General features: G+C 44.4%; 3 protein-coding genes across 4 annotated transcripts; 1 reads left to right on the forward strand and 2 right to left on the reverse strand.

The window, feature by feature from the left end:
* Nucleotides 1-16,551: 16,551 nt before the first annotated feature.
* Nucleotides 16,552-21,803, reverse strand: LOC106606522 (myeloid-associated differentiation marker homolog). The gene is made up of 2 exons (XM_014202782.3): nucleotides 20,277-21,803; nucleotides 16,552-20,045 (listed from the first exon to the last, which is right to left on the reverse strand). The coding sequence occupies exons 1-2, from the start codon at nucleotides 20,484-20,486 to the stop codon at nucleotides 19,401-19,403; spliced, it is 855 nt and encodes a 284-aa protein (XP_014058257.1). The 5' UTR covers nucleotides 20,487-21,803; the 3' UTR covers nucleotides 16,552-19,400.
* Nucleotides 21,804-22,301: 498 nt separating this feature from the next.
* On the reverse strand, nucleotides 22,302-26,698 carry LOC106606521 (myeloid-associated differentiation marker). Its single transcript, XM_014202780.3, has 2 exons — nucleotides 26,057-26,698; nucleotides 22,302-25,034 (listed from the first exon to the last, which is right to left on the reverse strand). Exons 1-2 carry the CDS (start codon nucleotides 26,321-26,323, stop codon nucleotides 24,447-24,449), a joined length of 855 nt encoding a protein of 284 aa, XP_014058255.1. The 5' UTR covers nucleotides 26,324-26,698; the 3' UTR covers nucleotides 22,302-24,446.
* A 25,126-nt stretch (nucleotides 26,699-51,824) lies between these two features.
* On the forward strand, nucleotides 51,825-113,797 carry LOC106606537 (Na(+)/H(+) exchange regulatory cofactor NHE-RF2). 2 transcript variants are annotated; one of them, XM_045719912.2, is made up of 7 exons: nucleotides 51,825-51,960; nucleotides 52,562-52,804; nucleotides 54,622-54,891; nucleotides 100,638-100,856; nucleotides 108,846-108,999; nucleotides 109,390-109,508; nucleotides 110,346-113,797. In XM_045719912.2, exons 1-7 carry the CDS (start codon nucleotides 51,892-51,894, stop codon nucleotides 110,511-110,513), a joined length of 1,242 nt encoding a protein of 413 aa, XP_045575868.1. In that variant the 5' UTR covers nucleotides 51,825-51,891; the 3' UTR covers nucleotides 110,514-113,797. The 2 variants fall into 2 exon arrangements, with proteins under 2 accessions (XP_045575868.1, XP_045575869.1); XM_045719913.2 differs by having other exon boundaries at nucleotides 51,825-52,804.
* Nucleotides 113,798-114,459: the final 662 nt, after the last annotated feature.

Consider the following 114,459-nt stretch of genomic DNA (forward strand, 5'->3'; position numbering starts at 1 on the left):
ACAGTGGCAAGATGTGTGGCTTGTTGCCATGGGAAAAGGGCAACCAGTGGGGCACAAACAACATTGTAAATATCACCAATATTTATCTGTTTATAAGTATTGGTGGTATTTGTAGTACTATTTGTACTACTATTCATACTACAACTATTTGCACATTGCTAAAACACTGTACAAAGCTGATGATATAACACTTGAAATGTCTTTATCTTTTTGAAACCTTTTTGACTGCAATGTTTACTGTTAATAGTTTTTTGTTGATGTTGTTAAATTTGTTTCTTCTCAGTTTTAATTCTTGTTAATTTCACTTGCTTTGGCAATGAAATGAAATTGAATTGAAATTGAAAGAGAGATGGAGAAAGAGCGAGTGAGAGACATGGAGAGGGAGAGAGAGACAGAGGGAGAGGGAGAAGTGTTCACCAGCATATGAATTGATGGCTCCCTAGAGGCAAGGAGAGGAGAGGGAGGAATGTAAGGAGAGAGGAAAAAACATAAAATAGAGGAACAGATATATAGAGGACAGAGGCAGGGAAGGAGGGGTAGAGCTAAAAACGCAATAAAAAGACAGAGAAATAGCACTATTCTAAGGCCTGTGGATGGTGGTGAAAGTTAACAGGGTGAGGAAAGACCTCTGGGGTTGACAACTCCTGTGACGCATGGCACCCTTGCTTGACTTGGTGTGACAACATTGTCTATGTCCACTCTCTGAACATGCGTCACTCAAAGAGATGAGAGTATTGTGACCTGTCCGAACGTAAAGAAGCTATAAGTTCAATTCAACAACGGATCAATCAATTTGACAACAAGATATTTGCTGGCCCCAGTCAATTTGACAACAAGATATTTGCTGGCCCCAGTCAATTTGAAACAAGAGATTTGTTGGCCCCAGTCAATTTGACAATAGAGACAGTTTGTGTGTTACATTGTTACATGTAGTACCTTTAATGCTGTCTATATCTCTTTCTTTTGCTATTTCTCTCTCAATCTCTCTCTCTGTCTCTCTCTCCCTCTCTCTCCCATTTTTTTCTCTGTCTTCCATTTTTCTCTTTCTATAACAGTTATCTCCCTCTCTCTGGGTTTCTTTTTCTTTGCCCTTCTACATTTACATTTTTTTTTTTTACATTTTAGTCATTTAGCAGACTTACAGTAGTGAATGCATACATTTCATTTCATGATTTTTATTTTTTATTTTTTTTATTTGTACTGGTCCCCCGTGGGAATCGAACCCACAACCCTGGCGTTGCACACTTCTCTCTGTTTGTTTCCTTCTCTCTGTCATTCTCTCTCTCTATATCTGTGTAATGTTGCTTCCACAACACCCATTTTCCTCTCCATCCACCAGATGCTGTAAAAATAGTTTATCGTCTTTGTTTCCAAATGTGCTACATCACTATCAGCTGCTCTCCCCTAGCCTTCCTCTCTTCATCACAACATTCTGTTCCTGCAGTCTGTCCTCTGAGCTTTGTCCTTCCTGGTTCCCCCTAATCAACTGTCTTCTCTCAGCCATGTTGTCTAATCCCAGCCTCGCAAGCCGCCTGGTCTCGCGAACCTACATGGCTTTTCGCTGCGCAGCGGTAATCAGTCTGGTAATTACAAGGCTAGTCTAATCCCTCTGTGACCAATAAATACACAGCAGAAACTCAGAACAGATACGATCTTCCAGACCTGGTGTAACGGTTGTCGTCGGGAATAGAGGACCAAAACGCAATAGGAATGTGGATGCTCATCTTGTATTTATTTTAACTAAAGAGAACACCAAAATAACAAAACGAAAAAAACGCACGAACAACAAAACAGTCTTGTCATGCTCACACAGGCAAAACAAGAAACAATCTCCCACAACACCAAACCATTACCCATATATAGGACTCTCAATCAGAGGCAACGAGAAAGCACCTGCCTCCAATTGAGAGTCCAACCCCCCATAAACCTAAACATAGAAATACAACAAACTAGAAAGAACATAGAAATACAAAACATAGACCAAAACACGGACATAATAAATCAAACACCCTACTACATAAATCACCACCCCAAACCACATAAACAAAATACCCTCTGCCACGTCCTGACCAAACTACAATAACAAATAACCCTTATACTGGTCAGGACGTGACACCTGGGTTCAAATACTACTTGAAATCTTTCAAATAATTTGTGTGTTTGCTCTATTGTGCCTGGACTGCCAGATGGGCGAGGTTTGCAACTTTGAGACTATTCTATTGCTCCATCAAGCCAGGCCAGTTCAATCAAGCACAGCTATAGTATTTGAAAGGATTTCAAATAGTATTTTAACCCATGTCTTCTATCTTCGTTGGCTTAGGGATGTTCAGTGTAGCCCTCCACTACTAGTCATAACTCTGACTGAAGAATACAGATACAGAAATAATAGTATTCTCCTTTTCTCCTGTTGGTGGATTTGATATGGAAAAGTAAGACGCCTATTTGGTGTTCTATTCAATTTCAGACAGTCTGCAAGTTGGAACTCAAGAAAGAAAGATACAAAAATAATACATCTCTGTGCATGTTATTCTCAGAAACAGCAGCCAATAGGTTGGAGCACGGAGCAGACCAGTGACGACAATGGACCCACTAGGAAAGGAGACGAGGATAGGAGGACAAGAAGAGGGTTTGGGCAGGGTCAGTGCTGTCCTTGCTCTCTACTCCTCTGGGAAGGGAGTAAATAAAGACAGAAAATGAGTTGCATTCTTTCTGATTGACATAGCCCTCCTAAACATCCACTGATATGGTGTCCATATTAGGAATACTTGTCCAACACCAGGGACTATGGATGGAGATGAAGCTGGGCTGGGGAGAGGTAGCGGTTGTTGGAGATTAGCTGTGAAAAACTCATCAGATAAATTTAACTGCCAGAGAGAATATACAAAGAACCTAAAAGAGTTATTTGGCTGTCCCCATTGGAGAACCCTTTGAAGAACCCTTATTGGTTCTGTGGAAAGGGTTCTACATAGAACCCAGAAGGGTTCTACCTGAAACCACAAAGGGTTCTACATGGAACCAAAAAGGGTTCTCCTGTGAGGACAACCGAAAAACCCTTTTGGAACACTTTTATCTAAGAGTGTATGTAGATGAGGATTGTTTTTCTCTAACCTCGCAGGCTTCCATAGTGCTGCACCGACCTCTAAGCTCTAAACCCAAAGACAAAGAGCTGACTGATTAAACATGAAGGAAGCAACCTGTGAGGAAGTGGCTGTTTTGAAAAAGGAACGCTTTCCTCATATATATAGTCTTGTCACGACTTCCGCCGAAGTTGGTGCCTCTCCTTGTTCGGGCGGTCGATGTCACCGGCTTTCTAGCTGCCACCGATCTACGTTTCTTTTTCTATGTTGTTCTGTCTTGATTGTACACACCTGGTTCCCATTACGTTATAATTTATTCCCTATTTAACCCTCTGGTTCCCACATGGTTTTTTGCGTGTTTGTTCTTTGTTTAGTGTTCTAGACTTCTGTGAGCTGGTGTGTTTTTCCCGGCGTGGAAATCATTGTTGTTTCTTTTCGAGTAAAGTACGTCTTTTACTCAGTTATGTGTCCTGCGCCTGACTCCGTCCTAACCGCTGCATACTGACACTTGACAAGTCTTTATGTAGCTGGTCGTGGTAGGCTCTGTTGTCTCTGCAGCGTATAGATATGTCTAGTGGCTCATGTAGACATACAGAATACAATATATTCAGACTTTCAGCTACACTCGTTTGAAGCTCGTTTTCCTTACTCTTCCATGGTAGATCTTGGGTACTGAAGATCTCCTTTATCATCACTTATAAGTAATGGTACTACTGTAGTCCTTCAGGCCATATTTCATTGTTTCATTATGTGGAGTGGTACTTCTCACAAGTTTCCAATTTTAAAGATGGACTATTCACGGAGTGGAGATTCAATCAGAGAGCACAGAGAAGCGCTTAACAATGATTTAATGAGATAATTACTTTGATTTTATTAGCTGCTTTACAAAGTGTTTTCCTCCTTTATTGGAGAGCCAAATTAATTCATGAATTGGTCATTTTAATCAATCAGTCCTCATCTGTCATGTAAATTACATTAGCTGTCAGTTAAGCACTGTTAGGTTTGAACTTGTTCAACAATAGTCATCTAAAGGCTTTTTATGAACCCAATTATAGTTAGAATATACAAATAATTACAATATTCAAATTGCCTATATTCTCTATTAGAATGTTCTGTCCCTTCATCCTCAGACATTTGAGTGACAGCTTTGTAATTTACAGTGAGGGAAAAAAGTATTTGATCCCCTGCTGATTTTGTACATTTGCCCACTGACAAAGAAATTATCAGTCTATAATTTTAATTGTAGGTTTATTTGAACAGTGAGAGACAGAATAACAACAAAAAAATCCAGAAAAACACATGTCAAAAATGTTATAAATTGATTTGCATTTTAATGAGGGAAATAAGTATTTGACCCCTCTGCAAAACATGACTTAGTACTTGGTGGCAAAACCCTTTTTGGCAATCACAGGTCAGACGTTTCTTGTAGTTGGCCACCTGTAACGGCTGTCTACGGAAGAAGTGGACCAAAATGCGGCGGAGTTAGGGTTCGTCATTTTTAATGTTACGAACACTATGCAATACACAAAACAACAAAACTGACAGCCAACACAGTCCTGTCAGGTGCAACAACAGTGACAAGAACAATTACCCACACCACACAACGGAAACGTTGGCAACTTATGTGTGACTCCCAATCAACCACAACCCTCTACAGCTGTGCTTGATTTGAAGTCACACGGCCAAAATTAAATGAAACAATAAAACACTCACTCCCTTCTGCCACGTCCTGACCCAACTACACCCTCTACTGGTCAGGACGTGACAGTACCCCCCCCCTCAAGGTGCAGACCCCGGGATGCACCTAAAAAAAGGAAAACACAAAAAAAATCCCCAACAAAAAGGAACACCTAAACAATAAGGGAGGGAAGGGAGGGTGGCTGCCGTCACCGACGGCACTGTGCTACACCCTCCCTCCCCAACCCACCTATCCTGGAGGTGGCTCAGGTGCAGGACGTGGACCTCGCTCCACCTTCGGCGTCGCCCACTCTGTTGGCGCCGATCGCTGCGCCGGGCAGACGGGCCACTCGGGCTGACCCTGGCAGACGGACCACTCTGGCTGGGTCGGAAGACATGCGGACCACTCGGGCTGGGCCGGAGGGCAGGAGGACCACTCGGGCTGGACCGGAGTGCAGGAGGACCACTCGGGCTGGGCCGGAGGGCAGGAGGACCACTCGGGCTGATCCTGACAGGCCGGGCACCCTGGCAGATCAGGGCAGGCGGGCACCTCTGGCAGAACAGGGCAGTCCGGCCACTCTGGCAGAACAGGGCAGTCCGGCCACTCTGGCAGAACAGGGCAGTCCGGCCGCTCCGGCAGAACAGGGCAGTCCGGCCGCTCCGGCAGTTCAGGGCAGTCCGGCCGCTCCGACAGTTCAGGGCAGTCCGGCCGCTCCGGCAGTTCAGGGCAGTCCGGCCGCTCCGGCAGTTCAGGGCAGTCCGGCCGCTCCGGCAGTTCAGGGCAGTCCGGCCGCTCCGGCAGTTCAGGGCAGTCCGGCCGCTCCGGCAGTTCAGCGCAGTCTGGCCGCTCCGACGACTGTTGACTGGCGGGCAGCTCCGACGACTGTTGACTGGCGGGCAGCTCCGACGACTGTTGACTGGCGGGCAGCTCCGACGACTGTTGACTGGCGGGCAGCTCCGACGACTGTTGACTGGCGGGCAGCTCCGACTCAGGATTCACCAGGCTGGGGAGACATAACGGAGGCCTGGCTCTGGGCACAGGCCCTGGACTCACCAGTCTGGGAAGGCCCGCTGGGGGCCTGGTTTGAGGAGGTGGCACAGGAGAGACCAGGGTGGAGAAACCCACTGGAGGACCGGTCCGTGGAGGAGACACGGGCTTGACCAGGATAGGGAGATCCACTAGAGGACTGGTCCGTGGAGGAGACACGGGCTTGACCCGGATAGGGAGACCCACTGGAGTACTGGTCCGTGGAGGAGGCACGGGCTTGACCAGGATGGGAAGACATGCAGGAGGCTTGGTTCTGGGCGTAGGTACAGGATGTGCAGGGCTGGGAAGACATGCAGGAGGCCTGTTTCTGGGCGCAGGCACAGTCTTTACCAGACAACCAGCACGCACCTCAGGACGAGTATGGAGAGCTGCCTCAGGTGACATCATACCCACGACACGCTCATTAGGGCGAATGCCGTACTTTATGCACCACACTAGCAGCTCTCTCATCTCTCTCTCTCCTAATTTTCCCATTAACCCCGTCACAGTCTCTGTCTCATAACCCTCGCTCACCTCCAATGTCATCCCGACTGGCTCTGGTTCCGACCTCAGCTCCACCGACTGTCCCGTGTGCCCCCCCCAAAAAAATTATTGGGGCTGCCTCTCACGCTCGTTGCGCTCTCTCTCCTCGTAGTATCGCCTCTCCGCTCTCGCCGCTTCAATCTCCCACTGCGGGAGGCGATAATCCCCAGCCTGAGTCCATGGTCCCTCTCCGTCCAGGATCTGTTCCCACGTCCATTTGTCCATAACGCAGTGGTCCTGCTGCTCCTTCCTCTTCCGCCGCTTGGTCCTGGTTTGGTGGGTAATTCTGTAACGGCTGTCTACGGAAGAAGTGGACCAAAATGCGGCGGAGTTAGGGTTCGTCATTTTTAATGTTACGAACACTATGCAATACACAAAACAACAAAACTGACAGCCAACACAGTCCTGTCAGGTGCAACAACAGTGACAAGAACAATTACCCACACCACACAACGGAAACGTTGGCAACTTATGTGTGACTCCCAATCAACCACAACCCTCTACAGCTGTGCTTGATTGGAAGTCACACGGCCAAAATTAAATGAAACAATAAAACACTCACTCCCTTCTGCCACGTCCTGACCCAACTACACCCTCTACTGGTCAGGACGTGACACCACCAGGTTTGCACACATCTCAGGAGGGATTTTGTCCCACTCCTCTTTGCACATCTTCTCCAAGTCATTAAGGTTTCGAGGCTGACGTTTGGCAACTCGAACCTTCAGCTCCCTCCACAGATTTTCTATGGGATTAAGGTCTGGAGACTGGCTAGGCCACTCCAGGACCTTAATGTGCTTCTTCTTGAGCCACTCCTTTGTTGCCTTGGCCGTGTGTTTCGGGTCATTGTCATGCTGGAATACCCATCCACGACCCATTTTCAATGCCCTGGCTAAGGGAAGGAGGTTCTCACCCAAGATTTGATGGTACATGGCCCCGTCCATCGTCCCTTTGATGCGGTGAAGTTGTCCTGTCCTCCTTAGCAGAAAAACACCCCCAAAGCATAATGTTTCCACCTCCATGTTTGACGGTGGGGATGGTGTTCTTGGGGTCATAGGCAGCATTCCTCCTCCTCCAAACACAGCGAGTTGAGTTGATGCCAAAGAGCTCCATTTTGGTCTCATCTGACCACAACACTTTCACCCAGTTGTCCTCTGAATCATTCAGATGTTCATTGGCAAACTTCAGATGGGCATGTATATGTGCTTTCTTGAGCAGGGGGACCTTGCGGGCCCTGCAGGATTTCCTCACCGTTCTCATGATCATTGCAACTCCACGAGGTGAGATCTTGCATGGAGCCCCAGGCCGAGGGATATTGACAGTTCTTTTGTGTTTCTTCCATTTGCGAATAATCGCACCAACTGTTGTCACCTTCTCACCAAGCTGCTTGGCGATGGTCTTATAGCCCATTCCAGCCTTGTGTAGGTCTACAATCTTGTCCCTGACATCCTTGGAGAGCTCTTTGGTCTTGGCCATGGTGGAGAGTTTGGAATCTGATTGGTTGATTGCTTCTGTGGACAGGTGTCTTTTATACAGGTAACAAACTGAGATTAGGAGCACTCCCTTTAAGAGTGTGCTCCTAATCTCAGCTCGTTACCTGTATAAAAGACACCTGGGAGCCAGAAATCTTTCTGATTGAGAGGGGGTCAAATACTTATTTCCCTCATTAAAATGCAAATCAATTTCTAACATTTTTTATATGCGTTTTTCTGGATTTTTTTGTTGTTATTCTGTCTCTCACTGTTCAAATAAATCTACCATTAAAATTATAGACTGATCATTTCTTTGTCAGTGGGCAAACGTACAAAATCAGCAGGGGATCAAATACTTTTTTCCCTCACTGCAACCGTAATTAGGATAATCACTTGAACGATGTGTCCATCGAAAATGACAGGTTTGTTCTTCAGCCTTCAAGGAAAACTATCTAGGAAATAATAATCTATTGTTTTAGAATAATTCTTTAATTTGTTCAAGGCAGCCCCATTTCTATCCATCCACTTCAATGTGACTATCAGTTACATTTTGAAATGTGTCAGTGGTTTATGTTGATATTGGGTGGGTATGACAGTGGTCGAGCTGGCCACATGAGATTTGGTTTGTGGTGCCAAGATTAGTGTGACAGGGGTTACCCAAAAAAAAGACCTCTCATTATTAGTTAACACTTCAGAAGTAGCAGCGTCAGCTTGGATTTAGGTCCCTTGCCTCCCCTTATCTTCTGGCATAATGTGGCCTGCATGGAGACAGGATGCCAGAGGAAGGTGCTACAAATAACCTTCCATGAGGCAAGTGTGTATGTGTGTGCGTGCCTGCATGTGCATGCATGCAAGTACAATTGGTTCTGAATGTGTGTGTGTGGGTAGCAAATAATAATTTGTTAAAGACACCTCATCTGTCAATAAACGTAGGTTCGACAACATCTTGATTGACAGGTTACTCACATCCTGAATGTCACAATGCTGTCTGTCTCACACAGTGGATCTGTCCAAATGAAGATGACGTCATGTGACACTGAGTGATACATCAGTCTGTCAAAGGGCATCGATTAATACGCCTACCGCGGCTCAAGTGCTTCATGGATGAATGGCTCTCCTATCCTGGGGATCCTAGAGAAATAAGATCTTAGAAGAGAGGAGGGAGACACCCTTAGTCCTGGTTGTCCCTGATTGTTATGATACTAACTAAGGTTAGTGTTAGGAGATCCATGACTACCACTTCCACACTACATCCCCAGGCTGCAGGTTTGTTTGGTGGCCATGAGGCTGCTGGTTTGCTTGGTGGCCATGAGGCTGCTGGTTTGTTTGGTGGCCATGAGGCTGCTGGCTTGCTTGGTGGCCATGAGGCTGCTGGTTTGTTTGGTGGCCATGAGGCTGCTGGTTTGTTTGGTGGCCATGAGGCTGCTGGTTTGTTTGGTGGCCATGAGGCTGCTGGTTGGTTTGGTGACCATGACTCTGCTGGTTGGTTTGGTGGCCATGAGTCTGCTGGTTGGTTTGGTGACCATGACTCTGCTGGTTGGTTTGGTGGCCATGAGTCTGCTGGTTGGTTTGGTGGCCATAAGGCCTTTCGTTGGCTTTGAGACTTTAGTTTGGGGATGCATGTTTGTAGTTTTCCTTTGTGTATGTTTATTTTTGTCACCATCTGAACAAATAATAATCCGCATGGACTGGCCAACCTAGAGGTCAAGAAGGAGCTGGCTCTGGACCTGAGGCAAGGTTGTTGTCTCCTGGGTACATGCATTCAACACCTGGTCGCATACGCTTACCTCTCACATTTATGCACACATCACGTCAGGTTACAGACCATGTAGCTAGGCCTAAGACCCCTAGACGAGTGCAGCAAAATAAAATCATTGGGCTAGTTACTGGTGTCGTAACATATGGGGGCTCGTCCGGGATGAATGTTAACAGATGTTAGCGTTTGTGGTTCACATTCGTCACTAAGGAAAAGCATTTTCTGGGAAACACTGCTCTGTGTGCGTGTGCGTGTGTGTGTGTGTGTGTGTGTGTGTGTGTGTGTGTGTGTGTGTGTGTGTGTGTGTGTGTGTGTGTGTGTGTGTGTGTGTGTGTGTGTGTGTGTGTGTGTGTGTGTGCAAGTAGACATAGGCACAAGTATGCATATTTTGTGTATGTCCCCTTATGCAGTATATATATCCGGCTTTGGCCGGGGTAGGCCGTCATTGTAAATACGAATTTGTTCTTAAATGACTTGCCTAGTTAAATAAAGGTTAAATAAAAAAAGATATATATATACATGTATGTATACACACTCATTCCACCCCTCTACATCTGCAGTAACTCCATACCTCCAGCTCTCCCCATCTCCCTCCAGACCCAGACCCAGTGTCAGTCCCCTAGTCTGCAGGTCTTGCCCTGGGTTGGTAGGTCCTGGGGAAACAGACAGCTGGCAATAATTTGTCTGGAGCCCATCAACTACCTGCAGAAGGACAGAGTTAAGGGATGACCGCAGGACCTGCTGGCTGAAGAAATCAGTCCCACTCAGACCTCTAGAACAAAGCACGTCTGTACAGCAAACCTCTGTGTATAACTGACCTCTATCATAACTGTGTGAAGTCATCTGAAATTGTAATACAAATCATGGAATGGGTAACATTTCAATATATATATATATATATATATATATATATATATATATATATATATATATATATATATATATATATATATATATATATATATATATATATAAAACAATAATAACTGACCTCTATCAAATAAAGGAACACACACACACTCAATGATGTGCACACACACTCACACATACTAATACACACACATACACACACGCGCACAGGAAAAACACAGTCACAGATAAACATGGGTGAACACACACAGTGTGAAAGACCGCACTGTCACCACCTCTTATAACTACCAGACAGATGGAGGTGGGATGGAGAAAATAATTGCCTCTCGCAAATCACAAAGGACAACATGACCAGCCATCAGTCATCACATCAAAACCAATCCTAGGACGGTTATTAAGTCCTGACCAAAACCCAACCATGCAATCATGAAAGCACAACCAAATAATAACTCAGTAACAAGTCTGTCTCAATACAGCACAGTGTGAGTCACTCCTCGTTCCTCTGTTGGTCATTAGTTCTATAAAAGTACTTTCTCTCATTCGTGGTGAATTTAGGATTTAGGATCTCAGGAGCCATGATAGATTCTCCTCCCTGTCTCTGCAGGCGAGGCTGGAATAAAACACTATCCTTGACTTGGTGGGTGAATCACCACAGAATGGGTAAGGCTGAGTGAACACTCACAGCCAGTCTTGTAGCAAGCTGCTGACTGCATTATTGGACGTTTGTCCTAGGTAGTTACAAGTACGGAGCAGACATAGTCATTCATCCACCAGAGGGCAAGTGATTTGATGTGCCAATTGTTTAAAAACATGTAATGACTAATTATAATTCTATGGTGCTCTGAGACATTAATAATGTAGCAATGAGCATGTTTACAGGCACAATAATAATTTGATTTTAAACTGATTATGGCAGTAGGAAGCGTATGGCAATCGTCAGGTCAAAATCGAAGTAAGCATACGCCGATTAAAATATCTAGTTTTCTAAGCAGTCTTTCCATTTATTAGGACATGTAAACAGCTTAAGCGGTGTTCCAGCAGCACAAGCCTCACTCTTACGGGTAAGTGAAGTGAGTTCAGAAAAACTGAAAATATACATCTTGGAAATAATTTTGTGCATTTATTTAAGTCCCATCAGGTAGCCTGATTTCAGATGTGTTCATGTAAACAGGATTAAAATAATTATTCTTGCAAAGCAAGACCACCTCTCTGCTGCATAGCTGACTCTCAAACTCTTAAGTCATTGGAGGACACCAACACAGCGTCTTCCACTATAATTCCAGGGAGGTAAGGTCAACACCTATTTCATTATGCTCAGGGTTGGGTAGGTTACTTTCTAAATGTTATCCGTTACAATTATTAGTTACCAGTCCAAAATTGTAATCAGTAACGTAACTTTGGATCACCCAAACTCAGTAACGTAATCTGATTACTTTCAGTTACTTTTAGATTACTTTTTCCGTAAGAGACATTCGAAGAAGAGAAAAATGAATATTATCAATTTAACATCTTTTGAAGGATAAATCAATGTTAGAGTTTACATAGCTGACCTTAAATCGATGTTGCATTTTTCCTTACGGGTTATGTAGGCTTCTTCTAACCCATTGCTTTCTACTTCAATAGAAATATTAATACAATTAGGGTATATCTTTACAATAGAAAATAAAGCCTGTCAGATTTACAGTCATTACAATTATTTAATACCCTGGGCAGTACGCATTACCCTCTGTAGCGTCTTGCAATCGGATGCCAAGCAGTTGCCATACCAAGCGGTGATGCAGCCAGTCAAGATGCTGTCAGTGGTGCAGCTATAGAACTTTTTGAGGATCTGAGGGCCCATGCCAAATCTTTTCAGCCTTATGAGGGGGAAGAGGCATGGTCGTGCCCTCTTCACGACTGTGTTGATGTGTGTGGACCATGATAGTTCCTTAGTGATGTGGACACCGAGGAACTTGAAGCTCACACCCTGCTCCACAACAACCCCATCGATGTGGATCGGGCCTTCCTGTAGTCCACGATCAGCCCCGTGTTGAGAATCAGCATGGCGGATGTTTTGTTGCCTACCCTCACCACCTGGGGGCAGCTGGTCAGGAAGTCCAGGATCCAGTTGCAGAGGGAGGTTTTTAATCCCAGGGTCCTTAGCTTAGTGATGGTGGGCACAATGGTGTTGAAAGCTGAGCTGTAGTCAAATTGGATGTATAATCTTTGCATGACGACAACAGTCGCACCATTGGAAGACATAGCTTGGACTGTAGCCTACAAAAGCCTATTCCTGCTCTTTTCCCACAATCAATGAAATGCATTTGGTGTGTCATCATAGTGGTCTCTGACTTGTGGTCAGACTCGCTCAGGCGGAACCAAACTTCATTTTGCACCTTTTTTCAATGCTGATTTGAGTATCATCGAGAAAACAGAAGGTGTCATAATGTATGTTTTCAGAAACATCCTTTCTGAATTTAAAAGTAATCCTAGAAGAAATCATGTAGTTTTTCAAAAGTATCTGTAATCTGATTACAATAATTTTGCTGATAACGTGACGGATTACAGTTACAGTTTTTTTGTAATCTGTTACATAAAATATGGGCATACAGTGCATTCAGAAAGTATTCAGACCCCTTGACTTTTTCCACATTTTGTTACGTTACAGCTTTTTTTCTAAAATAGATTAAATAAAAACATTTCCTCATTAATCTACACACAATACCCCATAATGACAAACGAAAACAGGTTTTTAGAAATACCTTATTTGCATAAGTATTCAAACCCTTTGCTATGAGACGCGAAATTGAGCTCAGGTGCATCCTGTTTCTATTGATCATTCTTGAGATGTTTCTACAACTTGATTGGAGTCCACCTGTGGTAAATTCAATTGATTGGACATGATTTGGAAAGACACACTGTCTATATAAGGTCCCACAGTTGACAGTGCATGTCAGTGCAAAACACAAGCCGTGAGGCCAAAGGAATTGTCCGTAGGGCTCTGAGACAGGATTGTGTCGAGGCACAGATCTGGGGAAGGGTACGAATAAATGTATGCAGCATTGAAGGACCCCAAGAACACAGTGGCCTCCATCATTCTTAAATGGAAGAAGTTTGGAACCACCAAGACTCTTCCTAGAGCTGGCAATCGGGGGAGAAGGGCCTTGGTCAGGGAGGTGACCAAGAACCCGATGGTCACTCTGACAGAGCTCCAGAGTTCCTCTGTGGCGATGGGAGAACCTTCCAGAAGGACAACCATCTCTGCAGCTTTCCACCAATCAGGCCTTAATGGTAGAGTGGCCAGACGGAAGCCACTCCTCAGTAATTGGCACATGACAGCCCACTTGAAGTTTGCGAAAAGGCACCTAAAGGACTCTCAGACCATGAGAAACAAGATTCTCTGGTCTGATGAAACCAAGATTGAACTCATTGGCCTGAATGCCAAGCGTCACGTCTGGAGAAAATCTGGCACCATCCCTACAGTGAAGCATGGTGGTGGCAGCATCATGGTGTGGGGATGTTTTTCAGCACCAGGGACTGGGAAAATAGTCAGGATCGAGGGAAAGATAAACGGAGCAAAGTACAGAGAGATCCCTGATAAAAACCTGCTCCAGAGCGCTCAGGACCTCAGACTGGGGTGAAGGTTCACCTTCCAACAGGACAACGACCCTAAGCACACAGCCAAGACAATGCAGGAGTGGCTTCGGGACAATCTCTGAATGTCCTTGAGTGGCCCAGCCAGAGCCCAGACTTGAAACCGATTGAACATCTCTGGAGAGACCTGATAATAGCTGTTCAGCTTGAGAGGACCTGCAGAGAAGAATGGGAGAATCTCCCCAAATACAGGTGTGCCAAGCTTGTAACGTAATACCCAAAAATACTTGAGGCTGTAATTGCTGCCAAAGTTGCTTCTGTCACGCCCTGACCTTAGAGATCCCTTTTATTCTCAATTTGGTTAGGTCAGGGTGTGACTAGGGTGGCCTAGTATGGTTCCCAATCAGAGACAGCTGTTTGTCGTTGTCTCTGATTGGGGATCATACTTAGGCAGCCCTTTTTCCCACCTTAGATTGTGGGATCTTGTTTTTGTTAGTTGCTGTGTAGCCTGCAGAACTTTACGTTCGTTTGGTATTTTGTTGTTTTGTCGGCATTCATTTTTATTAAAAGTAAAATGTTCGCCAACCACGCTGCACCTTGGTCCAATCTTTATGACGAGCGTAACAGATTCAACAAAGTACTGAGTAAAAGTTCTGAATACTTATGTTAACGGTGATATTTACGTTTTTTTTATACATATATAAGGTTGCAAAAAATATATTTTACCTGATTTTGCTTTGTCATTATGGGGTATTGTGTGTAGATTGATGAGGGGGGAAACAATTTCATCCATTTTAGAATAAGGCTGTAATGTAACAAAAAGTGAAAGGGTCTGAATACATGTAATCCATTACTCCCCAACCCTGATTATGCTGGACAGGTTCACTCAGAACACACAGGCAGCGAGGGGACAGTCAGTTTACTCTCAACCAATGACCTCCTTTGTGTCCAAAGGTTCAGGCAACTCCCTTACCCATGTAAAATGCCTCAGCATAAGTCTATCCCTACACACCAAGGGCTGTCCTGAAAACCCTTGTATCTACATTTTTGTCAATTTTGATTATTCTACATAAATTGAAAGTAGTCATTGCCCTGCATATGTTGTAAACGTTTTATGGCTCAAGGATCAATTAAAAACATACAAAACCCCGCGTCAACTTCCAAGACTCAATGATATTAGATCTGAAAACAACTGCAAAAAAATGAACTTTTTGAAGATACTAGGTTTTTTCTTTGCACACCTGCCTCCCCCACACACAGCTTCCCAGACACAAAGCTGATTTATTCGCATCAACCTGGTCCCATGGAGGTATCAGATTCAAGCTGCTGTCCACAGCATTATGTATACATGAATCAAAGTTTCCATTGACAAGTGTGCTCAAACTTCTGGACCAAAGAGGAGAGAAAGGACAGACCAAAGAGGAGAGAAAGGACGGACTAAAGAGGAGAGAAAGGACAGACCAAAGAGGAGAGAAAGGACGGACTAAAGAGGAGAGAAAGGACAGACCAAAGAGGAGAGAAAGGACAGACCAAAGAGGAGAGAAAGGACAGACCAAAGAGGAGAGAAAGGACGGACTAAAGAGGAGAGAAAGGACGGACTAAAGAGGAGAGAAAGGACGGACTAAAGAGGAGAGAAAGGACGGACTAAAGAGGAGAGAAAGGACGGACCAAAGAGGAGAGAAAGGACGGACCAAAGAGGAGCGAAAAAGAGGCCATGTCACCACATTTAGTTTCAATTTCTCTCTTGAAATAGTCTGCAGGCAGGTCTGATTATAAATGATCTGGTCCTTGGCTGCAGGCCCAGTTGTTTGACTGCCATGTATTGTGAACTTGATCGCATTTCTAAAGAAAAAAATCTGTAAAAAAATACTTTTCCCAGTAAGATAGAAGGATTCTGTCAACATTTTCTTTGAAATACTTTCAACTTTTTTTGCACATCTGAAGTCCAAGTATGCACCTTGAAAGTGTGTGCATAGTTAAGAGAAATTAAGTGCATCGATAAATCGTAATTCTTCAGTCCCAACTTATGTACCTCATAGTTTTGCTAGCTTTTTATTTCCTAGGACTATTACCTGCACTTTCTCATTCGGTGTAGCCTTCTATAGAAATAATCCAAGGTAGAAAATTCAAAGTCCAGTCAGTCACATTATGCACAAACCACAAAACCTCACTTCCCCAACATTTTGCATGTAAACTAACTGTAGCGGCTCAAACACAGCAACAACAGAAAACAACTCAGTCTGTCGATTCAGAAGAACAGCAATAGTTGACAGGAGAGCTTGCAAGCACTTCATTGTACTGTGTACATTTCACTGAATCCTGTGCATATGACAAATTATTTTTTATTTGACAATAGACAATGCTGCAATGACAAGCCCTTGTCTCTCTAATGGCAGCTAAGTATTCATATATTCAAAATCTATCTTTGCTCCAGACTGGTTTATACATCAAATTTAATGAAACTTTTCAGAAGTACAATGAGAGTCTGATGAGAGGATTTTTTTATTCTCAGTCATGCGATTGACGCTCACGCTTCAGCAGACAGAAGTTACAACTGTGAAATCTGTCACTTCTTTTTATTGAACAAAATTCATTATCACTTCTGCTATTTTCAAGTTGGTTACGTTGATCAGTAGGTCCATTGTTATTGAGTCATGAACTACAAATGACAACACAGCCTAGCAACCCACATCAACACAACCTTTGGGTAATGATTAACTTGATCACACCAGGGGGAATGACGTGAACCAGTAGGACTGTTGCAGATAGACAATGACAAGAACTGACACGATTCCCTTTTCTTAATGATAGGTTTTACACAATCTACAGTTGAAGTCGGAAGTTGACATACACCTTAGCCAAATACATTTAAACTCAGTTTTTCACAATTCCTGATATTTAATTCTAGTAAGAATTACAGTCTTAGGTCAGTTAGGATCACCACTTTATTTTAAGAATGTGAAATGTCAGAATAATAGTACAGAAAACCATTTATTTCAGCTTTTATTTCTTTCATCACATTCCAAGTGGGTCAGAAGTTTACATACACTCATTAGTATTTAGTAGCATTGCCTTTAAATTGTTTAACTTGGGTCAGTCATTTTGGGTAGCCTTCCACAAGCTTCCCACAATAAGTTGGGGGAATTTTGGCCCATTCCTCCTGACAGAGCTGGTGTAACTGAGTCAGGTTTGTAGGCCTCCTTGCTCGCACACACATTTTCAGTTCTGCCCACAAATTTTCTATGGGATTGAGGTCAGGGCTTTGTGATGGCCACTCCAATACCTTGACTTTGTTGTCCTTAAGTCATTTTGCCACAACTTTGGAAGTATGCTTGGGGTCATTGTCCATTTGGAAGACCCATTTGCGACCAAGCTTTAACTTCCTGACTGATGTCTTAAGATGTTGCTTCAATATATCCACATAATTTTCCTTCCTCTATTTTGTGAAGTGCACCAGTCCCTCCTGCAGCAAGGCACCCCCACAACATGATGCTGCCACCCCCGTGCTTCACGGTTGGGATGATGTTCTTCGGCTTGCAAGCCTCCCCCTTTTTCCTCCAAACATAACGATGGTCATTATGGCCAAACAGTTCTATTTTTGTTTCATCAGACCAGAGGTATCAAGTCTGCCCAAATGTGCCTAACTGGTTTATTGATACATTTTCAAGTACATAACTGTGCAGTCTCCTCAAACAATAGCATGGTTTTATTTCACAGTAATAGCTACTGCAAATTGGACAGTGCAGCTAGATTAACAATATTTTAAGCTTTCAGCCCATATAAGATACGTCTATGTCCTGTGAAATGTTATTGTTACTTACAACGTCATGCCAATCACATTAGCGCATGTTAGCTCAACCGTCCCGAGGGTGGGACACCGATCCCAAGGCATCTGGCAGAAGTAAATTAATCCACAAACACGAATATCAGTTTGTATATATCTTATATGACTGTGTTTTCATGAATTTGAGGATATAATCGCCAAGCCCATTCAAAAGCTGACAGAATGAAGTGTCTACGGATGCCTCCGAAATGGCACCCTACTCCCTATATAGTGCACTACTGGACATTTTGAATGCACCCTATGTCTGCATCTGAAAGATGGTACACTTCAATGGAGAAGGTCTCCTGTCCTGGCACAAACTTTCTCTGATTACCTCTCCATATTCTATGGGCTTCTAAGAAAAGGTCAACATCATAACGAAAGATCAGTTCCTGAGTTGAGTCCCCTTCCAACTCCAGTCTTTTAAAAATAACTAAACCTGCGGTTCTCAAATTCTCTCCTCAGGGACCCCCAGCTGTTCCAAAGCTACCACACCTGATTCAACAACACCTATGGAATTTTAACAGTATATGGCTAACCAGAATAAATAGCTCTCTCTGGTTATTCAAAGGGTTCTTTGTAGAACCTTTGAGATTGAGAAAGGTTCTTAATTTAATATAGCCATTTGCCATAAAGGTTCTATAAATAACCATTAAAAAGGGTTCTTTATAGCACCAAAAAGGGTTGTAATGATAGCGGAACCCTTTTTGGTGCTATGTAGAACTATTTTTAAAGTTATTTTTAGAACCTTAGGAAAGGTTTCTTTATATTTTATGGTTCCATTTATAACCTTATGAGCATGGTTCTTTATAGAACCTTCAAAAAAAGGGTTCTATATAGTACCAAAATAGGATATACTATCGTTATGAGCCAATAACTCTTATTTGGCACTATATACTGTAGAACCATTTGTTTTTAGTGTGCAGTCCACATAGCACTTCAGCAGCTAATCAACTATCTGGCAGTTAGTGAGCCAACTAGCAGTACAACAAAAGAACATGTCTAACAACCAAGAAAGAAGTGATCAACATGAATATAAGATCACAAATCCTTTGCAATTGGCAGAATCTATATTGCTGCTAGTGCTTTTGGCCCAACGGAACAGTTACACATATCATGATGCCATATTAGACATTCATATTGTATTTGCATCAGGATCCAAAGTTCCGTAACTGTAATTTCTATGAAGTCGATACGATCAATCATTAACTCAGCTTCCTACTGCACACTTTAATAACTGCAAGTGATAAACAGTGTGTCCTTGCCTGTAGAATCCTCATCTGCAATAAGAGTTCATTTACAGTGTCATAGGAATAACTAAATATCTTCCATATGTCTGAGGCAAAAGACATCAGCAAATGTTCTGCAAATGTTCTTCTTCCAAGCTCTCAGTCATTGATTTGAAAATAAACTCTTCATTCTCTAGAAATGTAATGGATCTTTTCAACCATGTGTGGAGGATCAAGATTACCAACGTGCTGGAGTTTCTTATTCAGTAAACAGTTTTTTCTCCATGCAATATGATAGTGTGTCAGTCATTGATCGGTTCTGGAAAAGTTGGAGTGAAGTTTCCTGAGAATCTGGCCTATTCCTCATCCCATGTGAAGAAGACCACCTTTATCGAGTAGATCGTATCCAAAATATAGATCACCAGGTTGATCACGGTCATGAACGTCACCACAACCAGATCGTCCCAGGGACAGTGGGAACACGGAACGGGCCGGGGGTTGTTCTCGAAACCATACAGTGGCCAGATGACCGTGGCAGTCATGTACATCATGGTGGCCAGAATATTATAGACCGTGAGCAGTTTGTCAAACGAGAAGGGGAACAGCGACAGCAGCTGACCGACGGTGAGAAAGATGATGACGAGTGCGAAGATGAAGCAGAGGGAATAAACCGCCACGCACCACTGCAGTCCCGGATTAAATGAAAACCTTGCCGGATCCAGCGACGTGAAGATAATACAGGCCACCAGAGTCTCGAGGATCTTGAGGAGGCCCGGGACAGTGGACAGGAAGCCACTGATCTCACCACCGGGTCGGAGGCGGGCCAACACCACCTCGCCAACGTACACTCCGAAACAGAGTAGGGAGATGACGGTGGCGGCGATCTGGCGGTAGCAGGTGGGGCAGGTGAAGAAGGTGGGGTAGATGATGGAGGAGGTGAAACACATTAGTGCAGCCAGCATGGCGAAGGCCGTGGTGAAGTCATCCCAGGAGATGGGCACCTTGAGATGATGAGGAGGGGAGATGTGAGGACGTGTTATTTCTAGGGCCAAGAGTTTTCCTGAAAAATGTGTTTTCCCAAAAAACGTGCACCTACATCTACTACTGCTTTACAATATAAATAGACATTAGAAATATATAAGACAGATACACATAAGCTACGATACACGTAAGCCACAAATTCCCCTCCCACCAATCTATTCCATCAAATCCAGACAGTAAACATCCCCCACCTTGGCACTGAAGCGGGTGAACTCCATGATGAGGATGAAGAGGGAGAAGAAGCAGCAGAAGCACCAGGTGAACATGCACCAGTCCCAGTGTGTGGAGAGCACATGGCCTGCCGAGGCCACCAGACTGAAGGAGATACAGGTGAGGACCACCTCCAACATACGGATGATTCCCACTGGCAGGGTGAGAGACCTCAGGTCCAGGTTCACCATGATGAGATAAGGATCTATCTAGGGACTCTGGGTGACTGTTCACTCACCAAGGGTTCCTTGACTTTTTGTTTGGCTAAAGTTTCTCTTTTTCCTCTCTCTTTCTTCTGGCTAATGTTCTTCTTTCTGTCTCTCTCCTTTGCTCGCTTTTACCAAATGCACATATTTCACATTTGAATGAATCACTGATTAAATTAACTGTGTTCAATTACTGTTGCCCTCTTAAAGTCTTATATTCTCCTCTTCATGGAGCTCACCCAGTAATTTTCTGCTGTGTCACTCTCTTTTCTCCACTGTGTCACATTGACATCTCCACTCCTCCTCTCTCTCCTACCGTCTTTGTCTCTCTGTGCATTCCCCTGCCGACTAAGGACCTTCCAGTAAAACACTACAATTCCAAGGGAGGTAAGACCTTCTCTCGTTCCTGCCTTATCCAAGTCTCCTTCCCAATGCTGTAGAGACCAGAGCATGCCTGTGTCAAGCCAAACTCCTCCCGTGTTTATGATGGTGTGTAGCCCATAGAAATAGAGTGAATAGAACGGGCCTCCCCATTCATGTCAATGATTGCGGCCATTGCGAGTGTACACAGGCTAGGTTGAAGATAACAGAGGTTAAGATAGCTTAATAATTAAATGCAAAGCGTTAGAAATTAACAAATTCATTGCACCAGCGCCGGAATGAAAATGACTGGGAGAGAATGGTAGCAGTACAGAAAGTTCACCATCAAAGTGGAAAATAAACACAACGGAGATGAATTTCAGACTATTACTCCGCAAACAAATAGATGAACTGTTTTACTGTCATTTTATTCATTTGAACATTTTTAAAGTTGTCTACAGCCACTTTATAACATGATTTCCCGACCACTGGTCATGTTTTCAATGCTAATCCTATAGAATCAGTCCAACACTCAGCATGGAATTGTTACATTGTCCTAACCTGTATTTTTTTAAACTAGCCCATAGGAGCAAAGCAGGAAGTAAAATCAGGAAGTGTACCAATCTGTGCTGTGATTTGTGAAATCAACTGACATAAAAAAAACATTCCATTGCACGAGCCACATCAGTTAGCATCATTTAAATGAACACTCTACATTACCTTGGAAATAATTGCATCACAATACCAGGCAGCCATTGCAAGTGTACCCATGAGTTTAGAGGTTCCAAGCCCTTTCTGTTCATTCTATTTCTATGGTGTATCCTGTCCTCTCTTGGCTTAATTGCACGTTTTACGACCCAGACTCAAGGCGCTCATTGGACGCCTGTCCAGTCTTATCTGGCTCGCCCATGCCACACATGATGGACTCTGGTCTCTGTCAAAGGTAAACTTCAATACTGACCCAATCCCTGGGAGTGGGACCATATCAGACCTGGGTTCAAGTAAGATTTGAAATCTTTAACATACTTTGAGCATTTGATTGAGTCTGCTTGGAAAGCCAGATGGGCGGGGTTTGCACCTTTGGGACTATTCTATTGGATCCATTGTGTCAGGTAAGCTCAGTCAAGCACAGCTACAGTATTTGAAAGATTCCAGATACTATTTGAACCTAGCTCTGGTCCAAGTGCACATCCCCCAACCAGGGAAACCCATGCTTGTGAAGTAACCTCACGTTTGTTCAGTTCAATGTTCCTAACTTGACTTAAGCTCTTTTTTGACACTTGATGGCTATTGACTAATATCCTCATCCATGTTCTTGAGAAAGGGAGAGAAAGAGATGGAGGGAAGGGGGAGGAGTGGTAGGCAAAGGATTTGTAGAAGAAGTATTCTGTTCCCACTGAAAATGGAAATCGAATAGTGTTCTGGTTGATAAAGAAAATATGATATCAAATCAAACTTTATTTGTCACATGCGCTGAATACAACAAGTGTAGACCTTACCGTGAAATGCTTACTTACTTATATGCATACTACTGCCCCAGTTCAGAGTGTACCATACCAACTTTGAATGTAACACTCTAGATTTTTGGACTCATTTACAAAATGTATTACATTTGGATTCACTGGTGCCACTAAGGCAGTTTAACACAATAATGAGACATGAGTTCACCGAGGTGTACAATTGTTTTGATTGATTGACTCTATTGCCAATGTTTGTCTATGGAGATTGCATGGTTGTGTCAACAGCAGCAGCTGTCTCAGGTGAAGGACAATGATTCCTTTAAATATTGTCAGTGCATTGCCTAACTCCCTCTTTACTGTTATATACCCTCATATTATTCTTCCTTCTCCTCTCTCTATATACTTCTCCTTCTCTTTCTATCTCACTCTCACTCTCCCTCTTCTCTCTCTATTTCTCTCTCTTTCTCCCACTCTCACTTCTCCCTCTCTCTATCTCTGCCTCATCCATTTTTCACTTTTACCTCCTTCTTGATCTGTGCCAAGGAGACAGCAGCAACACAACTTCATTTCTCTTTTGAACAAATCAATAATCCCCGTCGAAGGTTGCAAGACAGAAGAAAAGATGTGGACATAAAAGACCTTGACTTCATTACCATAATCGGATCAGGAACCTCCATCATTCTGCTGGCTTCTGTTTTGGAACAATGATTCTTCATTTGTCACTTAACTTAATTTCTCTCATGAAGAAAGGAATAACCCCTGCCATATGTATCACAAAACATAGTGTGGGCATGAGAGACCTTGACATCATTATCATTAACAGATCACCAACCACAATTATTCTGCTGTCTTTTTACAAATTATAATTAGTTTAGCAGCCTCAGAATGGCCCAATATGTTCCCTATCAAATCGAATCTGTGGTAAGCCACGGTCCGTGAGGGATTCAGATGCTGCATGTGTAAGAGAGTGATGTCATCCAGGTGGGACGGAGCGGAGTGTGGTTGAGACTTATCTCGCTGTCGGCTTCCCCACCGCACTCAGCAAACACAGAAAGAGACATGAAAGCAAAGTCCAGGGCTGGACCTCGACATCCCACGCCATTTCATCCAATGGGCCTCTGATAGCAGACACACCCCAGCAAACAGAGAGAGGGAGGGAATGTTGCTGAATGTCCTTTCCCAGCGTTGTAGAAACAGAATAGGTGTTACAGTAAATACATACACTAATGCAGTGAGGCCAAAACATATGATTCTTATGGACTTTTAAGCAAATGTTTTCTTTCTTTTATTGTTATATAACATTATTAAAACAATTTAGTCATATCAGCTAAATGTCAAAAGTTATGTTTCACTTATTCAGATTCATGTTTGAGCTGAATTCTGTCATATCTGTCTGGACTGCATGTTTGTCAGGATTAAAGTAGGTACAGTAGACGCACAAAGAGAGAGAGAGAGAGAGAGAGAGAGAGAGAGAGAGAGAGAGAGGCCTAGATTCAATCAGTTCCACGTTAACCCGTGATAACCGACGACTGCATAGCAGATCTGTTTTTATTTGGGCCATGACAAAGGTGTAACATCGTTGGAGCTGTCAAATCAGTAAAAACAATTATCTGCTATGCAGTTGTGGGTTATCGGGGGTTAACGCTGAACTGATTGAATCAAGGCCAGAGAGACAGAGATGAAATGGAGAACAGAATGAGAGAATAAAATGAACAAATCAAGAACAGCTCTTTGATCTTTCTATTCACTTTGATTACAGCCCATGTGGACTGCATAGGGCGCACTGCATAGTTCCTTGTGTATTTTAAAGACGGGAAGACAAAATATACATTGAATCTACGTACGGATCCAAGCATTCAGAACATTCTTATCCACCTCATGGTTTGTGAATTGCTAGCAGTATTATAACCCCATTTTATCATTCACAAAAATGTAATCTTGCCAAGTAAAACGGTTATTATCCACCATACAGAGACATTCTCCCAATACGAATTAGTGTTCCAAAAAAACAGCATGGTTACAGTTTGCTGTATTCATACAAAAGCAAAGTTCAGTCTATTGTTTAAGATCCGGCACTGTGTTTCAGGGCCAGTTCTCAGGTTGGGTAAGGTGGGTGACCTTTGACCTAAGCCGGGGTGACGAAGAACACCAGCTTGAAAGAGTAGACCGTGTCCACAATGTAAACCACAAGGTTGAAACAGGTCATGAATGCCACTACGACCAGGTTATCCCAGTAGCAGGAGCGGCCACACCCGCTGGGTCTGCTGTGGTTGTTCTGGAAGCTATAGAGAGGCCATATCACCACACACGTCATGTACATCAGCACGGCCAGCACGTTGTAGCCCGTCAGCACCTTGTCGAACGGGAACGGGAAGAGCGACAGCAGGCGGCAGATAGTAAAGAGGATGATGATGAGGGCGAAGATGAAACATAGCGAATAGACCGCCACGCACCACTGGAGCCCTGGGAACCGCGAGTAGAGGCCATGGTCCAGAGAGATGAAGATGATGCAGGCCACGAAGGCCTCGAGGACCTTGAGGAGGCCCGGGACGGTGGAGAGGAACCCGCTGATCTCGCCGGGTTTGGCCCGGGTCAGGCCCACCTCCGTGGCGTACAAGATGAAGGCCAGACAGGAAGTGACGGTGGCGGCGATCTGCTTCCCGCATGAGGCACAGGTGAAGAAGGTGGGGTAGATAATGGAGGCAGCCAGCACCTGTTAAAGCCCAAGACAATAGATGATGATGATGGATGAATAACAGCAATGGAATAGGATAAACAACATCAGAGTTTGAAGACAATAACATGGAATGTCAGTGGACTTAATTGACTCATTAAAGTTGTCAAAGTGCTATGGGTGTCACCTGATACTTCCACTTCATCTACTACCAATGTAGCTCCTACTCAATAAATCATTCCAAAATGTTGGCAAAGCTACAGGAATTCCAACGCACTCCTTAATGGTTAAAGCCTTTCCTTTTATTGCATTTATCCAATTTCCTCACTGATCTGACTAGAGAGGTGATATATGGACTGCACTAGAAAATACGATAGATTAGCTGCCTTGCTGTTGTGACATACTGAAGATGAGATCATCACTTTGATCAATAACTCGTTCTAGTTCAGTGGAACTAGCAATTAGAAACGACTATTACTACATCAGTATCTGCTGGCATCTATGTCTCAGTTTAAGTTCATTCGCGATTAGTGTGAGAGTAAGTGTACGTACACGACTAGCGATTGCTGCCATTATTGGATCGACCATCAATTCTAAGTGGTACTAAAATATTTCATGTTTCATTTAACCACTTTGTTCATGTACCGTATGATAACAACAACTGGCTGTTCAAGGTCCAGTGCTGATCCTCACTCTATATAAGCTCATAATATATATGTAAAAAAGTAAGTAGCCTTATCTCAGTCAGAACGGCCCATAGGTGCTGGAACCTAACTCCTGTTTCTGAAGCATGAAGCAGTGTGATGTACAAGTACACCTCCTCGAACAGAAGTCTAGTCTATGGCAGGGAAGAGTGATGTGTAATTTCCCAAAAATCACCTTTTAATTGATTTTCAATTACACAAAAGTAAACTACACACATCCATCTCTACTCTAGTTTTGAATGCTTATATTGTCTCAATGTAACTGTCACACATTGACACTAATATGTAGGTATGTTATCTGGATTCTACCCCTTATAGTCTAACCCACAGACAAAAGACACCGTGGAAGTTACCCACCATGAGCGTGGACAGCATGGCAAAGGCGGTGGTGAAGTCATCCCAGGAGATGGGCACCCGGGCATGGAGGGTGGTGAACTCCATGATGAGGATGAAGAGGGTGACGAAGCAACAGAAGACCCAGGTGAACATGCACCAGGCCCAGTAGGATGAGCCGATGTGACCCACCGAGGCCACCAGGCTGAAGGAGATACAGGTGAGGACCACCTCCAGCATTCTCACAATGCCCACGGGTACCGTCAGGGTCCGCGTGTCCAGGGTCACCATGGCGACGCTAGTTCTGGTCAGATCCGGCTGTCGAGTACAGTACTGTACGGCAGTTGTACCTTTTAACCTACCCAAACCGATTGTTTTTGTTTTCTCACCAAGTTTGTTTTTCCTGTTGATCTCTTTGCACTCTGATCTCTCTTCCACTTCTTTGGACAGCTCTCTCTCTCTGAGCTCTCCCTGCCTCCTCTCCCTGACTTGACTCGAAAACTATTATTTCTCTACTTGTCACACCTCTCTCTGACACTCTCTGTCAGTCTCTTCAGGCTTCTGTCTTCTCTCCTCTTCCTCTCCTCTTCCTGTATACGATCCCCTGTAAAGTCTGGACTGCTCTGACAGGGCCACGGTACTGTAGGAATGCAGAGAAGGGTGTAGACTGCCTGCCACTCCCTCTGCTACCTTATCAGGCCTTCCTCAAATGGTGAATGTTTGAGTATAGGCTTTGTGTGTGTGTGTGTGTGTGTGTGTGTGTGTGTGTGTGCGTGCGTGCGTGCGTGCGTGCGTGCGTGCGTGCGTGCGTGCGTGCGTGCGTGCGTGCGTGCGTCAAGCCCCGGATGTCAATGTTGTGTGATTATGAAATAGGGTGTAGTCGGTCACCCTTATCAGTAAAAGTGAATAATACCTCAGTTATTTAAGTAGTACATATACTGAGCTGATCTTGCTGTGTATTATACCATGTACTGTAGCCTACTGTATAATGTATATGATACGATATACTTCATTGTCCAGTTACATTCATTTCATGACGTCAGCATACAAATACACAAACACAACACAATATATTACATGCAGTACAGAAACACTGGAAAGCACACAAGTCACACATTTATATTTTCACATATTCAAAGTCTCTGCAGCCTACTGTCCGACCATGTATTGTGCCTACATCTGTCCTATGTCTCACTGTTCAGCATCATACATCTGTCCTATGTCTCACTGTTCAGCATCCTACATCTGACCTATGTCTCACTGTTCAGCATCCTACATCTGTCCTATGTCTCACTGTTCAGCATCCTACATCTGTCCTATGTCTCACTGTTTAGCATCCTACATCTGTCCTATGTCCCACTGTTCAGTAGCCTGATGGCTGATGGAATGAAACTTGCCCTGTTCCTATTCTTGCTGAACAGTGGGACCCGTAATCTCCTTCCGGAGGCCAGCAGCTCAGAACATTGGGTAAGATTGTGTGTAGAGTCCTTTATGATGTGCTTGTCCTTGTCTATCATAGAGGCCCTGAAGCCCCCTGCACTGCAATCCACAGAGCTTGGACCCCAGGTATACAGTCCTCCTGAGGATACCCATATTAGCCACTGACAGTCCAGCGTACCAGGCCAGGAAACAGAAAGTCAACACACTCTCTATATGACAGGTGTAGTAGTCATTGTTGGTATTTTTTATTGATGTTCTGGGTGTTGGCATTAAAAGAGAGTGTGCTGTCCGTGATGGTTCCCAGGTACTTCAAACCCCCCACTCTCTCTTCCTGTTCACCACCCAGGACTAGGTGGCTCACTGGGTCTGCCTTCCACCAGAAATCAATGAGTAGTTCTTGTGAGTTTGAGGTAGTTGTCATTGCCACCCAGGTCACCCATGATACAAGTCAGTGTTCGACGTCCATCCATGTCTGAGGACGTCGGGAGATGATGTGGAAACCGGCCACAAGTAGGTTTTGGTTCTGCTAGGACATTGTGGATAGGGATGGGGATGGTGTAAGTTCTGCTAGGACATTGTGGATAGGGATAGGGATGGTATAAGTTCTGCTAGGACATTGTGGATGGGGATGGTGTAAGTTCTGCTAGGACATTGTGGATAGGGATGGTGTAAGTTCTGCTAGGACATTGTGGATAGGGATGGTGTAAGTTCTGCTAGGACATTGTGGATCGGCATGGGGATGGTATAAGTTCTGCTAAGACATTGTGGATGGAGATGGTGTAAGTTCTGCTAGGACATTGTGGATAGGCATGGGGATGGTATAAGTTCTGCTAAGACATTGTGGATGGGGATGGTGTAAGTTCTGCTAGGACATTGTGGATGGGGATGGTGTAAGTTCTGCTAGGACATTGTGGATAGGGATGGTGTAAGTTCTGCTAGGACATTGTGGATAGGCATGGGGATGGTATAAGTTCTGCTAAGACATTGTGGATGGGGATGGTGTAAGTTCTGCTAGGACATTGTGGATAGGGATGGGGATGGTGTCAGTTCTGCTAGGACATTGTGGATAGGGATGGGGATGGTGTAAGTTCTGCTAGGACATTGGGGATGGGGATGGTGTAAGTTCTGCTAGGACATTGTGGATAGGGATGGGGATGGTGTAGTTCTGCTAGGACATTGTGGATAGGGAGGGATGGTGTAAGTTCTGCTAGGACATTGTGGATAGGGATGGGGATGGTGTAAGTTCTGCTAGGACATTGTGGATAGGCATGGGGATGGTGTAAGTTCTGCTAGGACATTGTGGATAGGCATGGGAATGGTGTAAGTTCTGCTAGGACATTGTGGATAGGCATGGGGATGGTGTAAGTTCTGCTAGGACATTGTGGATAGGGATGGTGTAAGTTCTGCTAGGACATTGTGGATAGGGATGGTGTAAGTTCTGCTAGGACATTGTGGATCGGCATGGGGATGGTATAAGTTCTGCTAAGACATTGTGGATGGAGATGGTGTAAGTTCTGCTAGGACATTGTGGATAGGCATGGGGATGGTATAAGTTCTGCTAAGACATTGTGGATGGGGATGGTGTAAGTTCTGCTAGGACATTGTGGATGGGGATGGTGTAAGTTCTGCTAGGACATTGTGGATAGGGATGGTGTAAGTTCTGCTAGGACATTGTGGATAGGGATGGGGATGGTATAAGTTCTGCTAGGACATTGTGGATGGGGATGGTGTAAGTTCTGCTAGGACATTGTGGATAGGGATGGTGTAAGTTCTGCTAGGACATTGTGGATAGGGATGGGGATGGTGTCAGTTCTGCTAGGACATTGTGGATAGGGATGGGGATGGTGTAAGTTCTGCTAGGACGATGTGGGGGATGGGGATGGTGTAAGTTCTGCTAGGACATTGTGGATAGGCATGGGGATGGTGTAAGTTCTGCTAGGACATTGTGGATAGGCATGGGAGATGGTGTAAGTTCTGCTAGGACATTGTGGATAGGGACGGGGATGGTATAAGTTCTGCTAGGACATTGTGGATAGGGATGGGAATGGTGTAAGTTCTGCTGGGACATTGTGGATAGGGATGGGATGGTGTAAGTTTTGCTAGGACATTGTGGATAGGGATGGGATGGTATAAGTTCTGCTAGGACATTGTGGATGGGGATGGTGTAAGTTCTGCTAGGACATTGGGGATGGGGATGGTATAAGTTCTGCTAGGACATTGTGGATAGGGATGGGGATGGTATAAGTTCTGCTAGGACATTGTGGATAGGGATGGGGATGGTATAAGTTCTGCTAGGACATTGTGGATAGGGATGGGGATGGTATAAGTTCTGCTAGGACATTGTGGATAGGGATGGGGATGGTATAAGTTATGCTAGGACATTGTGGATAGGGATGGGGATGGTGTAAGTTCTGCTAGGACATTGTGGATAGGGATGGGGATGGTGTAAGTTCTGCTAGGACATTGTGGATAGGGATCGGGATGGTGTAAGTTCTGCTAGGACATTGGGGATAGGGATGGGGATGGTGTAAGTTCTGCTAGGACATTGTGGATAGGGATCGGGATGGTGTAAGTTCTGCTAGGACATTGTGGATAGGGACGGGATGGTGTAAGTTCTGCTAGGACGTTGTGGATAGGCATGGGGATGGTGTAAGTTCTGCTAGGACATTGTGGATAGGGATAGGGATGGTGTAAGTTCTGCTAGGACATTGTGGATAGGGACGGGATGGTGTAAGTTCTGCTAGGACATTGTGGATAGGGACGGGATGGTGTAAGTTCTGCTAGGACGTTGTGGATGGGGATGGTGTAAGTTCTGCTAGGACATTGTGGATGGGGATGGTGTAAGTTCTGCAAGGACGTTGTGGATGGGAATGGTGTAAGTTCTGCTAGGACGTTGTGGATAGGGACGGGATGGTGTAAGTTCTGCTAGGACGTTGTGGATGGGGATGGTGTAAGTTCTGCCTCTGATTCTAAAGGTTGCAAGTGCAAATCCAGCAATAGAAAGTTGTTTTGATATTTTTGTTTTAAGCTTATCCCAAACCTTAACCATTTGGAGTTAACCAAATGGCCTAACCTTAACCCTAAATACTTAGAAATGTGATGTTTGGAACAACTTGAGACTGTGAGAGCTGGTAGGTTATTGTGCCAGTCATGAGCCATGTTTACTTCTGTTTGGAAATGCATCTGTCATCTGAGAGGTCGACAAGGGCGGTGTCATCTGCATATTTCGTTTCCAAGTAGGGGGGCTGGTAGATGAACACAGAAGGGATGTTGTGTTGTTGCACATGACATACTGCCTCTGTCACGAATCCCTCCGGAACTTTCATTACACACACCTGTCCCCTATTCCCACTGATTAGTACTTGCACAAGTGTGCCCTTTGGTTTCCATTGGGCTGTCGATTATTGTTACTAGTAATCATTGTGCGCGTGTGTTATTTATTCGAGGTACTCCTCGCTCTTTTGTTTGGGTGTCAACCCTGTGTTTTTGTATAGTGTTTGTTTGGGCTTCGTCCCTGTGTTTTGTGTAGTGTTTGTTTAGGCTTCGTCCCTGTGTTTTGTGTAGTGTTTGTTTAGGCTTCGTCCCTGTGTTTTTGTATAGTGTTTGTTTGGGCTTCGTCCCTGTGTTTTGTATAGTGTTTGTTTGGGCTTCGTCCCTGTGTTTTGTGTAGTGTTTGTTTAGGCTTCGTCCCTGTGTTTTTGTATAGTGTTTGTTTGGGCTTCGTCCCTGTGCCTTTACACAGCACGCCGTAATTTGGGTACAAAAACTACTACACATTCCTGCGCCTGTCTCCCGAATCATTTATGCCAATGTAACAGCCCCCTGTTCAGCAGGAAGTCCAGCATCCACAAGGTGAGGCTGGGGTCCACCTAGTGGGAGAGTTTGTCACAGACAAGGTGAGGCTGCATGCAGTTAAAAGCAAAGGAGAAGTCCAGGAAAAGGATGCGCATATAAGAGTGAGGCCTCTCCAGGTGTGTCACAGCACTGTGCAACACCGTCAAGACTGCATTGGGTCAAGGGCTCTGTCTACATGAGACCTGAGACGTGTGAGTATCAAATGCTCACAACGACTGATGTTAGCGCCACAGGACGATAGTAATTCAGCTCCGCCTTTGGAACTGGTGGGATCTCAGAGGTCTTCCAGAGTGACACACTAAGTATGACAGTAGAGTGACACACTAAGTATGACAGTAGAGTGACACACTAAGTATGACAGTAGAGTGACACACTAAGTATGACAGTAGAGTGACACACTAAGTACACAGTTGGTTTCTCATTTAATGGCATTACTCAGTCCTGTGTTTGTTGACATCTGGCATTCTGGTCTCTAACACTCCAGGGTGAAGTTACAGATCTAGGATCAGCATCCCCTCCACCAACCATAACCGTAAACGAAAATCCACTCCAAACTACATTTTGGTATTTGTTTCATTAGTCCACTTTTGATACAGTCCCAAAATGTTTTGCATGTCAGCAGTCAAGTTTTCAAGATGTTGGACTTTCAACATGAAAGACTGTCACCGGTCACATCATGATAATGCAAAATGGAAAATCACCATGATGATGAAAAACAGAGCCAAACCACCTGTGGATCTGTCCAAGAACAAATATCCTTCGCAGAAGCAAGTGAGCGGTGTGTTACAGGTGATCCAGAGAAAGTGCTGGTGAACGGGCAACTATGGTAAGATAGCAAGTAGAGAGAAAGAGAAAAGGACAGAAGGTAAATGCATAGAGAGGAGAAATAGAAAAAAAAGAGAGTCAGAAAGACAGACAGAGAGAGAGAGAGAGAGAGAGGAGGTAGAGGAAGAGAGAGAGAGGTAGAGGGAAAGAGAGAGAGACAGAGAGAGAGAAAATGTGTGATCAAATGCCAATCCTTTACTCACAGAGAAAAATGTATCCTTCTCTCTCTGTTTCTCTTTCTCTCTCTTTACATGTATTCTCTATTTTATGAAAATAAAGAACATTCCTTCCTTCACAAGGTTTTTCAATAGTTTTAATATATACCCTCTTGGTATGTTTGGACCAACCCAGCATTATAAAAACATATTGTCTCCATTAAACATGACCAGTATGGCTATGAGAATATACACAACAACAACAACAACATTGGGCTGCAGGATGTTAATAAATGTTTTCAAGTGTGTGTGTGTGTGTGTGTGTGTGTGTGTGTGTGTGTGTGTGTGTGTGTGTGTGTGTGTGTGTGTGTGTGTGTGTGTGTGTGTGTGTGTGTGTGTGTGTGTCCGCGTGTATGTGCGCGTTTGTGTCCGTGTGTGTGTGTGTGTGTGTGCTTGTGTGTGTGTGTGCTTGTGTGTGAAAGAGAGAGAGAGCGGGAGGAGAGAGAGAGAGGGAGGGAGAAAGGTAGAATGGGGGAGGAAGAGAGAAGGATAAAGGGAGACAGAGAAAGGGAGGAAGGAAAAGAGAAGAGTGTGTGGGTGGGGGGGGGGGGAGGGAGGGAGGGAGGGAGGGGGAGGGAGGGGGGAGGGAGGGAGGGAGGGAGGGAGGGAGGGAGGGAGGGAGGGAGGGAGGGAGGGAGGGAGGGAGGGAGGGAGGGAGGGAGGGAGGGAGGGAGGGGAAAGAAAGATGGCTATAAAGATGGGTATAAACTTCAATGCATAATGTATGACTGATAGAAACACACTAACTTACATACACACACTGGAACAGTCATAACTGATGCACAAAATACAGACACACTGAAACAGTCATAACTGATGCACAAACTGCATAACACACACACACACACACACACACACACACACACCACCACTGAAATAGTCATAACTGATGCACAAAATGCACAACACATACACACTGAAACAGTCATAACTGATGCACAAACTGCACAACATACAGACATTGAAACAGTCATAACTGATGCTGTAACGTGGGTCGTCTAATGGGGACCAAGACGCGGCGTGTGACGTGCTCATAATTACTTTTATTTAACTCAAAATCAAACAAACAACAAACGACCGAAAACAGTCCCGTCAGGTGCAACATACACAAAACAGGAAACAACCACCCACAAAACACAAGAAAAAACACCCCTACTAAATAGGACCTTCAATTAGAGAAAACGAGGAACAGCTGCCTCCAATAGAAGGTCAACCCAAGAAACTAAACATAGAGATAGACACACTAGAACAAACAGAAATATACTAACATAGAACATAAACCAAAAACCCCGAAACACATAAAAGAAACACCCCCTGCCACGCCCTGACCAAACTACAATAACAAATAACCCCCTTTACTGGTCAGGACGTGACTGATGCACAAACTGCAAAACCGATCTTCGACTTCGGTGATGTCATCTATAAAATAGCCTCCAACACTCTACTCAACAAACTGGATGCAGTCTATCACAGTGCCATCCGTTTTGTTACCAATGCCCCATACACTACCCACCATTGCGACCTGTACGCTCTCGTTGGTTGGCCCTCGTTTCATACTCGTCGCCAAACCCACTGGCTACAGGTTATCTACAAGTCTCTGCTAGGTAAAGCCCCGCCTTATCTCAGCTCACTGGTGACCATAGCAGCACCCACTCGTAGCATGCGCTCCAGCAGGTATATCTCACTGGTCAACCCCAAAGCCAATTCCTCCTTTGGTCGTCTTTCCTTCCAGTTCTCTGCTGCCAATGACTGGAATGAACTGCAAAAATCTCTGAAGCTGGAGACTCATATCTCCCTCACTAGCTTTAAGCACCAGCTGTCAGAGCAGCTCACAGATCACTGCACCTGTACATAGCCCATCTGTAAACAGCCCATCTATCTACCTACCTCATCTCCATATTGTATGTATTTATTTATCTTGCTCCTTTGCACCCCAGTATCTCTACTCGCACATTCATCTTCTGCACATCTACCATTCCAGTGTTTAATTGCTATATTGTAATTACTTCGCCACCATGGCCAATTTATTGCCTTAGCTCCCTTATCTTAACTAATTTGCACTCACTGTATATAGACTTTTTGTTTCCTTTTGTTCTACTGTATTATTGACTATGTTTTGTTTATTCCATGTGTAACTCTGTGTTGTTGTATGTGTCGAATTGCTATGCTTTATTTTGGCCAGGTCGCAGTTGCAAATGAGAACTTGTTCTCAACTAGCCTACCTGGTTAAATAAAGGTGAAATAACATTTTAAAAAATGCACAAACTGCACAATACATACTCACTGAAACAGTCATAACTGATTGTCACGTCCTGACCAGTAGAAGGGGTTATTTGTTATTGTAGTTTGGTCAGGACGTGGCAGGGGTGTGTTTGTTTTGTGTTGTCGGGGTTTTTGGGTAGTGTTCTATGTTTTGTATTTCTATGTTCTATTTTCTAGTTTTTATATTTCTATGTCTAGTTTATTGTTTTGACCTTCATTGCAGGCAGCTGTTCCTCGTTGCCTCTAATTGAAGGTCCTATTTAGTAGGGGTGTTTTTCTATGGGTTTTGTGGGTAGTTATTTCCTGTTTTGTGTTCGTGCACCTGACGGGACTGTTTAGTGTCGTTTGTTGTTTTTGTATACGTGTTTCTTTTGTTTTCCTTCGTTAATAAAATAAGAAGATGAGTTTACACGTTCCCGCTGCGTTTTGGTCCAATCCCTACGACACCCGTGACAATGATGCACATACTGCACAACATACACACACACTGAAACAGTCATAACTGCCACTGCCCCACAACACTGCACACACACACAACACACTGAAACAGTCATAACTGATGCACAAACTGCATCACACACACACACACACACACACCACTGAAACAGTCATAACTGATGCACAAACAGCACAACATACACACACTGAAACAGTCAGAACTGATTCACAAACTGCACAACAATAACACACTGAAACAGTCATAACTGATGCACAACATACAAACACTGAAACAGTCATAACTGATGCACAAAATACAGACACACTGAAACAGTCATAACTGATGCACAAACTGCATAACACACACACACACCACTGAAACAATCATAACTGATACACAAACAGCACAACATACACACACTGAAACAGTCAAAACTGATGCATAAGCTGCACAACAATAACACACTGAAACAGTCATAACTGATGCACAAAATACAGACACACTGAAACAGTCATAACTGATGCACAAACTGCACAACAAACAGTGAAACAGTCATAACTGATGGACAAACTGCACATCATACACAACATAAACATTCACATACACACATGAAAATGTGTTCTGTCACTGAAGCGCTAACACAGACACACATAAACACCCTCAACACACACACGTGACGCAGTACTCTCCACTTTACCCCACACAAATTCTTACAGAGTCCTGCAGGCATACTGGCTGGGTTTGTACTCTATGTTACAGAGTTCTGCAGGCATACTGGCTGGGTTTGTACTCTATGTTACAGAGTTCTGCAGGCATACTGGCTGGGTTTGTACACTATGTTACAGAGTTCTACAGGCATACTGGCTGGGTTTGTACTCTATGTTACAGAGTTCTGCAGGCATACTGGCTGAGTTTGTACACTATGTTACAGAATCCTGAAATCATACTGGCTGGGTTTGTAGACTATGTTGCAGAGTCCTGCAGGCATACTGGCTGGGTTTGTAGACTATGTTACAGAGTCCTGTAGGCATACTGGCTGGGTTTGTACACTATGTTACAGAGGTCTACAGGCATACTGGCTGGGTTTGTACACTATATTACAGAGTTCTACAGGTATACTGGCTGGGTTTGTACACTATGTTACAGAGTCCTGTAGGCATACTGGCTGGGTTTGTACACTATGTTACAGAGTTCTACAGGCATACTGGCTGGGTTTGTACACTATGTTACAGAGTTCTACAGGCATACTGGCTGGGTTTGTACACTATATTACAGAGTTCTACAGGCATACTGGCTGGGTTTGTAAACTATATTACAGAGTTCTACAGGCATACTGGCTGGGTTTGTACACTATGTTACAGAGTTCTACAGGCATACTGGCTGGGTTTGTACACTATATTACAGAGTTCTACAGGCATACTGGCTGGGTTTGTACACTATGTTACAGAGTCCTGTAGGCATACTGGCTGGGTTTGTACACTATATTACAGAGTTCTACAGGCATACTGGCTGGGTTTGTAGACTATGTAACAGAGTCTCGCAGGCATACTGGCTGGGTTTGTACACTATGTTACAGAGTCCTGTAGGCATACTGGCTGGGTTTGTACTCTATGTTACAGAGTCCTGTAGGCATACTGGCTGAGTTTGTACACTATGTTACAGAGTTCTACAGTCATACTGGCTGGGTATGTACACTATGTTACAGAGTTCTACAGGCATACTGGCTGGGTTTGTACACTATGTTACAGAGGTCTACAGGTATACTGGCTGGGTTTGTAGACTATGTTACAGAGTTCTACAGGCATACTGGCTGGGTTTGTAGACTATGTTACAGAGTTCTACAGGCATACTGGCTGGGTTTGTACACTATGTTACAGAGTTCTACAGGCATACTGGCTGGGTTTGTAGACTATGTTACTGAGTTCTACAGGCATACTGGCTGGGTTTGTAGACTATGTTACAGAGTTCTACAGGCATACTGGCTGGGTTTTTACTCTATGTTACAGAGTTCTGCAGGCATACTGGCTGGGTTTGTACACTATGTTACAGAGTTCTGCAGGCATACTGGCTGGGTTTGTACACTATGTTACAGAGTTCTGCAGGCATACTGGCTGGGTTTGTGCACTATGTTACAGAGTCCTGTAGGCATACTGGCTGCGTTTGTACACTATGTTACAGAGGTCTACAGGTATACTGGCTGGGTTTGTAGACTATGTTACAGAGTTCTACAGGCATACTGGCTGGGTTTGTACACTATGTTACAGAGGTCTACAGGCATACTGGCTGGGTATGTACACTATGTTACAGAGTTCTACAGGCATACTGGCTGGGTTTGTACACTATATTACAGAGTTCTGCAGGCATACTGGCTGGGTTTGTAGAAAATGTTAGTGGGTTATCTGTTTGAATGCGGGTTTGCATTAAACATAGCAGTTTCTCTATTTTGGCCCTCTGACTCCAAGACACCTCTGTATTTGTGAAAGAATTGGAGCACATTCATACTGCAGTTGGGAGATGGCACCTCCATTGTAAACTTTGACAGTGCTTCTCCTCCCTTCTTGACGGTCTTGGATGTCAAAGATTTTAGAAATGGACAGATTTGATAACAACTGTGAGAGGAGGGAAGAGGAGGGAAACTTGTCTCCCACGGACTGTGAGGAGGATAAGGTGAGGGATGACGCTGTGGAGGTGGAGGGAGGGAACGAGGAAGGACTCTGTGGAGGTGGAGGTGGAGGAAGGGAACGTGGAAGGACTATGTGGAGGTGGAGGGAGGGAACGAGGAAGGACTCTGTGGAGGTGGAGGAAGGGAACGTGGAAGGACTATGTGGAGGAGGAGGGAGGGAACGTGGAAGGACTATGTGGAGGTGGAGGGAGGGAACGAGGAAGGACTCTGTGGAGGTGGAGGTGGAGGAAGGGAACGTAGAAGGACTATGTGGAGGTGGAGGGAGGGAACGAGGAAGCACTCTGTGGAGGTGGAGGAAGGGAACGTGGAAGGACTATGTGGAGGAGGAGGGAGGGAACGAGGAAGGACTCTGTGGAGGTGGAGGGAGGGAACGTGGAAGGACTATGTGGAGGAGGAGGGAGGGAACGAGGAAGGACTTTGTGGAGGTGGAAGGAGGGAAGGAAGGATGATGCTATGGAGGTGGAGGGAGGGAACGAGGGATGACACTGGAGGTAGAGTGCGGGAACGAGGGATGAGACTGTTGAGGTGGAGCGGGGGAACGAGGGAGGAAGAGAGTCATAAAACAGCCCTCTGCTGGTCTGCTGTGACCTGATAATGTGTCACTCTTTCTCTCTGTCAGGGAAATAGAGCACACACACTTCTCTCCCCCTCTCATGTATACCTTTAAGTAAAATCACCATCAATTAGGCTGCTTAGATATTTATATTTATCCATCAATCAGTTACAGCATCTCTCTCCATCTCTGTCTCTCTCGCTCTCTCCCCCCCTTTCTTTCTCTCTCTCCTCCCTTTCTCTCTCTCTCCATCAATCAAGGTCAGATGTAATGTTAATGTGAGAACATGCTCAGAAGAGTGTAGGGCTGAGAAGGGGACGTCGAGGAGGGTTTTAATTATTCACATCTGCTGTGAACCTGCTGTCATGTTGACAAATGACCAATGTCACCATTCCCATAAAGGAGCAAATAATGAATACAAATAAATACTGGATATTCATACATGTATTCATGACATCAGATTGCTGTTACACTCCTTGTTCCATTCACTGATAGCGTCACCCCTCTGTTACAGTCTGCCTCTACAATAACAAGAACCCAGCCAGAACCAAGGAGCATCGGGATTATCAGGAATTATCTCCATTCGCAACACTCCTTTTTCCCAGCCCTGGAAGCCAAAACATCTCCACTTCTCTTCCTCCTGTAATGGGATGATACTGTGGAGGTGAAGGGAGGGAATGAGGGATGACACCGTGGAGGTGGATGATGGGAACGAGGGATGATGCTGTGGAGGTGGAGTGAGGGAACGAGGGAGGAAGAGAGTCATAGAACAGCACTCTGCTGGTCTGCTGGTCTTTCGCTCTGTCAGGGAAATAGAGCACACACACTTCTCTCTCCCCCCATCTCCCCCCCTCTCTCCCCCTTGTCTCCCCTCCCCTCTCTCTCTCTTCTTCTTGCGCTCTCTCCCCCCTCTATCTCCCACCTGTCTCTCTCCCCCCTCTCTCTTTTCTTCTCCCGCTCTCTCCCCCCCTCTCTCTCCGCCCTCTCTCCCTCCTCCCCTCTCTCTCTCTTCTTCTCGTGCTCTCGCTCCCCCCTCTCTCTCCCCTCTCTCTCTCTCTGTCCCCCTTTCCCCCCCTACTCTCTCTCTCCCCCTATCTCTCCCTCTCCACCCTCTCTCTCTCTCCCCCCTCTCCCCCATCTCTCTCTCATGCATACCTTACAGTAATGATGGTCCCAATCACTCACAGTGATCACTTGAGTAAATTGCTGACAATCATTTGCGGTTCCCTCCTCACCAATAAAGTGCATTCTCTCTCTCCCTCCTCCCCTCTCTCTCTCTTCTTCTCGTGCTCTCGCCCCCCCCCCCCCTCTCCCCTCTCTCCCCTCTCTCTCTCTCTGTCCCCCTTTCCCCCCCTACTCTCTCTCTCTCCCCCTCTCTCTCTCTCTCCACCCTCTCTCTCTCTCCCCCCTCTCCCCCATCTCTCTCTCATGCATACCTTACAGTAATGATGGTCCCAATCACTCACAGTGATCACTTGAGTAAATTGCTGACAATCATTTGCGGTTCCCTCTTCACCAATAAAGTGCATTTCCGTGCACATTTGTGTATGATGCCTACATTTTTTCTCCTGTTCCGAAGGCCTAGTCGAGCTTATTACCAATGACTATTTATCAAGGGGTTATTTAGTAATATTATTACATATTACAGACTGTCTGTCTGTGTAGGTGTGCATGTGTGTGTGCATAATAATAATAATAATTTGGTGGTTAATTACATTTGTCCAATTTCACACATGTACAAGTATGTATTAATACGCTGTCACGTCCTGACCATGGTAAGCTGTTATTTTCTATGGTAGAGTAGGTCAGGGTGTGACAGGGGTGTTTTCTAGTTTCGTTTTTCTATGTTATGTTCTAGTTTTGTATTTCTATGTTGGGTTGTTCGAGTTTTTGTATTTCTATGTTGGGCTTTGTTTGAGATGATCTCCAATTAGAGGCAGCTGGTCATCGTTGTTGTCAGGCTCTGACCTAAGAGAGCTGTTTTTTTCTCTGTTTAGTTAGGTCAGGGTGTGATATGGGTGGGCATTCTAGGTTTTTTGTTTCTATGTTTAAGTTCTAGTTTTTCTATTTCTATGATGTTTTTTGGGGGTTGATCTCCAATTGGAGGCAGTTGGTCCTCGTTACTTCTGATTGGAGATCATATTTAAGTAGGGGTTTTTCTTCCTGGGTTTTGTGGGTGATTATATTTTGAGTAGTGTTTGTTTCTCTCTGCGTCACGGTTTGTTGTTTTGTAAATTCAGTTGTTTATGTTTTGCAAAGTTTCATGGATTTAATAAAATGTGGAACTACAACCACGCTGCACTTTGGTCCGATCCTTTCGACAGTCGGGACAGAATCACCCACCCCCAAGGGACCAAGCAGCGTGATATGGACCTATGGACATTTGAGGAGATAAGGAGGAGTATATCTAGGGCTTTGGAGGATTTAGGGGCAGGAGAAGAGCGCCTTCCAGGGGAACGGGTGGAGGCAGCAAGAGCGCAACAACAACGGAAGAACGAGAGGCAGCCCCCAAAAATAAATTTGGTGGGGCATACGGGTAGTTTGGCTGGGCCAGGGGTGAGATCTGAACCAACTCCCCATGCTTATTGTGGTGAGCATGTGCCTGCCTCTCGCACTCTCCCTCCAGTGCGCCTCCATAACCCAGTACATCCTGTGCCTGCTCCTCGCACTCTCCCTCCAGTGCACCTCCATAGCCCAGTACGTCCTGTGCCTGCTCCTCGCACTCTCCCTCCAGTGCGCCTCCATAGCCCAGTACGTCCTGTGCCTGCTCCTCGCACTCTCCGTCCAGTGTGCCTCCATAGCCCAGTACTTCCGGTGCCTGCTCCTCGCACTCTCCCTCCAGTGCGCCTCCATAGCCCAGTATGTCCAGTGCCTGCTCTGCGCACCTGGTCCTCAGTGCGTCTCTCCAGTCCGGTGAGACCTGTTCCAGCTCCACGAGAAAAGCCTCCAGGGATAATCTATGTTCCGAAGCCTGTAGAGATGATCCATGGCACGAAGCCTGTAGTGATGATCCATGGCCCGTAGCCTGTAGTGATAATCTATGGTCCGGAACCTGTAGGGATGTTCCATGGCACGAAGCCTCCAGAGTTAATCCATGGCTCGGCGCCTGTAGAGATAATCCATGGCAAGAAGCCTGTAGGGATTATCCATGGCAAGAAGCCTGTAGGAATGATCCATGGCCCGGAGCCTGTAGAGATGATCCATGGTACGAAGCCTCCAGTGATGATCCATGGTGCGGAACCTGTAGAGATGATCCATGGCATGGAGCCTGCAGCAATGGTCCCTAGTCTGGAACATATAATGACGCTTCCCAGTCTGGAGCCTCCGGTGACGCTCCTCAGTCCAGAGCCTGCAGCGACGCTCCCCAGTCCGGAGCCTCCAGCGACGCTCCCCAGTCTGGAGCCTTCAGCGACGCTCCCCAGTCCGGAGCCTTCAGCGACGCTCCCCAGTCCGGAGTCTCCAGCGGCGGTCCGCAGCCCAGAGTCTCCAGCGGCAGTTGGCGTCCCAAAGGCTCCGGCGATGATCCACGGTCTGGTTCCTCCGGACACACAGAAGCGGGGGGATCAGCGGGTGGTGGGGGTGCTACGCCCTGAACCAGAGCCGCCGCCAAGTACAGATGCCCACCCGGACCCTCCCCTATAGGTTCAGGTTTGCGGCCGGGAGTCCGCACCTTTGGGGGGGAGGGGTACTGTCACGCTCTGACCTAAGAGAGCTGTTTTTTCTCTGTTTAGTTAGGTCAGGGTGTGATATGGGTGGGCATTCTAGGTTTTTTGTTTCTATGTTTAAGTTCTAGTTTTTCTATTTCTATGTTGGGTTTTTTGGGTTGATCTCCAATTGGAGGCAGCTGGTCCTCGTTACCTCTGATTGGAGATCATATTTAAGTAGGGGTTTTTCTTCATGGTTTTTGTGGGTGATTATATTTTGAGTAATGTTTGTTTCTCTCTGCGTCACGGTTTGTTTTGTAAATTCAGTTGTTCATGTTTTGCAAAGTTTCACGGATTTAATAAAATGTGGAACTACAACCACGCTGCACTTTGGTTTGATCCTTTCGACAGTCGTGACAGTTGTCTCTAATTGGAGGTCATATTTAAGTTGGTGTTTGTGGGAGATTATTTTTGAGTAGTGTTTGTTTCACCTCTGCGTCACGGTTTGTTTTGTTTATTTATGTATTGCATAGTTTCACAGAGTAAATAAAATGTGGAATGACACACCCTGCACTTTGGTCTGTTTCTCCTTATGACAACCGTGACATACGCAAATAGTGCAAATTGGGGATGTGTTTTATGCATATGCAGTGGCGTGTATTCATGGATGCCAAGGGAAGCCAGGCTTCCCATAAAAAATGTACGTAGAAAAAAATAGACAAAATAATGCATCTTTCTTCTCTCTGTGTTTCGTACATTTCCTTCAATTTGCAAGAGGCTGAACGTATCTCACCGCAGAAAGCATCTGAGCGAAATAAAAAGTGCCCCTCTGTCTCAGTATGTGTAGCCCATCTATCTGATACTGTCTGGTCAGAAAGTGTATGACATTGTTGCAGCCTGTGGTATTGAATGTAAGGGAAGCCAGCGAGCATTTGTCCTCCCTTGATAAAAATATGTAAAATCATAGCCAATCAGCGTTGAGCTAAACAGAGTGAGCTCAGCTGTGAATGGTTCTTGCGCACCAGAAGAGAGTGTCAAGGAAGCCAGATTGGATTTGGACTTGTGGTTTTACTTAATCCTCCGTACTGGCCAATGATTCATTCTGATCCAACCATAAAGGCATACATTGTGCCACTGACCTGAGAGGATGGAAGTGTGGCTAGATGTAGTATGCTAATGTTAACTAGCTGGTCTGGCGCTTCGTTGCCCATGAAAGGTAATTAGGCTAGTGAGCAAGCATTTTTGCCAGGTAGCCTAGGACAACAACATGACAGAGTCATAGGAGGATGGATGGCATGGTGTTTCTCTACAAGTAGGGGGAGTCAACATGTTTTTTCTACTTGCACACACACACACACACACACACACACTCACACAGACACACATATACAGAAATCCAAACCATGGACAGCCACATCATATTTAGCTTACGTTGATTGGACTAAATCGTTTTTAGTATCTTTTAGTTGTCACTTTATTAGACTAAGCAGAGGTGATTTGATGATGTTGAAATGGTGCTGGAATAGTGGAGGCAGCTCCTGTTTTCTTTGCGACTTGCTGTAACTCTCCGTGGTTCTAAATCAATAGTTGTTTAGTGGTCCTAAGATGTTTGAAACATTAACTTGCTTGACGATGAAGCTGTTTGCTACATGCATTATGCTTTGTGGACTTCACTGGACAGAGGTTGTTATCTGGTTTTGTGATAAAATAAAGGTGTGGTTGAGTTTATTCTGCCTCTGTGTCTTCTTATTGTCTCTGCCTTTAGGCCTGTATATCACAGTGTCAAGGCATATGAACTAACAGGTTATAGAGCAAACAACACACAGGTTGTAATATAGCTCTTTGGGGACTTGGCTTCCCTAGTGATTTTCCCCACGCACTGCTACTTTGCATATCCCAACTCTCTCTGACACACCCTTGGAGACTGGGGTCACGGCCAAGGTCTGCCATTATCTGGAGAAATTAGGGTGAAGTTCCTTTCTCAAGGGCACATCGACAGATTTTTCACCTTCTCAGCTCGGGATTCGAACTAGAGACCTTTCTACCTGGATGCATGTTTTGACGTGTGTGTAAATACTGTAACTGAGCCACATGCAAAACCTACATAGTTTCTCTCAACTCTACATTAATATGTACTTATCTCTCTTCAACCAAAAGATTACAGGAGACAGGATGGAATAATCATTTGATAGAGTCCTTTCCAAAACCCGGCATCTCACCAGTCAAAATCTTAAACCAAAAAGATCATTTCATGGATGCCCTGCTTTCAGAATTACAGGCTGCTTTCCAAAATGTCAAGCTGCCTCTCTGATTTTCCTTGGTCACGCAGAGGTGTACAGACTGTTCCTGCCGCCCCCACTGCAAATAATATTTGTTTATTTATATCAGAATTATGTAAAAAATGTATTAATAAGCATTTCGGAGTTATCTTAGACAAGCTGTCTTGTTGTCTAGTGCATTAGGCATAGAACTCTCTACCTGTTACACACCATTTGCATGACCTCAGCTCAGAGGAAATGATGATTATGGCAGATACAAAATGTAAAATGGAACAGAACAGAAGGATTCTCGCCAAAGGTGTGTTTGCGTTGTGAGAAGACAAAAAAAAGTAATTTCATCATGAATAAGACAGAAAGGAAAACAATGGTGGTATTGCAGACGTATCTATTTACGCCCCCACCACGACGCTGGCCTGAGTGGCAATTGCCTGGAAATTGCTATTTTATTTGAAAGGTCTGCCGGAACAATCCTCTGGGTGTAATGGTTTATTGTTCCGATGGCCAGATTGAAATAAAGTGGATTTGATTTGTGTGCCTTTTTTAGACTGGGACATCCATTATGGTTAATGTATGAAGAGGGATGAGGTGGAAAACTGGGACATCCATTATGGTTAATGTATGAAGAGGGATGAGGTGGAAAACTGGGACATCCATTATGGTTAATGTATGAAGAGGGATGAGGTGGAAAACTGGGACATCCATTATACTTAATGTAGGAAGAGGGACGAGGTGGCAAACTGGGACATCCATTATGGTTAATGTAGGAAGAGGGATGAGGTGGCAAACTGGGACATCCATTATGGTTAATGTAGGAAGAGGGATGAGGTGGAAAACTGGGACATCCATTATGGTTAATGTAGGAAGAGGGACGAGGTGGCAAACTGGGACATCCATTATGGTTAATGTAGGAAGAGGGATGAGGTGGAAAACTGGGACATCCATTATGGTTAATGTAGGAAGAGGGATGAGGTGGCAAACTGGGACATCCATTATGGTTAATGTAGGAAGAGGGACGAGGTGGCAAACTGGGACATCCATTATGGTTAATCTATGAAGAGGGATGAGGTGGAAAACTGGGACATCCATTATGGTTAATGTAGGAAGAGGGATGAGGTGGCAAACTGGGACATCCATTATGGTTAATGTATGAAGAGGGACGAGGTGGCAAACTGGGACATCCATTATGGTTAATGTATGAAGAGGGATGAGGTGGAAAACTGGGACATCCATTATGGTTAATGTAGGAAGAGGGACGAGGTGGAAAACTGGGACATCCATTATGGTTAATGTAGGAAGAGGGACGAGGTGGCAAACTGGGACATCCATTATGGTTAATGTAGGAAGAGGGATGAGGTGGCAAACTGGGACATCCATTATGGTTAATGTAGGAAGAGGGACGAGGTGGCAAACTGGGACATCCATTATGGTTAATGTAGGAAGAGGGATGAGGTGGCAAACTGGGACATCCATTATGGTTAATGTAGGAAGAGGGACGAGGTGGAAAACTGGGACATCCATTATGGTTAATGTAGGAAGAGGGATGAGGTGGAAAACTGGGACATCCATTATGGTTAAAGTAGGGAGAGGGATGAGGTGGAAAACTGGGACATCCATTATGGTTAAAGTAGGAAGAGGGATGAGGTGGCAAACTGGGACATCCATTATGGTTAATGTAGGAAGAGGGATGAGGTGGCAAACTGGGACATCCATTATGGTTAAAGTAGGGAGAGGGATGAGGTGGAAAACTGGGACATCCATTATGGTTAAAGTAGGAAGAGGGATGAGGTGGCAAACTGGGACATCCATTATGGTTAAAGTAGGAAGAGGGATGAGGTGGAAAACTGGGACATCCATTATGGTTAAAGTAGGAAGAGGGATGAGGTGGAAAACTGGGACATCCATTATGGTTAAAGTAGGAAGAGGGATGAGGTGGCAAACTGGGACATCCATTATGGTTAATGTAGGAAGAGGGATGAGGTGGCAAACTGGGACATCCATTATGGTTAATGTAGGAAGAGGGATGAGGTGGCAAACTGGGACATCCATTATGGTTAATGTATGAAGAGGGATGAGGTGGAAAACTGGGACATCCATTATGGTTAATGTAGGAAGAGGGACGAGGTGGCAAACTGGGACATCCATTATGGTTAATGTATGAAGAGGGATGAGGTGGAAAACTGGGACAGGAAAGTGGTCATTTCCTGTTTAGTGAATAATTCCATTTGAGGAAAAGGTGGATAAACCAGTTAGTTAGTTAGTTAGTTTGTTCATTTCTACTTAGTTTGTTACTTAGTTAGCTAGTTATAACTGATTTATATCAACTTTATTCCAACTACAAACACGGTGTATATGGTATGTATGTATACCTTGAAGTCCACATGGACTAGTGCAGTACACAGAGAAAAGGGTTTGATTTGGACCAGGCCTTTAAGATCATTATCTCATGTGCAGCCAGTAGATCAAGAGGAGGGCAGAAACAGCTTAAAACTTTGATTCACCTCTCCTTACTCCCCCTCTCCTCTTTCTTCCATTCTCTCTTCCTTATCCACCTCCAGGACTGCAACTAAAGCAGAATAACTAACAACAGAGAATGATAGATGAGAGGCGGAGTGAGAAAATGAAAGAGGGAGAGATAGTCAATTCAATGCATCGCCGAAAGGCCTGTTTCTCTCCTCTCTCCTTTCTTTCTTACTTCCTTTTTCTGTCGCTCGCTCTATCTTTTCGAGGAACTGAAAAATTCTGAGAATAAGTTAATGGGGTTAAGATTAAAATTGAAAATGATTGATGAGAGAGAGAAAGACAGACAGATACAGAGAGAGAGAGACAGATACAGAGAAAGAGAGAGACAGATACAGAGAGAGAAAGATAGACAGACAGATACAGAAAGAGAAAGAGAGAAAGCCAGACACAGAGAGAGAGAGAGAAAGAGAGACAGACAGATACAGAAAGAGAAAGAAAGACAGACAGATACAGAGAGAGAGAAAGAGAGAGACAGACAGATACAGAGAGAGAAAGACGGACAGATACAGAGAGAGAAGAGAGCAGACAGACGGGGGAGAGCCAGATACAGAGAGAGAAAGAAAGACAGATACAGAGAGAGAAAGAGAAAGAGAGAGACAGACAGATAGAGAGAGAAAGAGAAAGAGAGAGACAGACAGATGCAGAGAGAAAGAGAGACAGACAGATACAGAGAGAGAAAGAGACAGACAGACAGATACAGAGAGAGAAAGAGAGACAGACAGATACAGAGAGAGAAAGAGAAAGAGAGAGACAGACAGATACAGAGAGAAAGAGAGACAGACAGATACAGAGAGAGAAAGAGACAGACAGACAGATACAGAGAGAGAAAGAGAGAAAGCCAGACACAGAGAGAGAGAGAGAAAGAGAGAGACAGATACAGAAAGAGAAAGAGAGAAAGCCAGACACAGAGAGAGAGAGAGAGAAAGAGAGACAGACAGATACAGAAAGAGAAAGAAAGACAGACAGATACAGAGAGAGAGAAAGAGAGAGACAGACAGATACAGAGAGAGAAAGAGAAAGACAGACAGATACAGAGAGAAAGAGAGAAAGCCAGATACAGAGAGAGAAAGAAAGACAGATACAGAGAGAGAAAGAGAAAGAGAGAGACAGACAGATAGAGAGAGAAAGAGAAAGAGAGAGACAGACAGATGCAGAGAGAAAGAGAGACAGACAGATACAGAGAGAGAAAGAGACAGACAGACAGATACAGAGAGAGAAAGAGAGACAGACAGATACAGAGAGAGAAAGAGAAAGAGAAAGAGAGAGACAGACAGATACAGAGAGAAAGAGAGACAGACAGATACAGAGAGAGAAAGAAAGACAGATACAGAGAGAGAAAGAGAAAGAGAGAGACAGACAGATAGAGAGAGAAAGAGAAAGAGAGAGACAGACAGATGCAGAGAGAAAGAGAGACAGACAGATACAGAGAGAGAAAGAGACAGACAGACAGATACAGAGAGAGAAAGAGAGACAGACAGATACAGAGAGAGAAAGAGAAAGAGAGAGACAGACAGATACAGAGAGAAAGAGAGACAGACAGATACAGAGAGAGAAAGAGACAGACAGACAGATACAGAGAGAGAAAGAGAGAGAGAGAGAGAGAGAGAGAGAGACAGACAGATACAGAGAGAGAAAGAGAGACAGACAGATACAGAGAGAGAAAGAGAAAGAGAGAGACAGACAGATACAGAGAGAAAGAGAGACAGACAGATACAGAGAGAGAAAGAAAGACAGATACAGAGAGAGAAAGAGAAAGAGAGAGACAGACAGATAGAGAGAGAAAGAGAAAGAGAGAGACAGACAGATGCAGAGAGAAAGAGAGACAGACAGATACAGAGAGAGAAAGAGACAGACAGACAGATACAGAGAGAGAAAGAGAGACAGACAGATACAGAGAGAGAAAGAGAGAAAGCCAGACACAGAGAGAGAGAGAGAGAAAGAGAGAGACAGACAGATACAGAGAGAGAGAGACAGATACAGAGAAAGAGAGAGACAGATACAGAGAGAGAAAGATAGACAGACAGATACAGAAAGAGAAAGAGAGAAAGCCAGACACAGAGAGAGAGAGAGAAAGAGAGAGACAGATACAGAAAGAGAAAGAAAGACAGACAGATACAGAGAGAGAGAAAGAGAGAGACAGACAGATACAGAGAGAGAAAGAGAAAGACAGACAGATACAGAGAGAAAGAGAGAAAGCCAGATACAGAGAGAGAAAGAAAGACAGATACAGAGAGAGAAAGAGAAAGAGAGAGACAGACAGATAGAGAGAGAAAGAGAAAGAGAGAGACAGACAGATGCAGAGAGAAAGAGAGACAGACAGATACAGAGAGAGAAAGAGACAGACAGACAGATACAGAGAGAGAAAGAGAGACAGACAGATACAGAGAGAGAAAGAGAAAGAGAGAGACAGACAGATACAGAGAGAAAGAGAGACAGACAGATACAGAGAGAGAAAGAGACAGACAGACAGATACAGAGAGAGAAAGAGAGAGAGAGAGAGAGAGAGAGAGAGAGAGAGAGAGACAGACAGATACAGAGAGAGAAAGAGAGAGACAGACAGATGACAGACAGACAGACAGACAGACAGACAGACAGACAGACAGACAGACAGACAGACAGACAGACAGACAGACAGACAGACAGACAGACAGACAGACAGAATGAAAAAGAGACAGACAGATACAGAGAGAGAAAGAGAGACAGACAGATACAGAGAGAGAAAGAGAAAGAGAGAGACAGACAGATACAGAGAGAAAGAGAGACAGACAGATACAGAGAGAGAAAGAAAGACAGATACAGAGAGAGAAAGAGAAAGAGAGAGACAGACAGATAGAGAGAGAAAGAGAAAGAGAGAGACAGACAGATGCAGAGAGAAAGAGAGACAGACAGATACAGAGAGAGAAAGAGACAGACAGACAGATACAGAGAGAGAAAGAGAGACAGACAGATACAGAGAGAGAAAGAGAAAGAGAGAGACAGACAGATACAGAGAGAAAGAGAGACAGACAGATACAGAGAGAGAAAGAGACAGACAGACAGATACAGAGAGAGAAAGAGAAAGAGAGACAGACAGATACAGCGAGAGAAAGAGAGAGACAGACAGATACAGACAGACAGACAGACAGACAGACAGACAGACAGACAGACAGACAGACAGAATGAAAAAGAGACAGACAGATACAGAGAGAGAAAGAGAGACAGACAGATACAGAGAGAGAAAGAGAGAGACAGACAGACAGATACAGAGAGAGACAGACAGATACAGAGAGAGAAAGAGAAAGAGAGACAGACAGATACAGAGAGAGAGAGACAGACAGATACAGAGAGAGAAAGAGAGATATACAGATACAGAGAGAGAGAGAGAAAGACAGACAGATACAGAGAGAGAAAGAGAGAGACAGACAGATATAGAGAGAGAAAGACAGACAGATACAGAGAGAGAAAGAGAGATAGACAGATACAGAGAGAGAGAGAGAGAGAGAGAAAGACAGACAGACAGATACAGAGAGAGAAATAGAGAGACAGACAGATACACAGAGAGAAAGAGAGACCGACAGATACAGACAGACAGACAGACAGACAGACAGACAGACAGACAGACAGACAGACAGACAGATACAGAGAAAGAGAAAGAGAAAGAGAGAGACAGACAGATACAGAGCGAGAAAGAGACAGACAGACAGATACAGAGAGAGAAAGAGAGACAGACAGATACAGAGAGAGAAATAGAGAAACAGACAGATACAGAGAGAGACAGATACAGACAGACAGACAGACAGACAGACAGACAGACAGACAGACAGACAGACAGACAGACAGACAGACAGACAGACAGACAGACAGACAGAGAAAGAGAGACAGACAGACAGACAGACAGACAGACAGACAGACAGACAGACAGACAGACAGACAGACAGACAGACAGACAGACAGACAGACAGACAGACAGACAGACAGACAGACAGACAGAGAAAGAGAGACAGACAGATACAGAGAGAAAGAGAAAGAGACAACAAAGAGACAACAACGTAAGCATATACTGTAAATACAGTATGTGAATATACTGTATCAGAATGTTGTTTTTTTTACTTTTTGTGTTATTCTCGATAGTTGTTAAATGCATTGTATCCACATTTGTGCTTGTATTGTGTTTTTGAATTGTCAAATAAACCAAACACAAATAAATAAATAAATAAACACAAACAAAATAAAGTATGCTAAATATAAATAGAATTGCTAGAACCGGCATCCCCATTCAAGTCAATGAGACATACTGGTGCACTGGACATAGAATCAGGAATTCTATTTATATCTCTTGATCATATATCATAGCCGGTATTGTAGAGTAACATACGGTAGGTACATGTACAGTCTTCGTGGCCTCTGCAAATACATTCCTCTACTGCCACCTGCTGTTTCTATGTATAGACAGCAACAGCATAATATATCCGTATATACTGCCTCCTTGGCCTTAGAAAAGACAGAGTAGGGTATCAGCTGACCCTACCCCAATCCTAACCTTAACCATAGTGGGGAAAATGTCAAACTGACCCAAGATCAGTGTCTAGGGGAAACTTCACCCCAGAGCTGTAAAGACACTCCTCTGCTGCCCCCCTCTGTCTTCATGTATTAGTGCTCCTCTCACTAGTTTGACTGTGACCATGCAGGCCAGACGGGCTCCCCTTCTGTTGCAGTTCAGCTTGTTCCAATAACATCTCCCTTCTCCTGAAGTGTACACTTGTTCACTAGTTCCCATAAATCCCCCACACCACCACCACACACAAAAAATGATACTACTATCACTTTTCATACCCTTTTTACATGCATTTCGTAATTGGACCACTTAGGGGCACCATTGTAACATGAACAGTATGCGTAAGTGTATGCCATGCGTAATTGTGCTAGAGGGGTCATGTTACAAATAAATCGTTATTTACCTGAATTTAATGACAATAAATCATTGTGTTGTCAACATGATACAGCCGAGTCCTTTCCGACACAACAAAACAACCTCCCAACTCTTTTTGGTGAGGTCGCCATTTTGGACACTTGAGACACCCAGCGAGCACACTGATTGGTCAATTACATGCGGAGTCCTCGTACCTGGATCCCCATCCCGTGCTAAACGGCAGCATTTCCACAGCATGCGCTTGATTAGGCTACTCAGTGAGAAAGGACCCCTTCTTAGACCACTCTTCAAGAGCTGCGCTCTGGTAATGACAGACCCAGGCAAAACTCGTTGATTTCTAGCGAGGGAGGTGCTATTACGCACCAAACGAGTGCCCTATCCAATTATCTGGAAACCCGGCATGTGTTGTAATTGAATCCTTATTTCCCAACCGGTTGTTATGGATGGAGGTCGAGAGAGGGGTTAGTTAGTGCCTGTTGCTCTTTCCTGGTGCAGCATGTTGCACGGGGGGTCTCTCACTTTATCAGTCCTCAGGATGGGCATTTGGAGGGTTTGAGGACGCTGCGCCGCCAACAAGAATAATTCACTCGTTTTTGGATAGACGATACGACTAGCAGATATCTTGGCAATACGTTCGCCTGGGTGGATAATTTAGGCTATTTTTAGGAGTTTGCCTTTATTACATGTGAAGTTCAATGCTGGAATGTAATTTTTAATACGGAGTGTTTTCTTGTGTTTGGAGAGTTTTTGTGTGTGAAGAACCTGCAGAGCAACTTTTGGAACAAATTACGCATACGAAGATGATGGTGTTTTACATGTAGAGTGAAAGTTTCGCTCTGCGCTCTGTTGGGTCATTATTGTATTACATTTTTGTATTTTTTTCTGTTTTGCTAACTATATTCAAGAACAAAACAGGTTTAAAGTCCTGGACTGCAGGAGAAATGGCCAGCGAACTGAAACCACGGCTTTGTATCATGACAAAGAGTGAGAACGGGTATGGGTTTCACTTGCACGGTGAGAAGGGGAAGAACGGCCAGTACATTCGCAAAGTTGAGCCCGCGTCGTCAGCAGAAGCTTCGGGGCTGCGCCCGGGGGACCGTGTCATTGAGGTGAACGGGGGAAATGTGGAGAAAGATACGCACTATCAAGTGAGTATAGCACATCACGAACTGTCCAACTTCATCCGATTTTTTTCTGTCAATGGACTACATCGACATGTTTAATATGCGCCAGCAGTATACCACTGCTGGCTTGCTTCTGAAGCCAAGCACTGTTGGTCCTGGTCAGTCCCTGCATGGGAGACCAGATGCTGCTGGAAGTGGTGTTGGAGGGTCAGTAGGAGGCACCCTTTCCTCTGGTTTAAAAAAATGCCCCAGGGCAGTCATTGGGGACATTACCCTGTGTAGGGTGCTGTCTTTCGGATGGGACGTTAAACGGGTGTCCTGACTCTCTGTGGTCACTAAAGATCCCATGACACTTATTGTAAGAGTAGGTGTGTTAACCCTGTTGTCCTGGCTAAATTCCCAATCGAACCCTCATACCATCACGGCCACATAATCATCCCCAGTTTACAATTGGCTCATTCATCCCCCCTCCTCTGCACTGTAACTATTCCTCAGGTCGTTGCTGTAAATGAGAATGTGTTCTCGGTCAACTTACCTGGTAAAATAAGGGGTAAATAAGTATGTTATGAGCCTAGTGTTTCAGTAATGATATTGTCATGGTAGTGACAGACAGACAGAGGATGACACGGAGAGGTCAGCCACTGTATCATCCACTGGCGTTCAAAACGTTGAAGGAGCACTTGACATTTGATTTGATACTTGTATTTATTCCCTGCACACTTAATATGGTTTTATAAGCATATTATACCTGTATAAAATAATCATAGTATACAACAATGGACAATACCAAAATACACCATTATTTTATCTCCCCTAAAACACTCAGCATTACCCCATGGAGTGGCATAATATAAATCATACCAAAACCCCTAACAACTTTTCCAGGTTAAAATATCCACTTTTTTACGACTAGGCATTGTAAGACACAGTGCATGGTTACATGGCACTCTAACCAAGTTGTTTAGTCTAGAATGTTCTATGGTCTGTGAGAATAAGCAGACAGTCTAGACAGCCTTTCATAAGTTGCTGGAAGACATCACACATCTCCCTATCATCAGCTGCTGAGACTGCCTGGTCACACACACCCACTCTCACACACACTCACACTGCTGTGTTGATAGTGATCTGAGTTCTTAGTGAATGGCTGTGTTGTATCTCCGATGGGCAATGGCAGCCTGAAGATGAGGCAAGCACACCTAAAGCAGACATAGCGTGCATGAGATTGAAGTGGAGCCAATCTATTCCAGTGAGGTAGGATGTCTGAAATGGCTGTCATCATGTTAGTTTCATGTCAGCGTGTGTGACCTCTGACATTGTGACCCAGGATGAGACATATAGTAAGCCCTGCTCTGTAAATGTGTAACACGTTGGTCCGGTGAGCCACACTCGCATGATGAGGAACCTAGCCTGAGACCTTGTCTGAGACCTTTAGAAGACCTAATACTTATAGACTTTAGCTCAGTGGGCTGACACAGTCTTGTGGCGCCCATGCAGGAGACCTGGGATCAAAACCCGGTTAGTCACGTGTAGTCCAATGGGTATGCAATCAATCTGGACCTCATAACCAACTGTTCTATAAATCACCAGAGTTCCAGACGTCCTCGTTGTGTTTACATCCCAAACCCTTCCTCCCTAGTCCCTCACCCCATGCCACTCAGCAGTAAGTCATCACTGGCGGAGACAGACGTCTAGTGAACTAGATAATAAACAACAGAGTAATATATACAATAAAAAAATTAACAGTAACACTCACAAGTTTCAAAGAAATATACACATTTCAAATGTCATATTATGGCTATGTACAGTGTTATAATGATATAATGATCTCCCTCTCCCCACAGGTGGTGCAGAGGATCAAGGCGGTGGAGCATGAGACCAGGCTGCTGGTGGTAGACCGGGAGACGGACGAGTACCTCCGCAGCCTGCGCCTCGTCTGCACCGAGGAGATGGCTGTCCGTCTGGGGGGACTCACCTCTGTGTCCCCCTCCTCGCCCCCGGCCTCCTCGCCCGCGGCCAAGAGAGAGAACGGCTCTGTGTCCAAGCTGCCCGCCACCCTGACCAGAGAGGTACCCAAGCCCACGCGAAGGTCTCCGTCGCGGGCCGCCAAGAAGGTGCGTACCCCCTCGGGTTGAGACTCAATGGATGTTTACTCTGTAGGGGTGTTGTGGTGGTGGGTTAGTGCTGGGCTGGAACGAAAGCTTCCACACGCACAAACACACACCAGAGACCACCAGCTGACATAGATTGTTTTTTTACACTGGAGTAGGGCTGTGTTCTTGACTTGGTGCAGGGCTGGAACAAAATCCTGCACTCATATCTGCACATCAGATATGGACTGAAGGCTGCTGGATCAGGGGATGGTATTTCGGGGATTATGGCTAAAGTTAGGGGATGTTCGAGAGAACATACAGTACTTACTTAGGCCTTTGAATTCCTTATGGAATTACTCGCTTCCAATCTCTTCCAAACTCTTCTGTCCTGCACCATTCCTTCAAGGTGTTGCTACGTCAACCCCACTTTCACTTGTTCTGTGTTACCCCTCCAGGTGTTCTTAGGTCTTCCTCTCTTGCTTTCACCCTGTGGTTTCCAGGTAAGATTGAGTTCGAAGTTAGCTCAAGGGTAGCTAAACCCAAGCTGCTATCTGCTATCTACACAGTACCGTACTGTCACAGTGTGCTGGTATTTGAATGTGGGTCAGCATTCTCTCGCTGTAGCAGCCAGAGAAGCCGATGTATAACATCTGATTGCCTATAGTCACAGATCTAGGGTCAGTTTATCTTCCCCAAATCATAACCTCCGCTATTAGGGGGGAGACATAAAAATTGACCTTAGATCTGTGTCTAAGGGTGACTCCATCCTATTCCCGCTGAGATCTGATTACCTGGGTCTTGTTTTTCGAGCTGGCTGACTGAGCTCCAACCTGATCTGATGGCCTAGATTAGATTAGACCTGTCCTCTATTTGAGGGGAGCCCTGTCCAAGCCCTGTGTGTGTGTGTGTGTGTGTGTGTGTGTGTGTGTGTGTGTGTGTGTGTGTGTGTGTGTGTGTGTGTGTGTGTGTGTGTGTGTGTGTCAGATGGCAGGATTGGTTCCAGACTTCTTGTAGTTGTAGTGGTCAGAAAGGCACTCAAGGGTCATTACATCACAGTGGTTAGGATTCTGACCTAATGGCCAATGCAGCAATTCTCCCTGTGCTTGCCAAGTACCTAAGTGACATCCTGTGGCTGGAGAAACTACTATCCACACAGTATTACAGTAGACCTCAGAGTAAAGTGCTGAGCTAGGATCAGTTTAGCGTAGATCATAATACATGAATAATAATAAATAAGATGGATGGACAGTGGGACCTGATCCTAGATCAGCACTCCTACTCTGTAAGGCTTTATGAATAGGGACCCTTGGGTGAACATGTTCTGGTGAATGGTTGTATGTGCAGATGAAATATGATAGCCCTGGCTTATAGCCCTGGGTTGCAAACAGTTTCTTTTCTCAAATCTAGTTCAAGTATTGCATGTTGATTTGGAAAACATTTCCGTTGGGTCCCTGTCTTCCTGACAATCTACTCTGCTTTTGTTTTCATCTGCAAGTTGAGGCTTCTCTGCTTCTGTTTCATGCATTCAACAGAACATGTGTTTTCACTTACGCTCGTCTTGCCAATTGGTGCACGATGCAGAACTCTTATTTATACATATGCACTGACAAGGCCAATCAGTGTGTGTGTGTGTGCGTGCGTGCGTGTGCTGTGGTGTGTGTGCGTGTGGTGTATGTGTGTGTGTGTTTAGCCTTTGCTCAGCTGCGATCGCTTTGTGAGCCGTGGAGAGAAATCCCAGCAGCCTGAGGGGCCAGAAGGCCTAACTAAGCTCAGGAAATGTATCTCTCTTTCTCTCTCCTCCCCCCCACACCCCTTCCTCGCTCTCTCAATCTCTCTCTGCCCAAGCTTGGCTGAAGTGAACATAAAATACACAGAGACGCCAGAAACAAGTCCTTTCCAAGTGGAGGAGAGGAAAGGACTGAGTTTGGGAAACCCTGCACAACAGCCAGTCAGTGGGCCAGTGTAGGGTAGTGTGGATGTCTGGAGGACACACACACACACACTCTCATGTATGCACGGCACGCACACACACACTCATGTATCCACAGCACGCTCACTCACGTGTGCACGGCACGCACACACACACTCTCATGTATGCACGGCACGCACACACACTCTCTCATGTATGCACGGCACGCACACACACACTCTCACGTAGGACTAGGGTCCTGCAGCTGGACATGCCTATGGTAATGTCTAACAAGCTGTGGGTGGACGAGGAGGGGATATTTCCTGTTTCATCACAAAGGGATCAAAGTGTGTTTGTGTGATGTGTGCATGCATGCGTGTGTGTCCACTCTAATCCACAGAGCTAAAAGAATATATTTATTTGTTGATATAGTATAGCTGGTGGCCAGGACTCATTCTAAAATAACAAGGGGACAGTATCCGGTCTGCAGCCTTTAGCTGACCCCAATGCCTGTACTCTGTCAGTGTCCCAACTGAGAGTCCATGTTTTATAAGAGATGTATTTCAGTCTAGATATGCAATATAAAACATGGACCATGCATCTGTAACTTCCATTGCAGACTCCAGAGGCTGACGTAGAGAGTGTTGGGGGGGGGGGGGGGGGTACGACTGGAACGTCCCTCCTAGCTGTCAGTACCAGCCGTCTGTCTCGCACCCTGTCTCCCACACACGTCTGTTTTCCCGCCTTGGCCTCCGCTGTGGTCCATAAAACAGACGTAGAAACGTCTGACCAGCTGGATGGATGGGGAACAGGGAGGGAGGGGCTCTGTAGCAGGGCAGCTGCTCAGTCTTTCACAGGATGGCTACTTAACCACAAAGCAGTTGTGATCAGTTTTAGATGTGACTGTTTAGTCTACTCAGTTATCTAGAACACTAACGAACCTCTCTTTTCCTCTCCTCTTTACTGTGTATGCAGTGAGCCCAGTTTGCTACAGGAAGTGTTGTCAGGGCAGCCAGACTCCTAGGGTTACCTTGAATTCCAGGACTTCCTGGGGGGAGGAGTCGAGGGAGGAGCTGAGGGATTAGGCTCCAGTCTGCAGCCCAGTCTGTTCTGGGGCTGGGAAGTAGTGCAGGCAGCGCCTCCGCAGAGCTCCACAGACCCCCTGTCACCAACCATAATCACTAACACATTCACCTAATGTGTGTGTGTATGTTCATGTGTGCACGCGTGTGTGTGTCTGCATATGTGCATGTGTGCATTACTGCCTGTGTAAGTGGATGTATGCATGCTTGTCTGTATGTCCACGTGCCACCTTTTGCATCGGTGCATCTGTGTGTGTAGAAGTTATACGATTCTTACTGGGGTTTTCTCTCCCTTCATCTTCTGGTTTCCTTTTCCCTGCATTCCTCTACTGTTTACACTCCTGTAGATTTGAGAGACAGCTAAGAGTCCAGAAGAAGAGAGTGACTCAGAACCAACTGATTTCAGGCTGTACTGACTGTGTGACTGTACTGTAGCTGTACTGACTGTGTGACTGTAGCTGTACTGACTGTGTGACTGTAGCTGTACTGACTGTGTGACTGTAGCTGTACTGACTGTGTGACTGTAGCTGTACTGACTGTGTGACTGTAGCTGTACTGACTGTGTGACTGTAGCTGTACTGACTGTGTGACTGTAGCTGTACTGACTGTGTGACTGTAGCTGTACTGACTGTGTGACTGTAGCTGTACTGACTGTGTGACTGTAGCTGTACTGACTGTGTGACTGTAGCTGTATTGACTGTGTGACTGTAGCTGTATTGACTGTGTGACTGTAGCTGTACTGACTGTGTGACTGTAGCTGTACTGACTGTGTGACTGTAGCTGTACTGACTGAGTGACTGTAGCTGTACTGACTGTGTGACTGTACTGACTGTGTGACTGTAGCTGTACTGACTGAGTGACTGAAGCTGTACTGACTGTGTGACTGTACTGACTGTGTGACTGTAGCTGTACTGACTGTGTGACTGAAGCTGTACTGACTGTGTGACTGTAGCTGTACTGACTGTGTGACTGTAGCTGTACTGACTCTGTGACTGTAGCTGTACTGACTGTATGACTGTAGCTGTACTGACTGTGTGACTGTACGTCTGACTGTGTGACTGTAGCTGTACTGACTGTGTGACTGTAGCTGTACTGACTGTGTGACTGTAGCTGTACTGACTGTGTGACTGTAGCTGTACTGACTGAGTGACTGTAGCTGCACTGACAGTGTGACTGTAGCTGTACTGACTGTATGACTGTAGCTGTACTGACTGTGTGACTGTGTGACTGTAGCTGTACTGACTGTGTGACTGTAGCTGTACTGACTGTGTGACTGTAGCTGTACTGACTGAGTGACTGTAGCTGCACTGACTGTGTGACTGTAGCTGCACTGACTGTGTGACTGTAGCTGCACTGACTGTGTGACTAGCTGTACTGACTGTGTGACTGTAGCTGTACTGACTGTGTGACTGTAGCTGTACTGACTGTGTGACTGTAGCTGTACTGACTGTGTGACTGTAGCTGTACTGACTGTGTGACTGTAGCTGTACTGACTGAGTGACTGTAGCTGCACTGACTGAGTGACTGTAGCTGCACTGACTGTGTGACTGTAGCTGCACTGACTGTGTGACTGTAGCTGTACTGACTGTGTGACTGTAGCTGTACTGACTGTGTGACTGTAGCTGTACTGACTGTGTGACTGTAGCTGTACTGACTGAGTGACTGTAGCTGTACTGACTGAGTGACTGTAGCTGTACTGACTGTGTGACTGTAGCTGTACTGACTGTGTGACTGTATTGACTGTGTGACTGTATTGACTGTGTGACTGTAGCTGTACTGACTGTGTGACTGTAGCTGTACTGACTGTGTGACTGTAGCTGTACTGACTGTGTGACTGTAGCTGTACTGACTGTGTGACTGTACTGACTGTGTGACTGTACTGACTGTGTGACTGTACTGACTGTGTGACTGTAGTTGTACTGACTGTGTGACTGTAGCTGTACTGACTGTGTGACTGTAGCTGTACTGACTGTGTGACTGTAGCTCTACTGACTGTGTGACTGTAGCTGCACTGACTGTGTGACTGTAGCTGCACTGACTGTGTGAGTGTAGCTGTACTGACTGAGTGACTGTAGCTGTACTGACTGTGTGACTGTAGCTGTACTGACTGAGTGACTGTAGCTGTACTGACTGTGTGACTGTAGCTGTACTGACTGTGTGACTGTAGCTGTACTGACTGTGTGACTGTAGCTGTACTGACTGAGTGACTGTAGCTGCACTGACTGTGTGACTGTAGCTGCACTGACTGTGTGACTGTAGCTGTACTGACTGTGACTATCGCTGTACTGACTGTAGCACCAGGAATGCAACCCCATTATGCACAATGTACACACATTAATAAAAACATGATTTACCCTGTACAGTGTATGTTTGACTTGATATTGTATGAAGAGAAGGCGTAACTGGGGAGAAAGAGAGCGCTAGAGAGGAGAGAGATTGAGAGAGACAGAGAGAGAGTGGTGAGAAAGAGAGAGCTAGAGAGGAGAGAGATTGAGAGAGAGAGAGAGAGAGAGAGAGAGAGAGTGGTGAGAAAGAGAGAGATAGAAAGAGAGAGCTAGAGAGGAGAGTGATAGAGAGAGAGAGAAGAGAGAGACAGACATATGGTTGTAATGTTATGTACATATGTTAATAGTGGTGGATTTAAAACTCAAAACAGGAAGGAGGACGTTTTCTCATTTTCACCCATAAGCACAGCAGGCTTACCTATACAGTAATGTGAGTCGTGTCCAGCTTTCTAAAAAGTCTTATTTAACGACTCTAATAGAATCCTAATAGAATCCTACTGAGGACAATGACTGGAGCTGCAGAGGGAGTGTGACTGTTATATAACACATATTATAAACTGGGAGGTTCGAGCCCTGAATGCTGATTGGCTGACAGCCGTGGTACATCAGACCGTGTACCACGGGTATGACAAAACATTTGTTTTTACTACCGTAATTTCCGGACTATAAGCCACAACTTTTTTCCCACGCTTTGAATCTCACGGCTTAAACAATGACGTGGCTAATATATGGATTTTTCCTGCTTTCAAATGTTTTTTTGGTTTTTTTTAAACACATTCTGTGTCGTGTTTTTTGGCGGCATGAAGCTTTCATTAGCCCAATGAAATTGCCGAACGGGTTAAGGTCAAACAACTTTTTTGTTTACTGTTTAGATTAAATCGAGCGCTCTCAAACTTCCCATCATTCTGATTACGGTAGTCATTTTGTCACCCTCATCATGGCAAAGACACGGAGAAATGCATATGATGCAGCTTTCAAGTTGAAGGCGATTGATCTGGCTGTTGGAAAAGGAAATAGAGCTGCTGCACGGGAGCTTGGTCTTAATGAGTCGATGATAAGACGTTGGAAACAGCAGCATGAGGAATTGACTCAGTGCAAAAAGACAACTAAAGCTTACTGCAAATTTTTTATTTTTGTTACAAGCCGTGTTTCGTTAAAGCCTGTGTAAAGTTCATTTGTTTCAATGTACCGGCTTATTTATGTTCAAAATAAAAAAATAAAAAATTATTCAGTGGGTGCGGCTTATATTCAGGTGCGCTCAATAGTCCGGGAATTACGGTACTCAAATTACGTTGGTAACCAGTTTATAATAGCAATAAGGCACCTCGGGGGTTTGTGGTATATTATGGCCATTATACCATGTCTAAGGTCTGTATCCAGGCACTCCGGATTGTGTTGTGCGTAAGAACATCCCTTAGCCGTGGTATATTGGCCATATATCACACCTCCTCTGGCCTTATTGCTTAATTAACAGGGGGCGTGGGTATATCTGAAGGCTGCTCTCCACACAAACACACGCACTCACACATGCACACAAAGAGAGAGAGACACACACGCACACACTGACTGGGGTCTAGATATTACAGTAGGATGCTGTGTCTAGCCCAGCCAAGACTATTTCCTCCGGGTGTATGTATATATAGAGACTGATGTAAAGAGACTCACTCTAAGGCCTAACAGCGGCTAACAGCTTTCGTCTTTTGTTTGCCTCTCTCTCTCTCCCAATTTCAATTCAATTTCAATATAAGTGTAACGGCTGTCTGTGGAAAGAGTAGACCAAGGTGCAGCGGAGTTAGTGTTCATCTTGAGTTTTAATAAACGTAAGAACACTATACAATAAAACCGACAGCCAAACAGTACTGTCAGGTGCAAGACACTAAACAGAAACAACTACCCACAAAACCCCAAAGGCAAACAGGCTGTCTAAGTATGATTCCTAATCAGAGACAACGATAGACAGCTGCCTCTGATTAGGAACCCTACTCGGCCCAAAACAAAGAAATACAAAAACATAGAAAAAGGAACATAGAACGCCCACCCAATGTAACACCCTGGCCAAACCAAAATAAAGAACAAAAAACCCCTCTCTATGGCCAGGGCTTTACAATAAGGGCTTTATTGGCATGGGAATCATATGTTTAGATTTGCCAAAGCAAATGGGGGCTCCTGAGTGGCACAATGGTCTAAGGCACTGCATCTCAGTGCAAGAGGTGTCACTACAGTCCCTGGTTCGATTCCAGGCTGTATCACATCCAGCTGTAATTGGGAATCCCATAGGGTGGAAAATTTGTTCTTAACTTACTTTTTTTTTAAAGCAAGTGGAATAGATAATAAACAAAAGTGAAATAAACAGTAAATAAATCTATTCACACACTTGCCAATCAGACCTTACCATTGGATGAATGAGTGGGTTTTAACTTGCCAGTGAAATGGTGAAGGAAATGAAAACGGAACCATGTGGTCATGAGGATGTATCCCTTACCTCTTAGTCAGCAGCTATCACCTTAACACTTACCCAGTCACACAAACACACCCCCCCTCTCTCACCTTCTCCAGAAGAGGCGGGGCTTAGTCTTGTATTGTCACCAGCACCCGTGATAAAGGGTCAGGTGTCACTTTCTCACAGCATCACACAGAGCAACCTCAGCCACACACACACACACACACACACACACACACACACACACACACACACACACACACACACACACACACAGCCAAACCACTACAGAGACTACTCTTCTCATGCGTCTGTGGTGCCGGGGGTTGAGAACAGGTGAGTGACATCATTAGGACTGTGTTTGTGTATGTGCTCATTCACAGTTAAATCAGCTTACTGTGTTGGCATCAAGTAAAACTATTATGTCACTTGGTTGTGTGGGGTTTGGCACCACTCATTATGACGTCAGTAGAGTGTGTAGGTGTTGGGGGGGAAACAGGTCAAAAACACCTTGTTGACCTCCATATCTGTGTAGCAGGCACGCATGCACACACACACACACACACACACAGAGAGACAGAGACACACACACACACACACACACAGACAGAGCACACACACACACACACACACACACACACAGACATATGACAAGAGAGAAGCTACATGTATCTAATTATAGACAAAATGAAGAAAATGATAAGCAGAAACATAATATCTAAATTATGCAAAAAAAACAGTCCTGTCCCCCATATCAAAAAGTATTGGACTGTAGCCACATGTTCTATGTTTGGGGTTGGGTGTTCTATGTTTGGGGTTGGGCGTGTTCTATGTTTGGGGTGGACTGTAGCCACATGTTCTATGTTTGGGGTCGGGTGTTCTATGTTTGGGGTTGGGTGTTCTATGTTTGGGGTGGACTGTAGCCACATGTTCTATGTTTGGGGTGGACTGTAGCCACATGTTCTATGTTTGGGGTTGGGTGTTCTATGTTTGGGGTGGACTGTAGCCACATGTTCTATGTTTGGGGTTGGGTGTTCTATGTTTGGGGTGGACTGTAGCCACATGTTCTATGTTTGGGGTCGGGTGTTCTATGTTTGGGGTGGACTGTAGCCACATGTTCTATGTTTGGGGTCAGGTGTTCTATGTTTGGGGTGGACTGTAGCCACATGTTCTATGTTTGGGGTCGGGTGTTCTATGTTTGGGGTCGGGTGTTCTATGTTTGGGGTGGACTGTAGCCACATGTTCTATGTTTGGGGTCGGGTGTTCTATGTTTGGGGTGGACTGTAGCCACATGTTCTATGTTTGGGGTCGGGTGTTCTATGTTTGGGGTGGACTGTAGCCACATGTTCTATGTTTGGGGTTGGGTGTTCTATGTTTGGGGTGGACTGTAGCCACATGTTCTATGTTTGGGGTGGACTGTAGCCACATGTTCAATGTTTGGGGTCGGGTGTTCTATGTTTGGGGTGGACTGTAGCCACATGTTCTATGTTTGGGGTCGGGTGTTCTATGTTTGGGGTTGGGTGTTCTATGTTTGGGGTGGACTGTAGCCACATGTTCTATGTTTGGGGTGGACTGTAGCCACATGTTCTATGTTTGGGGTCGGGTGTTCTATGTTTGGGGTGGACTGTAGCCACATGTTCTATGTTTGGGGTTGGGTGTTCTATGTTTGGGGTGGACTGTAGCCACATGTTCTATGTTTGGGGTCGGGTGTTCTATGTTTGGGGTGGACTGTAGCCACATGTTCTATGTTTGGGGTCGGGTGTTCTATGTTTGGGGTTGGGTGTTCTATGTTTGGGGTCGGGTGTTCTATGTTTGGGGTGGACTGTAGCCACATGTTCTATGTTTGGGGTTGGGTGTTCTATGTTTGGGGTTGGGTGTTCTATGTTTGGGGTTGGGTGTTCTATGTTCTATGTTTGGGGTGGACTGTAGCCACATGTTCTATGTTTGGGGTCGGGTGTTCTATGTTTGGGGTGGACTGTAGCCACATGTTCTATGTTTGGGGTCGGGTGTTCTATGTTTGGGGTCGGGTGTTCTATGTTTGGGGTGGACTGTAGCCACATGTTCTATGTTTGGGGTCGGGTGTTCTATGTTTGGGGTGGACTGTAGCCACATGTTCTATGTTTGGGGTCGGGTGTTCTATGTTTGGGGTGGACTGTAGCCACATGTTCTATGTTTGGGGTCGGGTGTTCTATGTTTGGGGTTGGGTGTTCTATGTTTGGGGTGGACTGTAGCCACATGTTCTATGTTTGGGGTCGGGTGTTCTATGTTTGGGGTGGACTGTAGCCACATGTTCTATGTTTGGGGTCGGGTGTTCTATGTTTGGGGTTGGGTGTTCTATGTTTGGGGTGGACTGTAGCCACATGTTCTATGTTTGGGGTCGGGTGTTCTATGTTTGGGGTGGACTGTAGCCACATGTTCTATGTTTGGGGTGGACTGTAGCCACATGTTCTATGTTTGGGGTCGGGTGTTCTATGTTTGGGGTGGACTGTAGCCACATGTTCTATGTTTGGGGTTGGGTGTTCTATGTTTGGGGTTGGGTGTTCTATGTTTGGGGTCGGGTGTTCTATGTTTGGGGTGGACTGTAGCCACATGTTCTATGTTTGGGGTCGGGTGTTCTATGTTTGGGGTTGGGTGTTCTATGTTTGGGGTCGGGTGTTCTATGTTTGGGGTGGACTGTAGCCACATGTTCTATGTTTGGGGTTGGGTGTTCTATGTTTGGGGTTGGGTGTTCTATGTTTGGGGTTGGGTGTTCTATGTTCTATGTTTGGGGTGGACTGTAGCCACATGTTCTATGTTTGGGGTCGGGTGTTCTATGTTTGGGGTGGACTGTAGCCACATGTTCTATGTTTGGGGTCGGGTGTTCTATGTTTGGGGTCGGGTGTTCTATGTTTGGGGTGGACTGTAGCCACATGTTCTATGTTTGGGGTCGGGTGTTCTATGTTTGGGGTGGACTGTAGCCACATGTTCTATGTTTGGGGTCGGGTGTTCTATGTTTGGGGTGGACTGTAGCCACATGTTCTATGTTTGGGGTCGGGTGTTCTATGTTTGGGGTGGACTGTAGCCACATGTTCTATGTTTGGGGTCGGGTGTTCTATGTTTGGGGTGGACTGTAGCCACATGTTCTATGTTTGGGGTCGGGTGTTCTATGTTTGGGGTTGGGTGTTCTATGTTTGGGGTGGACTGTAGCCACATGTTCTATGTTTGGGGTCGGGTGTTCTATGTTTGGGGTGGACTGTAGCCACATGTTCTATGTTTGGGGTCGGGTGTTCTATGTTTGGGGTTGGGTGTTCTATGTTTGGGGTGGACTGTAGCCACATGTTCTATGTTTGGGGTCGGGTGTTCTATGTTTGGGGTGGACTGTAGCCACATGTTCTATGTTTGGGGTGGACTGTAGCCACATGTTCTATGTTTGGGGTCGGGTGTTCTATGTTTGGGGTCGGGTGTTCTATGTTTGGGGTGGACTGTAGCCACATGTTCTATGTTTGGGGTTGGGTGTTCTATGTTTCGGGTTGGGTGTTCTATGTTTGGGGTTGGGTGTTCTATGTTCTATGTTTGGGGTGGACTGTAGCCACATGTTCTATGTTTGGGGTCGGGTGTTCTATGTTTGGGGTGGACTGTAGCCACATGTTCTATGTTTGGGGTCGGGTGTTCTATGTTTGGGGTGGACTGTAGCCACATGTTCTATGTTTGGGGTGGACTGTAGCCACATGTTCTATGTTTGGGGTCGGGTGTTCTATGTTTGGGGTGGACTGTAGCCACATGTTCTATGTTTGGGGTGGACTGTAGCCACATGTTCTATGTTTGGGGTCGGGTGTTCTATGTTTGGGGTGGACTGTAGCCACATGTTCTATGTTTGGGGTCGGGTGTTCTATGTTTGGGGTCGGGTGTTCTATGTTTGGGGTGGACTGTAGCCACATGTTCTATGTTTGGGGTCGGGTGTTCTATGTTTGGGGTGGACTGTAGCCACATGTTCTATGTTTGGGGTGGACTGTAGCCACATGTTCTATGTTTGGGGTCGGGTGTTCTATGTTTGGGGTCGGGTGTTCTATGTTTGGGGTTGGGTGTTCTATGTTTGGGGTCGGGTGTTCTATGTTTGGGGTGGACTGTAGCCACATGTTCTATGTTTGGGGTCGGGTGTTCTATGTTTGGGGTTGGGTGTTCTATGTTTGGGGTGGACTGTAGCCACATGTTCTATGTTTGGGGTGGACTGTAGCCACATGTTCTATGTTTGGGGTCGGGTGTTCTATGTTTGGGGTGGACTGTAGCCACATGTTCTATGTTTGGGGTGGACTGTAGCCACATGTTCTATGTTTGGGGTCGGGTGTTCTATGTTTGGGGTGGACTGTAGCCACATGTTCTATGTTTGGGGTCGGGTGTTCTATGTTTGGGGTGGACTGTAGCCACATGTTCTATGTTTGGGGTCGGGTGTTCTATGTTTGGGGTTGGGTGTTCTATGTTCTATGTTTGGGGTCGGGTGTTCTATGTTTGGGGTGGACTGTAGCCACATGTTCTATGTTTGGGGTTGGGTGTTCTATGTTTGGGGTTGGGTGTTCTATGTTTGGGGTTGGGTGTTCTATGTTTGGGGTGGACTGTAGCCACATGTTCTATGTTTGGGGTCGGGTGTTCTATGTTTGGGGTGGACTGTAGCCACATGTTCTATGTTTGGGTGCGGGTGTTCTATGTTTGGGGTGGACTGTAGCCACATGTTCTATGTTTGGGGTCGGGTGTTCTATGTTTGGGGTTGGGTGTTCTATGTTTGGGGTGGACTGTAGCCACATGTTCTATGTTTGGGGTCGGGTGTTCTATGTTTGGGGGTTGGGTGTTCTGTGTTTGGGGTGGACTGTAGCCACATGTTCTATGTTTGGGGTTGGGTGTTCTATGTTTGGGGTTGGGTGTTCTATGTTCTATGTTTGGGGTGGACTGTAGCCACATGTTCTATGTTTGGGGTTGGGTGTTCTATGTTTGGGGTGGACTGTAGCCACATGTTCTATGTTTGGGGTGGACTGTAGCCACATGTTCTATGTTTGGGGTCGGGTGTTCTATGTTTGGGGTGGACTGTAGCCACATGTTCTATGTTTGGGGTTGGGTGTTCTATGTTCTATGTTTGGGGTCACATATAGTTGGCCGGTGCAGGCGGGTGAACAAACATCTGACCAGCACACCGCTAACAAACACACACAGTAATGTTCACAAGCAGCTCTTAACATCTTCAAAGCAAATGCAATTTTATTTGTCACTTGTGCTGAATACACCTTACCGTGAAATGCTTACTTACGAGCCCTTAGCCAACAGAGTAAAAGAAAAACAATTTGCTAAATAAACTAAAGGTAAATAGTAGCACGATGAAATAACAATAATGAGGCTATTTACAGGGGGTATCGGTATTGAGTCAATGAGCAGGGGTACAGGTTAGTCCAGGTAATTGAGGTAATATGTAGGTGGGGTAAAGTGACTATGCATAGATAATAAACAGAGAGTAGCAGCAGTGTATGTGAGGAATGTGAATGTATGTGTGTGGTGTCAGTGTGTGTGTGTGTGTGGGGTATGTTTTTGTAACGGGCGTCATATGAAGGGGACCAAGGCGCAGCGTGTTGAGTGCTCATCGTTAATTTTAATGAAAATTGAACACTGAGTACAAATAAACAAAAATGACAGCCGACATTTCTGTCAGGTTAATCTAACAAAACAGAAAACAACTACCCACGAAAACAAAGGGAAAAACAGGCTGCCTAAGTATGGCTTCCAATCAGAGACAACGATAGACAGCTGCCTCTGACTGGAAACCATACCCAGCCAAAACATAGAAAAACAAACATAGAATGCCCACCCACCTATCACACCCTGACCTAACTAAACAGAGAAAACACAGCTCTTCTAGGTCAGAGCGTGACAGTACCCTGAACCTATAGGGGAGGGGCTGGGTGGGCATCTATAATTGGCCTTAGCCAATTACCCGTGTGCCCCCGGGCTCCTGTTGCTTTCTTGCCCATTCCTTAATACTAATACTATATATATATATATATATATACTGAACCCATGGTGGAACCTGGGAAGGAAGACCTGGCGGAACCTGGTGAGGAAGACCTGGCGGAACCTGGTGAGGAAGACATGGTGGAAACTGGTGAGGAAGACTTCAAAGTCCTTACGTCTGCTGCTCTTAGTCCAGTGATGATTATGAGGCCAGCCAGGGACATGTTGCTATTGATGTGGCGTTGATGTGGCTATTCTTCCCACAGTGGTTGAGGCCAGGGATTTTCTGTCTGAACTGTGAGTTGAGTTTATATTTCTCCTTCTGCTGGTTTTGATGCCATATTGACCCAGAAACCCCTAGCCACAGCTGGGCATAGCGTTCTCTGTCAGAAAACACACTGTGAGGGATTTGTTCTTGTTCTGTCAGACTATGTAATGGTGATTTTTCTCTCTGAACTATGGGTTGTTGTGAAAATTGGGCATCTTTTTGTGCAACCCCTAATGCCTTTTGGAGACTCTCCCTCCCTCTCTGTTCCCCCCTCCTCTCTCCCCTGTCAGACTCTGTACTGGTGTCTACGTCTTGATGTAGTTGACAGAACAGAGTAAGTTGTTTACTGTCAAATCCTCTGAGCTTTTGGTAAATCCACTTGTTTCTGTGGGATTGAGGTCGTTGCTTATGTCTCCAGTGATTTCATTCCCCCACTGGGCACAGACCTCAGTTCAACATCTAGTTTTTAGTTCAATTTGGTTGAGTAGTCAACTGACGTGAATTCAACGTGAAAGCAACAAAAAATTCACCATGTCATTGGATTTAGGTTAAAAGTTGGGTGAAGAAAATACAACATTCCCTTATGTTGATGACTTTTTGCAAATCCAATCAGTTGATTCAACTTCATCACATTGAGAATTTTTTGTTGTTGAAATTATGTGATTCAAGCAGTCTTTGCCAAGTGGACAGTTACCATATATGTCCTACTTCCATTTTCCCCGTGTCTGTAAAGTAACATTAGCTTAGTGCAATCACCTGTGTGTGTTTGTGTGCTGTACTCGTGCCCTATGTGAGTTGTATACTGGTACGTTCATATGCAATTGGTTGAATAGGTGCTAGTATCTCTCCAGGTGTTGCCATCCACTGTGTCAGAACACACTAACACACTCTCCAGTCTGAAGCGTGTCTGGACCAGGCCAGGGTTAGACTAGTGATTGACCTACTCCCTCATAAGCTTGGAGGTTCTTCTTGCAGCGTAGAGACCCAGACACACCACACACACACACACACACACAACCCTCCTCCTGCATTACAACATCATGTTAAGGCTTTATGAAGGAAGGCCTAACTGGAAACATCTGCTCTTTTCTACCTCTCACATCTGTATATATAAACAACCCGGGGGGGTGGTCCTAATGTGTGTGTGTGTGTGTGTGTGTGTGCGTGTGTGCGTGTATCAGGTGATGGTGAGGTCAAACAGACACTGATCTGAATCTAAACACTAACAGAGAGACTAAACACCACAAACAGAGAATAAACAACGAATAGCTACAAACTGCAGCTAGCTGTCAGTCCTTACTAGGGATGGGCACGGTTATTCCAATATCCGAACGGACTTCAGGGTTCAATTACCTGGGAGAGTATAAAAAAAGATATATTAAAAAGATAGGCCTATTTTAATGAAAAGGCTTTGTCTAAAATGTAATTCAATTATCTGTGACATTGCTACATACAAGGACAGACATTTTAATAAAACAACGGTTATATGACAATTTTTCACGCGTGTAGCCTGTTATTGTCGTCAATCAAAGCAGCACCACAGTGAGGCTGCAAGTGAAGTGGGAGATGGAATTACAATTACAGAATGAAGTTGGCTAAATGAGGAGTAGGCTACAGTGATCAACCAACAGGTAAGCTGTTTAATATGAATGGAGTTGTTGTAGACAAGGACGCGGGGAGAGCAGCAGAAAATATCAATTAGCCTTGCTAGCTAGCTAACTGGCTTGTGTACTTAGCTAGTTTCTTTATATTGATTTGATGCAGTCAAGAAACACACGATCTCTCTCTTTATGTCAGACACACCAGCCCCTGCTCCTCTAGCACCCCTCTCCCATCTGTCTGCTGAAACAACAAGCACAGTGGACCGCCTCTCCTGAGTCGCGCAAGCAAGTCCCCACTCATGTATTTCAACTATCCAGATTTACGAAGGGAAAAAAATCTGGACATTATAAGAATAGTGAAATCATTTCCAAGTCCCATCCCTAGTTCTCACTGCATGATACCATATCACTGCATGATACCATATCATTACCACAGTGCAGATGATATGATATCAGTACACATGATACCATTTCACTACATGATACCATATCACACTGCATGATACCATGTCACTGCATGATACCATGTCACTGCATGGTACCTCAGTAGGAAATGATGGAGCTAAAGATGGGAATCTGATCCATATTCATGTGTCCTCCTCTGCAGGGCTGCTGGTGCAGCAGTGGAAGAGAATCTGTGTGGGAATAAATGGATGTAGAGAACATGGTGTGGGGTTAGGGTCAAGGTCAGAGGTCAGAGGTTAGGATTGAATAAACACAGATACCAGGGAGGGAGGGAGGGAATAATGATAGAGAGCTGGAGTAGAGTGAAAGAGTGTTGTGTTGAAGGAGAGAGAAAAAGACTGAAGCAGTAAGAGGAAGGAGGTGAGAGAAAGAGGGAGAACGAGAGAGAAAGAGAGAGGGAAGAGATAAGAGAGAGAGTTGTGTGTTAGAGGATGTATTCTTGGGTGCTAGCCTTTAAGCAGTAAGAGGAAGGAGGTGAGAGAAAGAGGGAAGAGGTAAGAGAGAGAGTTGTGTGTTAGAGGATGTGTTCTTGGGTGCTAGCCTTTAAGCAGATAGAGTATCCATGACTAATGGACAACTGCTTTGTAAATACAGTTGTAGAGTACAATGATGACACACACACTTCTGTCTTTTATCTGTTGAAGCTCAACAGGTTGTTCTGGATCATATGAACTTCATAAATCCCTTCTTTCACCTCTTCTCTTTCTTTTCTCCTATTCCCACATTTCTCATCTCTCCATCTGCAAAGGGATTTTGTAAATGTTGTTTTTGTCTTCCCTCATTGTTTTGATGTAATTCTGTGGGTAGTATTCTGCCAGTTTTTCTCTGTGTGAGAACTTGTGAAAAGTCTCATCTGGCTCTTTGCTGTCTCACATTGTGTCTCAGTCTGTCTCACATCAGTTCTCAGTAATGGGATAAAGATGACTGGGGTCGGCTCCACTCGAGAGGGACACAGTACAGGAGTCTTCTGTATTCTGGAGCCACTCAGCTGAGAAGAGAGCTGAAAGCACAAAGCAGCTGGGTTAAAACACTCTCCTTGCCTCATATTCACTAAGTGTCTCAGAGTATGAGTGCTGATCTGAAATCAGTTTTTTTTTGCTTTTAGATCCTAATATATGTATATATATGGAGAGGTGGGACCTGATCCTAGATCAGCACTCTGAGACTCTTTGTGAATACAGGCCATGGTCTGTAGGCTGTCACTGAACCACTGAGACTGATCTCATGTCTCACCTTTACCTAATCGCTCAGTGACAAAAGAAGGCTATAGATATATAGTCATGTCCCATATGGAATACTGTAGTGTTTCCTCATCTGTACTGTGGTAATGGTGAGTCATGGAAAAGCAATGTGTCCTATTTTTTCTGAAACATGAACCCCAGTAACCCAGTGTTTATCAGTCCCAGTGCTATATACCTTCTCTCCCATCTCTTCTGTTCTTCCCTTCCTCCATCTCCACTCCAGTCTCCCATCCATCCCCCTCTTCCTCAGTCCCTGCTGAAAGCCAGCTGTGTTATGTCCAGATGTGGGTGTGTGGAGGGGCCAAGGGGGGAAGGCGGGCCTGGGGCTAGGGCTGAGGAATGCCTGGAGTTGGAGCTGGCATGTGGGGTATGGGGAGTCTGGTTGGGGGGAGGGGTTTAGGGGGAGTGTGTGTGTGAATACAGACGTGTCTTCCCTCTGTTATCTCTCCAGGCATGACTGCATGTCCGGCACCGGGGTCATTCCCCCTGTTAACCCAACAGACACACACACAAACATACACTGTTGAAATGTTGAATGTTTAGGTTTTGTGTGGCCTTTGGCACACATCAGGGGAGATGGTTGCTCAATAACCCCTACCGCTCTATGCTCTGGGCTGCCCTGGTGAATCAGGAATGGATCCCACAGCACAGACACACACAGCTATGTGGTTTAGAGGTCTGTTTGCTAATCACACACAGGCTCTCTCTCACACACACACACACACACACACACACACACACACACACACACACACACAATAGTGATGTAACAATAAAGCTCCAGAATACTGCGTAGGTTCTTCTAACCAGGAAAGGATCGATACTCTGCTGCCCACTCACTCATCATTACCTAACTGTGGGAACCGCAGAGAGAGAGATGGATGGAAGGATAGAGGAAATGAGAGAGCGAGTCAGAGAGAGAGAGATGAGAATTGTTGTATTTGACTGTTTCTGATGTACCGTGCTCTTAGGTGTCGTGAAAGGCACTTAAAATAGATTGTGCTATTATTGTTATTATGAGAGAGGGGGAGAGAATCTATTGTTCAGCTGTAGTTGACAGGTCTTTGTAATGAGATCCATACAGCTGTACTACTTGCTCCATCAAGCACCTCTCCTCTTAAACCCTTCAAGCATGCCCTCCAACATACAGTAACCCCAGTGTCCTGGCTAAATGTCCTGTGTGGTCCTCATACCGTCATGGACACCTAATCATCCCCAGCTTCCAATTGACTCATTAATCCCTCCTCCTCTCCCCTGTAACTATTGCCCAGGTCATTGCTGTAAATGAGAATAATTTCCCAGTAAACTTACCTGATCATTTTTTTTAATAGAACTAAAATAAGGGTTAAATACAAACATCCACCACACACACTCTTTTCCACACTTTCAACCTCTTAATCTCTAGGAAAGGGGGGCAGTATTGAGTAGCTTGGATGAAAAACATGCCCAAAGTAAAATGCCTGCTACTCAGGCCCAAAAGCTAGAATATGCATATCATTAGTAGATTTGGATAGAAAACTCTCTGAAGTTTCTAAAACTGTTTGAATGATGTCTATGAGTATAACAGAACTCATATGGCAGGCAAAAACCTGACAAAAAATCCAACCAGGAAGTGGGAAATCTGAGGTTTGTAGTTTTTCAAGTGATTGCCTATCCAGTATACAGTGTCTGTGGGGTCATATTGCACTTTCTAATGCTTCCACTAGATGTCAACAGTCTCTAGAATCTTGTTTCAGGCCTCTACTGTGAATGGGAAGAGAATAAGAGCTGATTCAGTCATGTGTCTGGAAAATTGGCATGAGCTCAAACATGCGCACGGCCGTGAGGGCGAGCTGCCTTTCCTTTCAATTCTAAAGACAAAGGAATTGTCCGGTTGGAATATTATTGAATATTTATGATAAAAACATCCTAAAGATTGATTCTATACATCGTTTGACATGTTTCTACGAACTGTAATGGAACTATTTTGACTTCGTCTGGACTAAACTCACGCGCTTAGTGAATTTGGAGTGCTGGACTAAACGCGCGAACAAAATGGGAGGTATTTGGACATAAAGATGAACTTTATCAAACAAAACGAACATTTATTGTGGAACTGGGATTCCTGGGAGTGCATTCCGATGAAGATCATCAAAGGTAAGTGAATATTTATAATGTTATTTCTGACTTCTGTTGACTCCAAAATGGCGGGTATCTGTATGGCTTGTTTTGATGTCTGAGCGCTGTACTCAGCTTATTGCAAAGTTTGCTTTCGCCGTAAAGCTTTTTTGAAATCTGACACAGCGGTTGCATTAAGGAGAAGTTTATCTACAATTCTGTGCATAACACTTGTATCTTTTATCAGAGTTTATGATGAGTATTTCTGTAAATTGATGTGCTCATTCACTGGAAGTTTTGGTGGCAAAACATTTCTGAACATTACACACCAATGTAAAATGGGGTTTTTGGATATAAATATGAACTTTATCGAGCAAAACATAAATGTATTGTGTAACATGAAGTCCTATGAGTGCCATCTGATGAAGATCATCAAAGGTTAGTGATTCATTTTAGCTGTATTTCTGTTTTTTGAGACGCCTCTCCTTGCTTGGAAAATGGCTGTGTGGTTTTTGTTGTCTAGGTGCTGTCCAAACATAATCTAATGCTATGCTTTTGCCGTAAAGCCTTTATGAAATCAAACACTGTGGTTGGATTAACGAGAAGATTATTTTTAAAATGGTGTATCAAATGTATGTGTGAGAAATTTGAATCATGAGATTTTTGTTGTTTTGAATTTGGCACTCTGCTATTTCACTGGCTGTTGGCGGGGTGGGACGCTAGCGTCCCACATTTCCTAGAGAGGTTAACCTTTTACTGCAGTGGGCTACATCAAAGTCACACAGAGTGTTTCTTGGTAGTCTTAACCTCTTGGGGCTAGGTGGGACGCTAGCGTGCCACCCGTGGTGCACTCCATCAACAGCAGGTGCATTTCAAGAGCGGCAAATTTGAATCCAAATAAATGTCAAAATTCAAATTTTTCAAAAATACAACTATGTTACACCATTTGAAAGATAAACATCTCCTTAATCTAACCACGTTTTACGATTTCAAAAAGGTTTTACGGCGAAAGCATAAATTTAGAGTATGTTAGGACAGTACATTTACAAGAGTTGTGTGTAATGTTTTGTCAAGTCAAAGACAGGGTCACCAAAACCATAAAACCAGCTAAAATGATGCACTAACCTTTTACAATCTCCATCAGATGACACTCCTAGGACATTATGTTAGACAATGCATGCATTTTTAGTTCTATCAAGTTCATATTTATATACAAAAACAGCGTTTTACTATGGCATTGATGTTGAGGAAATCGTTTCCCTCCAATAACCGGCAGTCAAGTCAGCGTCAGAAATTAAATAATTAAAATTAGAAAACATTGGTAAAATATTATATTGTCATTTAAAGAATTATAGATTTACATCTCTTGAACGCAATCAACTTGCCAGATTTAAAAATAACCTTACTGGGAAATCACACTTTGCAATAATCTGAGCACTGCGCCCAGAAAAATAGGCGTTGCGATACAGACTAGACGTCATGTTGGGGAGATCTAAAATCGAAAATACTATGTAAATAATCCATTACCTTTGATTCTCTTCATCAGATGTCACTTCCAGGTATCACAGGTCCATAACGAATGTAGTTTTGTTCAAAAAAGCTCATCATTTATGTCCAAAAATCTCCGTCTCGTTAGCACATGATGTAAGCCAGCCGGACTTCTCGTCATGAACGAGGGGAAAAAATATATTTCCGTTCGTTCAAACATGTCAAACGTTGTATAGCATAAATCATTAGGGCCTTTTTTAACCAGAACATGAATAATATTCAAGGTGGACGAATGCATACTCTTTTATAACGTATTGGAACGAGGGTACCCAACATGAAGTAGCGCGCCAGGTGTCTAATGGGACATCACCGTTCCATGGCTCTTGTTCGGTCAGATCTCCCTCCAGAAGACTCAAAACACTTTGTAAAGGCTGGTGACATCTAGTGGAAGCAATAGGAAGTGCCAAAATATTCCTAAACCCCTGTGTTTTTCAATGGGATAGGTTTAAAGTCAATACAACACATCAGGTATCCACTTCCTGTCAGAAAATGTCTCAGGGTTTTGCCTGCCAAATGAGTTCTGTTATACTCACAGACACCATTCAAACAGTTTTGGAAACTTTAGAGTGTTTTCTATCCATATATAATAAGTATATGCATATTCTAGTTACTGGGTAGGATTAGTAACCAGATTAAATCGGGTACATTTTTTTTATCCAGACGTGCAAATGCTGCCCCCTAGACCCAACAGGTTAAACAAATCTACTTTGAAACCAAAGTATACACCATGGTTATGGGCTTAAGGAAAGAAGACACCTGTACCTGTCAGATATAGTTTGTATCCCAATATTACACTTTATATACGTCACCGAGGACTGACATATAATTAAACCGTTTCACATAAACACCGGATTTTCAGCTGTAAAAAAAAGTGTATTTATTATGAAGTTATGAAAAATATGAATAACATTCCACCCATGGGGCCACTAGAGGGCGATTTGGTCATTTGACTGCAGGAAAGGTGCTACGGGAATGTGGAGTGGAGATCAGACAGGAATTACTCTTTATGTATGGACTGGGATAGATGGAAGTAATGCTTTGTATCCCTATGGATGAGTGAAAATGATATGGATCCAGCCATCCCTCTCTGGGTTCCAGGGAATGTGGAGTGGGCTGGATCAGACTGGAATCATGCTTTGAATTCCTGTGTCGGGGTGTGGACTGGACTGGGATAAATTGGAATGATGTTTTGTACATGGACTGTGATAAATGGGAATAATGCTCTGTATCCCTATGGATGAGTGGGAATGCTCTGGAATGCTACAGACACTCAGCTGCTTGCCAAACTCATGGATTAACTCATGGGTGTGTGAGGCGTTCAGGTGACATGCATGAATTACATGGGCCCCAATGCAATCTGGATGAGAGGACATTGTGGACACAGAGAGGAATTCAACCTAATTGATTCAACATGCTTTTTGAGACATATTTTTGGGAAGCACTGCCTGAAATTCATGGTGTCATATTATTGTGAAAGAAAGAATGCTTTGATTAAAATTGAACCATGCTGGTTGGATTGTCGGATTTTAATTGAAAAGGTAAATTGTGATTTGGATTAACACATTAGTGGTGTAGATGGTATCTATCCTCCTCGCTATCTCTACCTCTCTATATACTTTCTCTCTCTTTCACCCACGCTTTCTTTTTTTCTCCCACTCAATCTTTCTCTTGCTGTCTCTTTCACACACACACAATCTCTCCCTCTCAGTTACCATCAGTGTACATGCTGTTGGGCCTCATGTTTCTTGGCAGGGGGTGTTGGTGCTCTCGCCTTTTCACACACACACACACACACACACACACACAAACCAGGGTTTCTGTCCCCAACAGTCATAGGACCGATGTTGTCATCTGGGGGCCTCCCGGGGTGTGCTTGTGTCTCTTCGAGGTCATGTGTCACCCCCCCGTCACACAACACCCCTCAGAGGGCCCAGTCTGCCCCCCACCCACTCTAACACACACATGCACCCCTGAGCCAGCAGAGGGGTGGCTGCTCCAAACTGATAACATGGGTGTGGAGCTGCCTGTGTGACACACATCATAACACTAGAACAGAGAGAGAGAGAGTAGAGGGAACGAAAGAGGCAGGGGAGAGAAAGTAGGTAGTTTAGAGAGAGGAGTTCAAATGGAGAGACATTGCAAATGAATGAGAGATAAAGCGAAAGAGTGAGATATTGAGGCCAAGAGAAAAATATGGAAAATTAGAGATATTGAGACAGAGGGAAAAAGATGGAAAATGAAAGAGAGCTATTCAGACCGAGACAAAAATACAGAAAATTTGAGTTGTTGAGACTGAAAGAAACAGACAGAAAGAGAGAGATATTGAGACTGAGAGAAACAGACAGAAAGAGAGAGATATTGAGACAGAGGAACAGACAGAAAGAGAGAGATATTGAGACAGAGGAACAGACAGAAAGAGAGAGATATTGAGACTGAGAGAAACAGACAGAAAGAGAGAGATATTGAGACAGAGAGAAACAGTTGGAAAGAGAGATATTGAGACTGAGAGAAACAGATGGAAAGAGAGAGATATTGAGACTGAGAGAAACAGACAGAAAGAGAGAGATATTGAGAGAGAGAAACAGACAGAAAGACAAATGGGTTGAAAGAAATAAGGTCTTAACCAGCTGTTTGGATTCCTCACTCTGTTGGAAAACTGACAGAAAAGCAAAAACAGAAAATGAGTCAACCCAATATGGCTGTTTTCAGTTACATGATATTCATATCAAGGTCATCTCCATGCAGTCTGATGCTGAGGGCAATATGATAGTTTACACGTCTGGCAATGGTTTAGCTTAATTTACGAACAGAAATGCATGCAGTCTTTTAGCCCCCAACTGTAATCCACAATGAACTTGAAAACCCAGCCAGCATGCTTCTCTTAGAAAGGGTGTGTGTTCAGCATGTGTTCAGCCTCACACACTCCCATGTCTGTCTGTCTGTCTGTAGAATGACAGGAAGATGACAATGTGATTACGTAGTGAGACAACACCTTGTCTCTCTGTCCATAGGTGGTTGTTTTGTCAGTTTGTCAGTTACTGCCTTTGGATTTCTTGGAAATAAGGACCTCCAAACAAACCTCTTGTATTCAAGATGGCCGCTGTGTCTCAGATATCTATGGTAACACTGTGCATAGAATGCACAGAAATTGACCGATTTTCAGAAACCGTCTGGATCAGTTTTGCCTTTTTGATTATAATGAATAAGATTATAGGAACAGGGGGGACCTGATCCTAGATCATCACTCCTGAGACGCTTTTTGAATACAAGCTCTGACATTGTTATTCCACAGGAAACTGAATGAACCCACCATTATGGTTAGCAATGGAATATTCCATCCCAGCATGCCAAGATTAGCTACTTAGCTTTGTTTTAAATGGTCAAATCTATTCAATGCTAAATCTATGGCTGTGTCTGAAAGGTTACTAGGGGCTCGATTCAATATGTAGCGCAGAAGATCAGCGTTATAGCGCGATTCATATTGAAAAGCAATGTTTCTGCGTTAGCGGAGATTGCATTCGAGGTAAAATGCTGCATATGTCGGCTCAATCGGAAATTACCTTTAAAATTCAACTGTGCTACAATGCAGATGTCCTGCGCTATGGATTGAATCAAGCCCTAGCTGTCCTCCAATTGGCTTTAAGTGTCACGGTTGTCGTTGGTAGAAATGGAGGACCAAAACGCAGCAGGTACGTGAATGCTCATCTTGATTTTTAATTATCTTCAAAAATGAACATACAAAATAACAAAACCGAAAAAACGAACAACTAACAAACAGTCTGGCAAAGCAAAGCTCAACACAGAACAATCACCCACAAATCACACACAAACACACCCTAATATATGGGACTCTCAATCAAAGGCAGATAGACAACACCTGCCTTCAACTGAGAGTCCCAACCCCAATTAACCAAACATAGAAACACACACACCAGACTAACCATAGAATACAAACACATAGACCATCAACCAAAAACCCGGAAATACTAAATCAAACACCCTTTACACAAACACACCACCCCGAACCACATAAAACAAATACGCTCTGCCACGTCCTGACCAAACTACAAAAACAATTAACCTTATACTGGCCAGGACGTGACATTAAGAGACATTGAGGAAACAAATGCGGGGCACAGGGTCATTATTAACCAAATGGAAGAAAACAGAATGAAACAGTGATGAACTACATGTACTTTGTCCAATGAGAAACACTAATGTTTATTTTCTGTCGCAAAAAGTTTTAAAACATTTTCAGTTGCTAGTCCTTATGAAGGCAACCCTGGTGTTATCTCCCTGGTGTTAGCTGCTTTCTGCTCCTTTCCTCAGGCTGCTGTTCATTATCCTTTAGTTCTGTGTTGTAAAGAAGCACTGTATAAACAACGTTTGATGGACTGATGCACTGTGGGACTCGTGGATCCTCCTGGTTGTGATTGGTCACGGTGCAGACTTCCTGTCTGTCTGTCCGTCTGTCTCAGAGGGGTTTTAGAGGGCTGTGATCAGCATGGATTAGAGATGCTAGGATAACTCACACCAGATGAGCTGCACTTGCACCTGAGGGGAGAGAGAGGGAACTGGGGAGTGAGGGAGTGTGGAGGAAAGAGTGATTGGAAGAGAGAGGGAGTGGAGTGGTGGTGAAGAGAGAAAATGAAGAAGAGGGAGAATAACAGGGAAAGATAACTGAGGAGAGAGAGGGAATGAGGGAGAGAGAGAATGCAGCAACATGGTCCAGTATTTCAGTGAGGTGGATCATATCTGCATGACTAACAGAGGATCTCTCTCTCTCATTGAGATATTTAAATGAACATGTCCTAATGGAGTTGAACGTGACTCCTACCCTGAACCTAGTTGCTCCCAGTTGACCATAGAGGGGTGTCCCTGACTCCCTGCCCTGCTGTCCTCGAAAGCCACCAAGCTAGAAAGAACATGTTAATTAGCTAGCGTGTGATGCTGGGCTGGGTTTCTATAGTCGTGTGTTCTGCTGTGCTTCAGCAGCCCTGTCTCCCAGATCACTGGGGATTGGAGCCTGAACAGGTGACATGCTTTGACAAGAATAAGATGTGCTGCCAACACAATATTGTCTGGCGGTCGCCGGTTGGCCTATCTGACCCTGTCTTGTTTTTGTGAACGTGATTGTTTTGCACAGAAATAAGATACAGTGTACTTGGAACCAGAGCCGTGTGTGTGTGTGTGTGTGTGTGTGTGTGTGTGTGTGTGTGTGTGTGTGTGTGTGTGTGTGGCGATAGTGGGCAATGCCAGATCAGTTGTATTAGTCTCATTTAAATCATTCATCTACTGCTGAACATTACACTCAGCTAGTTCCTCTGACTCAGGCTGTTCACATGTTGACTACTGTAAAGTCAAAACCATGTGACAGTTTGGCTGAAGGTGTTTGGAGAATACATTATAACACACACACACACTGTCTTTCTTTCCCTGCCAGCTATCCGTGTTAGTGAAAAACCCTTAGGACCTTCACAGAATGATAAGGTTCAGGAGAATATATCACTGTGGTGGTATAAATAATGTAGTAACAACATAACCCATGACCATATCTGGAATCTAATAAGACAACCACTCATTCCCTTTCTTCTTCATATATATTACTACATGTTATATTACTACATGTTCTATTACTGCATGTTATATTACTACATGTTATATTACTACATGTTCTATTACTACATGTTATATTACTACATGTTCTATTACTACATGTTATATTACTACATGTTCTATTACTACATGTTATATTACTGCATGTTATATTACTACATGTTCTATTACTACATGTTATATTACTGCATGTTATATTACTACATGTTATATTACTGCATGTTATATTACTACATGTTATATTACTACATGTTCTATTACTGCATGTTATATTACTACATGTTCTATTACTACATGTTATATTACTGCATGTTATATTACTACATGTTCTATTACTACATGTTCTATTGCTACATGTTCTATTACTACATGTTCTATTACTACATGTTCTATTACTACATGTTCTATTGATACATGTTCTATTACTACATGTTCTATTACTACATGTTATAATGCTACATGTTCTATTGCTACATGTTCTATTGCTACATGTTATAATGCTACATGTTATATTACTACATGTTCTATTACTACATGTTCTATTACTACATGTTCTATTACTACATGTTCTATTGCTACATGTTCTATTGCTACATGTTATATTGCTACATGTTCTATTGCTACATGTTATATTGCTACATGTTCTATTACTGTACTATTGCTACATGTTCTATTACTACATGTTATAATGCTACATGTTATAATGCTACATGTTATATTGCTACATGTTATATTGCTACATGTTCTATTACTACATGTTATAATGCTACATGTTATATTGCTACATGTTATATTGCTACATGTTCTATTGCTACATGTTCTATTGCTACATGTTATATTGCAACATGTTATATTGCTACATGTTCTATTACTGTACTATTGCTACATGTTCTATTACTACTTGTTATAATGCTACATGTTATAATGCTACATGTTATATTGCTACATGTTATATTGCTACATGTTCTATTACTACATGTTATAATGCTACATGTTCTATTGCTACATGTTATATTGCTACATGTTCTATTGCTACATGTTATATTGCTACATGTTCTATTACTGTACTATTGCTGCATGTTTATTCTGCTGTAGCCTATGTGGATATCATTGATTCTCATCTCAGAATGTCAGCTTGGCTTCCAAAGAGTTCCAACTGTAGTCTTTTCACCCTCAGTCAATCACGCTTGGGGTCAACTGAATTCATGTGATTCAGGAAATACATTGAAATTCCAGTCCAAGAATGGAAACATCCTCATAAAAAAAAAATGGCACTTGGAATTTAAATTCTTCTCCTAATGAATTGGCTGGATTGAAATGGTACTGACCCCAACCCAACCCTGAGTGCTGGGGCTACAGGTGATTAAAAGGTTTTGTATGTGTGTGTATGTGTGTGTGTGTGTGTGTGTGTGTGTGTGTGTGTGTGTGTGTGTGTGTGTGAGAATGTACATGCTTTTGCATGCTTTTAAATGTAAGTGTGTACACACATAAGTGTGTGTCTGCGTGCGCACTTGTTTCTAAGTCAGTTCAGAATGAGGTTCATCCAAGGCCAGTGCTCCATACAGAATACGTCAGAGAACAGAGTACTACAGAATACGTCAGAGAACAGAGTACGACAGAATACGTCAGAGAACAGAGTACTACAGAATACATCACAGAACAGAGTACGACAGAATACATCAGAGAACAGAGTACGACAGAATACATCAGAGAACAGAGTACGACAGAATACATCAGAGAACAGAGTACGACAGAATACATCAGAGAACAGAGTACTACAGATGCTGGTTCCAAAGAAAGCACACTGCTGAACACATCACAATAAAATGCACTGTGTGAGGAGCTTCAGACAGATACACACAGATACATACGCAGATACACCACACACACACACAGCCTCACAAGGACACACACAGAAACACAATACAGATGAATTATATGTGAAGGTGGCTGCAGTGTGAAAATAATAGGTTGGATCCAATCCCAGGCTTTACAGTACAGCTGACAGCTGCTGATCTCTCACTCCAACTGAAGGAGGAACAGTGTGACTCTGTCCATTATGGTTAGGGACAGGAGTTTTTCCTGACAATGCGATTACGACCTGATCTACAGGATGTGCAGGCCTTTGTTTTATCCCAGCCCGAACACACTGGTTAAAGAAAGGAAAAGAGGAGTGAAAAATGGCTTGCTGATTAGTTAGCTTGATGTATCAGGTGTGTTAGTACTGGGCTGGAACAAAAACCTGCACACCCAGTGGCTCTCCAGTGTAACTCCTCCATCCCTGCTCTGTCATCTCCACCCAGTAAGCCTGTTCCTGTTCCTCTATAGACAGTGACCATGTTCCTCTATAGACAGTGACCATGTTCCTCTATAGACAGTGAACCTGTTCCTCTATAGACAGTGAACCGGTTCCTCTATAGACAGTGAACCTGTTCCTCTATAGACAGTGAACATGTTCCTCTATAGACAGTGAACCTGTTCCTCTATAGACAGTGACCCTGTTCCTCTATAGACAGTGAACCTGTTCCTCTATAGACAGTGAACCTGTTCCTCTATAGACAGTGACCCTGTTCCTCTATAGACAGTGACCCTGTTCCTCTATAGACAGTGAACCTGTTCCTCTATAGACAGTGACCCTGTTCCTCTATAGACAGTGACCCTGTTCCTCTATAGACAGTGAACCTGTTCCTCTATAGACAGTGACCCTGTTCCTCTATAGACAGTGACCCTGTTCCTCTATAGACAGTGACCAGGTTCCTATTCCTCTTTAGACAGTGGGCTGATAAGGAGTTCACCGTGAGATCAACACTCTTCCCGCTAGAGCAGCCTTTCCTCTCTCTCGATGTCTCTCTCTGACCCTATCATCCAGTCTTTCTGCTCTCGCTTTATCCTCAGCCTCCCTGGTCTCTGTCTCTCTGTCCATCTGTCTGCCTCACTCTCTCTCTGTCGCTCTCTCTCTGTCTCAATTCAATTTCAATTCAAGGGTCTTTATTGGCATGGGAAACATAGGTTTACATTGCCAAAGCAAGTGAAATAGATAATAAAAAAATGAAATAAACAATAAAACATTTATAGTAAACATTACACTTACAAAAGTTCCAAAAGAATAAAGACATTTCAAATGTCATTATGTATATATACAGTGTTGTAATGATGTGCAAATAGTTAAAGTACAAAAGGGAAAATAAATAAACTTAAATATGGGTTGTATTTACAATGGTGTTTGTTCTTCACTGGTTGCCCTTTTCTTGTGGCAACAAGTCACAAATCTTGCTGCTGAGATGGCACACTGTGGTATTTCACCCAGTAGATATGGGTGTTTATCAAAATTGGATTAGTTTTCAAATTCTTTGTGGGTCTGTGTAATCTGAGGGAAATATGTGTCTCTAATATGGTCATACATTTGGCAGGAGGTTAGGAAGTGCAGCTCAGTTTCCACCTCATTTTGTGGGCAGTGTGCACATAGCCTGTCTTCTCTTGAGAGCTAGGTCTGCCTTCGGCAGCCTTTCTTAATAGCAAGGCAATGCTCACGGAGTCTGTACATAGTCAAAGATTTCCTTAAGTTTGGGTCAGGTGTTCTGCCATTGTGTACTCTCTGTTTGGGCCAAATAGCATTCTAGTTGCTCTGTTTTTTTGTAAATTCTTTCCAATGTGTCAAGTAATTATATTTTTGTTTTCTCATGATTTGGTTGGGTCTGTGTTGCTGTCCTGGGGCTCTGTGGGGTCTGTTTGTGGTTGTGAACAAAGTCCCAGGACCAGCTTGCTTAGGGGCCTCTTCTCCATGTTCATCTCTCTGTAGGTGATGGTTTTGTTATGGAAAGTTTAAAAATCTCTTCCTTTTGGGTGGTTGTAGAATAGAAAGTCTCTTTTCTGAATTTTGATAATTAGCAGGTATTGGCCTAATTCTGCTCTGCATGCATTATTTGGTGTTTTACGTTGTACACTGAGGATATATTTGCAGAATTCTTCATGGAGTCTCAATGTGGTGTTTGTCCTATTTTTGTGAATTCTTGGTTGGTGAGTGAACCCCAGACCTCACAACCATGAAGGGCAATGGATCCTATAACGGATTCAAGTATTTTTAGCCAGACCCTAATTGTTATGTCAAATTTTATGTTCCTTTTGATGGCATAGAAGGCCCTTCTTGCCTTGTCTCTCAGCTCGTTCACAGCTTTGTGGAAGTTACCTGTGGCGCTGATGTTTAGGCCGAGGTATGTGTCGTTTTCTGTGTGCTCTAGGGCAACGCTGTCTAGATGGAATTTGTATTTGTGGTCCTGGAAACTGGACCTTTTCTGGAACACCATTATGTTATGTCTATCTGATGATAAACCAGAGGAGGAGGCCATGAAAACAGATCCCAGCATGCTTGTCCCAGCCTGCAGAACACACACACACAATTACACTCAATTCACACACACACACACACACACCGCTGCCTCAGTAACACACACACCGTTGCCTCAGTAACACAGGGGATTATTATGTAATACAGCCAGTGGGAAAAACAATTAGCTGCCTGACCTCTGTCTCTCCTTTCCTTTCTTCTCCTCTCTCTCTCTTTCTCGCTCTCTTTCTCCCTCCCTTCAGATTGAGCAACGGCAGAACTGTGTGTGACAAAAACACACACACATTCTCTATTTGAGGGCAGAACTTCGAAGCACAGAATCTCAGAGACACAGCAATTGCGCTATTTCAGACTGGCCTTACCAAACTATCCTCATTATGATGAGGCCCATGACTATAGTTACACATAATGTAATGTTAATGCATAGCCTCACAGATATGAATAGACTTTGTGTTGTGGTTCTCCTGTAATTACTTTTAACACCTAATGAGATTGGGTCTGATTTTGAAAACTCCTAACTGTTGACCTGTTGATGACCTCTTATCTGACCCTTTACCTGAAGGCCACGCCCCCAAGGTGAGACCCGGCGATGTCAGTTAAACTGGCCGTGTTGGTTACGCTACTATTACCATGACAATACCTTGTACTCATGACATCATCAATGTACTACTGCTGAGGGCACGTTCACTCTATGATGATTTGTTTGCCATGATGTCACTAGGGGTTGTAACGTGTCCTGTACTATCCTGTGCAGTTAGTGTCTTTAAAGAAAATGTTACAACCCTTTCTCCAGTTTTACGAGAGTAGGCAAACTTGCCATGGAAAGTGCAATGATAAGCTTGACTTTCAGGAATAATCTTATGAAAACTCATATTACATTTTTGGTCTTTTTTTGGACTCTTATGGCCTAAAGGTGAGTGTGCGAGGCGTCTGTGTGATTTATTTTAGAATGCATGGTTTTGAATTATAATGACCTAACCGAAGCCGGAAGGGCGGGTTGTCCGCTTTGATGCCTCACTCAATTACAACATGTCTCGCTTTTTTTGAACTGGAAGAGGTAGCTAAGTATTGAGGCTTTACCATACATGGTACATTAGACCTATTCATCCACCAATGGAAACACAACATCGCTATCAGCAAAGATGATTGGAGATATGGACTATCCTGCTAGCAAACATCCTGTCCTTTCCACCCGCCTCGCTCTGCTTGCTCAGCCCGCCCGCTTCTGGTCTGTTTTCCGCTTTAGTCGAATGTTTCCATATACAGTATGTGTGTATCACAGGTGGCTACTTAGGGGAGGACGGCTCATAGTAAAACCATGTGTTTGATCTGTCGGATACCATTCCATTAATTCCGTTCCAGCCATTAATATGAGCCCGTCTTCCCCAATGAAGGTGTTTATGGTTTTCAGGACACACTGCACACACTGTAACCTTCAGGGCTCATAACGAACACCAACTTAAATATGACCTCCAATTGGAGACGATGACCAGCTGCCTCTAATTGGAGATCATCCCAAACACAGCCCAACATAGAAATACAAAACTAGAACAACCCAACATAGAAATACAAAACTAGAACATAACAACAGAAAAACTAAACTAGAAAACCCCCCTGTCACGCCCTGACCTACTCTACCATAGAAAATAACAACTTACTATGGTCAGGACGTGACACTAGCTCCTAACCCTAACCACAAAACTAACCCTAGCTCCTAACCCTAGCTCCTAACCGCAAACCTAATTCTAACCCTAACACTAATTCTAACCTTAACCCCCTAGAAATAGCATTTGACCTTGTGGGGACCAACAAACTGTCCCCAGTTGGTCAAATGTGTTTACTATTCTTGTGGGGACTTCTGGTCCTTCTTCTGGTCCCCACAAGTATAGTTAAACACGTCCACACACACACACACACACACACACACTTATGATACACCACATTCACACACACAGTAACACACATTCACTTCACACACACACACACACTGGCTGGCACAGTCCTGAGTACTGGTACTAGACAGAGAGTCAATGATCCTTGGTAGTGACGGGGTTAACAGTGGTCATGATCCAACTATCCCAGCAGTCTCTTAGTGAATAATTCAACAACAGCACCGATCTAATTTCATCAACCACACACACACACACACACACCATCATAATCTTACTCACACACACACCACATACTGTACAGACACACACACACACCACATACTGTACAGACACACACTCAGGGCAGGTTGATGTTTATTGGGATGAGTCTTGTCCTTGAGGCAGGACTGGGGGCGTCATACAGAGACACACACATCACACAAATACACAGACAGACAGACAGACAATGGAAGGAATGCATGTCGTTGCACTACGTTCATTGATAGATCATTCACTGCCTGTCAACCGGGCACTGCTCTGGGGCTGTGTTACTGAATGTGGTGTCAGTGTGGAGGGGCCAAAGGGACTGGAGACTGGAGAGGCTGGATGGGTCAGTGTGGAGAGTAAAGGGACTGGAGACTGAGGAGGCTGGGTGGGTCCGTGTGGAGGGGTAAAGGGACTGGAGACTGAGGAGGCTGGATGGGTCAGTGTGGAGAGTAAAGGGACTGGAGACTGAGGAGGCTGGGTGGGTCCGTGTGGAGGGGTAAAGGGACTGGAGACTGGGGAGTCTGGGAGGGTCAGTGTGGAGGGGTAAAGGGACTGGAGACTGGGGAGTCTGGGAGGGTCAGTGTGGAGGGGCCAAAGGGACTGGAGACTGGGGAGTCTGGGAGGGTCAGTGTGGAGGGGTAAAGGGACTGGAGACTGGGGAGTCTGGGAGGGTCAGTGTGGAGGGGTAAAGGGACTGGAGACTGGGGAGTCTGGGAGGGTCAGTGTGGAGGGGTAAAGGGACTGGAGACTGGGGAGTCTGGGAGGGTCAGTGTGGAGGGGTAAAGGGACTGGAGACTGGGGAGTCTGGGAGGGTCAGTGTGGAGGGGTAAAGGGACTGGAGACTGGGCAGTCTGGGAGGGTCAGTGTGGAGGGGTAAAGGGACTGGAGACTGGGGAGTCTGGGAGGGTCAGTGTGGAGGGGTAAAGGGACTGGAGACTGGGGAGTCTGGGAGGGTCAGTGTGGAGGGGTAAAGGGACTGGAGACTGGGGAGTCTGGGAGGGTCAGTGTGGAGGGGTAAAGGGACTGGAGACTGGGGAGTCTGGGAGGGTCAGTGTGGAGGGGTAAAGGGACTGGAGACTGGGGAGTCTGGGAGGGTCAGTGTGGAGGGGTAAAGGGACTGGAGACTGGGGAGTCTGGGAGGGTCAGTGTGGAGGGGCCAAAGGGACTGGAGACTGGGGAGTCTGGGAGGGTCAGTGTGGAGGGGCCAAAGGGACTGGAGACTGGGGAGTCTGGGAGGGTCAGTGTGGAGGGGCCAAAGGGACTGGAGACTGGGGAGTCTGGGAGGGTCAGTGTGGAGGGGTAAAGGGACTGGGGAAGCTGGGTGGTTCAGTGTGGAGGGGCCAAAGGGACTGGAGACTGGGGAGGGACTGGTGAGTGGAGGGAGGGAGTGGATGAGAGCATAGAAATATCATCTCAATAGTGATTGTATGTCTATGGGTGAGAGAGACCAGACAGTAGGTACTAGAAGCAAGCGTCAGGAGTTTTTCCCTAGGAGTTATATCCTAATACCAGGACCTAGTTCTATCCTAATACCAGGACCTAGTTCTATTCTAATACCAGGACCTAGTTCTATGCTAATACCAGGACCTAGTTCTATTCTAATACCAGGACCTAGTTCTATGCTAATACCAGGACCTAGTTCTATGCTAATACCAGGACCTAGTTCTATGCTAATACCAGGACCTAGTTCTATTCTAATACCAGGACCTAGTTCTATTCTAATACCAGGACCTAGGTCTATTCTAATACCAGGACCTAGTTCTATTCTAATACAGGACCTAGTTCTATTCTAATACAGGACCTAGTTCTATTCTAATACCAGGACCTAGTTCTATTCTAATACCAGGACCTAGTTCTATCCTAATACAGGACCTAGTTATATTCTAATACCAGGACCTAGTTCTATTCTAATACCAGGACCTAGTTCTATTCTAATACCAGGACCTAGATCTATCCTAATACCAGGACCTAGGTCTATCCTAATACCAGGACCTAGGTCTATCCTAATACCAGGACCTAGGTCTATCCTAATACCAGGACCTAGGTCTATCCTAATACCAGGACCTAGGTCTATCCTAATACCAGGACCTAGGTCTATCCTAATACCAGGACCTAGGTCTATCCTAATACCAGGACCTAGGTCTATCCTAATACCAGGACCTAGGTCTATCCTAATACCAGGACCTAGGTCTATCCTAATACCAGGGCCTAGGTCTATCCTAATACCAGGACCTAGGTCTATCCTAATACCAGGACCTAGTTCTATTCTAATACCAGGACCTAGTTACAGTATATCCTAATACCAGGACCTAGTTACAGTATATCCTAATACCAGGACCTAGTTACAGTATATCCTAATACCAGGACCTAGTTACAGTATATCCTAATACCAGGACCTAGTTACAGTATATCCTAATACCAGGACCTAGTTACAGTATATCCTAATACCAGGACCTAGTTACAGTATATCCTAATACCAGGACCTAGTTACAGTATATCCTAATACCAGGACCTAGTTACAGTATATCCTAATACCAGGACCTAGTTACAGTATATCCTAATACCAGGACCTCGTTATATTCTAATATCAGGACCTAGTTCTATCCTAATACCAGGGCCTTGAGTTCTTCCGGGTCAGGTCATGTGGTCAGGAAAAACTCCTGACTCTACTTACAGTGCATACTGTTTCCTGACAATGTAACTTGACCAGGAAAAGCCCTACACTCAGCCTGACGATGTTGTATGGATATCATGAAGGTGGAAAACATGCTGTTTGGATTTTCCTTTAGGAATACTTAGAATTTATGCCTGTTAGTTTCCAATGGCCGTGTTCAGAACAGAACAGAAACGTAGCTCACACATATTGGAATGGGAGTGGAGAATGTCATTCTGTACAGAGTTCCTAAACAGAACACTCGATTTTCCAAAACAAAGATGGCGTTCTCACCATGAAGTGATTTCCTGATTATAGGCTTGTTTGCCGACAGAAGGGAAAAAGCAAAAACTCGATTTTGTTCTGTTTCTCATCAAAATATCTAAAAGCCACTGACCCATTAGAGAGAAAATCAAAGAACCCCCCCCCCCCCCAAAAAAATCTTTTCTACAGTGATAGCGTTGGAATTGTCCATTTTTCCCTCATAAATAGGGGTGGAGGTTGAAAACTGCCTAACCCCACCTGAAAAATAACTAATCTAGTAGGAAATGAAACTACCACATGTACACTGGCTTTATATCCATCCAGAATTCCAGATATCGTCATTAACCTAGATAGGAAATACCTCTTATTCTTGTTCCCAGTTGGCTCCAAAACTCCCACACTGTTGCCAAGTGGGGTTGGAGGAGTGAAGCCTGGAGGGCGGCCATATTTGGCAGTGTTGTGATTTATATTCTCTATCTCTGCTGGCTGTCAGCTCAACTAACCAGTCCCTCCACACCCGTCACAGGTGTGAGAGTGACTATAACTGAAAGATGTTGTAACACCAAGCTCAGTGCAGTACACCACATGTAACAACCACTTCTTTAATGTTTGTATAAGGTATGCGCATACATCATCTCAACATGATCATGTCATAACATACATCGTCTCATAATGATCGTGTCATAACATACATCGTCTCATAATGATCGTGTCATAACATGCATCGTCTCATAATGATCGTGTCATAACATGCATTGTCTCATAATGATTGTGTCATAACATGCATCGTCTCATAATGATCGTGTCATAACATACATCTCATAACATTGATTATTTTCCTTTGTTTAGTTCTCCTCTGTTTTTTCTCCATTCATTTAATATATGTTATCTTGCCCTTCAGAAACAGGAGAAAACAATCACATGAACGACTGTTGGTGTACTGACATTTGATCATTGCCATCTGGCTTGCAGAAATAGAGAAATCCCATTTAGATATACAGTATTGTCAGAGTTGTTATGACCACTTGGCTTGGACAGATCCTCAGGAGGCTTCGCATATCTTCCAAGTCCCTTCTTTTTAACTGATGCATTGTTTTTCCTCCAAGCCTTAACCAATCACCACTCTTTAATAAGACGTCTCCCGTTTCGCTGCACCTCGGGCCTAGATTGGGCCTCACAGACGGTGCTGTCTAAGGTAGAGCGAAGGGAGCCTTTGGCACATAAAGAGGAAGACACACACACGTACAGAGGGACGATGACATGGGCCACCCTCCAGGGGGTGATTAGTGCTGTGTGGACGGGCATCTAGAGGCAGTCAGAGGTTGGCTTGGCAGGGACGGCCGTCTCCCCTTGCTAATGTCTACCAGCAGGGCTGTTCACACTGTTTATCTTACTCTCAGACCTTCCTAACTCACTCACTCACTCACTCACTCACTCACTCACTCACTCACTCACTCACTCTGTTTCAACTCTCTCGTTTCTTCTTTCTCTTTCATACACACACAACCTCTCTTTCTCTTTCTTCTCCTCAACTTTTTCTCTCCATCTCTCTATACCTCTCTCCCTCTTTCCTCTCTTTATTTCCTCTCTTTCTCTTAATCTCGCTTTCCCCCTCCCTCCCTCCTCCATCTCTCTCTATGTGGATCCAGGACAGATCCCTGTGTGCTAATAGCTAAGTGACCTCTCTGTATTAAGCCCCACCCCTTCATCCTGGCCTTGCGGTCACTTCCTGCTTCTCCTCCAATAAAAATGTATTTGAATGAAATCAGTCTGAATCATTCCATTGTACTCCAGACCAGGCCTGGATGACTTTCTTAGGGTATCCTTCCCGGAACGCTGTTGGGTTAAGCAATTTTATGGAATTCTGTCCATGAAATGGGCCATGTTTTATATTTTGGTGTTGAGGAGAGAGAGAGAGATTTAGTAAGTATTAAAACAGATTTTCCCTCCCCTATTAGATATCTACCTCGTAATACTTCTAAAAGTGACATCCATACATCTGCGTACTCCTTCCATCCCACACCCATCCCTCCCTCCTTGTCTCCCTCTATGCCCAGCGAATGGCCGACCATTGTTGTTGTCCCTCCATGTGAGCCAACATGGTGCACCACACCCTGTGTGTCTGTCTACTAAAAATACCTTGGCAGGACTGGATGTATTGTCTGATGACAGGCGATGTATAATGCAGATATTGTGTGATAGTGTACACACACACACACACACACACACACACACACACACACACACACACACACACACACACACACACACACACTGATAGCGTGTGTCAGGTATGTGTTCTGCATTGGGTGTTTGAGGGATAGGGTCCCATATGGGGGTTAGCCCAGACCCCCTACACCCCCTTTACCACTCCCTAACAACTCTTTATCACCCCACAGTGGAGGTGAGGTTACACCATGTCATTAATAACACTCTGACACCAGTGACACGTATTGTTGGTGAATGAACCTAGATGCTCATTGTGACCTTTTACACAGATACTCAACACAACATTTACTGTTATGATGTGGTGTTGGGATGAGTTAGTCTTATACAAGGTGAAGGTCTTTGAGTTGGAGATTGTCTTTCTATACTAGTCCAAATCATTTACATTACAACTATAGACTCAGTATAGAGAACCTGCTGAATGTTTTTTCCACTGATAGGCTAGCAGTGTTAAGGAGATGCAGGCCTACATATGAACATTCCTGTGGTGTAATAACTATTTTATTTCTTTGACAGTCATCTTACTGTAATAACATCAGAATGATCTGTCACAGAGGATTTCTCTCTCTGCTCATATGGCCTTAGTACATGTGCTGGTGTTGTACATAATACGTGTAGGTATCTTCAATCTGTTCTGCTTCTCTGACTCAAGTTAAACAGGATATACAGTAGATAGGTAGGGGTCGTATCTTATCTGTTCTGCTTCTCTGACTCAAGTTAAACAGGATATACAGTAGATAGGTAGGGGTCGTATCTTATCTGTTCTGCTTCTCTGACTCAAGTTAAACAGGATATACAGTAGATAGGTAGGGGTCGTATCGTCAATCTGTTCTGCTTCAAGTTAAACAGGATATACAGTAGATAGGTAGGGGTCGTATCTTCAATCTGTTCTGCTTCTCTGACTCAAGTTAAACAGGATATACAGTAGATAGGTAGGGGTCGTATCGTCAATCTGTTCTGCTTCTCTGACTCAAGTTAAACAGGATATACAGTAGATAGGTAGGGGTGGTATCTTCAATCTGTTCTGCTTCTCTGACTCAAGTTAAACAGGATATACAGTAGATAGGTAGGGGTCGTATCTTATCTGTTCTGCTTCTCTGACTCAAGTTAAACAGGATATACAGTAGATAGGTAGGGGTCGTATCGTCAATCTGTTCTGCTTCTCTGACTCAAGTTAAACAGGATATACAGTAGATAGGTAGGGGTCGTATCTTCAATCTGTTCTGCTTCTCTGACTCAAGTTAAACAGGATATACAGGGGAGCACGTGATGCCGCAGAGCTGAACAGACGTTGACAAACCAAGCTCTTCAAAGTTATCGTATTATTACCTAAATAACAACGTTGAAACAATATTCTAACATCGGCTGATAAATTGTCAAGTACTTACCTTCCCAAAGAGCCATGGACCTCCGACCGAGAGGCAAGAAGGACGACCAAAACGTCGTTGAATCCCAAGATAACGATAATGCCACAGCTAGCAAGTTTAGCATTAGCCCTCATAACTCAGACGACAGTTCCAGACTGTTGCTCTCGGCAGCCTCGCTACTCTCCTCCGGGAAATTCAGGATGGTAACAAAGGTCTTTCTATGAAAATTGACAAGAAATCGGCTGAACTCCATTCTTCCATCGACGACCTGAAATCCTCCATGAATGATCTCCTTCTGAGAACGACTGAGGCCGAGATGCGCATTAGCACAATTGAGGATACCATCGCTCGACATGACCAGGTTCTGATAGAACTGCAGAAGGATAATGCCTACCTCAAAAACAAAGTAGAACAGATGGAGAACCAGAGCAGACGTAGTAATATCCGTGTGGTGGGATTGAAAGAGGACAGCGAGGGCCGTGACCCGGTCTGCTTCTTCACTCAATGGATCCCGGATGTCCTAGGCATAATCAACTTCACCAAGCCGCTGGAAATCGAACGCGCCCACAGAACATCTGCGCCCAAACCCCGGCCAGAGGAGCCCCCACGTGCCGTTCTGGTCAGGTTCCTCCGTTTCCAAGACAGAGAGAAGATACTGCAACTCGCAAGAGCCAAAGGGGACATCACCATCAATGGCAAGAGGGTCAGCCTTTTCACGGATATGAGTGCCGATCTCGCCAGCAAGCAGTTCAGACCTACCGCCAAAGCACTGAAGGAGAAGAACATCACCGGCTACCTCATCCACCCTGCGCGGATGAAAGTTCAGTACAAAGGCCGATGCCATATCTTCAACACACCGGGAGAAGTGTTCACTTTTCTCAAAGAACCGAACCGCGTCTGAAAAACGGTCTCTCTGGGGGATAAGATCCAATTTGTTTATTTTCTCTTATCTGGACTGAACTGCTGATATCTTCTTGGAATATGGATCCGTTTACCCCGCTATCCGGTCGCTATAATTTATTTGTACATTTTCAACTAACCGTTTTTCCCCGGGGTGAGTTCTATTACATTTACAGGAGAGTATATTTTGGTTTAGTCAAGATCCACTGGGCGAGGCAATAAGTGGGCTTAGGCCCACTGCTTTCCCCCCATTTATGTTTCTCCTCTCCAGTAAAGAGACTCAAGCAGCCCTTACCGTGGGCAGTAAATATTCAGCCAGAAATGTCTATTCACAACGTTTGTTTTCAACTTAGAGAGCTCGCAGGTTTTAGTTTACGCCAAGGTTTAGCTAGTAAGAGTAAGGTGGAAAGCGAGCAGCAACTTATCTCTACAAGTGTATTCATGTTTGATTGTTGGGATTGTTGTTTTAGTCTGACAATCGGGGTGGGTGGGATTTTTTCCACATTTTTTTCCTTGTTTATTGTTGCTTCCTTCCTAAAGAGACACATAGGTCACTTCTGTGTTCAAACCAAAGTTGAAACATTTCCTGACTATTTACATATGAGAGATTTCCATTCGGTTACATATTTGAAACCCATCCTATGCTTAATCCACTAAAATATGTCACATTCAACGTAAAAGGTCTTAACAGCCCGATTAAAAGGAAAAGAGTCTATACATACCTTAAGAAATGAAAGGCTGACATTGTGTTTCTACAAGAAACACATCTTACAGCCAGCGAACACAAGAAATTGAAGAGGGAATGGGTAGGACAAGTTTTCGCGTCCTCTTTTAACTCCAAAGCAAGAGGAACTGCAATTTTGATAAGTAGACACATCCCCTTCTGCGTCAACAACACCATCTCTGATCCCTCGGGCAGGTTTGTTTTGGTGCAGGGCCATATGTTTTCAGAGTCTTGGACCCTATTGAATATTTATGCTCCTAACTTCGATGACCATATGTTTATACAGAATGTCTTCCTTCAGGTCGCTCAAGCACCACCAGGATGGCTACTGGTTGGAGGAGATTTAAATGTTTGTTTAGATACAGTTCTTGATAGGTCCTCTGATAAACCCTCCCTTCTTACCAAAGCCGCCAAGCTCACCATGTCATTCATGAAAGATCTTAATTTACTAGACATCTGGAGACAGTTGCACCCACAGGATAGGGACTACTCTTTTTATTCACACCCACACAACACACACACGCATAGATAACTTTTTACTATCGACCCAACTGTTTCATAGAGTGTTAGATATCGAGTATCTCCCCAGATTGCTTAGTGACCATTCTCCTCTGGTATTATCAATCTCTATTCCTACCAAGGTAAATGGAGCATATAGATGGAGACTAAATTCTACACTCCTAAAGCAACCTGAATTTTGTGCATTTATCAAAGCGCAGATCAATATTTTTACTTTGACAAACAAACCCTCCGCTCCTGACAGTTTCATTCTTTGGGACACATTGAAAGCCTATCTGAGGGGACAGATCATTTCCTATACTAAAGGGTTGAAGAGAAAACACGGTGCGGAACTGAATGTCCTTGAATCTGAAATCTCTGAGCTAGAGAAAACCTACCAAAGAGGCCCGACTAAAGATCTATACAGGCTTTTGGTAAATAAATAACTGAAATATAATATTCTGAACACATATCAAGCTGAGAGGGCCATCACTAAATCAAAACAGCGTTATTACGAGCTTGGAGAGAAAGATCACAAAGTACTGGCATGGCAACTGAAAGCAGAGGAAAGTAAGAGGACAATTAATGCTATAGAAACTCTTACTAATGAGATATCTTTCGACCCTACCAAAATTAATAATACCTTTAAGAAATACTATGAAGACCTCTACACTTCCCAATCAAGCGATGATCTATCAGAGATCGACTCCTTTCTCTCCTCTCTCAACCTCCCATGCCTGTCAGAGGAAGACAGAGAGCGCCTGAGTGAAAACTTCTCAGTTCCTGAATTGTTGGAAGCCATTAAATCCTTACCTTCTAATAAATCTCCTGGGGAGGATGGCTTCCCTCCAGAGTTCTATAAAGAATTTAGGGAGCTGTTGGTCCCCTACCTTATGGAGGTACTTAAAAAAGCCGGGGAAGACAACTGCTTTCCAGAGTCTTTCTCTCAAGCAGTGATTACTGTAATCCACAAGAAAGGGAAAAACCCGCTAAAGTGCGCCTCCTATAGACCAATCTCTCTCCTTAACACAGATTGTAAACTGGTCACCAAGATGCTATCTATGAGACTGGAGTCATGTCTTCCCCTGTTGGTCAACCCAGATCAGACTGGCTTCATAATTAATAGACTGTCCTCCAATAATCTCAGAAGGTTCTTTGATATAATTCACCTTGCTAACAAAAACAAAATACCTAGTGTCGCGGTCTCCCTCGGCGCTGAAAAGGCCTTTGATAGGGTTGAATGGCCATACCTCTTTCGCGTCTTGGAAAAGTTTGGTTTAGGTACTGTGTTTGTAAATTTGATAAAATCACTCTACAAATCTCCTAAAGCTAGGATTGCTACCAATGGGATTACTTCCTCCTCTTTCCCTCTCTATAGGGGGAACAGACAAGGTTGCCCAATTAGCCCCCACCTCTTTGCCCTCGCCATCGAACCGTTGGCTGAGGCTATTAGATCGTGCCCTGACATACATGGCTTTGAGGTGGGCCCCCATACCCATAAATTATCACTCTTTGCGGACGACCTTATCTTATTTCTAACAAACCCAGAACACTCCCTCTCTCACTTGCAGATCCTACTACAGTGTTATAGCTCTTTCTCTGGATATAAGGTTAACTTCGATAAAAGCGAAATCTTACCGTTGCCTGTCTTTGACCATCATACCATCAAGCACAAGTTTCCTTTTCGATGGTCGCCTCTGGGCTTCACATATTTGGGCATAATGGTGGATGGTAACCTGAACAACCTCTATAAACTCAATCTGGCCAGCTTGTTGCAAAGGGTGGAGGGTGACCTGTGTAAGTGGATGGACTTGCCTCTCACTCTACTGGGTAGAATCAATGTGATTAAAATGAATATCCTGCCCAGATTTCTATATTTGTTTCAATCTCTCCCTATCCCTGTGCCCGCAGCATTCTTTTCCTCTCTCAAGCTGACTAGACGGTTTATCTGGCATGGCAAAACCCTGAGGGTTAGCCTGGACAAACTGACCCTGGATTACGTTCAAGGGGGCTTAAACCTCCCCAATTTTAGAACGTACCACTGGGCTTTACAGTCTAGGTTTCTGGCTCAGAGGTTTGACAATGGTCCCTCTCCCTCATGGTTGAACATTGAAAAGCTTGAGGTGAATGATGACACGGGGGCAGAATTGTTTTACAAATGGGACAGAAAATCTATAAAAAACCATCACAGACAACCCTTTAATCATACATTCTGTCCTGGCATGGTGCAAACTGCATGAGCTGTTCGGACGAGGGGGATTTCTCTCCCCTAAAACCCCTCTATTGAACAATAGATTGATCCCTATGTTTTTCCAGAATAGTAACTTTAGACCATGGTCTGATAAGGGGATCACTCTTCTGGAACACTGTTATGAGGAGGGAGTTCTTATGTCTTTTGAACAGCTGAAACAGAAATACCACTTGTCTAACAGGGACTTCTTTAGCTACCTACAACTACGAGACTTTATTAGGGTGACTCTCAAGGGACAATGGAATCTACCTAAGATGTCACCTATTGAACAACTCTGCCATGCAGACCAACCACTATACCATTTCCCGTGTTTACGATGCTCTAATGTCAGTACTAACACTGCCTGAGCTAGATAAACCCTGACTCAGATGGGAAAAAGATCTGGGTATTGATCTTGATGAGGGCCTATGGAGTGACCTATGCAGGGATGTTGTTACATCCACATTGAACTCCAGATACAGATTGATCCAGTTTAATTTCCTCCATCAGCTCTATATCACCCCATCTAGACTGCACAAGTTCAACCCTGATATCTCCTCCCTATGTTTTAGATGTGGCTCAGATGAAGGAACATTCCTCCATTCCACTTGGCAGTGTTCAAAACTACATGGTTTCTGACAGGGGGTATGCGATACCATATCCTCAATCCACGGGGTTGCATTCCCTTTAGACCCGGAGGTCTGTCTTCTGGGTAACTATACTAACACCAATCTTAGGCAAAGTCATACTATAAAGCTAACAGAAATATTGCTAGCGATTGCCAAGAAATGTATTGCCTTGAAATGGAAATCGGATTCCTTCCTGCCAGTTGCAATGTGGCTATCGGAAGTTAATAGTTGTATCCCACTGGAGAAAATCACTTACTGCTTGAGGAATAAGTTAAAGACATTTTACAGAATTTGGCAACCTTTTATTGACTGTATGGAGAATCTCCCCCCACATCACATTGATTGATTCTCTATATAATTCTTATATAATGTTTCACACGTAATGTATAATATGTAGCTTACAGCAGGTGACCATATGATTCAATGTCTCATTTTTTTTACTCTTTATTATGACTTATGTATCATGTATGTTTTTTATGTATTATGTATGTCCGTATATATAATTTTTATTTTTTTATTACGCTCGTCTGTTACCGTCACTTTGTCCTTTGTTGTCTAACATATTTTCACTTTTGTTTTGAATGTACTTAATTGGAAAATGCAAAAAGAAAATATTCAACAAAAAAAAATGGAAAAACAGTAGACAGGTAGGGGTCGTATTGTCAATCTGTTCTGCTTCTCTGACTCAAGTTAAACAGGATATACAGTAGATAGGTAGGGGTCGTATCGTCAATCTGTTCTGCTTCTCTGACTCAAGTTAAACAGGATATACAGTAGATAGATAGATGGGTCGTATCGTCAATCTGTTCTGCTTCAAGTTAAACAGGATATACAGTAGATAGGTAGGGGTCGTATCGTCAATCTGTTCTGCTTCTCTGACTCAAGTTAAACAGGATATACAGTAGATAGATAGGGGTCGTATCGTCAATCTGTTCTGCTTCAAGTTAAACAGGATATACAGTAGATAGGTAGGGGTCGTATCGTCAATCTGTTCTGCTTCTCTGACTCAAGTTAAACAGGATATACAGTAGATAGGTAGGGGTTGGGATCAATCAGAAGACACATTTCATTTCCCTGTGATAATGGACAACAAATTAAATACATTAGTGGTGTTTGTTTGGTAGAGAACACAAACAAGCAATAAAGACTATTGGAGGGATCCAAACTTCTTCTTTCTGTACTTAAATTTGACAAGACTTCTTTGAGTACTCAGTAGTGTATATGACTAGACTGTAGATTATATTATGTATCTTTCTCTCTGTTCACTACAGGAGGCTCTGGCCCATGTTAATGCCCATGTCCAGGTGGCGCGGCCACCAGTGGACCCATCGGAGCTGTTCCCCAGGCTGTGCCACCTGGTGCGGGTCGAGACTGGCTACGGCTTCAACCTGCACAGTGAGAAGTCCCGGCCGGGCCAGTACATCCGCTCCCTGGACCCTGGGTCTCCAGCCGACCACGCCGGGCTCAGACCACAGGACAGACTCATAGAGGTGAGGAGAGAGGGGATGGGTGGAGGAGGGAAGGATGGGTGTCGAAAGAGGGCAAGTGGTTAGAGACTAAAGAAGGGTGGGGGACTGTGGAGCTCCATGAAGGTGTTTATTTTTCATGAAGGTGAGGAGGATAGGTTTGTGAGGAGGAGGCTGGGAAGAAGGGCTAGTCCAGGAGGAGGATAGAGGTGCAGGGGATTGGTGGGAGAGGGAGGGAGGAGGGAGTCTGATGTCTTAATAATCATGGAACTATGGACCATTAGATGCTTGGTTTGTAAACTTTAGACGTAAAATTTAGACAAGTGGTGAGAGAGAAGGAGACAGACTCCAATCAGCTAGTTTACAATGGTCCTAATGAGACCCTAATGAGGTGGGCTTTGAGAAATGGGGTTGGAACACCATAATTAAGGGGGTTTATAGAACATGTCAGAGAGAGAGGGAGTGGGGTGATTGAACATGTGTCTGAGATAAGGGATACAGAGTGAGACCCCAAGAGGCCTTTTACTCCCCTATGTACATGCAAATGGATGTGTGCTTGCTTGTGAATGTTTGGGTTTGTGCTTATCAGTGTGTGTGTACACAGGTGTGACCTCGTGTGGCAGCAGTCTCAATGCTCATCCTTCATGCGTGTGCAGGGCCACATGTGCCTGGTTTAACCCCTCTAACGATACCACTGCTATAACACGGCCTGGACTCCGGCCTCATCTCTCACATGTTTTAATTGAGATTAAGGAGGACAGGCTGATAGAGGGGAGAGGTTGTTCATCAGTCTGAAAGCAGGATACAGACGGGAGAGAAACATATGAGGCATGAATGTGTGGGAGAAAGAAGGGATGGGGGGGATAGCAGAGGGTCAGAGATAGAGGGATAGAAGGAGACAGACAGGGGAGAAGCAGACGTGTGGAACATACTGATCCTGCTCACCATACACCCTCTCAATCAGACCCAAGACACATTCCCATGAACCCTGACCCCAGAGCAGTACATCAGGGCCTAACAGGGCCACACAGGGCCAAAACAGGGTCAAACAGGGTCAGATGGGGCCAAAAACAGGGTCAGACGGGACATAAAATACACCGCATCAAAAACACAGGGTCAAATGAAATTCACACAGAGCCAAACAGAATCTAGCTTAGTTTAACTAAACCTAACCTGGCTCGTAGCATTACCATGACGTTACCATAGCGTTGTGGTGAAAACACAAGGCTGGAAACAGTATAAATAAAGTGTAATATGGCAGGCAGAGCAGTTGCATACAGTAGACCCCAACAGGGTCAAAGAGAGACACACACAATCACACACACATGCACGGCTATACCATTCCAGTCCTGCCCATACAGTATGAGTAACACGGACGGCTATACCATTCCAGTCCTGCCCATACAGTATGAATAACACGGACGGCTATACCATTCCAGTCCTGCCCATACAGTATGAATAACACGGACGGCTATACCATTCCAGTCCTGCCCATACAGTATGAATAACACGGACGGCTATACCATTCCAGTCCTGCCCATACAGTATGAATAACACGGACGGCTATACCATTCCAGTCCTGCCCATACAGTATGAATAACACGGACGGCTATACCATTCCAGTCCTGCCCATACAGTATGAGTAACACGGACGGCTATACCATTCCAGTCCTGCCCATACAGTATGAGTAACACGGACGGCTATACCATTCCAGTCCTGCCCATACAGTATGAATAACACGGACGGCTGCACACACACTGGCACTAGAGGGAGGAGTTGCTTTCAATGCTTTGATGTCCCTCTGTCTGTCCAGCAACAGGAAACAGTGAGAGTGAACTGTAGCTATGGGAGTTAGCTTCCTGTGTCTGTTAGGTGACAATAACAGGCCAGGTCACTCCCTGTCCATGTGCTCTAAGGTCCATAAATAGGTTTTATCATGTTTATATAGAGACTAAAGAGTCCCTGCCCTGAACCTGAAGACACACATCCAGAGAGAGAGACAGAGAGGCCTAGATCTTCTGCACAGATTCTGTCAGACCTGGGAGCTAACAGTAAATCTCAGTAAGACAAAAATAATGGTGTTCCAAAAAAGGTCCAGTTCCCAATAAAGCCCCTTAAATTGAAATGTAATTGACAGAGATAACCTGAATACACACACGCCCAGGGAGAGAGACAGAGATACCCCGCCCTGAACCTGAATACACACACGCCCAGGGAGACAGAGACGGATGACTACACAGGACAGTAAATACAATGGGCTCCATTGGGTTAATACAGGGTATAGTTCAATGCAGTACTGTAGGATATTCCACTGACTCCCCTCCCCACTGCTTAGATACTGTAAGCACTCAGAGAGCCCAAATACTTGAGACAATACAGTACTGTCTGTCTCTACTGTGTCTTCAATTCATAACAATAGAATCTCATTCTACGTCTATGCATTACCTTCCACAATATGTCTGCAAAGCAGCATTCAGCAACCATCTGTGACATTCCACCACATCATATTCAAAAAGGTATTTGTAGATCAAGAGCCTGTATTGGTGTCCTCTTCTGAACACAACACAGTTAAAAGCCTTGGCCTTCTCCCTTCCTGTATGACTGGGGCTCAACAGCATCAGCTGTGTTTTGACAGGACCAAGTGAAAGGGATTTCTAATGAACACAGTCTGGGTGTACAGTTTCAGCTCAGAGTGGTTCATCTATAGTCATTGAAACCCTGTCCGTGTTGGCTAGATTAGCGCTAAGTGAAGTTACTCCCTACCCACTGATTCAGGGTCCCTATAATCAGTGGTGGAAAAAGTACCCAATTGTCATACTTGAGTAGAATTAAACATACCTTGATAGAAAATAACTCATGTAAAAGTGAAAGTCACCCAGTAAAATACTTGAGTCAAAGTAAAAAACGATCTGGTTTTAAATATACTTAAGTATCAAAAGTAAAAGTATAAATAATATTAAGCAAACCAGATGGCACAAGTTTCTTGTTTTTAAATGTACGGATAACCAGGGATACACTCCAACACTCCAACATAATTTACAAACGAAGCATGTGTGTTTAGTGAGTCCGCCAGATCAGAGGCAGTAGGGATGACCAGGGATGTTCTCTTGATAAGTGCGTGAATTGGACCATTTTCCTGTCCTGCTAAGCATTCAAAATGTAATGACTACTTTTGGGTGTCAGAGAAAATGTATTAAGTAAAAAGTACATAAATATAAATAGTAAAGTACAGATACCCCAAAAAACGACTTAAGTAGTACTTTAATGTATTTTTACTTAAGTACACTATATACACAAAAGTATGTGGACACCTCTTCAAATGAGTGGATTTGGCTATTTTAGCCACACCGTTGCTGACAGGTGTATAAAATTGAGCACACAGCCATGCAATCTCCCTAGACAAACATTGGCAGTAGAATGGCCTTATCAGAGAGCTCAGTGACCTTCAACGTGGCAGCATCATAGGATGCCACCTTTCCAACAAGTCAGTTCGTCAAATTTCTGCCCTGCTAGAGCTGTCCCAGTCAACTGTAAGTGCTGTTATTGTGAAGTGGAAACGTTTAGGAGCAACAACAGCTCAGCCACGAAGTGGTAGGCCACATAAGCTCACAGAACAGGACCACCGAGTGCTGAAGTGTGTGGTGCGTAAAAATCATTTATCATCGGTTGCAACACTCACTACTGAGTTCCAAACTGCCTCTGGAAGCAACATCAGCACAAGAACTGTTCGTCGGGAGCTTCATAAAAATGGGTTTCCATGGCCAAGCAGCCGCACACAAGCCTAAGATCACCATGCGCAATGCCAAGCGTCAGCTGGAATGGTGTAAAGCTCGCCACCATTGGACTCTGGCGCAGTAGAAACGCGTTCTCTGGAGTGATGAATCACACTTCACCACCTGGCAGTCTGATGGACGAATCTGGGTTTGGCGGATGACAGGAATACACTACCTGCCCGAATGCATAGTGCCAACTGTAAAGTTTGGTGGAGGGGGAATAATGGTCTGGGGCTGTTTTTCATGGTTCGGGCTAGGGCCCTTATTCTAGACGATTCTGGGCTTCCAACTTTGTGGCAACAGTTTGGGGAAGGCTCTTTCCTGTTTCAGCATGGCAATGCCCCAGTGCACAAAGCGAGGTCCATACAGAAATGGTTTGTCAAGATCAGTGTGGAAGAACTTGACTGGCCTGTACAGAACCCTGACCTCAACCCCATCGAACACCTTTGGGATGAATTGGAGTGCCGACTGCGAGCCAGGCCTAATCGCCCAACATCAGTGTGCAACCTCACTAATGCTCTTGTGGCTGAATGGAAGTATGTCCCCACAGCAATGTTCCATCATCTAGTGGAAAGCCTTCCCAGAAGATTGAAGGCTGTTATAGCAGCAAAGGGGGGACCAACTCCATATTAATGCCCATGATTTTGGAATGAGATGTTCAATGAGCAGGTGTCTACATACTTTTGGTCATGTAGTGTACTTTACATCACTGCCTATAATCATTTAGGTTAGGATCAGGAGTAGGCTGATCTGGTCCTAGATCTGGGGTTAAGGGTTAAGGACTACTTTTACCTTATGCACTTAGAGCAGTTTCCCCTATACAGTCAGTGTCAGTAAACTGTAGTCAGTGAAGCCCTGTCACTCAGTCATTGGTTTTAATGCTGTGTCTCTTCGTTTTAGCTGGATTAGTGCTAAGTGGCTAGGTCACTATACCTGCTGAAACTGCAGGCAGAGCCCCGGGGTTTGGCCTAGGTAACCCCAGGCAGGTGTGTGGGCTCAGCGGTTGACTAGAGGATGATTATGTGTGTGTTATTCTCTGTGGCTAATGGAGGATGTCCTGACCAAGCAACTGTGTGGCACGGTGCACTGCTTGGTCCATCTGTCAGCAGCTCGTTAGCAAGGTGAAGACCCATTTTCTCTCTCACACACACACACACACACACACACACCATTGGAAACATTCCAGGGTGTACAACCTAAGCAAACACTGACGATTATGATAGTACCTTGAAAACGACTGCTCTGTAAAGCATTTGAACAGCACTGTATTCCAATGAAAAACAGGTTTGGCCCACTAGCACTACACTGACTGTTGTATTGTGTGGGAGTCGCCTAATGAACAAGGGCCCTATTAATTAGCTTGAGTGGGCTGGATTGTTTTGCTGGATTGTGAAGGATTGCTGCTGCTATGAAACATGACACAACACCTGCTCCCCTAGCCCAACACAAAGGGGGCTTGTTCCTCCTCATGCACTAGGGCTGGTAGGATGAGACGATTCTCTACCAATTAGTGTGTGATGACTCCACTGAGCCTTATGTTCTGACACCTACTCTAATGGCGAGAGAGAGACAGAGAGAGAGAGAGAGAGAAAGACAGAGAGAGCAAGACAGACACGGAGAGGGAGAGACAGAGAGGGAGACAGAGAGCGAGAGAAAGAAAGAATAGATAGAGATGTGTTTCTGATAGTGAAGGGGTCAGCACCTTAAGGTTATCACTGCTTAACTCTCACTCTCTAGTCTGGTATCTAGCCGTGCTGTTACAGTGTATTAGACCAGTCTGGTATCTAGCCGTGCTGTTACAGTGTATTAGACCAGTCTGGTATCTAGCCGTGCTGTTACAGTGTATTAGACCAGTCTGGTATCTAGCCGTGCTGTTACAGTGTATTAGACCAGTCTGGTATCTAGCCGTGTTGTTACAGTGTATTAGACCAGTCTGGTATCTAGCCGTGTTGTTACAGTGTATTAGACCAGTCTGGTATCTAGCCGTGCTGTTACAGTGTATTAGACCAGTCTGGTATCTAGCCGTGCTGTTACAGTGTATTAGACCAGTCTGGTATCTAGCCGTGTTGTTACAGTGTATTAGACCAGTCTGGTATCTAGCCGTGCTGTTACAGTGTATTAGACCAGTCTGGTATCTAGCCGTGCTGTTACAGTGTATTAGACCAGTCTGGTATCTAGCCGTGTTGTTACAGTGTATTAGACCAGTCTGGTATCTAGCCGTGCTGTTACAGTGTATTAGACCAGTCTGGTATCTAGCCGTGTTGTTACAGTGTATTAGACCAGTCTGGTATCTAGCCGTGTTGTTACAGTGTATTAGACCGGTCTGGTATCTAGCCGTGTTGTTACAGTGTATTAGACCAGTCTGGTATCTAGCCGTGCTGTTACAGTGTATTAGACCAGTCTGGTATCTAGCCGTGTTGTTACAGTGTATTAGACCAGTCTGGTATCTAGCCGTGTTGTTACAGTGTATTAGACCGGTCTGGTATCTAGCCGTGCTGTTACAGTGTATTAGACCAGTCTGGTATCTAGCCGTGCTGTTAGAGTGTATTAGACCGGTCTGGTATCTAGCCGTGCTGTTACAGTGTATTAGACCAGTCTGGTATCTAGCCGTGCTGTTACAGTGTATTAGACCAGTCTGGTATCTAGCCGTGTTGTTACAGTGTATTAGACCAGTCTGGTATCTAGCCGTGCTGTTACAGTGTATTAGACCAGTCTGGTATCTAGCCGTGCTGTTACAGTGTATTAGACCAGTCTGGTATCTAGCCGTGCTGTTACAGTGTATTAGACCAGTCTGGTATCTAGCCGTGTTGTTACAGTGTATTAGACCAGTCTGGTATCTAGCCGTGCTGTTACAGTGTATTAGACCGGTCTGGTATCTAGCCGTGTTGTTACAGTGTATTAGACCAGTCTGGTATCTAGCCGTGCTGTTACAGTGTATTAGACCAGTCTGGTATCTAGCCGTGTTGTTACAGTGTATTAGACCGGTCTGGTATCTAGCCGTGTTGTTACAGTGTATTAGACCAGTCTGTTCACAACCACCTCCTACTGCCCTCACTTCATAAGCAGCAGCGTTAGTGAATTTTAAAACAAAATCCCCCTCAGGACACTGATACCTGAAACCCACACTATTGGTTCAGCAGAAGCTAGGCATCAATATTTGATGGTGTACCAACATTAAGGCAGGCAGCACCGTGCAAAGCTACAGTACTAGCTGAATAGAGTTAATGGAATATACAGGAGTCTGTGGAAAGTCACAGGGAGAAACTCTCCGACGGAAACTTACTGATGTGTTAGTGACTGGGGTGTAGGTGTGAGGGCTTCTCACTTTTCATACACTCTCGCTCCCCTCTCTTTCTCTCCTCACACACTCCCCCCTCACTCTTTTCCAGCTGAATTCACAAGTTGCCGAACCAATAAAAGAGGGATTACTATGACCAAAGAGAGAGAAAAAAAGTGTTTGAAAAGGAAACAAATAAACTATGTTCTACTGTTAGAGCCCATTAGCTTACATGCTCGTTCCATCCTTGTTGTAATGGGGTATGGAATGTAAAGGTATTCTGTTCAGCTTTTACGTCATTGAGGAAGGAATGCAGAATATTCTCTCTCTATGTACCATCTTGCAAAAATGTGTGTCTGATTCCTCACAGGTATTGTCCTCACTCTTCATTGAGTCCAGTGGAAAATGATTGTTTTGGTGCATAGCACCCTCTACTGTTTGGATCAAGTAATGGTTCGCATATTCAGTTGATCCATGTCTGAATAAATAAGTATAAGTATTTTAGTTTAGGCTATACCATGGTTTTGGACAGTTGTGAATGTGTTCTCTAAAACGCTGAATCAGGTAAAGAGAATGTTGTTGGATTGAGACTGGTGAACTGCTGCACTGGTCCAATGTGGACGTATCAGAAATCAACTGTAAGTCAACCAGTGTAAAGTCTGCACACCAGTAATGACAGACGAGCGACCAACCAACATCACTAGTGTGCTTTTTTAGAACTTGTTTTGGAAACTTAGTTGTTCCTGTCTGAACCAGCAGCAGGATCTAGAGTTTTCACTGTTTCTTTCCTACTGTATACATATTCACAACCAGACAGCCTTGAACATCTTTCAGACATTGAAACATTGAGACAGTGACGAGGCCAGATCACAGAATCCCAGACAACAGTATAGATGGAGACATCTAACATCACTCACCCATAACACCCTTTCTTCCCCTCTGTCTCCCTTCTCTCCTTTCAGGTGAATGGAGTGAACGTGGAGGGCATGCGCCATGCGGAGGTTGTGGCCTTCATAAAGACAGGAGGAGATGAGACCAGGCTGCTGGTGGTGGACCCTGACACAGACCATCACTTTAAGAAGATGGGCGTCACCCCGTTGGCCAGCCACGTCAAAGGTAGGCCTACACCCGTGTTTATCTGTAAAACAGAATATTTATTTAAAGTGTACTCTTATAAACCACGCCAAAGGCACAGTACAGCTCAGGACAAGTCTCTAGTCTAATTGGACATCTACATTGTACAGTTGCATATTGAGGAGGCGGGAATGGTGTTGATGAGCCTAATCTACAGTGAAATGTTACGGTGTAGTTCATCAAAACCAGCATCAGATTACTGACCTCCAAATCTGAGCCTGTAATTCTGGGTGTTGGGTGAAGGTGCCCGTAGGGTGGATCAGTTTTGCATTTCCCCCACTAATGGTTAAGGTTAGGATTGGGGGGAGGAAAGGGTAGAGAAGCTGATCCTAGATCTGTACATAGAGAGTAATTCTGACCCTTCTTTCCCAGACTATGACGGTCCGTCCATATCCAACGGCTCCCCCAGTCCTCAGATCAACGGCAGCTTCACCAGCCGCTCCATCCAGTCACACCACTCTGACCTGAGCAGTCCAGACAACAGCCTGCAGGTGAGACGGGGTGTGTGTGTGTGTGTGTGTGTGTGTGTGTGTGTGTGTGTGTGTGTGTGTGTGTGTGTGTGTGTGTGTGTGTGTGTGTGTGAACAAACATGCAAGAAAGCGTGCAAGGTGTGTGTATATGTGTGTCTGCATGCGTGTGTGAACTATATTGTAGTGTACAGTATATAACCTCTTATTTCATATAACACATACAGTGTTTCACATTAACACAGATATTATCAGAATTACACATCAGGGTTCTATTTCAATTCATTAAATTCAGGAAGTAAACTGAGGTCTACCAATTTTACCATTCCCACATTTGACCAATTCCAAATCATTGAGCAAATTAGAAGAATTGGAATTCCCTGTAACGGGTCCTATGTGTAGCTGGTGTAGAGAGTCAGGCGCAGGACAGCAAATATGAGCAATCAACGTACTTTTACTCAAAATGTGAAATATACAAAGTAACAAATACACGCACACCATGACAGACCGAAAATACAATAAACAATCACTCACAAAAACCCATGGGGGAACAGAGGGTTAAATAATGAAACAGTAATTGTGGGATTGAAATCAGGTGTGTAAAACAAAGACAAAACAAATGGAAAATGAAAAGTGGATCGGGGGTGGCTAGAAGGCCGGTGACGTCAACCGCCGAACGCCGCCGAACAAGAAAAGGGACCGACTTCTGCGGAAGTCGTGACATTCCCGTTTACTTCCTGAATTGACTGAATTGAAATTGAATTGCCCTCAACCCTGCCATGCGTGTGTATGTCAAGCCACACTATAACTACCACGTAGTCTCCGATATTAATCTCTGTCTGTCTCTGTCTGTCTGTCTAGCTGGGAGAGGACGAGGCGGGCCGTCTGATGGACCCGTTTGCTGAGATCGGCCTGCTCCTGAGTCCCACAGCAGCTGAGGCCAAAGAGAAGGCCCACGCCAAGAGAGCCAAGAAGAGAGCCCCTCAGATGGACTGGGACAAAAAACACCAGCTCTTCAGCAACTTCTGAACTTTTCTGCCACCCAATGAGAGAAGCAGAGAGACTGTCGAATTTGACATTTCTGAAAGTTACCTTCAACATCCCTACCCGTTACCGCACCACCACTACCAACCAATCCAACAGAAGAGAATACGCAGATAGAATGTTGTTCTCTGAACGTTGGCAATCCAACACACACTCCCTCCTGCTTCCAAAATGGACGGGATGGAATGATGGACATCTCATCCTTTACCCCTCCTTCAATCCTCCCTTCTTCCACCCTTCTCTATACCCCCATCCCACCCCAGAGAGAGCTTGTCTGCTGGAATGGACTGGAATAAGTGACTCAAGATTACCAGCTTCTTCTGAATCCTCCAATCATCATCGCTCTTTCCCTAAACCATCCAATGTCCCTCTTCTTCTACCACTAACTCCCACCTTCTCTGAGGACTGCTCTGGACAGAGGAGGCACTTATTTTTATATTTAGAAAGTGGAAAACCACCATAATAGGTGTTAGCCAGCCCAGCTATATGGAGTATGGGGAATATGGACTATGTGAGATGTTTGTGAACACTGTGACCTGATCTTAAACATTGGGGTTTGTTTTGACCCTGTAAGAGAAGGAACGTACGTACGCCCAAAGATGGATAAAACTCTTCCTCCCATGATCCTCCTGTGATTTTATTGTGTGATCGATGGGCCTCTGACTTCAAGCATTCAATCACCAGGAAAAGCACAAACTAGAGGCTGAATAGCATTGCTTCTGTATCATCTCTGTTTGTATTTGTATCAAAGCATCTGTTTTCTCATAATGTCATAACATTTCCACTTTGCTCCCTATGTTGGATATGAACTGGTATTCATAGATGGTGTTAACAATGCATAGACAATCAAAAGCCTTACTCCATCCATACCTCCCTCTCAATATGATAGCATTTAAGATACATTGACTAAATGCATACATACATGCACACACACAAGCCCCCTATGATTCTCTAGCCTATATGCCTGCTTCACTCATTCTAAGGCAGTTTTAGTTTATTTACGGGACCCTTATCTTTATAACATCAATGACATCCTCTCCACTATTTCATATCCCAATGTCCCCGACATAGAAATAGAATTACTAGAACGGGAATTCCTCAATCAAGTTAAAAAGAGTGACTAGATCAAGTGTTGAGTTTTGAACACTGCCTGTCTAGTACACCAGGGGGTGCTAATAAGACACACAGCAACATGAAGCCACTACAGTACACTGCTCAGAGATGTATGAGGATTGGGACATGAAAGTACCATAGAAGGAGAAGATAGCCTGGGGATGATATGACCACTTTAAAGATGTATGAGATCTATGTAACACCTTGTAACATTTACGTAAAGCCTGCAGGTATGTGTTATTACTAGTTATGAGGATCTATCATGCTTTATTACCTGTTATGAGCAAATATAATGCTTTATTAATTGCTATGAGCATGTATAATGCTGTATTACTTGTTATGAGCAAATATAATGCTATATTACTTGCTATGAGCATCTATAATGTTTTATTACTTGCTACAGTATGAGCATCGATAATGCTGTATTACTTGTTATGAGAAAATATAATGCTTTATTACTTGTTATGAACATCTCCATCTATGAGCCGATCACCTTTATATGCAAAAGTATAGATACAAATAATGTATGAAATACCAAGATGGATATTGTACGGGATTGAAAGTGAGCCCGGCGTATCAAAGAACGCTTACATCACTCAGTGTTGATGTGATGTTGTGGTAATGTTATGCTCATGTTGTGGTAAAGTGATGACAGACTGACATAGTGCTTGTATCAGCTACTCCAGACTGGCCTGTCTTTCCGTTTCACTTCAGAAGGGAAGGACACAGTTATTTTTGTACAACATGCCTGAATGCTGTGGATTGTGGATCGGCTGTGGTATCAGGGGCTTTGGTATGTGAGTATAGCCTGGTCAAGGATCTATTTGTGCGTTATAGCCAACTCCTATGGTCATTATCAAGAGGTGTCACACAACAATAGCCATAGGAGTTGGTAAGACAGCACAAACCAATCTCGGACCAGGCTACTCTGAGCTATGGGGCTAGGGGCTCTGATCAGTGGGCCTGCCCAGTGGGGTCTGCGGTGGTGGGGCAGTGGGGTGTGTGGGAGAGGCCTATCCTGGAGGTCAGACTCAGAGATGCTCTAATGAATGAGACCAGGGGAGCCACAGGACTTACAGGAGATTAGTCCTAGCATAGGATAGCATGGGGACAGCTGTCCTGCACACAGACACACACCAGACCAAACCACTGGCACGCGTCATAGGGGGGTGAAGGTCAAGTTTATCTTACTGTGTGTGTGTGTCATCCACTGTTACGGATAGTAATCTCAGGTCCCCCCGGTCGTTCATATTGTGGTAGGATCTACACAAAGAGAACACTCCCCAGACCAAACCACTGCTACATCTCATACGGGGGTGAAGGGAGATAGAAGGGAAAGTTTGTCTCTGTGTCATCCATTGTTACTATTCACCCAGGGTCCGTAGAGTGCCGATCTAGGATCAGTTTTGCCTTTTAGATCATAATTAATAAGATTATATGGACAGGAGCGACCTGATACTAGTTCAGCACTCCTACTCTGAGACGCTTTCTGAATACGGGCCCAGGTCCCCCCTGGAGGTTCATATTGTGGTAGGATCTGAAATGCGGGTTCCTGGTTGGGCTAGGTCTGAGGTACAGGCCAGGGTCAGCTGTGCTATGCGGCGCCGACACCACACTTAGGACGGAGAGAAATGTCTGATCTGTTCTCATATATTGCACAATACATTTTTTGTTAATACGCATATTGTCATTACTATTACTCATAATAGTACAGGGGGAAAAAACGGTTTTTATTTCTCTGGTTTCCATTTGTGATCTAGCACCAATGTGTTTGCATAAGGGTTTTTACTATTGGTCCATATGATAAGCTGACCATTAAACCCTGAGCAGAATGGCATATGACCCATGTATATTTACATTTTAGTCATTTGGCAGACGTTCTTATCCATTTAAGTCATTTAGCAGACGCTCTTATCCAGAGCGACTTACAAATTGGTGGATTCACCTTATGATATCCAAAGCGACTTAAAGGGGTTAAGTGCCTTGCTCAAAAGTTTGTTGACAGATTTTTCACCTGGTCGGTTTGGAGATTCAAACCAGCGACCTATCGGTTACTGGCCCAATGCTCTTAACCACTAGGCTACCTGCCTCCCTACAGTGTGTGGCAGGTTGTATTTTTTCAATAAAGTGTGACAATCTCCTTCTGGACAATATGACATCAGCTCAGTGTCATCCCTTCTTCTTCTGTAAGTCTGTTGTCTTGTCTCTGATACTAGTGGGGGGGGGGGTCATCTGTTCAATGAGCTAATCTTCCCACAGCTGTGATCCAGGAGTTCTCAGAGTAACTCCTCCTCTTCTCTCTCCGTTTGTCTCTCTCAATCTTCCCCCTTCTATCTATCTCCCTCCCTATTGTCCCGGTCCTCCTTGTTCTTTCTCTCTCTCTCTGTCCCCCTCGATCCCTAAGGATTATGTCAGTGTTGGCATACAGTTTCACTCTGTTTCCAGAATTCTCTTGTGCCTCCAGCTGCCGTGAGTACTCAGGCCCGTTAGAGGTCACGCAGAGGTCCAGAGTGTGTGTGTTGGAGGAGTTTGTGTGTGTGTGTGTGTGTGTGTCTGTCTGTCTATCTCTGTGCGTGTGTTCAGTCAAGTGTGAAAGAGTCTCATTATAGAATGTGTGTCCTTTATTGTCTACTACGGTGCTTCAGCAGACTGGCATTCAGAGCTTCCCAGTCTGTTTGTACTAGACTCAGCAGACTGGCATTCAGAGCTTCCCAGCCTGTTTGTACTAGACTCAGCAGACTGGCATTCAGAGCTTCCCAGCCTGTTTGTACTAGACTCAGCAGACTGGCATTCAGAGCTTCCCAGCCTGTTTGTACTA

Source organism: Salmo salar, chromosome 06 (assembly GCF_965601325.2).
Source record: "Salmo salar chromosome 06, fSalSal1, whole genome shotgun sequence".
Taxonomy (NCBI): domain Eukaryota; kingdom Metazoa; phylum Chordata; class Actinopteri; order Salmoniformes; family Salmonidae; genus Salmo; species Salmo salar.

Bases quoted from the DNA above. Each gene is read 5' to 3' on its own strand.
- LOC106606522 (XM_014202782.3), bottom strand. From the start codon at position 20,486: ATGGTGAACCTGGACCTGAGGTCTCTCACCCTGCCAGTGGGAATCATC. The intron at 20,046-20,276 runs GTGGGGGATGTT...CATCATCTCAAG, and splicing joins TCACCCGCTTCAGTGCCAAG to GTGCCCATCTCCTGGGATGA.
- LOC106606521 (XM_014202780.3), bottom strand. From the start codon at position 26,323: ATGGTGACCCTGGACACGCGGACCCTGACGGTACCCGTGGGCATTGTG. The intron at 25,035-26,056 runs GTGGGTAACTTC...GGGCTTTAACAG, and splicing joins CCATGCTGTCCACGCTCATG to GTGCTGGCTGCCTCCATTAT.
- LOC106606537 (XM_045719912.2), top strand. From the start codon at position 51,892: ATGCGCTTGATTAGGCTACTCAGTGAGAAAGGACCCCTTCTTAGACCA. The intron at 100,857-108,845 runs GTGAGGAGAGAG...CTCTCCTTTCAG, and splicing joins CACAGGACAGACTCATAGAG to GTGAATGGAGTGAACGTGGA. The intron at 109,509-110,345 runs GTGAGACGGGGT...CTGTCTGTCTAG, and splicing joins GTCCAGACAACAGCCTGCAG to CTGGGAGAGGACGAGGCGGG.